General features: G+C 43.2%; 5 protein-coding genes and 4 pseudogenes across 5 annotated transcripts; 7 read left to right on the plus strand and 2 right to left on the minus strand.

Moving 5' to 3' along the window:
- Positions 1 to 2,265: 2,265 nt before the first annotated feature.
- LOC129043221 (ubiquitin carboxyl-terminal hydrolase 17-like protein 18) lies at positions 2,266 to 3,905 on the plus strand. The gene has a single exon (XM_054499953.2). The coding sequence runs from the start codon at positions 2,266 to 2,268 to the stop codon at positions 3,853 to 3,855; it is 1,590 nt and encodes a 529-aa protein (XP_054355928.2). The 3' UTR covers positions 3,856 to 3,905.
- A 3,026-nt stretch (positions 3,906 to 6,931) lies between these two features.
- On the plus strand, positions 6,932 to 8,614 carry LOC129043222 (ubiquitin carboxyl-terminal hydrolase 17-like protein 22). Its single transcript, XM_054499954.2, has one exon. It carries the CDS (start codon positions 6,932 to 6,934, stop codon positions 8,519 to 8,521), a length of 1,590 nt encoding a protein of 529 aa, XP_054355929.1. The 3' UTR covers positions 8,522 to 8,614.
- A 2,985-nt stretch (positions 8,615 to 11,599) lies between these two features.
- On the plus strand, positions 11,600 to 13,239 carry LOC134740086 (ubiquitin carboxyl-terminal hydrolase 17-like protein 22). Its single transcript, XM_063669445.1, has one exon. The coding sequence runs from the start codon at positions 11,600 to 11,602 to the stop codon at positions 13,187 to 13,189; it is 1,590 nt and encodes a 529-aa protein (XP_063525515.1). The 3' UTR covers positions 13,190 to 13,239.
- A 3,020-nt stretch (positions 13,240 to 16,259) lies between these two features.
- LOC134740087 (ubiquitin carboxyl-terminal hydrolase 17-like protein 22) lies at positions 16,260 to 17,942 on the plus strand. Its single transcript, XM_063669446.1, has one exon. It carries the CDS (start codon positions 16,260 to 16,262, stop codon positions 17,847 to 17,849), a length of 1,590 nt encoding a protein of 529 aa, XP_063525516.1. The 3' UTR covers positions 17,850 to 17,942.
- A 2,985-nt stretch (positions 17,943 to 20,927) lies between these two features.
- LOC129043224 (ubiquitin carboxyl-terminal hydrolase 17-like protein 22) lies at positions 20,928 to 22,569 on the plus strand. Its single transcript, XM_054499955.2, has one exon. It carries the CDS (start codon positions 20,928 to 20,930, stop codon positions 22,515 to 22,517), a length of 1,590 nt encoding a protein of 529 aa, XP_054355930.2. The 3' UTR covers positions 22,518 to 22,569.
- Positions 22,570 to 37,212: 14,643 nt separating this feature from the next.
- On the minus strand, positions 37,213 to 43,661 carry LOC129043228 (zygote arrest protein 1-like; annotated as a pseudogene).
- Positions 43,662 to 46,286: 2,625 nt separating this feature from the next.
- Positions 46,287 to 51,233, minus strand: LOC129043226 (zinc finger protein 705A-like; annotated as a pseudogene).
- A 10,351-nt stretch (positions 51,234 to 61,584) lies between these two features.
- Positions 61,585 to 65,984, plus strand: LOC129042844 (putative beta-defensin 108A; annotated as a pseudogene).
- A 17,774-nt stretch (positions 65,985 to 83,758) lies between these two features.
- Positions 83,759 to 91,105, plus strand: LOC129043230 (beta-defensin 130B-like; annotated as a pseudogene).
- The last annotated feature ends 53,074 nt before the right edge of the window (positions 91,106 to 144,179 follow it).

Raw genomic sequence — 144,179 nt, forward strand, 5'->3', positions numbered from 1 at the left:
AGACTTATTTATCCGACGTGGTGTTTCAGTGGAAATGATTGTGGGAAATGACCACTTCCTTTTCTGTATTTGCTGATTAGGTTTCATGGTCCCTGTCTCGTTAGGTGCAGTGATCAGAATTGACCAACCCCTGAGGAAGGTTGTCCAGTGCACAACCCAGGGCTCGGTAGAACCGCAGAATCTTGGGTGCAACCCTGCTCAAGCACCCAAATGTGCACACGAACAGGGTTTCTGTGTGACGTGTGTGAAAACTACAGTGTGATGCGAATGACTCGCAGACAGTTTATCCATTGGGCTCCCCTCAAAATCAGTTATGAGCATGAAAGGACACCGATGCCCAGGTCCCGGCTCCAGGAATAAGACCCTCCAGGGTCTAGTGTGAAGCCACGGCATCTGGATTGCTCAGGCTTCTGGGGATCATTCTCCTGAGAAGGGTGGCTCCTTTCTCCCTGTGGAGCATCTTTCAAAACAGTGCTCCTTTCTTCCCCCAGGACACTCGACATCACGCGCAGGAAGCCTTCTGATTGAGCACACCTGGCCCATGAAAAGACAAGGGAAAGAAACGGGGCCGAAGGTCACAGTCCTCTCATTCCACCATCCTTCTTTAAATCATCCTAATTTCATGGGCCCTGAGGCCAGGGCTGTTTCTTTACACCTCGAGGCCTTGGCGCCGGGACTCAATTCTGCCCTGTTGCTTACTGTCTGAGACATTTTGGGAAAATCCCTAGAGCCAGGATCTCCATTCCTGGTAAGCCAGAGAGCCTGAAGACACACCCAAATTCTGACCCTCTTAGCTCAGGGAACATGTCCACCTTCGTCAGCATTAAAATTTTTGCACCAGATGTGCTAACTGCAATTCCACCATACAATGCCTAACTGGAAATGGAGGCAACATCTCAGATCCTGAACAATTGATGCGAGAATCCGTGAGACACACGGCTTATTTGGGCCTTTTGCCACTGAAACAAGGGCCAGTATTAACAACGTTATACAATCCTCTGATTCACTCCCTGCTTTTCAATCTCTGCGATGCTTTCTTCTTGAGACAGGGCCTCACTCCCGTCACCCGGGCTTTTCTACGGTATAATTTTCCTTGTTTGCTTTTGTCAAATTGAGAACTTTTTATTTCATCTCTATCAAATGTTGATCCATTATCACATACGTATGAAAATATTACCACCCATACTGTGAGATATGTTGCTTTTATTTTCATCATTTCTTTCATAAACCAAAGGTTTTAGTTGGGATACCTTCTGATATCTCAAGACTTTTGTTTCATGTTTTCTTAAACTGCCGTCGGACGTCTGAAACCGCTGACTGTAGCATGTCATGACTATTTCTCTTTTCTGGTAAACCTCAATTTGGGGAATGTCATCAATTAGTCTCTCGGTGATTGCGTGATTTCACGAAAGTCTTTCACATTCTGCTTTGTGCACTGAGTATCTCTTCAAACTTCAGTGCATGTTTCTACCACTTGATGCTTTATTATATGGGAATCTAACTTTCACAAGAGCATTTCAGGCAAAGACTTGTCTTGTTCCCCACTGGCAGGCAATTTCACTCGGATACACAATCAATAGGCTGAGCATGGAACGGTTATCGCTGGAAGGTCTGTTTGATTCCACGGATCTCTCCTTTCTTATTGAGGAAAAAAAAATACGCTGTGCTAATTACTGTACTTCATTGACTATTCTCCAGTCAGAAAGCGCACTTCCGACTTCTTGTCCTTCAATCGCTGAAGGGATGATGGTATCTGCCAAAAGCACACACTTGAAAGTACATTCCAGCACAAACACACACACACACACACACACACACACACAAACACGGACACACACACACAAGCGCGCACACACACACGGCTTCATAGGTAAAGATTTCTTCCCTGACATTGTTTTACCTAAAATAAGGCAAGTGTGTGGCCACTGTCCCAACCCGGTTACACTCGTATTCTACGTGCCTATCAGCCTGAGGAGTAATTGGATTCAGGTGTTCTGGAAAGCATGATGTGGGCTGTGTCTGTTGAATTCCCAGCAACGCAAGGGGACACACCCTGTGACTCCTTCCTTAATTGAGTGCTGATATTTGATTGGTTTATCGCGCACCTGATGGGTGGGTGGGGTGTTCGCGGTTGGTGGGGGTGAGGTATATAAGGGCTGATGCGGCCAGACAGCTCCTCATTTGAACACCCTCTCGGAAGAGATAGCGTCTTTCTGCAACCCGCGGTCCCAGCAGAAAAACCTTGTGATCCTTGTTCCAGGCGACATGGAGGACGACTCACTCTGCTTGGGAGGGGAGTGGCAGTTGAACCGCTTTTCAAAACTCACATGTTCTGGGCCAGGTGCAGCTTTTGCTGAAATCCAGCGGACTTCTCTCCCTGAGAAGTCACCACTCTCATCTGAGACCCGTGTCGACCTCTGTGATGATTTGGCTCCTGTGGCAAGACAGCTTGCTCCCAGGGAGCAGCTTCCTCTGAGTAGCAGGAGACCTGCTGCGGTGGGGGCTGGGCTCCAGAATATGGGAAATACCTGCTACGTGAATGCTTCCCTGCAGTGCCTGACATACACACCGCCCCTTGCCAACTACATGCTGTCCCGGGAGCACTCTCAAACTTGTCATGGTCACAAGGGCTGCATGCTCTGTACTATGCAAGCTCACATCACACGGGCCCTCCACCGTCCTGGCCATGTCATCCAGCCCTCACGGGCATTGGCTGCTGGCTTCCATAGAGGCAAGCAGGAAGACGCCCATGAATTTCTGATGTTCACTGTGGATGCCATGAAAAAGGCATGCCTTCCCGGGCACAAGCTGGTAGATCATCACTCTAAGGACACCACCCTCATGCACCAAATATTTGGAGGGTACTGGAGATCTCAAATCAAGTGTCTCCACTGCCAGGGCATTTCAGACACCTTTGACCCTTACCTGGACATCGCCCTGGATATCCAGGCAGCTCAGAGTGTGAAGCAAGCTTTGGAACAGTTGGTGAAGCCCGAAGAACTCAATGGAGAGAATGCCTATCATTGTGGTCTTTGTCTCCAGAAGGCGCCGGCCTCCAAGACGTTAACTTTGCACACTTCTGCCAAGGTCCTCATCCTTGTATTGAAGAGATTCTCCCATGTCACAGGCAACAAACTTGCCAAGAGTGTGCAATATCCTGAGTGCCTTGACATGCAGCCATACGTGTCTCAGCAGAACGCAGGACCTCTTGTCTATGTCCTCTATGCTGTGCTGGTCCACGCCGGGTGGAGCTGTCACAACGGACATTACTTCTCTTATGTCAAAGCTCAAGAAGGCCAGTGGTATAAAATGGATGATGCCGAGGTCACTGCCTCTGGCATCACTTCTGTCCTGAGTCAACAGGCCTATGTCCTCTTTTACATCCAGAAGAGTGAATGGGAAAGACACAGTGAGAGTGTGTCAAGAGGCAGGGAAGCAAGAGCCCTTGGCGCTGAAGACACAGACAGGCGAGCAAGGCAAGGAGAGCTCAAGAGAGACCCCTGCCTCCAGGTACCCGAGTTGGACGAGCACTTGGTGGAAACGGCCACTCAGGAAAGCACCTTAGACCACTGGAAATTCCTCCAAGAGCAAAACAAAACCAAGCCTGACTTCAACGTCAGAAAAGTCGAAGGTACCCTGCCTCCCAACGTACTTGTGATTCATCAATCGAAATACAAGTGTGGGATGAAAAACCACCATCCTGAACAGCAAAGCTCCCTGCTAAACCTCTCCTCAACGAACCCGACAGATCACGAGTCCATGAACACTGGCACACTCGCTTCTCTGCAAGGGAGGACCAGGAGATCCAAAGGGAAGAACAAACACAGCAAGAGGGCTCTGCTTCTGTGCCAGTGAGCTCAGTGGATGTGCCGACCCACACATAGGGGTGCGCAAACACACACACACACACACCCCCACAAGCACGCACGCAAACACACACACACCCACACAAACACGAACACTGCCAATCCTAAGTAAAGTAATGAGGAGCCCAAGTTTCTGTCTGTACAACACGGACAACGCAGACAACCTCTGGAGGGACTGTCTGTGTGTTTGTGTTCACGGTAGATGACATTCAGTGTGTATTTCTGAATATGACCTGTTGACGTGTAGGTTTGCGTGTGAGGTTATTGCAGGGGACTGGGTTGACTATTTTCTCCCGGGGTGTGTTTCACTCGTCAGTTGTTGGTCGGCATGAGAAGGTGAAATTTTGTTAATGTGGGACATCCGTGGATCCTTCTCGCCACCTTGAGTCGTGGAAACTGGAATGCATTTGGAAGATAGGAACGGTGCTCTTCTTTCTTACCCTGACTCGCCGTTTTTACACTGGTTTTTGAATGGACCTCAGGCGCCCTAGGACTTGTGCACTTGGTGGAACCCACAGAACGCCGGAAACAGACAGACCGACTTGCCTGTTTCACGGTGTCCAATTCCAATGAGTTGAAACGGAAAATTTTCCCACTGGCATGTAAGTCATTTGGAAGTAAGTCGTATTGGTAGTCAAGGAAATCACACACAGGAGTGTGTGTCTTCAACGAAACTAAATTCAGAAAGCCCTGAAATCAATCTCATTTGGTGTGTTTACAGACGGCATCTGGGGAGATTCCGGGTCATTCGTCCAGCTGCGAAAGGTGCATCTCTGAAGCCCAGTCCCTGTCCTGCAATCAGACTTATTTATCCGACGTGGTGTTTCAGTGGAAATGATTGTGGGAAATGACCACTTCCTTTTCTGTATTTGCTGATTAGGTTTCATGGTCCCTGTCTCGTTAGGTGCAGTGATCAGAATTGACCAACCCCTGAGGAAGGTTGTCCAGTGCACAACCCAGGGCTCGGTAGAACCGCAGAATCTTGGGTGCAACCCTGCTCAAGCACCCAAATGTGCACACGAACAGGGTTTCTGTGTGACGTGTGTGAAAACTACAGTGTGATGCGAATGACTCGCAGACAGTTTATCCATTGGGCTCCCCTCAAAATCAGTTATGAGCATGAAAGGACACCGATGCCCAGGTCCCGGCTCCAGGAATAAGACCCTCCAGGGTCTAGTGTGAAGCCACGGCATCAGGATTGCTCAGGCTTCTGGGGATCATTCTCCTGAGAATGGTGGCTCCTTTCTCCCTGTGGAGCATCTTTCAAAACAGTGCTCCTTTCTTCCCCCAGGACACTCGACATCACGCGCAGGAAGCCTTCTGATTGAGCACACCTGGCCCATGAAAAGACAAGGGAAAGAAACGGGGCCGAAGGTCACAGTCCTCTCATTCCACCATCCTTCTTTAAATCATCCTAATTTCATGGGCCCTGAGGCCAGGGCTGTTTCTTTACACCTCGAGGCCTTGGCGCCGGGACTCAATTCTGCCCTGTTGCTTACTGTCTGAGACATTTTGGGAAAATCCCTAGAGCCAGGATCTCCATTCCTGGTAAGCCAGAGAGCCTGAAGACACACCCAAATTCTGACCCTCTTAGCTCAGGGAACATGTCCACCTTCGTCAGCATTAAAATTTTTGCACCAGATGTGCTAACTGCAATTCCACCATACAATGCCTAACTGGAAATGGAGGCAACATCTCAGATCCTGAACAATTGATGCGAGAATCCGTGAGACACACGGCTTATTTGGGCCTTTTGCCACTGAAACAAGGGCCAGTATTAACAACGTTATACAATCCTCTGATTCACTCCCTGCTTTTCAATCTCTGCGATGCTTTCTTCTTGAGACAGGGCCTCACTCCCGTCACCCGGGCTTTTCTACGGTGTAATTTTCCTTGTTTGCTTTTGTCAAATTGGGAACATTTTATTTCATCTCTATCAAATGTTGATCCATTATCACATACGTATGAAAATATTACCACCCATACTGTGAGATATGTTGCTTTTATTTTCATCATTTCTTTCATAAACCAAAGGTTTTAGTTGGGATACCTTCTGATATCTCAAGACTTTTGTTTCATGTTTTCTTAAACTGCCGTCGGACGTCTGAAACCGCTGACTGTAGCATGTCATGACTATTTCTCTTTTCTGGTAAACCTCAATTTGGGGAATGTCATCAATTAGTCTCTCGGTGATTGCGTGATTTCACGAAAGTCTTTCACATTCTGCTTTGTGCACTGAGTATCTCTTCAAACTTCAGTGCATGTTTCTACCACTTGATGCTTTATTATATGGGAATCTAACTTTCACAAGAGCATTTCAGGCAAAGACTTGTCTTGTTCCCCACTGGCAGGCAATTTCACTCGGATACACAATCAATAGGCTGAGCATGGAAAGGTTACCGCTGGAAGGTCTGTTTGATTCCACGGATCTCTCCTTTCTTATTGAGGAAAAAAAAATACGCTGTGCTAATTACTGTACTTCATTGACTATTCTCCAGTCAGAAAGCGCACTTCCGACTTCTTGTCCTTCAATCGCTGAAGGGATGATGGTATCTGCCAAAAGCACACACTTGAAAGTACATTCCAGCACAAACACACACACACACACACACACACACACACAAACACGGACACACACACACAAGCGCGCACACACACACGGCTTCATAGGTAAAGATTTCTTCCCTGACATTGTTTTACCTAAAATAAGGCAAGTGTGTGGCCACTGTCCCAACCCGGTTACACTCGTATTCTACGTGCCTATCAGCCTGAGGAGTAATTGGATTCAGGTGTTCTGGAAAGCATGATGTGGGCTGTGTCTGTTGAATTCCCAGCAACGCAAGGGGACACACCCTGTGACTCCTTCCTTAATTGAGTGCTGATATTTGATTGGTTTATCGCGCACCTGATGGGTGGGTGGGGTGTTCGCGGTTGGTGGGGGTGAGGTATATAAGGGCTGATGCGGCCAGACAGCTCCTCATTTGAACACCCTCTCGGAAGAGATAGCGTCTTTCTGCAACCCGCGGTCCCAGCAGAAAAACCTTGTGATCCTTGTTCCAGGCGACATGGAGGACGACTCACTCTGCTTGGGAGGGGAGTGGCAGTTGAACCGCTTTTCAAAACTCACATGTTCTGGGCCAGGTGCAGCTTTTGCTGAAATCCAGCGGACTTCTCTCCCTGAGAAGTCACCACTCTCATCTGAGACCCGTGTCGACCTCTGTGATGATTTGGCTCCTGTGGCAAGACAGCTTGCTCCCAGGGAGCAGCTTCCTCTGAGTAGCAGGAGACCCGCTGCGGTGGGGGCTGGGCTCCAGAATATGGGAAATACCTGCTACGTGAATGCTTCCCTGCAGTGCCTGACATACACACCGCCCCTTGCCAACTACATGCTGTCCCGGGAGCACTCTCAAACTTGTCATGGTCACAAGGGCTGCATGCTCTGTACTATGCAAGCTCACATCACACGGGCCCTCCACCGTCCTGGCCATGTCATCCAGCCCTCACGGGCATTGGCTGCTGGCTTCCATAGAGGCAAGCAGGAAGACGCCCATGAATTTCTGATGTTCACTGTGGATGCCATGAAAAAGGCATGCCTTCCCGGGCACAAGCTGGTGGATCATCACTCTAAGGACACCACCCTCATGCACCAAATATTTGGAGGGTACTGGAGATCTCAAATCAAGTGTCTCCACTGCCAGGGCATTTCAGACACCTTTGACCCTTACCTGGACATCGCCCTGGATATCCAGGCAGCTCAGAGTGTGAAGCAAGCTTTGGAACAGTTGGTGAAGCCCGAAGAACTCAATGGAGAGAATGCCTATCATTGTGGTCTTTGTCTCCAGAAGGCGCCGGCCTCCAAGACGTTAACTTTGCACACTTCTGCCAAGGTCCTCATCCTTGTATTGAAGAGATTCTCCCATGTCACAGGCAACAAACTTGCCAAGAGTGTGCAATATCCTGAGTGCCTTGACATGCAGCCATACGTGTCTCAGCAGAATGCAGGACCTCTTGTCTATGTCCTCTATGCTGTGCTGGTCCACGCCGGGTGGAGCTGTCACAACGGACATTACTTCTCTTATGTCAAAGCTCAAGAAGGCCAGTGGTATAAAATGGATGATGCCGAGGTCACTGCCTCTGGCATCACTTCTGTCCTGAGTCAACAGGCCTATGTCCTCTTTTACATCCAGAAGAGTGAATGGGAAAGACACAGTGAGAGTGTGTCAAGAGGCAGGGAAGCAAGAGCCCTTGGCGCTGAAGACACAGACAGGCGAGCAACGCAAGGAGAGCTCAAGAGAGACCCCTGCCTCCAGGTACCCGAGTTGGACGAGCACTTGGTGGAAACGGCCACTCAGGAAAGCACCTTAGACCACTGGAAATTCCTCCAAGAGCAAAACAAAACCAAGCCTGACTTCAACGTCAGAAAAGTCGAAGGTACCCTGCCTCCCAACGTACTTGTGATTCATCAATCGAAATACAAGTGTGGGATGAAAAACCACCATCCTGAACAGCAAAGCTCCCTGCTAAACCTCTCCTCAACGAACCCGACAGATCACGAGTCCATGAACACTGGCACACTCGCTTCTCTGCAAGGGAGGACCAGGAGATCCAAAGGGAAGAACAAACACAGCAAGAGGGCTCTGCTTCTGTGCCAGTGAGCTCAGTGGATGTGCCGACCCACACATAGGGGTGCGCAAACACACACACACACACACACACCCACAAGCACGCACGCAAACACACACACACCCACACAAACACGAACACTGCCAATCCTAAGTAAAGTAATGAGGAGCCCAAGTTTCTGTCTGTACAACACGGACAACGCAGACAACCTCTGGAGGGACTGTCTGTGTGTTTGTGTTCACGGTAGATGACATTCAGTGTGTATTTCTGAATATGACCTGTTGACGTGTAGGTTTGCGTGTGAGGTTATTGCAGGGGACTGGGTTGACTATTTTCTCCCGGGGTGTGTTTCACTCGTCAGTTGTTGGTCGGCATGAGAAGGTGAAATTTTGTTAATGTGGGACATCCGTGGATCCTTCTCGCCACCTTGAGTCGTGGAAACTGGAATGCGTTTGGAAGATAGGAACGGTGCTCTTCTTTCTTACCCTGACTCGCCGTTTTTACACTGGTTTTTGAATGGACCTCAGGCGCCCTAGGACTTGTGCACTTGGTGGAACCCACAGAACGCCGGAAACAGACAGACCGACTTGCCTGTTTCACGGTGTCCAATTCCAATGAGTTGAAACGGAAAATTTTCCCACTGGCATGTAAGTCATTTGGAAGTAAGTCGTATTGGTAGTCAAGGAAATCACACACAGGAGTGTGTGTCTTCAACGAAACTAAATTCAGAAAGCCCTGAAATCAATCTCATTTGGTGTGTTTACAGACGGCATCTGGGGAGATTCCGGGTCATTCGTCCAGCTGCGAAAGGTGCATCTCTGAAGCCCAGTCCCTGTCCTGCAATCAGACTTATTTATCCGACGTGGTGTTTCAGTGGAAATGATTGTGGGAAATGACCACTTCCTTTTCTGTATTTGCTGATTAGGTTTCATGGTCCCTGTCTCGTTAGGTGCAGTGATCAGAATTGACCAACCCCTGAGGAAGGTTGTCCAGTGCACAACCCAGGGCTCGGTAGAACCGCAGAATCTTGGGTGCAACCCTGCTCAAGCACCCAAATGTGCACACGAACAGGGTTTCTGTGTGACGTGTGTGAAAACTACAGTGTGATGCGAATGACTCGCAGACAGTTTATCCATTGGGCTCCCCTCAAAATCAGTTATGAGCATGAAAGGACACCGATGCCCAGGTCCCGGCTCCAGGAATAAGACCCTCCAGGGTCTAGTGTGAAGCCACGGCATCAGGATTGCTCAGGCTTCTGGGGATCATTCTCCTGAGAATGGTGGCTCCTTTCTCCCTGTGGAGCATCTTTCAAAACAGTGCTCCTTTCTTCCCCCAGGACACTCGACATCACGCGCAGGAAGCCTTCTGATTGAGCACACCTGGCCCATGAAAAGACAAGGGAAAGAAACGGGGCCGAAGGTCACAGTCCTCTCATTCCACCATCCTTCTTTAAATCATCCTAATTTCATGGGCCCTGAGGCCAGGGCTGTTTCTTTACACCTCGAGGCCTTGGCGCCGGGACTCAATTCTGCCCTGTTGCTTACTGTCTGAGACATTTTGGGAAAATCCCTAGAGCCAGGATCTCCATTCCTGGTAAGCCAGAGAGCCTGAAGACACACCCAAATTCTGACCCTCTTAGCTCAGGGAACATGTCCACCTTCGTCAGCATTAAAATTTTTGCACCAGATGTGCTAACTGCAATTCCACCATACAATGCCTAACTGGGAATGGAGGCAATATCTCAGATCCTGAACAATTGATGCGAGAATCCGTGAGACACACGGCTTATTTGGGCCTTTTGCCACTGAAACAAGGGCCAGTATTAACAACGTTATACAATCCTCTGATTCACTCCCTGCTTTTCAATCTCTGCGATGCTTTCTTCTTGAGACAGGGCCTCACTCCCGTCACCCGGGCTTTTCTACGGTGTAATTTTCCTTGTTTGCTTTTGTCAAATTGGGAACTTTTTATTTCATCTCTATCAAATGTTGATCCATTATCACATACGTATGAAAATATTACCACCCATACTGTGAGATATGTTGCTTTTATTTTCATCATTTCTTTCATAAACCAAAGGTTTTAGTTGGGATACCTTCTGATATCTCAAGACTTTTGTTTCATGTTTTCTTAAACTGCCGTCGGACGTCTGAAACCGCTGACTGTAGCATGTCATGACTATTTCTCTTTTCTGGTAAACCTCAATTTGGAGAATGTCATCAATTAGTCTCTCGGTGATTGCGTGATTTCACGAAAGTCTTTCACATTCTGCTTTGTGCACTGAGTATCTCTTCAAACTTCAGTGCATGTTTCTACCACTTGATGCTTTATTATATGGGAATCTAACTTTCACAAGAGCATTTCAGGCAAAGACTTGTCTTGTTCCCCACTGGCAGGCAATTTCACTCGGATACACAATCAATAGGCTGAGCATGGAAAGGTTATCGCTGGAAGGTCTGTTTGATTCCACGGATCTCTCCTTTCTTATTGAGGAAAAAAAAATACGCTGTGCTAATTACTGTACTTCATTGACTATTCTCCAGTCAGAAAGCGCACTTCCGACTTCTTGTCCTTCAATCGCTGAAGGGATGATGGTATCTGCCAAAAGCACACACTTGAAAGTACATTCCAGCACAAACACACACACACACACACACACACACACACAAACACGGACACACACACACAAGCGCGCACACACACACGGCTTCATAGGTAAAGATTTCTTCCCTGACATTGTTTTACCTAAAATAAGGCAAGTGTGTGGCCACTGTCCCAACCCGGTTACACTCGTATTCTACGTGCCTATCAGCCTGAGGAGTAATTGGATTCAGGTGTTCTGGAAAGCATGATGTGGGCTGTGTCTGTTGAATTCCCAGCAACGCAAGGGGACACACCCTGTGACTCCTTCCTTAATTGAGTGCTGATATTTGATTGGTTTATCGCGCACCTGATGGGTGGGTGGGGTGTTCGCGGTTGGTGGGGGTGAGGTATATAAGGGCTGATGCGGCCAGACAGCTCCTCATTTGAACACCCTCTCGGAAGAGATAGCGTCTTTCTGCAACCCGCGGTCCCAGCAGAAAAACCTTGTGATCCTTGTTCCAGGCGACATGGAGGACGACTCACTCTGCTTGGGAGGGGAGTGGCAGTTGAACCGCTTTTCAAAACTCACATGTTCTGGGCCAGGTGCAGCTTTTGCTGAAATCCAGCGGACTTCTCTCCCTGAGAAGTCACCACTCTCATCTGAGACCCGTGTCGACCTCTGTGATGATTTGGCTCCTGTGGCAAGACAGCTTGCTCCCAGGGAGCAGCTTCCTCTGAGTAGCAGGAGACCCGCTGCGGTGGGGGCTGGGCTCCAGAATATGGGAAATACCTGCTACGTGAATGCTTCCCTGCAGTGCCTGACATACACACCGCCCCTTGCCAACTACATGCTGTCCCGGGAGCACTCTCAAACTTGTCATGGTCACAAGGGCTGCATGCTCTGTACTATGCAAGCTCACATCACACGGGCCCTCCACCGTCCTGGCCATGTCATCCAGCCCTCACGGGCATTGGCTGCTGGCTTCCATAGAGGCAAGCAGGAAGACGCCCATGAATTTCTGATGTTCACTGTGGATGCCATGAAAAAGGCATGCCTTCCCGGGCACAAGCTGGTGGATCATCACTCTAAGGACACCACCCTCATGCACCAAATATTTGGAGGGTACTGGAGATCTCAAATCAAGTGTCTCCACTGCCAGGGCATTTCAGACACCTTTGACCCTTACCTGGACATCGCCCTGGATATCCAGGCAGCTCAGAGTGTGAAGCAAGCTTTGGAACAGTTGGTGAAGCCCGAAGAACTCAATGGAGAGAATGCCTATCATTGTGGTCTTTGTCTCCAGAAGGCGCCGGCCTCCAAGACGTTAACTTTGCACACTTCTGCCAAGGTCCTCATCCTTGTATTGAAGAGATTCTCCCATGTCACAGGCAACAAACTTGCCAAGAGTGTGCAATATCCTGAGTGCCTTGACATGCAGCCATACGTGTCTCAGCAGAATGCAGGACCTCTTGTCTATGTCCTCTATGCTGTGCTGGTCCACGCCGGGTGGAGCTGTCACAACGGACATTACTTCTCTTATGTCAAAGCTCAAGAAGGCCAGTGGTATAAAATGGATGATGCCGAGGTCACTGCCTCTGGCATCACTTCTGTCCTGAGTCAACAGGCCTATGTCCTCTTTTACATCCAGAAGAGTGAATGGGAAAGACACAGTGAGAGTGTGTCAAGAGGCAGGGAAGCAAGAGCCCTTGGCGCTGAAGACACAGACAGGCGAGCAACGCAAGGAGAGCTCAAGAGAGACCCCTGCCTCCAGGTACCCGAGTTGGACGAGCACTTGGTGGAAACGGCCACTCAGGAAAGCACCTTAGACCACTGGAAATTCCTCCAAGAGCAAAACAAAACCAAGCCTGACTTCAACGTCAGAAAAGTCGAAGGTACCCTGCCTCCCAACGTACTTGTGATTCATCAATCGAAATACAAGTGTGGGATGAAAAACCACCATCCTGAACAGCAAAGCTCCCTGCTAAACCTCTCCTCAACGAACCCGACAGATCACGAGTCCATGAACACTGGCACACTCGCTTCTCTGCAAGGGAGGACCAGGAGATCCAAAGGGAAGAACAAACACAGCAAGAGGGCTCTGCTTCTGTGCCAGTGAGCTCAGTGGATGTGCCGACCCACACATAGGGGTGCGCAAACACACACACACACACCCCCACAAGCACGCACGCAAACACACACACACCCACACAAACACGAACACTGCCAATCCTAAGTAAAGTAATGAGGAGCCCAAGTTTCTGTCTGTACAACACGGACAACGCAGACAACCTCTGGAGGGACTGTCTGTGTGTTTGTGTTCACGGTAGATGACATTCAGTGTGTATTTCTGAATATGACCTGTTGACGTGTAGGTTTGCGTGTGAGGTTATTGCAGGGGACTGGGTTGACTATTTTCTCCCGGGGTGTGTTTCACTCGTCAGTTGTTGGTCGGCATGAGAAGGTGAAATTTTGTTAATGTGGGACATCCGTGGATCCTTCTCGCCACCTTGAGTCGTGGAAACTGGAATGCATTTGGAAGATAGGAACGGTGCTCTTCTTTCTTACCCTGACTCGCCGTTTTTACACTGGTTTTTGAATGGACCTCAGGCGCCCTAGGACTTGTGCACTTGGTGGAACCCACAGAACGCCGGAAACAGACAGACCGACTTGCCTGTTTCACGGTGTCCAATTCCAATGAGTTGAAACGGAAAATTTTCCCACTGGCATGTAAGTCATTTGGAAGTAAGTCGTATTGGTAGTCAAGGAAATCACACACAGGAGTGTGTGTCTTCAACGAAAATAAATTCAGAAAGCCCTGAAATCAATCTCATTTGGTGTGTTTACAGACGGCATCTGGGGAGATTCCGGGTCATTCGTCCAGCTGCGAAAGGTGCATCTCTGAAGCCCAGTCCCTGTCCTGCAATCAGACTTATTTATCCGACGTGGTGTTTCAGTGGAAATGATTGTGGGAAATGACCACTTCCTTTTCTGTATTTGCTGATTAGGTTTCATGGTCCCTGTCTCGTTAGGTGCAGTGATCAGAATTGACCAACCCCTGAGGAAGGTTGTCCAGTGCACAACCCAGGGCTCGGTAGAACCGCAGAATCTTGGGTGCAACCCTGCTCAAGCACCCAAATGTGCACACGAACAGGGTTTCTGTGTGACGTGTGTGAAAACTACAGTGTGATGCGAATGACTCGCAGACAGTTTATCCATTGGGCTCCCCTCAAAATCAGTTATGAGCATGAAAGGACACCGATGCCCAGGTCCCGGCTCCAGGAATAAGACCCTCCAGGGTCTAGTGTGAAGCCACGGCATCAGGATTGCTCAGGCTTCTGGGGATCATTCTCCTGAGAATGGTGGCTCCTTTCTCCCTGTGGAGCATCTTTCAAAACAGTGCTCCTTTCTTCCCCCAGGACACTCGACATCACGCGCAGGAAGCCTTCTGATTGAGCACACCTGGCCCATGAAAAGACAAGGGAAAGAAACGGGGCCGAAGGTCACAGTCCTCTCATTCCACCATCCTTCTTTAAATCATCCTAATTTCATGGGCCCTGAGGCCAGGGCTGTTTCTTTACACCTCGAGGCCTTGGCGCCGGGACTCAATTCTGCCCTGTTGCTTACTGTCTGAGACATTTTGGGAAAATCCCTAGAGCCAGGATCTCCATTCCTGGTAAGCCAGAGAGCCTGAAGACACACCCAAATTCTGACCCTCTTAGCTCAGGGAACATGTCCACCTTCGTCAGCATTAAAATTTTTGCACCAGATGTGCTAACTGCAATTCCACCATACAATGCCTAACTGGAAATGGAGGCAACATCTCAGATCCTGAACAATTGATGCGAGAATCCGTGAGACACACGGCTTATTTGGGCCTTTTGCCACTGAAACAAGGGCCAGTATTAACAACGTTATACAATCCTCTGATTCACTCCCTGCTTTTCAATCTCTGCGATGCTTTCTTCTTGAGACAGGGCCTCACTCCCGTCACCCGGGCTTTTCTACGGTGTAATTTTCCTTGTTTGCTTTTGTCAAATTGGGAACATTTTATTTCATCTCTATCAAATGTTGATCCATTATCACATACGTATGAAAATATTACCACCCATACTGTGAGATATGTTGCTTTTATTTTCATCATTTCTTTCATAAACCAAAGGTTTTAGTTGGGATACCTTCTGATATCTCAAGACTTTTGTTTCATGTTTTCTTAAACTGCCGTCGGACGTCTGAAACCGCTGACTGTAGCATGTCATGACTATTTCTCTTTTCTGGTAAACCTCAATTTGGGGAATGTCATCAATTAGTCTCTCGGTGATTGCGTGATTTCACGAAAGTCTTTCACATTCTGCTTTGTGCACTGAGTATCTCTTCAAACTTCAGTGCATGTTTCTACCACTTGATGCTTTATTATATGGGAATCTAACTTTCACAAGAGCATTTCAGGCAAAGACTTGTCTTGTTCCCCACTGGCAGGCAATTTCACTCGGATACACAATCAATAGGCTGAGCATGGAAAGGTTATCGCTGGAAGGTCTGTTTGATTCCACGGATCTCTCCTTTCTTATTGAGGAAAAAAAAATACGCTGTGCTAATTACTGTACTTCATTGACTATTCTCCAGTCAGAAAGCGCACTTCCGACTTCTTGTCCTTCAATCGCTGAAGGGATGATGGTATCTGCCAAAAGCACACACTTGAAAGTACATTCCAGCACAAACACACACACACACACACACACACACAAACACGGACACACACACACAAGCGCGCACACACACACGGCTTCATAGGTAAAGATTTCTTCCCTGACATTGTTTTACCTAAAATAAGGCAAGTGTGTGGCCACTGTCCCAACCCGGTTACACTCGTATTCTACGTGCCTATCAGCCTGAGGAGTAATTGGATTCAGGTGTTCTGGAAAGCATGATGTGGGCTGTGTCTGTTGAATTCCCAGCAACGCAAGGGGACACACCCTGTGACTCCTTCCTTAATTGAGTGCTGATATTTGATTGGTTTATCGCGCACCTGATGGGTGGGTGGGGTGTTCGCGGTTGGTGGGGGTGAGGTATATAAGGGCTGATGCGGCCAGACAGCTCCTCATTTGAACACCCTCTCGGAAGAGATAGCGTCTTTCTGCAACCCGCGGTCCCAGCAGAAAAACCTTGTGATCCTTGTTCCAGGCGACATGGAGGACGACTCACTCTGCTTGGGAGGGGAGTGGCAGTTGAACCGCTTTTCAAAACTCACATGTTCTGGGCCAGGTGCAGCTTTTGCTGAAATCCAGCGGACTTCTCTCCCTGAGAAGTCACCACTCTCATCTGAGACCCGTGTCGACCTCTGTGATGATTTGGCTCCTGTGGCAAGACAGCTTGCTCCCAGGGAGCAGCTTCCTCTGAGTAGCAGGAGACCCGCTGCGGTGGGGGCTGGGCTCCAGAATATGGGAAATACCTGCTACGTGAATGCTTCCCTGCAGTGCCTGACATACACACCGCCCCTTGCCAACTACATGCTGTCCCGGGAGCACTCTCAAACTTGTCATGGTCACAAGGGCTGCATGCTCTGTACTATGCAAGCTCACATCACACGGGCCCTCCACCGTCCTGGCCATGTCATCCAGCCCTCACGGGCATTGGCTGCTGGCTTCCATAGAGGCAAGCAGGAAGACGCCCATGAATTTCTGATGTTCACTGTGGATGCCATGAAAAAGGCATGCCTTCCCGGGCACAAGCTGGTGGATCATCACTCTAAGGACACCACCCTCATGCACCAAATATTTGGAGGGTACTGGAGATCTCAAATCAAGTGTCTCCACTGCCAGGGCATTTCAGACACCTTTGACCCTTACCTGGACATCGCCCTGGATATCCAGGCAGCTCAGAGTGTGAAGCAAGCTTTGGAACAGTTGGTGAAGCCCGAAGAACTCAATGGAGAGAATGCCTATCATTGTGGTCTTTGTCTCCAGAAGGCGCCGGCCTCCAAGACGTTAACTTTGCACACTTCTGCCAAGGTCCTCATCCTTGTATTGAAGAGATTCTCCCATGTCACAGGCAACAAACTTGCCAAGAGTGTGCAATATCCTGAGTGCCTTGACATGCAGCCATACGTGTCTCAGCAGAACGCAGGACCTCTTGTCTATGTCCTCTATGCTGTGCTGGTCCACGCCGGGTGGAGCTGTCACAACGGACATTACTTCTCTTATGTCAAAGCTCAAGAAGGCCAGTGGTATAAAATGGATGATGCCGAGGTCACTGCCTCTGGCATCACTTCTGTCCTGAGTCAACAGGCCTATGTCCTCTTTTACATCCAGAAGAGTGAATGGGAAAGACACAGTGAGAGTGTGTCAAGAGGCAGGGAAGCAAGAGCCCTTGGCGCTGAAGACACAGACAGGCGAGCAACGCAAGGAGAGCTCAAGAGAGACCCCTGCCTCCAGGTACCCGAGTTGGACGAGCACTTGGTGGAAACGGCCACTCAGGAAAGCACCTTAGACCACTGGAAATTCCTCCAAGAGCAAAACAAAACCAAGCCTGACTTCAACGTCAGAAAAGTCGAAGGTACCCTGCCTCCCAACGTACTTGTGATTCATCAATCGAAATACAAGTGTGGGATGAAAAACCACCATCCTGAACAGCAAAGCTCCCTGCTAAACCTCTCCTCAACGAACCCGACAGATCACGAGTCCATGAACACTGGCACACTCGCTTCTCTGCAAGGGAGGACCAGGAGATCCAAAGGGAAGAACAAACACAGCAAGAGGGCTCTGCTTCTGTGCCAGTGAGCTCAGTGGATGTGCCGACCCACACATAGGGGTGCGCAAACACACACACACACACACACACCCACAAGCACGCACGCAAACACACACACACCCACACAAACACGAACACTGCCAATCCTAAGTAAAGTAATGAGGAGCCCAAGTTTCTGTCTGTACAACACGGACAACGCAGACAACCTCTGGAGGGACTGTCTGTGTGTTTGTGTTCACGGTAGATGACATTCAGTGTGTATTTCTGAATATGACCTGTTGACGTGTAGGTTTGCGTGTGAGGTTATTGCAGGGGACTGGGTTGACTATTTTCTCCCGGGGTGTGTTTCACTCGTCAGTTGTTGGTCGGCATGAGAAGGTGAAATTTTGTTAATGTGGGACATCCGTGGATCCTTCTCGCCACCTTGAGTCGTGGAAACTGGAATGCATTTGGAAGATAGGAACGGTGCTCTTCTTTCTTACCCTGACTCGCCGTTTTTACACTGGTTTTTGAATGGACCTCAGGCGCCCTAGGACTTGTGCACTTGGTGGAACCCACAGAACGCCGGAAACAGACAGACCGACTTGCCTGTTTCACGGTGTCCAATTCCAATGAGTTGAAACGGAAAATTTTCCCACTGGCATGTAAGTCATTTGGAAGTAAGTCGTATTGGTAGTCAAGGAAATCACACACAGGAGTGTGTGTCTTCAACGAAACTAAATTCAGAAAGCCCTGAAATCAATCTCATTTGGTGTGTTTACAGACGGCATCTGGGGAGATTCCGGGTCATTCGTCCAGCTGCGAAAGGTGCATCTCTGAAGCCCAGTCCCTGTCCTGCAATCAGACTTATTTATCCGACGTGGTGTTTCAGTGGAAATGATTGTGGGAAATGACCACTTCCTTTTCTGTATTTGCTGATTAGGTTTCATGGTCCCTGTCTCGTTAGGTGCAGTGATCAGAATTGACCAACCCCTGAGGAAGGTTGTCCAGTGCACAACCCAGGGCTCGGTAGAACCGCAGAATCTTGGGTGCAACCCTGCTCAAGCACCCAAATGTGCACACGAACAGGGTTTCTGTGTGACGTGTGTGAAAACTACAGTGTGATGCGAATGACTCGCAGACAGTTTATCCATTGGGCTCCCCTCAAAATCAGTTATGAGCATGAAAGGACACCGATGCCCAGGTCCCGGCTCCAGGAATAAGACCCTCCAGGGTCTAGTGTGAAGCCACGGCATCTGGATTGCTCAGGCTTCTGGGGATCATTCTCCTGAGAATGGTGGCTCCTTTCTCCCTGTGGAGCATCTTTCAAAACAGTGCTCCTTTCTTCCCCCAGGACACTCGACATCAGGCGCAGGAAGCCTTCTGATTGAGCACACCTGGCCCATGAAAAGACAAGGGAAAGAAACGGGGCCGAAGGTCACAGTCCTCTCATTCCACCATCCTTCTTTAAATCATCCTAATTTCATGGGCCCTGAGGCCAGGGCTGTTTCTTTACACCTCGAGGCCTTGGCGCCGGGACTCAATTCTGCCCTGTTGCTTACTGTCTGAGACATTTTGGGAAAATCCCTAGAGCCAGGATCTCCATTCCTGGTAAGCCAGAGAGCCTGAAGACACACCCAAATTCTGACCCTCTTAGCTCAGGGAACATGTCCACCTTCGTCAGCATTAAAATTTTTGCACCAGATGTGCTAACTGCAATTCCACCATACAATGCCTAACTGGGAATGGAGGCAATATCTCAGATCCTGAACAATTGATGCGAGAATCCGTGAGACACACGGCTTATTTGGGCCTTTTGCCACTGAAACAAGGGCCAGTATTAACAACGTTATACAATCCTCTGATTCACTCCCTGCTTTTCAATCTCTGCGATGCTTTCTTCTTGAGACAGGGCCTCACTCCCGTCACCCGGGCTTTTCTACGGTGTAATTTTCCTTGTTTGCTTTTGTCAAATTGGGAACTTTTTATTTCATCTCTATCAAATGTTGATCCATTATCACATACGTATGAAAATATTACCACCCATACTGTGAGATATGTTGCTTTTATTTTCATCATTTCTTTCATAAACCAAAGGTTTTAGTTGGGATACCTTCTGATATCTCAAGACTTTTGTTTCATGTTTTCTTAAACTGCCGTCGGACGTCTGAAACCGCTGACTGTAGCATGTCATGACTATTTCTCTTTTCTGGTAAACCTCAATTTGGAGAATGTCATCAATTAGTCTCTCGGTGATTGCGTGATTTCACGAAAGTCTTTCACATTCTGCTTTGTGCACTGAGTATCTCTTCAAACTTCAGTGCATGTTTCTACCACTTGATGCTTTATTATATGGGAATCTAACTTTCACAAGAGCATTTCAGGCAAAGACTTGTCTTGTTCCCCACTGGCAGGCAATTTCACTCGGATACACAATCAATAGGCTGAGCATGGAAAGGTTATCGCTGGAAGGTCTGTTTGATTCCACGGATCTCTCCTTTCTTATTGAGGAAAAAAAAATACGCTGTGCTAATTACTGTACTTCATTGACTATTCTCCAGTCAGAAAGCGCACTTCCGACTTCTTGTCCTTCAATCGCTGAAGGGATGATGGTATCTGCCAAAAGCACACACTTGAAAGTACATTCCAGCACAAACACACACACACACACACACACACACACACAAACACGGACACACACACACAAGCGCGCACACACACACGGCTTCATAGGTAAAGATTTCTTCCCTGACATTGTTTTACCTAAAATAAGGCAAGTGTGTGGCCACTGTCCCAACCCGCTTACACTCGTATTCTACGTGCCTATCAGCCTGAGGAGTAATTGGATTCAGGTGTTCTGGAAAGCATGATGTGGGCTGTGTCTGTTGAATTCCCAGCAACGCAAGGGGACACACCCTGTGACTCCTTCCTTAATTGAGTGCTGATATTTGATTGGTTTATCGCGCACCTGATGGGTGGGTGGGGTGTTCGCGGTTGGTGGGGGTGAGGTATATAAGGGCTGATGCGGCCAGACAGCTCCTCATTTGAACACCCTCTCGGAAGAGATAGCGTCTTTCTGCAACCCGCGGTCCCAGCAGAAAAACCTTGTGATCCTTGTTCCAGGCGACATGGAGGACGACTCACTCTGCTTGGGAGGGGAGTGGCAGTTGAACCGCTTTTCAAAACTCACATGTTCTGGGCCAGGTGCAGCTTTTGCTGAAATCCAGCGGACTTCTCTCCCTGAGAAGTCACCACTCTCATCTGAGACCCGTGTCGACCTCTGTGATGATTTGGCTCCTGTGGCAAGACAGCTTGCTCCCAGGGAGCAGCTTCCTCTGAGTAGCAGGAGACCCGCTGCGGTGGGGGCTGGGCTCCAGAATATGGGAAATACCTGCTACGTGAATGCTTCCCTGCAGTGCCTGACATACACACCGCCCCTTGCCAACTACATGCTGTCCCGGGAGCACTCTCAAACTTGTCATGGTCACAAGGGCTGCATGCTCTGTACTATGCAAGCTCACATCACACGGGCCCTCCACCGTCCTGGCCATGTCATCCAGCCCTCACGGGCATTGGCTGCTGGCTTCCATAGAGGCAAGCAGGAAGACGCCCATGAATTTCTGATGTTCACTGTGGATGCCATGAAAAAGGCATGCCTTCCCGGGCACAAGCTGGTGGATCATCACTCTAAGGACACCACCCTCATGCACCAAATATTTGGAGGGTACTGGAGATCTCAAATCAAGTGTCTCCACTGCCAGGGCATTTCAGACACCTTTGACCCTTACCTGGACATCGCCCTGGATATCCAGGCAGCTCAGAGTGTGAAGCAAGCTTTGGAACAGTTGGTGAAGCCCGAAGAACTCAATGGAGAGAATGCCTATCATTGTGGTCTTTGTCTCCAGAAGGCGCCGGCCTCCAAGACGTTAACTTTGCACACTTCTGCCAAGGTCCTCATCCTTGTATTGAAGAGATTCTCCCATGTCACAGGCAACAAACTTGCCAAGAGTGTGCAATATCCTGAGTGCCTTGACATGCAGCCATACGTGTCTCAGCAGAACGCAGGACCTCTTGTCTATGTCCTCTATGCTGTGCTGGTCCACGCCGGGTGGAGCTGTCACAACGGACATTACTTCTCTTATGTCAAAGCTCAAGAAGGCCAGTGGTATAAAATGGATGATGCCGAGGTCACTGCCTCTGGCATCACTTCTGTCCTGAGTCAACAGGCCTATGTCCTCTTTTACATCCAGAAGAGTGAATGGGAAAGACACAGTGAGAGTGTGTCAAGAGGCAGGGAAGCAAGAGCCCTTGGCGCTGAAGACACAGACAGGCGAGCAACGCAAGGAGAGCTCAAGAGAGACCCCTGCCTCCAGGTACCCGAGTTGGACGAGCACTTGGTGGAAACGGCCACTCAGGAAAGCACCTTAGACCACTGGAAATTCCTCCAAGAGCAAAACAAAACCAAGCCTGACTTCAACGTCAGAAAAGTCGAAGGTACCCTGCCTCCCAACGTACTTGTGATTCATCAATCGAAATACAAGTGTGGGATGAAAAACCACCATCCTGAACAGCAAAGCTCCCTGCTAAACCTCTCCTCAACGAACCCGACAGATCACGAGTCCATGAACACTGGCACACTCGCTTCTCTGCAAGGGAGGACCAGGAGATCCAAAGGGAAGAACAAACACAGCAAGAGGGCTCTGCTTCTGTGCCAGTGAGCTCAGTGGATGTGCCGACCCACACATAGGGGTGCGCAAACACACACACACACACACACCCCCACAAGCACGCACGCAAACACACACACACCCACACAAACACGAACACTGCCAATCCTAAGTAAAGTAATGAGGAGCCCAAGTTTCTGTCTGTACAACACGGACAACGCAGACAACCTCTGGAGGGACTGTCTGTGTGTTTGTGTTCACGGTAGATGACATTCAGTGTGTATTTCTGAATATGACCTGTTGACGTGTAGGTTTGCGTGTGAGGTTATTGCAGGGGACTGGGTTGACTATTTTCTCCCGGGGTGTGTTTCACTCGTCAGTTGTTGGTCGGCATGAGAAGGTGAAATTTTGTTAATGTGGGACATCCGTGGATCCTTCTCGCCACCTTGAGTCGTGGAAACTGGAATGCATTTGGAAGATAGGAACGGTGCTCTTCTTTCTTACCCTGACTCGCCGTTTTTACACTGGTTTTTGAATGGACCTCAGGCGCCCTAGGACTTCTGCACTTGGTGGAACCCACAGAACGCCGGAAACAGACAGACCGACTTGCCTGTTTCACGGTGTCCAATTCCAATGAGTTGAAACGGAAAATTTTCCCACTGGCATGTAAGTCATTTGGAAGTAAGTCGTATTGGTAGTCAAGGAAATCACACACAGGAGTGTGTGTCTTCAACGAAAATAAATTCAGAAAGCCCTGAAATCAATCTCATTTGGTGTGTTTACAGACGGCATCTGGGGAGATTCCGGGTCATTCGTCCAGCTGCGAAAGGTGCATCTCTGAAGCCCAGTCCCTGTCCTGCAATCAGACTTATTTATCCGACGTGGTGTTTCAGTGGAAATGATTGTGGGAAATGACCACTTCCTTTTCTGTATTTGCTGATTAGGTTTCATGGTCCCTGTCTCGTTAGGTGCAGTGATCAGAATTGACCAACCCCTGAGGAAGGTTGTCCAGTGCACAACCCAGGGCTCGGTAGAACCGCAGAATCTTGGGTGCAACCCTGCTCAAGCACCCAAATGTGCACACGAACAGGGTTTCTGTGTGACGTGTGTGAAAACTACAGTGTGATGCGAATGACTCGCAGACAGTTTATCCATTGGGCTCCCCTCAAAATCAGTTATGAGCATGAAAGGACACCGATGCCCAGGTCCCGGCTCCAGGAATAAGACCCTCCAGGGTCTAGTGTGAAGCCACGGCATCTGGATTGCTCAGGCTTCTGGGGATCATTCTCCTGAGAATGGTGGCTCCTTTCTCCCTGTGGAGCATCTTTCAAAACAGTGCTCCTTTCTTCCCCCAGGACACTCGACATCAGGCGCAGGAAGCCTTCTGATTGAGCACACCTGGCCCATGAAAAGACAAGGGAAAGAAACGGGGCCGAAGGTCACAGTCCTCTCATTCCACCATCCTTCTTTAAATCATCCTAATTTCATGGGCCCTGAGGCCAGGGCTGTTTCTTTACACCTCGAGGCCTTGGCGCCGGGACTCAATTCTGCCCTGTTGCTTACTGTCTGAGACATTTTGGGAAAATCCCTAGAGCCAGGATCTCCATTCCTGGTAAGCCAGAGAGCCTGAAGACACACCCAAATTCTGACCCTCTTAGCTCAGGGAACATGTCCACCTTCGTCAGCATTAAAATTTTTGCACCAGATGTGCTAACTGCAATTCCACCATACAATGCCTAACTGGGAATGGAGGCAATATCTCAGATCCTGAACAATTGATGCGAGAATCCGTGAGACACACGGCTTATTTGGGCCTTTTGCCACTGAAACAAGGGCCAGTATTAACAACGTTATACAATCCTCTGATTCACTCCCTGCTTTTCAATCTCTGCGATGCTTTCTTCTTGAGACAGGGCCTCACTCCCGTCACCCGGGCTTTTCTACGGTGTAATTTTCCTTGTTTGCTTTTGTCAAATTGGGAACTTTTTATTTCATCTCTATCAAATGTTGATCCATTATCACATACGTATGAAAATATTACCACCCATACTGTGAGATATGTTGCTTTTATTTTCATCATTTCTTTCATAAACCAAAGGTTTTAGTTGGGATACCTTCTGATATCTCAAGACTTTTGTTTCATGTTTTCTTAAACTGCCGTCGGACGTCTGAAACCGCTGACTGTAGCATGTCATGACTATTTCTCTTTTCTGGTAAACCTCAATTTGGAGAATGTCATCAATTAGTCTCTCGGTGATTGCGTGATTTCACGAAAGTCTTTCACATTCTGCTTTGTGCACTGAGTATCTCTTCAAACTTCAGTGCATGTTTCTACCACTTGATGCTTTATTATATGGGAATCTAACTTTCACAAGAGCATTTCAGGCAAAGACTTGTCTTGTTCCCCACTGGCAGGCAATTTCACTCGGATACACAATCAATAGGCTGAGCATGGAAAGGTTATCGCTGGAAGGTCTGTTTGATTCCACGGATCTCTCCTTTCTTATTGAGGAAAAAAAAATACGCTGTGCTAATTACTGTACTTCATTGACTATTCTCCAGTCAGAAAGCGCACTTCCGACTTCTTGTCCTTCAATCGCTGAAGGGATGATGGTATCTGCCAAAAGCACACACTTGAAAGTACATCCCAGCACAAACACACACACACACACACACACACACAAACACGGACACACACACACAAGCGCGCACACACACACGGCTTCATAGGTAAAGATTTCTTCCCTGACATTGTTTTACCTAAAATAAGGCAAGTGTGTGGCCACTGTCCCAACCCGGTTACACTCGTATTCTACGTGCCTATCAGCCTGAGGAGTAATTGGATTCAGGTGTTCTGGAAAGCATGATGTGGGCTGTGTCTGTTGAATTCCCAGCAACGCAAGGGGACACACCCTGTGACTCCTTCCTTAATTGAGTGCTGATATTTGATTGGTTTATCGCGCACCTGATGGGTGGGTGGGGTGTTCGCGGTTGGTGGGGGTGAGGTATATAAGGGCTGATGCGGCCAGACAGCTCCTCATTTGAACACCCTCTCGGAAGAGATAGCGTCTTTCTGCAACCCGCGGTCCCAGCAGAAAAACCTTGTGATCCTTGTTCCAGGCGACATGGAGGACGACTCACTCTGCTTGGGAGGGGAGTGGCAGTTGAACCGCTTTTCAAAACTCACATGTTCTGGGCCAGGTGCAGCTTTTGCTGAAATCCAGCGGACTTCTCTCCCTGAGAAGTCACCACTCTCATCTGAGACCCGTGTCGACCTCTGTGATGATTTGGCTCCTGTGGCAAGACAGCTTGCTCCCAGGGAGCAGCTTCCTCTGAGTAGCAGGAGACCCGCTGCGGTGGGGGCTGGGCTCCAGAATATGGGAAATACCTGCTACGTGAATGCTTCCCTGCAGTGCCTGACATACACACCGCCCCTTGCCAACTACATGCTGTCCCGGGAGCACTCTCAAACTTGTCATGGTCACAAGGGCTGCATGCTCTGTACTATGCAAGCTCACATCACACGGGCCCTCCACCGTCCTGGCCATGTCATCCAGCCCTCACGGGCATTGGCTGCTGGCTTCCATAGAGGCAAGCCGGAAGACGCCCATGAATTTCTGATGTTCACTGTGGATGCCATGAAAAAGGCATGCCTTCCCGGGCACAAGCTGATAGATCATCACTCTAAGGACACCAACCTCATGCACCAAATATTTGGAGGGTACTGGAGATCTCAAATCAAGTGTCTCCACTGCCAGGGCATTTCAGACACCTTTGACCCTTACCTGGACATCGCCCTGGATATCCAGGCAGCTCAGAGTGTGAAGCAAGCTTTGGAACAGTTGGTGAAGCCCGAAGAACTCAATGGAGAGAATGCCTATCATTGTGGCCTTTGTCTCCAGAAGGCGCCGGCCTCCAAGACGTTAACTTTGCACACTTCTGCCAAGGTCCTCATCCTTGTATTGAAGAGATTCTCCCATGTCACAGGCAACAAACTGGCCAAGAGTGTGCAATATCCTGAGTGCCTTGACATGCAGCCATACGTGTCTCAGCAGAACGCAGGACCTCTTGTCTATGTCCTCTATGCTGTGCTGGTCCACGCCGGGTGGAGCTGTCACAACGGACATTACTTCTCTTATGTCAAAGCTCAAGAAGGCCAGTGGTATAAAATGGATGATGCCGAGGTCACTGCCTCTGGCATCACTTCTGTCCTGAGTCAACAGGCCTATGTCCTCTTTTACATCCAGGAGAGTGAATGGGAAAGACACAGTGAGAGTGTGTCAAGAGGCAGGGAAGCAAGAGCCCTTGGCGCTGAAGACACAGACAGGCGAGCAACGCAAGGAGAGCTCAAGAGAGACCCCTGCCTCCAGGTACCCGAGTTGGACGAGCACTTGGTGGAAACGGCCACTCAGGAAAGCACCTTAGACCACTGGAAATTCCTCCAAGAGCAAAACAAAACCAAGCCTGACTTCAACGTCAGAAAAGTCGAAGGTACCCTGCCTCCCAACGTACTTGAGATTCATCAATCGAAATACAAGTGTGGGATGAAAAACCACCATCCTGAACAGCAAAGCTCCCTGCTGAACCTCTCCTCAACGAACCCGACAGATCACGAGTCCATGAACACTGGCACACTCGCTTCTCTGCAAGGGAGGACCAGGAGATCCAAAGGGAAGAACAAGCACAGAAAGAGGGCTCTGCTTCTGTGCCAGTGAGCTCAGTGGATGTGCCGACCCACACATAGGGGTGCGCAAACTCACACACACACACACCCACAAGCACGCACGCAAACACACACACACCCACACAAACACGAACACGGCCAATCCTTAGTAAAGTAATGAGGAGCCCAAGTTTCTGTCTGTACAACACGGACAACGCAGACAACCTCTGGAGGGACTGTCTGTGTGTTTGTGTTCACGGTAGATGACATTCAGTGTGTATTTCTGAATATGACCTGTTGACGTGTAGGTTTGCGTGTGAGGTTATTGCAGGGGACTGGGTTGACTATTTTCTCCCGGGGTGTGTTTCACTCGTCAGTTGTTGGTCGGCATGAGAAGGTGAAATTTTGTTAATGTGGGACATCCGTGGATCCTTCTCGCCACCTTGAGTCGTGGAAACTGGAATGCATTTGGAAGATAGGAACGGTGCTCTTCTTTCTTACCCTGACTCGCCGTTTTTACACTGGTTTTTGAATGGACCTCAGGCGCCCTAGGACTTGTGCACTTGGTGGAACCCACAGAACGCCGGAAACAGACAGACCGACTTGCCTGTTTCACGGTGTCCAATTCCAATGAGTTGAAACGGAAAATTTTCCCACTGGCATGTAAGTCATTTGGAAGTAAGTCGTATTGGTAGTCAAGGAAATCACACACAGGAGTGTGTGTCTTCAACGAAACTAAATTCCGAAAGCCCTGAAATCAATCTCATTTGGTGTGTTTACAGACGGCATCTGGGGAGATTCCGGGTCATTCGTCCAGCTGCGAAAGGTGCATCTCTGAAGCCCAGTCCCTGTCCTGCAATCAGACTTATTTATCCGACGTGGTGTTTCAGTGGAAATGATTGTGGGAAATGACCACTTCCTTTTCTGTATTTGCTGATTAGGTTTCATGGTCCCTGTCTCGTTAGGTGCAGTGATCAGAATTGACCAACCCCTGAGGAAGGTTGTCCAGTGCACAACCCAGGGCTCGGTAGAACCGCAGAATCTTGGGTGCAACCCTGCTCAAGCACCCAAATGTGCACACGAACAGGGTTTCTGTGTGACGTGTGTGAAAACTACAGTGTGATGCGAATGACTCGCAGACAGTTTATCCATTGGGCTCCCCTCAAAATCAGTTATGAGCATGAAAGGACACCGATGCCCAGGTCCCGGCTCCAGGAATAAGACCCTCCAGGGTCTAGTGTGAAGCCACGGCATCTGGATTGCTCAGGCTTCTGGGGATCATTCTCCTGAGAAGGGTGGCTCCTTTCTCCCTGTGGAGCATCTTTCAAAACAGTGCTCCTTTCTTCCCCCAGGACACTCGACATCAGGCGCAGGAAGCCTTCTGATTGAGCACACCTGGCCCATGAAAAGACAAGGGAAAGAAACGGGGCCGAAGGTCACAGTCCTCTCATTCCACCATCCTTCTTTAAATCATCCTAATTTCATGGGCCCTGAGGCCAGGGCTGTTTCTTTACACCTCGAGGCCTTGGCGCCGGGACTCAATTCTGCCCTGTTGCTTACTGTCTGAGACATTTTGGGAAAATCCCTAGAGCCAGGATCTCCATTCCTGGTAAGCCAGAGAGCCTGAAGACACACCCAAATTCTGACCCTCTTAGCTCAGGGAACATGTCCACCTTCGTCAGCATTAAAATTTTTGCACCAGATGTGCTAACTGCAATTCCACCATACAATGCCTAACTGGAAATGGAGGCAACATCTCAGATCCTGAACAATTGATGCGAGAATCCGTGAGACACACGGCTTATTTGGGCCTTTTGCCACTGAAACAAGGGCCAGTATTAACAACGTTATACAATCCTCTGATTCACTCCCTGCTTTTCAATCTCTGCGATGCTTTCTTCTTGAAACAGGGCCTCACTCCCGTCACCCGGGCTTTTCTACGGTGTAATTTTCCTTGTTTGCTTTTGTCAAATTGGGAAATTTTTATTTCATCTCTATCAAATGTTGATCCATTATCACATACGTATGAAAATATTACCACCCATACTGTGAGATATGTTGCTTTTATTTTCATCATTTCTTTCATAAACCAAAGGTTTTAGTTGGGATACCTTCTGATATCTCAAGACTTTTGTTTCATGTTTTCTTAAACTGCCGTCGGACGTCTGAAACCGCTGACTGTAGCATGTCATGACTATTTCTCTTTTCTGGTAAACCTCAATTTGGGGAATGTCATCAATTAGTCTCTCGGTGATTGCGTGATTTCACGAAAGTCTTTCATATTCTGCTTTGTGCACTGAGTATCTCTTCAAACTTCAGTGCATGTTTCTACCACTTGATGCTTTATTATATGGGAATCTAACTTTCACAAGAGCATTTCAGGCAAAGACTTGTCTTGTTCCCCACTGGCAGGCAATTTCACTCGGATACACAATCAATAGGCTGAGCATGGAAAGGTTATCGCTGGAAGGTCTGTTTGATTCCACGGATCTCTCCTTTCTTATTGAGGAAAAAAAAATACGCTGTGCTAATTACTGTACTTCATTGACTATTCTCCAGTCAGAAAGCGCACTTCCGACTTCTTGTCCTTCAATCGCTGAAGGGATGATGGTATCTGCCAAAAGCACACACTTGAAAGTACATCCCAGCACAAACACACACACACACACACACACACACAAACACGGACACACACACACAAGCGCGCACACACACACGGCTTCATAGGTAAAGATTTCTTCCCTGACATTGTTTTACCTAAAATAAGGCAAGTGTGTGGCCACTGTCCCAACCCGGTTACACTCGTATTCTACGTGCCTATCAGCCTGAGGAGTAATTGGATTCAGGTGTTCTGGAAAGCATGATGTGGGCTGTGTCTGTTGAATTCCCAGCAATGCAAGGGGACACACCCTGTGACTCCTTCCTTAATTGAGTGCTGATATTTGATTGGTTTATCGCGCACCTGATGGGTGGGTGGGGTGTTCGCGGTTGGTGGGGGTGAGGTATATAAGGGCTGATGCGGCCAGACAGCTCCTCATTTGAACACCCTCTCGGAAGAGATAGCGTCTTTCTGCAACCCGCGGTCCCAGCAGAAAAACCTTGTGATCCTTGTTCCAGGCGACATGGAGGACGACTCACTCTGCTTGGGAGGGGAGTGGCAGTTGAACCGCTTTTCAAAACTCACATGTTCTGGGCCAGGTGCAGCTTTTGCTGAAATCCAGCGGACTTCTCTCCCTGAGAAGTCACCACTCTCATCTGAGACCCGTGTCGACCTCTGTGATGATTTGGCTCCTGTGGCAAGACAGCTTGCTCCCAGGGAGCAGCTTCCTCTGAGTAGCAGGAGACCTGCTGCGGTGGGGGCTGGGCTCCAGAATATGGGAAATACCTGCTACGTGAATGCTTCCCTGCAGTGCCTGACATACACACCGCCCCTTGCCAACTACATGCTGTCCCGGGAGCACTCTCAAACTTGTCATGGTCACAAGGGCTGCATGCTCTGTACTATGCAAGCTCACATCACACGGGCCCTCCACCGTCCTGGCCATGTCATCCAGCCCTCACGGGCATTGGCTGCTGGCTTCCATAGAGTCAAGCAGGAAGACGCCCATGAATTTCTGATGTTCACTGTGGATGCCATGAAAAAGGCATGCCTTCCCGGGCACAAGCTGGTAGATCATCACTCTAAGGACACCACCCTCATGCACCAAATATTTGGAGGGTACTGGAGATCTCAAATCAAGTGTCTCCACTGCCAGGGCATTTCAGACACCTTTGACCCTTACCTGGACATCGCCCTGGATATCCAGGCAGCTCAGAGTGTGAAGCAAGCTTTGGAACAGTTGGTGAAGCCCGAAGAACTCAATGGAGAGAATGCCTATCATTGTGGTCTTTGTCTTCAGAAGGCGCCGGCCTCCAAGACGTTAACTTTGCACACTTCTGCCAAGGTCCTCATCCTTGTATTGAAGAGATTCTCCCATGTCACAGGCAACAAACTTGCCAAGAGTGTGCAATATCCTGAGTGCCTTGACATGCAGCCATACATGTCTCAGCAGAACGCAGGACCTCTTGTCTATGTCCTCTATGCTGTGCTGGTCCACGCCGGGTGGAGCTGTCACAACGGACATTACTTCTCTTATGTCAAAGCTCAAGAAGGCCAGTGGTATAAAATGGATGATGCCGAGGTCACTGCCTCTGGCATCACTTCTGTCCTGAGTCAACAGGCCTATGTCCTCTTTTACATCCAGAAGAGTGAATGGGAAAGACACAGTGAGAGTGTGTCAAGAGGCTGGGAACCAAGAGCCCTTGGCACTGCAGAGAATTGAATTGTGTGTAGTAAAATGTGATGAGTAAATCTTGCAGTAGATTATTTATTTTTCTCTCTTTGTAATCAGTGAATGAGCTTTAATAAATATCAGTGCCTTGTGCCTACCCCCCTGAAGTAAGAATTTCCAGTGTCTTGTGTGTAACCATGGCATCTGGATTGCTCATTATTCTGAAGATAATTCTCCTTTCCCTCAATGTTTCGGACATACTGCAGGTGGTGGAATCTGATAACAGATTAGTCCCTTGCTCTCTCTTTTCTCTTCAGTCAGGAAAACTGAGTATGTTGCACATACCTGGCCTATGAAAAAATAAGGGGAAGGAATAGTTCCAAAGATCATACTATGCTCACTCCTCCATCGCCTCTGACACTATCCTGATTTCATGAGCCCTGTGTTAGACGTTACACCTCTAGGCCTTGCCTTATGGCCTAAATATATCCCCATTTCTTACATCTTATAAATTTTGACCAAACCCTCAGAGCCTAAATCTTCATTCCTCATAGGCCAAAGGTAGTTACTCCAGAATTCTGTCCCTCTGAGACTGCGGTACATCTCAGCTTCCATTAACATGAAATTTTGCACCAAATATTGATACTGCATTTCCACCTCACTATGAGTATCTGGAAGTTCCGAGATTTCAGACACTATACAGTTTCTGACCAGGCTCATTTGGTTTGACAATTCTTTTACTCTATAAATCAGTTGTCAGAGCACTTAGGATTCATATTATTTAGTCTTTTAATCTGTCTGTTTTTATTTTCAATGTATTTACTAGACTTTAATATTTCTGATAAACTTTGATGCAAAAATTCTCAATATAATAGTGGCAAACCAAATCCAGCAACATATCAAAAAGCTTATCCACCAAGTTCAAGTCAGCTTCATCCCTTTGGTGGAAGGCTGGTTCAACATATGCAAATCAATAAATGTAATTTACCACTAAGAAGAACTAAAGACAAAAACCCCATGATTATTTCAGTAGACTCAGAAAAGGTGTTTGATAGAATTCAACATTCCTTTATGTTAAAAACCTCATGAAACTAGGTATTGAGGGAACATACCTCAAAATAATAAGAGTCATTTATGACAAACCCACAGCCAATACCATATTGAATAGGCAAAAGCTGGAAGCATTCGTTTTGAAATTCAGCTCAAGGCAAGTATGCCCTCTCTCACCACTCCTACTCAATATAGTACTGGAAGTTCTGGCCAAGGCAATCAGGCAAGAGAAAGAAATAAAGCATATTCGAATAGTAAAAGAAGTTGAACTGTCTTTGTTTGCCGATGACATGATCCTATATCCAGAAAATCCCATCATCTCAGCCCAAAAGATTCTTAAGCTTATATGCAACTTCAGTAAAGTCTCAAGATACAAAACCAGTGTGCGAAAATCACAAGCATCCTTATACACCAACAATAGACAAGAAGAGAGCCAAATCACAAATGAATTCCCATTTACAATTGCTACAAAGAGTATAAAATACATAGGAATATAGCTAACAAGGCAAGTGAAGGACCTCATTAAGGAGAGCTACAAACCACTACTCAAGGAAATAAGAGAGGACACAAACAAATGGAAACACATTCCATGCTCATGGGTAAGAAGAATCAATATCATGAAAATGCCATACTTCCTAAAGTAATTCATACATTCAATGCTATTCCCATAAACTACCATGGACATTCTTTAAAAAATTAGAAAAAACTACTTCAAAATTCATATGGAATGTAAAAACAGCCCATATACCCAGGACAATCCTAAGCAAAAATAACAAAGTTAGAGGCATCATGCTACCTGACTTCAAACTATATTACAAAGTTACAGTAACCCAACAGCATGGCAGTGGTACAAAACAGACATATAGATCAATGGAATGGAATGGAGATATCAGAAATAAGATTGCACATCTACAACCATTTTATTTTTAATGAAAACAAGCAATGCGGAAAGGATTCTCTATTTAATAATAAATGGTGCTTGAAAAACTGGCTAGACATATGCAGAAAACTGAAACTGTACTCCTTCCTTATACCTTATACAAAAATGAACTGAAAATGGATTAAAGACTTAAATGTAAAACCCAAAACTATAAAAAATCCAACCCCATATAAAAGTGGGCAATAGCTGGGTGCAGTGGCTCATGCCTGTAATCCCAGCAGTTTGGGAGGGTGAAGTGGGCAGATAACTTGAGGCCAGGAGTTCAAGATCAGCCTGGCCAAGCTGGTGAAACCACGTCTCTACTGAAAATACAATAAATTAGCCAGATGTAGTGGTGTGCACCTGTAATACCAACTACTCAGGAGCCTGAGAGAGAAGAATAGCCTGAATCTGGGAGGCAGAGGTTGCAGTGACCCAAGATTGTGCCACTGAACTCCATCCTGAGTGACAGAGCAAGACTCAGTCTTAAAAAATAAAAATTTAAAAATTTAAAAAGTGAGCAAAAGACATGAATGGACACTTCTCAAAAGAAGACATTTATGCAGCCAACAAACATGAAAAAAAAACCCAACACTACAGATCATTAGAGAAATACAAATCAAAACCACAGTGAGATACCATCTCATGCCAGTCAGAATGATGATTATTAAAAAGCCAAAAACAACAGATGCTGGTGAGACTGTGGGGAAATAGGAACACTTTTACACTGTTGGTGTAAATGTAAGTTAGTTCAACCACGGTGGAAGACTGTGGTAATTTTTCAAAGACCTAGAATCAGAAATACCATTTGACCCAGCAATCCCATTACTGGGTATATACCCAAAGGAATATAAATTCTTGTATTATAAAGATACATGCATGCATATGCTCATTGTAGCCCTATTCACAATAGCAAAGACATGGAATCAACCCAAATGCCCATCAATGATAGACTGGATTCAGAAACTGTGATACATATACACCATGGAATACTACACAGCCATAAAAAGGAATGAGATCATGTATTTTGCAGGGACATGGATGAAGCTGGAAGCCATTATTCTCAGCAAACTAATGCAGGAACAGAAAACCAAATACACGTGTTCTCACTTATAAGTGGGAGATGAACAATGAGAGAACATAGACACAGAGAGGGGAACAACACACACTGGAGCCTGTCTGGGGGTGAGTAGGGAGGGAGTGCATCAGGATAAATAGCTAATGCATGTGGGCTGAATACCTAGGTGATGGGTTGATAGGTACAGCATACCACCATGGCACACATTTACCTATGTAACAAACCTGCATATCTTGCACATATATCCCAGAACTTAAAATGAAATAAAATAAAATTTTAAAAAACTTTATTTTGTCTAACCTTCCAAAATGCAGGGATTACAGGCATGAGCCACTGTGCCTGGCCCTGTTTTATCATATCTGAACAAGATTTAAGACATCAGTTTGAAAAGAACCCCTCTATGACAGCAACGTGATTTCTGCCAAACCTGAAGCAAGAACAAACATCAAATTCATGGTGAAGCTGGAGTACAGAACATGGTGAAATAAATTATTCTTTATGAAGGGTCTATGGGAAAAATGATCTGAAGAATCAGTCATTTACAAATGGATACCTTATTCTAAGAAGAGATAATACAATGTTGAAGATGAAGTCAACAGAGGAGGGACATCCATGACAATTTTTGAGAAAAAAAATATTTCTATGCCCTGATTGAGTAGGATTGACAATTCACAAGAGATATTATAGCCAACACCACAGACATCTCAATTGGTTCAGCTTACACAATACTGACTATAACGTGAAAGTTGAGAAACTTTACATTTGATGAGTCCCAAATACCCTTGTGCCTAGATCAGCAGTGGACAAAAGCAGAGCTATTAGTGATTATTTTGAGCAAGTGGAATCAAGATCCTGAAGCATTACTTTGAAGAATTATAACAGGGAGTGAAACTGGCTTTATCAATAAGATCCTGAAGACAAGGCACAATTCAAGCAATGGCTACCAAGTGGTAGAAGTGGTCCAGTCAGAGCAAAAGCAAACTTCTCAAAAGCAAAAGCCATGGAGGTTTTTTGGATGCTCAAGGCATTTTTCTTGTTGACTTTCTGTAGGATCAAAGCACCATAACATCTGCTTACTAGGAGAGTTCTTAGAGAAAATTAGCAAATACTTTTGCAGAAAAGCGCCCTGTAAAGCTTCACTAGAGAGTCCCTCTGCACCACAACAACACTTCTCTTCCTTCCTCTCATCAAACATGGGTAATTTTGCAAGAGTTTTCATGGGAAATTATTAGGCATCAACATTACAGTCCTGATTTGGTTTCTTCTGACCTTTTTTTCCCTAGTCTTAAAATAACTGTAAAGGGCACCCATTTTTCTTTAGTTAATAATAGAAGACTTCATTGACAGGGTTAAATTCCCATTACCCTCAGTTCTTTAGCAATGGACTGAATGGCTGGGATCATCCCTTAATTGAGTGTCTTGACCTCAGTAGAGCTTATATTGAGAAATAAAGTTTATATTTATATTTTTATTTTTAATTCCATTTTTCACTGACATTTTTAAATCCCTTCACAATTCACATTTGTCTCAAAGGTATTTAAATTTAGAAATCATAACAAGTGTGAAATAAAGAAAATTATATAGAGAGAGGGAGAACAGAATCTATAAATATGCATGTTTGTGTACATACATCCATATACATACATATGTGTGTGCATGCAGTAATTTTATTCTCCTAAAGCAATGCCTCTGCCTTCCACCCTCACTGCACATGTCCTAGTCCTGTGACGTCCCTGGAACTGAGCACCTGATTTCCTTCTCTGCTTCCCACATGAACAGGGAATAGAAATGGAAACCACGCTCTGTGGTTGCTGTTTTGAAAATCCATGTTCCCCACAGGCTGAGTTTGGCATCTTACATTCCAGTTCCCATTGTAAAAAAGCAAGCAACAAACAAAAACTACAAAAGAAAAAATGAAATATTTGAAAGTCTAGAGCCACAGAGGTTCCGGATCCACCCACCACCCACGGTGACCTCCACAGCCCTCCAGGCCTGAGGGCAGTCATGCCTGAACAGCCTGCCTCCTCACCATCCACGCAGGAAAGTGACCTTAAACTTCAATAGCTATTACTCTGTTCCACAAGGAACCAGGTCAACATTCAAATTCAGTGGCCTGACAACTCTAAGCTTTGGCCAGAAAGTATTGGAAACATTTAACGTGCAGTGGATGAAGCAGCCCGTCTCCACTGCACACAACACACTCGCAGGGAATCAAAGGAGGAGACTCAGGATCCGCTGGGTGGAAGTGAGGACAGACCCAGAAACACAGGAGGTGGGGGGGGAGGGGTCAAACCAGGAAGGCTCAGTCCCTGACCTCCTCCTAGGCCCTGCCTCTCTAGAATTCAGTTTTTTCTTAACCGGAAGCGGATTTCATTGATGGAAAAGAAGTTCAGTATTTCTGGTCCAGCCCAGTAAGCTGCTCCCATTGCCCAGCCTTCCATATCCCTGCAGACGTCACAATCCCTGCACCCACTAACCTGACAAGGGAGCTATGCATCACCTGGAGACGGTCCTAGGCCTGAACCCCTATGATGGGGTCCAGGGTCTGTGTCCACTTCTGGTTAAAATTGCTGTAAGGCTGGTCTCTGTCTTGGCCTTCCCTGTTTCCTCTCTGTTCACTTCTCCCCTCCTCACCCCATGTGAAGCTTTTACTCAGGAAATGGATTCTCTCCCCTCTTGGAACATCAAGGACAGCACCACGACACCGCACCATCCCCTTGACCCTGGAATTCTGTAGACCTCAGTCTTATCCTGAGGACCCCTCCCTCCCTACCTCATTTTTTCCATACTTCTGGGGCCTGAGCCTGCTAAACCTCAGGCTTCCTCTTCACAGTCACAGACTGAGGGAGCCCCCTTCATTCTTGGGCTCTGGCCACAGCTCACCTGCTGCAGGACACTCAGCAGCTTTCAGTAGTTCATCCAGACATCCAGTTGGAAGTGGGTTTTCCTGGAAGGAAAGCAGGAACCCAGAATTACACTGAATTCTAACACCAGGGCCCAGATTCCGCTTCTGCATGGAACACTAAGCTGCAAACACTACATAGGCACTTAATGCTCAGCTGTCCTTCTAACATCGGTTCCAGTTGTGTCCTTCCTCCTTGGAATATCTCAGAAAATGTATCTCCAACTAGAGTTGTTTGAAAGCATCATCCTATGTGATTCCAGACCATCAGGGGGTGCAATGGGTCCTTACCCGTATTTACACTCCGCTTGGAAGACTTAGAAAATCCTGAGGCTGTTCAGAGGGTTAGATTCCCATCTCTGTGTTTCAGTAAAACTTCAGTCTTCCCCGGACAAGTAAGGAGACAGAAAATGTCTAGTCTGTGGCACATCTTTTGCAAGCAATGGCGGCTCCCAGGAATCAAAACTATCAACGAATATATTTGTGAGACTCTAGTCAAAAGAAGAGTCATCCTGCAACTTCAGGTAGGATGGAGTGGTTCTGTGTCTCCTGAGGTGATTTTGAAAAGATCTTGACTCTCAGAAGGATCAAGGAGGACATTTCTGGCATTTCAAGACCAGGAAGAGTGACTGATGGACCTCCAGTGTTACTTGGAAAACTTTTTGTTGGACAGCTTTGTAATAAGAGGATCTTGCTTTGGCTTTCAGGCTTTCACATAGGTTGTTTAGATCATGGAAGTGCTTCTGCATTTCTGCATAGGCTCAGGATGCCTTCTCAAGTCGTCCCTGCAATTATGAGACAGTTGCTGTCTCCAGAGGTCACTTAGAATAATATAAGAGGCTTCACCCTCAAAGGGACACCAGACAATATGGCCACAATTCAGCCAAGGTTATCTGTATTTACATACCTGTAAAGTAACACTCCTAGTTATCTCCATTAACTTGGACATCTTTCATGAATAGGGAAACTCTAGTGATTGTTATATAACAGCTGCCACAAAAATTAACCAATAAAAAGAAATGACAAATGAAAAATAATTAATAATCATGATAATGAACACAATGACCTAAATAGTGCGAATTTTAATACTAGTGACAATATGAACATAAGGACACAAAAATTAATGTGGAGATTCTCCTAAATATATGAAAACTTCACAAATTGGGTCCTCTTTGTGTAATTTGGAGTCGGAGTCAAAGAATTTCTCTATGAAATGTGTTCCATGATGGCAAACATCAAAAACAGCAGGTGAAAGAAAAGCAAGCCACAGGAGACCATGGGCTAATATGAACACTTGTGTGCAAACCTCTCTCATCAAGAACTACCAGCCAGAGGTGAAGGGACTCTGGTTTGTGTCCTGCCTACCACTGGGCACACAAAAGCTTTCAGTAGTGCAACCAGATGGCTGGTTTGCCCTGGCTCCCTGCAAAGCAGACACGTCTCTGATCCCCACCAGTCCATCAGTCCTGGAACTCAGAATCCTACATGCAGTAAACATGAAACTCCAACTCCATAGCTGACTTTACCTCCTTACTGTCCTTCTGCCATCTGGTGTTTCAGGTGCTCTCCAGATCTGGACTTCTTGGCTCCCCTACCTTTACCAAGTGAACTCTGCATGTATCATTCTCAGTCTTCTCCTGCCAGTCCAAGGTGAAACTCACCAATACAGGCATACCCTGGATGGGCTTCCTTGGAATATTTAGAAAACAGTGAGCTTGCTCAGGGGTGGCATGTGCTCTAGGAGTAGAGTTACAGTCTTCCATGGAAACCTGAGAGGACTTAGAATATTCCCAAAGGCCTAAGAAGTCCAATCTGTCCTGGAAACATCAGGAATGATATACTCGGTCTTCCTGAGGCTCCAAAATTTTTCTAAATAAACTCAGAGGTTACAGAACCATTTTTCTCTTGGGAACTGAAGTGGAGTTATTCGCCTTCTGCCAGCATCTCACTTTTTTTTCTCTAAGTTAGCTTTTGAGCCCAGAAGTAGATATTCCTTGTATTTGATTTACACAGGGAGCTTCCTAGAAAGCCCTTGCCTCTGGATATTTTCTGCATTCACTCAGGTATTCACAAAATGCTGCAGTTCTACTGAAAATCCCTGAGATGACCATTTGATCACCTGAGGAACTTTAGACTGTGTCTTCTATGGAAGCCCTGGAGCCTCCCTTCTGGTATTTCATCCATTGCTGGCACCAAGTACCCAGGGTGAAACCCTCCATCAGATATTGTTGGCAATTCCAGTATGGAGATGACACTAACGTGATGGGGCTCAAGAATCAGATGGTAGAAGACCAGCTGGGAGGTGAAGTCTCAGTAGGCTAGGGGCTTAATGTTCAATGCACACCAGACTTCTGAGACTCAGGAGGCAGGTGTGGATCTGTCTGCCCAGTGCCTCTCATCTACAGCCTGGACCAGCTATTTCTTGGGGTGAACTACTGAAGGCTTTTGTATGACCTGGGTCAGGCAAGACTCTGGCCAGACCCTTTGCCATAGTCCATTTGTAATGTATTTCCACGTGGCACAGGTATCTCCACTTTTGCCCATGCTCTCATGTGGCTCAGAATTATTCTCCCTACTGCCACTCTTCTTTGCCATCACAGAAGATATTTCAAGATGTAGCCCTAAGCTTCTCCTTCTAATCAATAACATGAGGGCTCATATGGGAACATTGTCACAGGCTTACAGGAATATGTTCTTAAATATCTGCTTTTTTATTACTCTCTTCATTAAATTGACATTTAAATCATCACCATTATGATTGTTATTACTGTTATTATTATACTGGTACAGTTCTTTATCATGGATATATTTGTGTTAGCTTTTATGCAATGTTGAATAATTTTTTTATGTTCCTGAAGACTGTTGAATTTGCTGAAGATGATTAAAAGACAACCTTAAAACATAAATACCACAGTAACCCCAGGACTCCTACTGTACTGCCTGGTGTCCTGTAGAAGAATGGGCTTCCTGAATTATTCTTTTATTTTTCAGGCAAGTACCTATTCATACCAGCATAGGAGACTGATGAAGTGCACCCTCATCTTGCCATGGGCTCAGAAAGAATTCATACATATGCTTTATGTGATAGCAACTCTATGTGTAGGCCTGTGAGCCCTAGAATGCACTTTCTTTCACCAAGTAGTCCACCTATAAGTTTTCTAAGTCAAATCCCTCCTCCATGCTTAGATAGGTCATGAATGGCTTTCTGTTACCCACCTAAGATGAAGGGATATTGCTAAATCAGGTTTGTGGCCAAGAAACTTTTGCCTGGAGTGGCAGGAGAGGGCCTACCTCTTCACCAGAGTGTCTGCAACATTTTCTTTTTTCTTCCTTTTTATTTATTTATTTATTTATTTATTTATTTATTTATTTTGAGACAGAATCTTGCTCTGTCTCTCAGGCTGGAGTCCAGAGTTGCAATCTTGGCTCTCTGCAACCTCCGACTCCCAGGTTCAAGGGATTCTTCTGCCTCAGCCGCCTGAGTAGCTGGGATTACAGGTGTGTGTCACCACGCCCAGCTAATTTTTGTATTTTTAGTAGAGGGAGCTTCACCATGTTAGTCAGACTGGTCTCAAACTCCTGACCTCATGATCTGCCTTCCCTGGCCTCCCAAAGTGCTGGGATTACAGGCGTAAGCCACCGCATCTGGCCTCGGCAACATTTTCTAAGTCAGTATAGAAGCTCTTTGAACCGCCTTTTCAGTCAAAGAACTCATGAAAAAAGTCCTCCAAGAACTTGTGATCTTCTGGAAATTGTCAAAATCTCTACAGGTGTCCAGAGTCATCTAGATCTGTATTGCAAGCCACTGACTGGGTTCCATCATTATTAAAGCAAATGCAAAATATGCCATGCCCAACAAAAAAAATCCAGGAGCCATGGTATTTAGCTGTTTCCATCTTTCTTGCCTCCTGCAGGTGGGAGAGTACTGAGTATCATGCCCTCCTATAGCCTCTGGAGGACATGCAAGTGCCTAGAGGTACCAGTAGAGAGAGGCCATGAAAAAGCAGATGACAGCCAGGTGTCTGGGAATGACATTGTCCTGGGGCTTATTGCTTGTCATGAACTCTGCCACTGGGCAACATGTGCGGGTCTGGACCCGTGCCTTCTCTGGATCCCTGCCCCATCAGCCAGCTGTCTTATCTCCTGAAACCTGGTAGGTGTTGGTCAGCATGGTGTTCCAGGACTAGGGTTATATTAACATTCCCTTTTAGGCTGAAACCCCAGAAGTTAACACAGGAGTCCCCAGGTGTGCACATACCAACCTCCAGATTGTTTTTCTTCTCGTTCTAGATGTTCATCCTTGCTTTTTGGGACTTGAAATAACCCTAGACAGCCAAATATTTATGCCTATTATCCATTTATGGAAAACTTATATGTCCCAAGTCCATAGGGTTAGTATTATTATCAGTATTAAAACCATTAGTACTAGTATCATGATGATCGTCATTACTGTTAATATCTATCAATATTTTTATTACTGCCATTGTTAATATGGATTTTTCATTATTGTACAGCAATGAATATGGTTTATCCATTCACAAATTGTGTTCAGTTACCAAAGATGACTACAAGGCATGTTCTACAGACATATACACACACAGCTGTCCTGGAGACCCAGCTTTGCCACCAATTGCTCTTTCATAAGATGAGATCCCCCAATACCCACCAGTTTTTCGGGACTCGACCTGAGCTGGCTCAGCTAGACCTGGAAAAGTTTCCTATGCCCAAATGTACTTGGAAAAATTTAAAAGTCTCTTCAGAGGCCCAGTGATAGCTTTTGGCAGCTTCTAAGACCAGGGAGAGTTTCTTGGCCATTCAGCGCCATTCAAATATTCTAAGTAAACTCAAGGATCCAGAAACCCCACTTGCAGTCATGAAATACCAGTGAACAGCCTCTGTGAGTCTCTTCAAGTTTTTCAAAGATGACTGCCTGGGAAGGCTGGCCAGGAAGTCACCCAAGCCCAACCTTCTGCAGGATGTTCTACATCAGCCAGGGACCCAGTTAATTGCCATTGAACAGAAGGGAGGAACAGAGACAGCATGCCTGAGCTTCTGGAAACATTCTAAGTGCCCTCGTTGGCCCAGAAAAGACTGGTGCTACCATATGAGGCACAGACTTGGCAACCTACCTACTCCAGGAACCACAGAAGGTTTAAATGTTCCCAGGAAATCCCAGGAAGGGCAGCCATGGCCCTTTAGAGCCATCAGATTTTATTCTAAGTCTACATGGGAGACAGTGCGCTTAGCTTCATAAAAACACCAGTGGAGGTGCTATCACTTGCCCCAGTATCCAGTCTTTTCTACCTCATCTCAGAACCAGGCAGCCACTATTTCCCAAAGCTGCTGTGCAATGAATGGGGAATATTCTAGGTGTTCTCCTGTGCCCACAAAATTCTGTGGTTGCGCTGAAAGGCAGGAGTCATCCTCCGGAATGCTCTTCAGAAATCTGACAACACTGGTCAAGATTAAAGAAGCTCAATTCAACGTCATACAAAACCAATCACAAAAAAAAAAAAAAAAGAAAAAAAAGAAAAAAGCATAGTGAGACAAAATGATGAACACACCTGCTAATAATCATGAATGACAATAATAACAACAATGATGATCTTAGTGATAATGCCACCAACACTGTTAATGGCAATAACAATAAACCTGAGGTAATGAGTGTTAGGGTCCCGATTCACCAATGTGAAGGATGGCGCCAATTTCTGGCCTCACAGAAATAAAAGAAAAGTAAACACCTGGAGGAGGAGGAGGTGAACCTGGAGCTCCCGCCGGCCTCTGGGCGCTTCTTGGTGGAAGGAGAGGGACTTGGTCCTGAGCCTGCCCCGGATCCACCCACACCAGAACCCCGGAGTCCCAGTTCCTGGATGGGCTCTGTCTCACCCAGGCCAGACCCCCCCGGAGGCCAGGAGGCCCGGAGCCCCGGAGCCCCGGAGCCCGGGTCCTCCAGCCCTCGCTGCCGCCGCTTCTCGCGGAGCCAGGCCCCCCTACCCCGCGCCACTTCAGCCTCTGCGGGGCTCTGGGAGGGCAGCGCCGGGGATGCTCCGGGCCCAGAGGGAGCATCTGGGCCCAGCGGGGGTATCCGGCCTCAGGCGGATACTGACGCCCTGAGGGCGGGGAATAGGGTGGCCTGCGCAGGGCCCGCCGTGTCGGGCCTTGCAAAAAGAGCGGCCTCTCCAAGGCCCCTACCGGAACCTCCCCTGAGGCCCCAGCCCCAAAGCCAGGGCGATGGCGCCTCCCTGACCATGGGTAAAGAAAACTCAGGTCCTTCCTGGAGACTGGGCCCGCCGCGGGAGGCAGATCGCGCATGCGCCCTGCATGGCCGGAAAGATGGGTTTCATTGCCCTCTGCCGGCCATGAGGTGACAGCACAGGACGTTTGGCCTTAGTGGTGGACCTGAGTCTGAATCACTGAAATTCAGGTGTAGATTATTCAGTACCTTTCTTTTGGAAGATCAAATGGAAATTGAGTACGATATCTTGTGCTTTAATTAAAGAAGATGGAAATAAAAAAGCAAATTCAAAAATCAGTATACAAAAGTCGATTGATTCCCTCTATGTGGAGGGAAGACGAGCTTGAATAAGAGAAGCATTCTGTGTTATGCTTTAATAATGGCTGGAGATCTGCCACCATGCATTTGTCAAATCCCGTAGAATTTCACAGCACAAATAGTACATCTTAATGTGGTTCAGGAGTACATGTAATGTCAGCCACAGTTTGTGGGTAAATTACACATTTAATTAAATAGATTAAACAATAAATAATGATATGAGCTCTGCCTGGACATATTCCTTGCGTCTCCAACCAGTTTGCCAAGGGCTTGAATTTCTTGCTCATTATCCTCACACTTGGCATAAACCCTGGCTGCAGAGTAAAATCAATCACTTGTGGAGATTTTTTAATATAATAATGTGTCAATTTCAACCATGGATAAGGCCATTTAGCCTTAGTAAGTCCTATCGTATTAAAATTGTGCCAGTTTGGCAAAATTTCAAGTCATCCCACTTGATATTCAGGAAACATTTTCTCATGAGTTTTAGGTTCGGTACTGAGGCTCCTTGATGGACAATACATTTTCCAATTCTGAGGACAAGGCAGAGGAGGCCCCCTCTGTGAGAACTTTCATTTTGCTTCGGGAAAAGTACATTGAATCAAATATAGGAAAGGCTTGCAAGGTGGCTGACTGGTTTGGCTGTTTTATCATGTTGGTATTTTATCTTCTGGACTGCAGTAAAAGGAGCACAGCTGTGTCAGTCTCTGTGTAATAACTCAGGACTTACCTGAATAAAATGTGGGGTGTCATGAGATGAACTGCTACCTCCAGTTAGAGAGGCTCCAGGGACAAAATTTCAAGAGCCTTCTGAGGGATAGAAGAGAAGAGCTGCCTTATTCTCTGATCCCAGGTAACTGCTCAGAGACAGAGGCAAGGGCTGGGGACACCCAAATGTATATACTAGGTGTCTTTGATACAGCCTCCATTTCCCTGCTAAATCTATGCAATGACCCACTGAGAAATCTGGCAAGTGGGGCTGAAGATCGCTGGTGTGTCAACTCGAGGGTTGGATGGAAAGAAGTGGTTTTAGTGGACGTTGAAATAAAGGGAGGTGAGCTGTGAGGAAAGAGCTGTTGAAGACTGGGGAGACTCAGAAGTTGGGGTAGAATCTCAAACAATAATCTCAGCCAAGGAGTGCAGATGCAAATCGATTTGTTAGGGCTCCATAAATGAAACAAGGACTTCTCCAACATACTAAGTTTTTTCAACAACCGATTGTATTCTTTCAATATTTGTAAGTATTGATCTTTTGGAAAAGTTTAATGAAATTTCTTATATAATTCTGCATTCAATTTATTCCCTGATCACTTTGCTATTATACATTTACATGCCACATTTTTATGAATAGACATTTTCTCAAATTTCTGAAGTATTTTGCTAAAGTATGTGTTAAGAGTTTTTTCTAGAGGTCCACCTTCTTGACTCACTTTTCTGATGAGAAATCTATCAGGTTTCTCCACAGTGATTTTCAAGTTTGATAGCTCCTCAATGTGAGAAACTTAATGTCAACTAAGAAATGAATTACCACTAAAGAATTTTCTCCTTTCAAGATGCTAACCGTGTTTTGTCCAGTGTGAAATCTCCCATGTGCCACAAGTGTTGCTCTATGAAGAAAGGATTTCTCATGATTTTTCATTGCATAACTTCTCCAGTAAGATGTATTTGGTATTCCAGGAGAATTCTTTGCCCTTGGAAAGACTTTCCCTTGTTATTTAGCTTATAAAGGCTTTCCTCTCTTGTTTTCCATTTTAGCAGCATTTTATCACTGTGTTTTCTTGTGAACCTCAAGCCTGGTTCTTGGCTGAATGTTTATTCACAGAAAATACAAACAAAGTGTTCATCCAAGTAAAGTTTTCTTATGTTATTTGACAATAAATTGCAAATAAAAACATTTTCACACTGAATGCAGAGTTAGAGATTCTCTACCTGAAAGTCTCACTTGTTTTAAGTTAAAGCTGTTGCTGAAGACTTTTAGTTTATTCTGTTGACAGTTTCAGCTCTCTCATGTCATTTATGATTAGATCATTAACAAGTCTTTGGTACATACATGTCATACAATTTCTCTTCCATATGAATTTATTGATGTGGACTGAAGAATAAAGGTAACCGAAGTATCTTCTATGTTGATTACAGTATTTCTTCAAAATGTGAGTCCTTTGGTATGTTTAGATGCTACAACTACAGCTGAAGTCTCTTCCACATTCCTTACCTTCGTCATTCCTAACACCATGTCATCTAAAGTCAGAATATGTTCTGAAGAAGTTTATAACTTTCTCTCCAGGGTGAATTTTCTGATGCTATTTAAGATTAAGACATTGACTGTAGGCTTTCCCACATAAATGGCATTCATATGGCTTTTCTCCAGTGCATGTTTTCTCATGTCATCTAAGGTTGGAAGACAGACTGAAGGCCTTCCCGCATAGAAGACAAGCATGTGGTTTCTCTCCAGTGTGAATTATTTTGTTTCCTCTAAAGCCAGAGCTTTGACTAAAGGCTTTCCCACTTTTATCACATTCATAACACTTTTTTCCAAGGTGAGTTCTCTCATGTCTTCGAAGGTTAAAAGGGTTGAATAAAGGCTTTCTGACATTGATGACACTTTACAGTCTCTCTCCCGTGTGAGTTTTCTCATGTCTTCTAAGGTGAGAACACTGAGTGAAGGCTTTTCCACATAGATCACATGCATATGGCCTCTCTCCAGTGTGAGTCATCTTGTGCCGTCTAAGGTGAAAGCAATTAGTATAGGCCTTTTCACATAGATTGCATTGATATGATTTACCTTTAGTATGAATTTGTTTATGTGGTTTAGGGGACAACTGATTACTAAGGAATTTTCCAGACTGTTTGCTGACATAGGGTTTCTTTCCACTATGAGTTAACAAACACTGAGTTATTGTGGAACTGTGAGTGCAATCTTCTCCCGAATCATTACATTCAAAAGGATCCTCCAGAATGAGAGAGTTCTCCTTTGGGGGCAAAGATTAAAAGCTCTTAATGGTTTACCCACAGATATCTATATATTCATTTCACTACCTTTGAATCCTAGACCAACCATTCAGTGGTAGACTCCAGTTGAAATCTTTCCAATGTTACTTGTGTGAAAGGAAATGAAATTTGGGACCCCAAACTCATTTAACCAAAGGGAAAAATCAAGCTGGGAACTGGGTCACACAAACCTGCCTCCCTCTTCCGGTTCCTAAATAATATGGCTACAAGATTAAAAGCTACACACCTCCCCCATATTTTGCCCACAAGGAAATTCCTCATGAGCTGTTGAAATTAAACCATGGCAATGCAGACTGATAGCTTGTCTTTACAGGTGCAGTCATCCCCAATTCACCAGACACAAATACATATCTGATTGTTTCCCTGCCCAATTTTGCCTATGTTGTCTTATGTAAAATGCAGCTTTTCTGCATTATTAATCTGCTTCATTTGTTTATGTCATCTTATGTTCAAAAATCCAGATTCACTGAGCCAGAAAAATGCATGAATGACTATTTTTTCTACCCACCTTTTACATGAAAATTGTGTACTTCTCAATATCCTACCCTTTCCCCTTTAAATTTGGAGCCTTCAAAATCATCTTTGGAGAAAGGCATACACCTGTTTCCTGGGTGCATGTCCTTAACTTTGGCAAATAAATCTCCTAAAATGATTGAGACTTGTCTTGTCATTTTTCTCGATTGACATTTGCATACACATTATCTCCTGCAGATACAGATATGTTCTGTAAGATCCCAACTGCAGACTTATTGCATTAATTGTGATGATATCAATATCTTTCAATGTCTGGGTATGAGAAATGTATATGCACTTGTTCTGTTTTAGAGATCTCATGTTATGGTTTAGAACACAGGTCAATTTATTCACTTAATTCAAAGTATCCAATTTTTTTTGCTTAGAAAGCATTTAATGCCAGCCTAATTACACTCAGGTGATTGTGCTTCATTACTAATTTTACCCATTACCATGTCTTTAACTTAGATGACTGGTGTACACAGCTATAAAACTTACCATTGTCATACTGGTGGATGCGTCTTTTCTGATGATAGGATGCATGGATGTCACGTGTCTTTTCTTAAGGGCACTTTCCCTGTCTGAAATAATTGAAAAATAAATTGTTACATTTGTATTATGGTGATAAAATTGTTTGAAAAGCCCCAAGGCCCATTTACTTTTTTAAAAAAATTGACACTTAGATGTGGCAAGAGTGTCAAATGAAGAAACTGCTTGAATAGAAGAAATAGATTGTACAGTGTCAGCAATTAGAAAAGATTTTTAAAATTAAAATGTGGAAAGAGTTAAAATGGAGATGAGATATGAGACAGGTAAATAGAGGGATAGTCTTCACAGGGGTATCAGGAAAAGAGTCAGCATGTGAAAGTTTAACCCCAACAAGTACATGAATTATCCTTTTCCCAAAAGTAAAAGAAAAGGCAAGAGGACACAAGAGTAGCATCTGACACAGGAACAAAATGATAATAACATCTAAGGAATTCTGCTCCAGTAGCCTAACCTACATTTTAGAAATTATCATTCATTTAATAAAACCACTCATTAATATTCAACTGATATTATTCATTGAAAACACCTCCTCCTATTAGAGCACAGGACCCTGTTGCTTACCTGGATTCTGGTCTGGAAGAAATTCTCTTCCTTCCTGCCACAGCTCTTTTCCTTGTTCCAGCCGTAAAGTTATACAGGATTTGCTTACCTGGTACCCTGTTAGTGGAAAGAATACATGTGTTTTGAGTTCACTGTCAATAAATGTGCATTATCACCAAGTGCAAGGCAGGTTATCAAGGAAGAATAAAAACAGTGAAGGTCAGCTCAGGCCACAGGACCTAGAACACAGAAAACTCCCCAGGAGTTTTCTGACCCAACGTGAGACTAGAAAACACATCCAAACCAAAGGTCCATCAGGAAAAGAAAATTCAAAACAGTCAGGACCTACGAATGCTGAGTCCATGCCTGAGTTCCAAGACACAATGCATAATACACTATCTTCTCAGAAAGAGAGTAATTAAATCTCTGCACAGTGTGTTTATTATTATTCTCATGCTGAACAAAAAAACATTCGATTTACAAAAATAATTGGTGCTCCGTATGGAATATTGCTATTATTTTCACTAATTGGTCTCAGCCTAAGCATACACTAAAGCAGAAGAGTTATTTAGAAAATATGTAATTTAATACATTGAAACTATTCATTAAGTTCCCAGGTCTGTTATGAGTATTAGAGACTGAGTACCAAAGAAACCATGAAATCCTTGTCAAGATTGCATTCTAATTGAGTGACAAACTAAATAAAATAAAATAAAAAGAAAGATATTTATTTCAGATAGATTTAGAGAGTTCAAATTTTTTCAGATGAGATCTGTGAGAGAATCAGAGAAGAGATTAGAGTGAGATATGGGGAAGCTGTTCTAACACTTATTGAATGAATGAGCGAATGTGTGTCTACATATGTACGTGAATGTTGAGGGAATCACCGAGGGACACCAGGTGACTGATATTTTCCAGCATCACATCTCTGTACAGCTTTCTCTTGGATGTGTCCTTCATGGCCCACTCTTCCTGGGTGAAGTCAATAGCTACATCTTCAAAAGTCACTTTCTTCTAAAACATCACAGACATTTTAGTTTAGACAGAGAAATCCCTTTCAATGTCCGGAAGAGGAAGGCTGTGATGACATAGCTAGGAGCTGGGTATGCAGAATACTCAGTGTTTTGGGTTCCAGCCAGTTCATTCTCAGTACTAAGCTGGTATCTGCCTTTCATATTCACTCACAGAGATATACCCACTCTGAATCCATTAAACTTTACTATAAAGAAATATCGCATGAGGTGTGGCATAATATAACCCAGATATTTCTCAGTAATGTGTTAATCACCTCTACATAACTGATTATAAAATTTTCACTTGAACATTCATAAATAAAATGAAATGTACCATGAATTACAAGTAAATTACAGATTTGTCACAAGGCAAATAACCATGATTTACTACTTTTTAAACATGACTGTGATGAAATAAATTATTTCTCTAGATGAACCACAGGTTTCTCACCAATCAAATGGTTAAAAGACATATTATGTGTTTTGAATAATCTAACGAACTAATAGAAAACGTATTTCCTATCTAGCAAATATTTATTAAATATAAGTCATTGGTCCCTTATTCATTAAAAAGTTAGAAAGTAATGAGCCAGACTCCAGCATTCCTCAGAACTGAACAAGCTTTATGCAGAATATAGGATTCAATTCATACATATAGTCTCTCTAATGTTATATAATTCAGGTGTTCATGACAAGGCTTAAAGACAGCCCAGCAGCACAAGACAAGACCGCTGAGGTTGCTATACTGAGGAAATCTTACTCTGATGATTCCTGTGATATGAAGCCTCCTGTTCTCAACTTTCTCTCGGCAATCCAAACATCAGTTATCATTGTTTCTCTTTTAAATTTACCTTGTCACTTCACTTGTTCAAGGATTAAAAAAGCCTCTTTATTGATTTTTTTCTAACCAGCCCTTATAAAGCATTTCCACAGAACCCTAAATTGTACTCTATCTCCTATGTTCCTTCTTCTGAGTGTGCAACCATAATTAAATAATTATATTTCTTATACATTACTTTCAGTTACCAGAAGGCAAAAAGTTTAATTACCAAAAGGTAAAATGAATGGGGATAAGAATAATAATGACTTCTTTAGTTATCCTTTCGCAAAGTTTTTAAAAGCACAATTATATTTTATCAAACTTTTCTTTTCCCTCAACACTGCATAGCTCTTTCGCAAGTCCTATCACACTGGATTTATTGAACTCAGCTGCTAGAACATCAGACTCATTGTTGGGCTGTGATGTTCTGCTCTTCACTCATCTCTATTGCCTGCATTCATCACAATCCTAAGTCTATTTCAGCCAACAGTACAGTTAATGGGTTAATTATTTCCCATGAGATTATAGGATAGATGAAAGAAAAAGAAATATATAAATGAAACCTCTCATATCTTTTTTGTAAATAGCCTTAATAGGGGCTGGAATAAAGTAGTGTAATACTAGAAATTATATTGATAATTTAGGAGTCTTTGACACATGATACCCAACATAGAGTCCCGAGAAAACTTAACTGGAGGCCAGATACCTGAAAGCCTCCTGATTGCATTTGGAACACCCAGGCTGGGTGGATTTTACATAGTGAAAACAAACAAACAAAAAGAATAAAAATGAAACACCTATGCAAATTGGAGAAAACTGCCCATTTGCCAGCAATATGGGTATAATTTCAGTAGAAAGAGGCATCCCCTACTCACTAGTGAATGCATTGTCAGGAACTCAGTTTCTCTCTGTCTTCTTCTGGATTTCCACTTGCAGACACTTTAGGCACTAAGAAAAGGGGTGGTTGGAGAAAGAACATGTGAGAAACCACTCTTGTGCACCATTTTCAGATCAACCTGTGATGAAAAGCCAGACTTTCACTGAAGTGTGACATCACTTGCACCACAGCCTAACCAACAGACACAAACACGCAGAGGCCTCTCCTCTTTTCCCGTGGTCAAAATTAGGAAGCCTATGACTATGGTTCCTAATAAAGGAGGATCACAGAAATCTTGTGAATGAGAACGTCAAAAGCACTGGGTTTTGTATGTTAATTGGCACAACTCCAGATATTCAATTCCCTCACTGATTTTAAAACACAGGGATCCCTGACTCCATCCAAATGTGGAATATGATTTCCACCTATAGATAAACACTGGGATTTCTCAGATTTTATTATCCTAAGTTTATGCCCTAGCAATGTTTCTCCAACACCCACCACAGCCTTCTGAAGCCTTACTCCACTTTCACTTTCACTCAACTCTGACTTTTGTATTTCTCCTTGGAACTTGGAAATAATCAAGTAAGAATCTGTTTTAGGGTCGAGTGCGGTGGCTCACGCCTGTAATCCCAGCAATTTCGGAGGCCAAGGCAGGAGGATCACCTGAGGTCAAGGGTTTGAGACTAGCCTGGCCAACATGGTGAAACCCCGTCTCTACTAAAAATACAAAAATTAGCTGGGTATGGTGGTGCTTGCCTGTAATCCCAGCTACTCAGGAGGCTGAAGCAGGAGAATCGCTTGAACCCGGGAGGCAGAGATTACAGTGAGCCGAGATCCCACCACTGCACTCCAGCGAGGGTGACAGAGCAAGACTCTGTCTCAAAAACAATAATCTGTTTTAGGATGGGGATAATCAATTCAGGGATTTATTTCACTTAGAGGGTCAACACTCCCATCCTGCTAATCTAGCCCTTAAAATCTCCTGCATGAGAAATTAGCAGGAGTACCTTGAGTCATGGTGTTTCTGTCCTGTGTACACAGTCACAATCCTCTAGGATACTCAGAAAATACAAAATGACTTAGGGGTGGGAGAAATTTAGCAGCTCAGTCTGATATTTTACTAATGTGGTATCTAAAATTCTTGCAATCATGGTTTATATTAGTCTTTGTTAGTTGCAATATCTTTGATTATCATGATACATATTTGCTGAGAAATACCGATGTCCATGTATATATTCATACATAGATATGTAGGTATATAGGTGCATATGTTTATATGAACGTATGTGTTTGAGACGGGGGAAACATGCATGTATTACTTCCCTGCTAAAAATATAAAAATAATTAAATATATTTTATGTACAAATGATAATTATGTGTCATAAACAAAAAATTTACTGACCCATTTCTACATGAAGTCCAGGAAAAATAAAAAGGGTAACTTTGTATTAATTGTGACATTGTGCTTACAGATGTACATATATTTCCTTATTTAACCCTCATCATAACCCTGCTGATTATAGTTTATTTACCAGTTTAATAAATGATCAACAGAGTTTGAAAAATATGACAAAATTAAAAAATTAGAAAATGACCCAGCAATACTTTTAATGATATTCTGCCTGTCGCTGCCTCTTCTTGCTTTTTGACAAAATTACTCACCTAACCAAGGTTTTCTATGATTCTGGGGACTCCAGCATTTAGACCCCAGTTCCCAAACATCATTGTGTCTGTTTTTACGGCCACATTTAATGCACATTTACAGACTTCAACAAGCACTTTTCAATATCAACTTTTTTCTTATTCCTTGGACTATTTTCTACATCTGTTCATCAAGACTCCAGTAACATATGACTCCATCTGCCTGTCGCTTCCATGAATGTACCTGACAGCACATGTATTATGTAGTCTAAAATTCAAGCAGAACTATAATTCAAGCAGAATTTTGAAGTCTGTAATTCCTTCAAAAAAATAAGATATTAGAGAATGCCTACAAAGCTTCAGTGAAACCAGCTGTGACCCTTAATATTATTACCATGTAAACTCTTCCTCGAATATCAAAATAAGATTTGGGCTTTAGAGAATATTCGTGTGTAATTATAACCCAAACGTGAACTAAAAGTAATTTAACTGGTCATATACAGACTGTGCCAGGGACAAAAAAGGACAAATATTATAAGAAAGTTAAAGCATACTTATTTCATAAAGGACTCTTGTGTGGAATCTATAAAAACTATTTCAAGATGGAGAGATTAAATATATTTTTAAACACATATATCCACAAGCAATCTTTAGGAGAAACTTTTAAAAACTTATGTTATGGGTCTAAAATTTTCATTAATTCGTGGAAAAAAATTTATTGACAAACTTTTCACCAGAGCAGGAATAACAACTTATGTATTTGGTGACTTCAAGATGAGAGCCTGCACAGCTTAGTATCTCCCTCCAGATGTCTCTCTCTCTTTTTTTTTATTTTTTTTGGCGGAGTTTCACTCTTGTTGCCCAGGCTGGAGTGCGGTGGCGTGATCTCGGCTCACCGCAACCTCCACCTCCCGGGTTCAAGCAATTCTCTAGCCTCAGCCTCCTGAGTAGCTTGGATGACAGGCATGCGCCATCGTGCTCGGCTAATTTTGTATTTTTAGTCGAGACAGGGTTTCTCCATTTTGGTCGGGCTGGTCTGGAACTCCTGACCTCAGGTGATCCGCCAGCCTCCGCCTCTCAAAGTGTTGGGATTACAGGCGTGAGCCACCGTGCCCGGCCCATATCTCTTTAAAAGTCATGAGGAAGGAGCCATTCTGCATCGTCTATATTACCTTAATATTTTAAGGGCACCCGTAACAATTAAGAGGCTGACTTTTGACTTCCTAGCCCTTTCATGGCTATTTAGACACACCTTAGTGAAGTATGAGGAATGTAGTATTAGGTATCAAGTTCCTAGACAACAAAACCATGTTCTCCAACAGATCTTCCGTAAAAATAGCTGATGTCTATATTCTTTTGCCTGTCCTTTCCCTTCCTTTTAATTCAGAACTGCAGTCTCTAAAAGTGCTATTATTTAGTAGATTCTCTCAATTCTCAACACCAGTGCTATACAATGTTGAGTGACATCTCAGGTGCTAGGGAAACAGCAGCTGATATTCTCGCAATGCACAAATAGAAAAGCAAAGATCAGCACAGAGTAAAAGAGAATAGGTTTTTTTTAAAGTATGAAACCAAAACGAATCTATATCAGATTACACTATAAATGGAAAATCCTATTATCTTGATGGGATTGCAAGCCTCTCATGGCTTCCAACATCCAATCTATTCAAAGCAGTTCAGGAATGATGAAAGTGGAATGGAATTTAACTTACCTGCACATTGGGCACATGTACCATAAAACCTAAAGTATAATAATAGTAATAATAATAATAATAATAAAAGAAAAATAAAATACAAAAAATAAATAAATAAAAATTCCAAATAATTTTAAAATAAATAAAAACCTCATTTTAAAAAAGAAAAAAAATAAAAAATAAAAAAAATAAAATTATTCTAAGGTTTTATGTGTGAAAGCACCATGCCCTGAAACAAAATATTTATTTTTAAAGTGCATAATGAACACTGCATATGAAGTTTGTGTAAAAGGAGAGAGGAAAAATCACACATTTTAAAAAAAGGAATATGCAACATATTTACATAAAATAAAATAAAAATTAAATTAAAATACACCAATGGAAGACAGAATCTCCATCTGAAAATCAAGGGAGAAATCTATTTTAAATAAACTTGGCACAATTTTTAAAGTAAGTTATGAAAAATAATAATACCTGAATATAGTACGTAAAAGTACCAATACAATAAAGCTAAAATAATACCCATGGAAAAAATTATTTTCTGTACATTATTTAAAAAAAAAATCTAAGTACTTACCTCAAGAAAGTAAATGAATGAAATTTAAAAATTGCCTGAGAAAATCTATGAAAGGAAATGAATATACAGAAGCAGAATATAATTTAACTATAAACCACACAAATAGAGTTTAGAAATAAGTGGTAGCCAACATGCCCAACAGGATTTTCTGTGATGAAAGAAATTCTCTATATCTGCATTGTCCAATGCAGTAACTACCACACATATGTAGTTACAGAATTTCTAGTTTGGCCATGAATTTGGCTATTACTACTAAGGATATGCCATTTAGTTATTTAATTATAATTAATTTAAACTTTATAGTCACATGTGACTAGTAGTTACAATATTGGCCAATGCAGATCTAGAATCTTGGAGGAGGCAGTTAAAATAATGATATATGGTCAAAACAAAAATGGAAAAGGCACACAAATAGTGAACACACAATATGAGAATGTGAGGTAACAATTTGCACAATAAAATTTAATGAGATGCTGCCTTAATGGGACTAACGTCTAATGATATACAAGGCTTCTCTTGTTACAGGTAGAAGAGCATGAGCAGGGCAGGAGAGAGCTCTTCCCCTACCCACTAGAAATGTCAAGTGATGGCCTGTCAATTGTCACATTGCCTCTCTAAAAATGATAATTAGGCAGCACCAGAGAGAGGCCATTTCCTGATGGTCTACACCTGTTAACATCAAAAATGTTAATTAAATGCAGACCCCAGGAAGAAGCAACTTCTTGGGCATGCATGTTAAGAGACAAAAATGGCAAAGTATAATCTTCCGGGGGCACACTCCACCGGAAAAGGAAAGAAAGCTTCAGATGGACATGCATATAACTCCCTAAGCACACCGTGCATGCTCAATTTCAAAGGGTAAGGAAAGCACTGTGCATGCTGGAAACTCCCTAAAGGAAGAATCATGGGAAAGAGGCAAACCCATCACAGGATCAAGGTTAAATGCTCTTTTCTTTCTTGGACCTTCAGGCATCTGCTTGGGTCTCTTCCAAGAGAATTTTCCTTTCCTTCCTGTTCTAAAGCCTTTTTAAATAAACTTCCACTCCTGCTCTGAAACTTACCTCAGTCTCTTTTTCCGCTGTATGCCCCTCAGTCAAATTCTTTCTTCTGAGGAGGCAAGGACTGAAGTTGCTTATGGACACATGCAGATATGCTACCAGTAACTGGAATCTCTTCTACTGGTAACAGTATCATTGTAAGGGAATGAGGCCAGATCACATCTCAGTGCTTGGAGAACTCACCAGAAATAAAAAGTTGGAGGATGCAGTGAACTTATCTACCTTCCAAGGCAAGTCCCACAAGCAAGAAGCAAGACTTTCTTTCCCCAAGGTCTTAAACTCTTCAGATGCTCCTTCTCTGGGAAAATGCATCCTCTGATTGGCTTCCCCTTATATATGAAAAAAATAATTAATAAACCTAATAACCACTACATTCCAAGAGACATGCCCTGATTGCACAGACACTGAACCTAATCAAAAACTTCATTCTGGAGACACACCTTGTTCAATTTGATTGGATTTTTGAGACAACTACTAAAAACCCTCACATAAAGTTGGAAACCAAAGAGTTAAGGCTATTTTGAAGAAAAATATGAAGATTTATTCATTTTTTTATTCATAAGTGCTTTTGAGTGTATTATATGTACTAGAAAGCATTCGCAGTCAAGGGATACAGCAAGAAACCAGACAAACTAGAGTCTTATGGAGACTTTATATTCTAAAATTCTTTGGCGGTAAACTGGACTTGAAAACAAACTGAAGATGAATGGATATAAAAATTTCAATGTTCATAATGATGTAAAAAAATAAAATATATTGCAGAAATGAAATCAGGAAGTGATAGGGGTCATGTAGTATTTGTAAGACCACTGGTATTGTCTGAAATTCAAGCAGCCTGCAGAAATTTGGGTAACTAAAAGGAAAGCAGATGCTAATAGAAGACAATTAAGAAAGGGCCTCAAAGACATTTCAGAGACCTTGGCTGGTGGCAGCCCCTCCCCTCAAAGGCCTGGAGGGCTAGAAGGGAAGAATGGTATGGTGGGCTGGGCCTAGGGCTACACCACCCAGAGCAAGTGCAGGACAGTGCTCACAGCATTCTAGGTCTCAGACACTCCAGGTCCAGCCATGGCTTAAAGGGCCCCAGACACAGTTTGGGACACTTCTTTAGAGGGTGCAAGCCATAAGCCTTGGCAATTTCCAAGGGGTATGCAACCTGCAGGTGCACAAAGTACAGGAATACACTGCTGATAAAGATATACCTGAGACTGGACAATTTACAAAAGAAAGAGGTTTAATTGGACTTACAGTTCCACATGGCTGGGGGGAGGCAGAAGGCAAAAGGCATGTCTTACATCACAGCAGGCAAATGAGAGAATGACAGCCAAGCAAATCTGGTTTCCCCTTATCAAATCATCAGAACTCGTGAGACTTATTCACTACCATGAGAACAGTATGGGAGAAACTGGCCCCATGATTCAGTTATCGCCACTGGGTCCCCCCACAACATGTGGGAATTATGGGAGTACAATTTGAGCTGAGATTTGGGTGGGGACACAGAGCCAAACCATATCAGAAGCCTTCACCTGGATTTCTAAAGATGTATGAAAAAGCCTGTATGTCCAGTGGAAGTCTGCTGGGGTGAAGACTTCATTGCGAATGTCTACTACAGCAGTGCAGAGGGAAAATGTGGGGTCAGAGCCCCCACAGAGTCCACACTGGGGCACTGCCTAGTGGAGCTCTGAGAAGACAGCCACCATCCTCCAGACCCTAGAATGGTAGATCCACTGACAGCTTGCAACCTGAGCCTGGAAAAGCTGCAGGCACTCAACACTGGCCCTTGACAGCAGCCATAGGGACTGACCCTTGTATCCAAAAGAAAATAAATTGTTCTACCATAAAGACATGTGCACTCCTATATTTATTATAGTATTATTTGCATTAGCAAAGACATGGAATCAACCTAGATGCCGAACAATATTAGACTGGATAGAGAAAATACAGTATATGTACACCATGGAATACTACGCAACCATAAAAAAATTATGTCTTTTACACCAACATGGATGCAGCTGGAGGCCATTATTCTAAAATAATTCAGGAAGAGAAAACCAAATACCATATGTTCTTAGTTATAAGTGAGAACAAAGCATTGGTTGCACATGGACGTAAAGATCAGAACAACAGATACTGGGGACTACTAGAGGGGTAAGGGAAGGTGGGGACAAAGGCCTGAAAAACTATCTATTGGGTATTATGTTTTCTATCTGGGTTACAAGATCATTCATACTCCAAGCCTCAGCATCACACAATGTGTCAATGTAAAAACCTACACATGCATCCCCTGAACCTAAAATAAAAGTTGAATTTTTTTTTAATGGGCAAAATCTGGCTAACACGGTGAAACCTTGTCTCCATTAAAAAAAAAAAATTACAAGAAATTAGCTGGGCGTGGGGGCAGATGCCTGTAGTCCCAGCTACTCGGGAGGCTGAGGCAGGAGAATGGTGTGAACCTGGGAAGCAGAGCTTGCAGTGAGCCGAGATCACACCACTGCACTCCAGCCTGGGTGACAGAGCAAGACTCCATCTCAAAAAAAAAAAGAAAAAAAAAAGGGGCAAAGATCTGAATAGACATTTTTCAGAAGAACAGATACAAATGGGCAACAAATATGTGAAAAAATTCTTACCATCTCTGATCGTCAGGGGCATGCAAATAAAAACCACCGTGAAATATCACCAGATACCTCTTAGAATAGCTATTATCAAAAAGATGTATAACAAGTATTAGCGAGGATGTGGAGAAAAGATAACCCTTGTATACTTGTGGTGGAAATACAAATTACTATGTCCATTTCAGATAATAGTATGAAGGTTTCTCAAAAATTTTTAAAATAAAACTACCTGCTGATGAGGCTGTTGAGATATAGGAACACTTTTACACTGTTGGTGGGAATGTAAATTAGTTCAACCATTGTGGAAGACAGTATGGTGATTCCTCAAAGACCTATAATGAGAAATACCACTTGACCCAGCAATCCCATTACTGGGTATATATCCAAAGGAATATAAATCATTCTATTATAAAGATACATGCACACATATGTTCATTGCAGCACTATTCACAATAGCAGAGACATGGAATCAACCCAAATGTACATCAGTGACAGACTGGATAAAGAAAATGTGATACATATACACCATGGAATACAATGCAGCCATAAAAAGGAATGAGATCATGTTCTTTGCAGGAACATGGATGGAGCTGGAAGCCATTATCCTCAGCAAACTAACCCAGGAACAGAAAACCAAACACTGCATGTTCTCACTTACAAGTGGGAGCAGAACAGTGAGAACACATGGATACTAGGAGGGGAACAACACACACTGGGGCCTGTTGGGAGGCAGGTGGAGGGAGAGTATCAGGATAAGTGGCTAATACATATATGCAATGGAATATTATTCAGTGTTACATAATAATGAAATCCTGTCATTTGTGACAACATGGATGGACTTGGAAGGCATTACGTTATATGAAATAGGCCAACCACAGAATGACAATTACTATATGATTTCACTTGTATTTGAAATCTAAAATAGACAAGTTCACAAAAGCAGAGAGTAGAATGGTGGTTGCCAGGGACCGTGGTGCTGGGGAAATGGGTAGATGTGGTTAGAGCACAAAGTTTCACATATACCACAGGAGTAAGTTCTGGAGGTCTTGTTTACAGCATAGTGCTTCTAGCTAAGAATGCTGTATTGCATACTTACAATTTGCTAAAAGGGTAGATTTTGTATTCTTACCAAAAATTCTTACCAAAAAAAAATAATAATAATAAAGGGCGGGGGACTTTGGGAGTTGAGGGATATGTTTATAATCTTGATGGCAGTGATGTGTTCATGGTGTATACTTATCCCCAAACTCACTGAGATGTACACCTTAAACATGTACAGCTTTTTAAATGTAATCATAGCTCAACAAAGTCGGTTAAAAAAAAACAAGAGGGGGTTGGTTAAAAAATTTAAAAGGAGGGGTAGATGTTCCCTTGTTTTTCTCTCTTGGCTTTTTTCTTTCCTGCTGCCTGGAATTCAAAAATGATAGGTGGGGATTTAGCAGCCACACTAGAGCCTCTTCTAAAGTATTGCAGAACAGAGAGCTGGAAGGGGCCTGCGTCCCGAATGAATTTGGCAAGTATCTGTACTAGCCATGGTAGGTATAACTATAGATTTAAGTGAGGGAGAAATAAACTTCTGTCTTGTTTAAGCCATTTTGTTCAGACGTTAATTTTATATACATATAGAGAACATATGCTCCTTTATGAGTAGGAAAAATGTTTATGCCATAGGGTCCATGATGGGTGTTCAACAATGTAGGATGAGGCTGATTATGACGACAATGGTGAAAAACAGCAAGAAATAATAAGCAATGAAAAAAGTGGCCTCATAGTTGTGTATGGTTACTTTATTTAAAGATTCTGCTGCTAATATCATTCAATGTATTTGTATGCCGGTGGGAGTTTTATTAGGTGTAGACTAAGAAAGTTTACATTATTTAATGAAAAATACTTGACCAATTTTTTAAAAAAATAAAAATATCAGGAGATGGAACTAAGCATCTGTATTTCAAAGTAACTCTCCCAGTTGATTTTCTGCATAGCAGTGATTGAGAATCCCCTGATCTAGATCCAACAGATCTCGACCTTTATAGGTGCTATCAAGGAAGCACCTAAGGAAGACAATTTTCCTGACTACATCCATATCTCCAGTTAGTAATAGATCTAGGGATCTAGAACCCAAATCCAGACCTCCTGCTTCCATGTGCGGTGGTCTTTTGCTGTTGTTTTGTTCCACTTGGTGAAGAGGATTTGAGAATAAATAGCCACATGATTCAACTCCCTCCTCAGCTCTGAGGAATATAGCCTTGTCCTAGCAAGCAAGAAGCTCATACAGTAGTGGATGAGGCAAATATACATTCACTAATCTAACATACAAGGCAGTAAGCACTGTAACATAAACAAAGCACTTTGGAGTTTCAAACCAGGAGCAAGTGGGGTGATTAATTCTTAGCAGGGCTAGTAAAGTCTGGGAAGTGTTCACTAACAAAATGTGTGGTCATTAACGAAACCTACTGGTTTCTCAACACAGTCTAATTTATTGTAACAATATAAATGGTTGCTTGTTCATAAACTTTCATCTTTTGCCAAAATGTTTGTAGCTTATGTTCCCATTTAACAAGGTTTTCTGGCCAAAACTGTGCACCCACATCATCCTAATGAACTGGCTGTCCAATAAAAAAAGGACTCTCAGTCTTCCCATAAAAGCAATTTTGCATGCATAGAACACTTCTATCTAGGAATATCCCTAATGAGGTACAGAAAGGCTCTTATTATCCAAACAGAGACATTCCACTGGTGCTAGAGAGCCACAGACAGAAGTTTTCTCTGCCTCCTTGAAATGAAGCCAAACTTTCTTCTTTCTTCAACCGTGAGGATTGCTGTCTTCCTCTTCACCATTTTCTTCTTTATGAGCCAAGTTCTACCAGGTAACAAAATAAACTTGGTAAGAGTAGAGTGCCTAACACCTTACAGGGATTCAATACTCAGAGAGAAATCACCATCACCTATGACCAGAAAAGGGGGTCTCATAGGAAATCTGGAAGACATATTGGCTGAGAGACCTGCAGCCATCTAATTCGTTAATTCTCCATAGCAACTCGGTTAAATGAAGTCAGTGGTGTTTCAAGTCTTTGAAACCCTCTTATTCCATCTCTAAATTAGGCAAGTTTACTAGCAGTTACTAGACCTCAAAAATTAAAAATCAGGCATTATTCTACTAAATCTTGGTCTCTAAAACTCCTCTAGTTTCTTTCAGCAAAAGTTAGTTATCCTAAGACCCTGGCATAAGAGCTATGCCAAAGCTGTGGTAGGCTCAGACAGAAGGGATTGGTGGAAGAAGTCTCTTTGAAAATATTACTATAATCTAAGAAATCGTTAACCTATTGCTTCCCAGTACTGTTGGTCCCTGGGGCTTGACTTTTCCCCTTAAGGCTCCATCTCCATCCCTGGCTTTCCCTCTTCCTTCTCAGCATCTAGTCTTGTAATGTAGAATTTAAACACAGGGACCAGGGATGACCCCACACCAGAGCATAGCCTACTGCATTCAGCTTGCGAACATTAATCACAGGTAGAAGGCCCTTTGCACAGACATGCTTTCGAGAAGTGTGTATAGGACTTCTTGGATTTGCCCAAGGTGGTTACCAGACACCCAAAGTAGATCCAAAAATTTTCTGGAACTCCTGAACATGTGCATTCAAGGATGAATAAGCAACTTATTCCCTCTATTTCTGCTGTTTTATAGAGGAAAAAATTAAGGCCCTGGAAACTGAAGTGCTTTTCCCAACAGTGGGGTAAATGTCAGAGTCAATGCTTTGTTTTAATATCCTGGCTTTCCCTATACATCCCACCCTAGAGTTCTGTTGTGCTGTTCCTTTGTGTGACTTTCTAAAGCCTGAAAAAAGGTGATACCATATCCAATTATATTAACTCAGTAGCACACAACATTGGGGACTGACTTATAAGATTATTATCCTTGTGGCATTACTGAAGTCCTGTCTCACTAGTACTTGTTAAATAGTCACCCTGTCTAAATACATGGGTTTCATTTGTTTTAATCAGTTAAAAATATTTTAAAATATGTATCTTACATCTATAACCCCCATAAAATCAATGCTTTTAATCAAGGTTTAAAAATTACAAATTTGGATAAATAAATTTTTTTGTTTGTTTTCACTGTCACTCAATCAAAATAGAAGAAACTAATTGGATAGAACAGCACAGGCAGAAGCATTACTGACAGTCAAAAATGGGACGCAACAAGACTGGAGAAGAAAACACAGGATGGTGCTAAAGAATGCAGCCTAATGAAAGGTGGCATCTCCTCTGGATGTCCTTAGGTAGACATTGAAGCAGAACTGAAAACTTTTTGTAGAAGGCTAGAGAGGAGAGGAGGACACAGAGAGAGGGCGAGAGTGGAAAATAGAATGAGGCTCAGAGTATCAAGCCTTAGTGCTGTCCCTATCATCTGCCTCACTCGATCTCTGGGTAACCTTGGGCAAGTTTCTTCCATTCCGTCAGCTTATTTCCTCATCTTTAAGGTAAGTGACTAGACAAGACAGCCTATGATGTTCATTGTAACTCTAGCTTTTGTTCCTAAAGCAAATGGCTGGAAAAGACATAGTGTCCACAATATGCAATACACAAGGTTTACAAGCAAAGAACAAATGAAAACAAAAGATTTTTAAAATCCCTAATGTTACTTGAATTCCTGCAAATGAAGAACGGTACATCATAATTTTAAAAAGCCCTTTGTAATTTCAATTTTTTAAAATAATTTCAACCTTTATTTTAGATTCAGGGAGTGCACGTGCAGATTTGTTACATGGGTGTATTGTGTGATATTGAGGTTTGGGGTATGAATAACTCTGTCACGCAGGTAGGGTGTACCCAAAGGGTAGCTTTTCAGACTTTACTCCCTCTCCCTCCCCTCCTGGTAAGAATCAATCTCTCTTGTTCCCATTTTTATGTCCATGTGCACTCATTGCTCGGCTCCCACTTATAACGGAGAATATGTGGTATTTGGCTTCCTGTTCCTGAGCTAATTTGCTTAGAATAAAGTCCTCCAGCTGCATCCATGTTGCTGAAAAGGACACAATTTTGTTCTTTTTATGGCTGCATAGTATTCCATGACATATATGTACTACATTTTCTTTATTCAATCCACTGTTGGTGAACACCTAATTTGATGCCATAACTTTGCTACTGTGAACACCACTGTGATGAATATACAAATTTAGGTCTTTTTACAAGACTGATTTATTTTCCTATGGATATACACCCAGTAATGAGATTACTGGGTTAGATGGTAGTTCTGTATTAAATTTCTTGAAAAGTGGTTTGAAAATAAAATGCTCAATAGAATCAGGTATAGTAAAATAGTACAAGTGATTCAAAGACCTGTGAACCGAGAGTAACAACAAATTTCCACACAAATATATTGCAAGTTAGAAAATAGCTATATTTTAATCAATTATTCCACAATCATTTACTGAACAGCTATTGTAAGCCAAGACTTTAATCAGATTCTGGAATATACATACAGAGGAGAATAAGATACAATTCCTGCCCTCAAGAAATTCATTATCAAGAATTGAGGTCAGATGGGAAAACACCACCCGTAGTAGAATGCAAGAAATACTACCACAGAGGGATGTTCAAGAGTGATTTATGACATATCACAAGACAGGTCAGTGGTTCATCCTCTACACTATACTAATCCCTTATGACTCTTCCAGCTGCAAATGGCCAATTTTAGCCCAAGGACAGTGGGCTTGGGTACCACTATACATAGTAGCTGACTACTTGCAGATAAAAGGAAGAGATGGAAAGCTTAGGGATCAAAAAACTCAGATTTCAGCTTGTTTCTACCAAGTGGTCAACATTTAGAATTATCATTGTCTTCAAAAAAGCATGACCTTTATTTCCCAATTTGCATTATAGATATAAATATGATGTTGCATATATTTGGTCTTCACATCAATCCACTAATTACTTTGTGACCATTGAAAAGTTAAATTGAATTTAATGCATTTGGATTTCAGTTAAATTAAATAGGCATTTATTGAATGTTTATTAAATTTGCTGTACTGATTGAAAGCTATTCTAGAATTGGCTTTTGTGTTCCAGAATAGAAAAAAAAGTGCTGGTTTTTATACCTCTCTTATTGCCAAGAAGTTGTCATGGAAAAGGTGCTCTGTGTTACATACAAAGACTGCTCAGAATTAAAACACTTCTCAAACTAAACACCTCAATGTGTGTGGCCTATCCCCAGAGCAGTGATATCTTAGGACATAAATGAAATACTATTCAATGTTTCAACAAGTATAGTTTTTGAGCCTTTAAGAAGACCATGAATGTTTCACTCTTAAAATATGCAAAGGTTTCTAGGGAAAAATTGCAACCTCAAAGACCAGTGTCAGAGATATAAGTAGTGAGTGAAGTCTCGGGGTGTAACAAGTACTGGCACAGATATATTTGTGTATTAAACACATAGGAATATTGTTCCCTTCCATAGGAAAAATATCCTAACAATTAAAGTATATTATCTTTTAGGTCTATATTTCAGTTCTACTTTTGAAAAATACATCTATTATAACCTATCATATAGAGTGTGTGTGTGTGTTTGTGTGTGTAGAAATAAAAAGAGATGAGCCAAAAGAGATTTTCTTCTCTTTCACTCCAGGAAAATCCATAGTACAAGACGTTATATTTTTTTAAAAGGCTGAAATCTCCCATCAGTGTTAGAAGATAATAAGGAAGAAATAAACTGAAACGTGCAGGCTCTAGAACTTGTAAAGGGGAATGGGCTACTCACCTCCAGCCTTTTGTCATGTAGGTGCACCCAATATTCTCAGATTTTTCAAGAACACCAAAAAATCCAAATTTTTGTGTGACAGCAGATTTTTAAGTGTTGAAGAAATCAAATAACACACACAGACACACACACACACACACAAACACACACACACAAATCCACACAAAATTATTTTCAGGCACTGCCCCCTATGTCCATGTAATTCAATACAAAGTAAAGAAAGACTGATGAATGGTTACAGTAACCCTCTTCTGCATGTAGCCGGGGGCAAATTCAAGGAGATCTGTGAACGTCCAAATGGCTCCTGTCGGGACTTTTGCCTCGAAACAGAAATCCATGTTGGGAGATGTTTAAGTAGCCGACCCTGCTGAATGCCTCTGGGGCATCAACCAAGAATTGAGAGCACTACACTCAAAAAGGACTGAAGCTTGTTGTTTTCTGGAGGTTTTATGTTCTCTTTTTCTTTCTCCCTCTCCCTGTCTCCCTGTCTCCCTTTCCCTCTCTCCATTTTTCTCACAGGGATTTTTATTGAATCCTCAAAAAACAATAAAGCAAAACCAACCAACACAAAACCTCTTTTAAAAGTTTATATTACTGGCTGGGTGCGGTGACTCATGCCTGTAATCCCAGCACTTTGGGAGGCCAAGGTGGGTGGATCATGAGGTCAGGAGATCAAGACCATTCTGGCCAACATGGTGAAACCCTGTGTCTTTTAAAAATACAAAAATTTAGCCAGGCATGGTGGTGGGCACCTGTAATCCCAGCTGCTCAGGAGGCTGAAGCAGGAGAATTGCTTGAACCCATGAGGTGGAGGCTGCAGTGAGCCGAGATCCCAACACTGCACTCCAGCCTGGGTGACAGAGTGAGACTGTGTCTCAAAAAAGAGAAAAGAAAGAAAGAAAGAAAGAAAGGAAAGAAAGAAAGAAAGAAAGAAAGAAAGAAAGAAAGAAAGAAAGAAAAAAAGGAAGAAGTTTATATTACATGTTATGATTTGATTACTGTTTGGTTTCCAGTATCCTTCTATCCCATCTAGATGAGCTCTTAGTTGAAAATGACCTACAGCAGGGTGGGGGAATTTTCACCATACCTATTGCTTTTGTCTAGCACTGTAACCCTTCACCCTGAATATGGGAAGACTACTCCCCTTTTTTACTGGGAAAATGCAACATCCTATTCCATGCAGCCTTGCAGGGGTCTGTCTCTCCCTGATAAAGGTGCAGCATATGGGAAAATTGCACAATCACATCAACCAGACTTCACCAGAAATCTAAATTATAAAAAGAGGTGCACTCAGATTAAAACAATTTCTTCAGAACCCTTTTCAAAGGCAATTCCCTGGGTCTGTACATGTATGCCTGGCCAAGATCCAGGGAATTCCTTTAGTTCCCAACTTTCACTGAGCATAACCATTCAGCATTTTCTGCCATCTTTTAAAACCCTGCATCGGCTTCCTATGGCTGCTATCACAAATTACAACAAACTTGTGGCTTAAAGCAACACAAATGCATTTTCTGACAGTTCTATAGGCTGCAGGTTTCAGTTGGATCTCAGTGGGCCAACATCAAGGTGTCAGCAGGACTGAGCTTTCTTCTGGAAGCTCTGCAGTTTTCTTCCTGCACCTTTATCCTAGCAATGGCAGGTTACTCCTGTGCACCATATTTTCCTTCATCCATTTTCAAAGCCAGCAACGGAGCAATGAGTCCTCACATACCATCATTCTGAATACATCTTCTCCCCACTCTTCCACTTTTTAGGACTCATGATTACATTGGGCCCACCTGGATAATCTAAGATAATCTCCCTATTTTAAGGTCAGCTGATTAACAGCCTTAATTTCACATGAAACCTCAATTCCCCTTTGCCTTAAAGGTGGCACATTCACAGGACTCAGGAGTTAGAATGTGGAAATGTGGATAGTTTTGGCGGGAGACAGAGGGGACATTATTCTGCCTACCACAACCACTGAGTGCTTTTACCACCTGTCACCATTTTGCTCCATTTAGACACAACTTTAGTTGCTTTGTGTGAAGAGATTCTCATTCATAGTGTTTTCTTTTTTGTGTAAAGTAGTGGGGGGCATCCCCATGGACATTTAAAGAGTATAGAATCAAGATATTTAAAAGTATATCAGCTGGATTTTATTTTTCACCATGCCTGATTTGGCCAAGAAAGAATGTTAAGTTATGTCACATGGGCTACTTGAAATCTCAAAAAGTTCAAAACATTGGGTTCAAAATCTCAGAGACTGAGATATATTCCAACCAACTCAACCCTATAGAAGTGCCAAGTTTTCCTCAGTGCCACTCTTGAAATTACATCACCAACTGACTCTTTAATATATTTTTGCACTATAAAACATTTATTTCTTGGAGTAAGTGCTTCCCTAGAAAAGAAGCAGTTTGGACACGTATATTAAAGCCGTCACATAGAATATTGTCCTCTCATTGCTAGGAGGTGGCCTTCAAGATGGTTGACTAGAGGCACCAGGCACTGTGTCCTCCTAAAGAAAGACCAAAACAGCAAGTAGATAATCATACCTTGAAGAGGGCATGAAAGAGGGCACTAGAATTCAGCAGCAAAGTGACAAGGAATCTCTGAGGTATGGAAGGAAAGGATAATGAAGCAGCAGCCCAGCCAGAGTCAGCTTAAACCCAGGACAGGCTCTCCAGTGTGGTGAAAAGGTAAAAAAGAGAGCCCCAGTGGTCCATATTCCCACCATGGACACTGCAATCCTAGCCAAGGGACAGTCTCTCGGCCCTCACAGGCCCTGAGACTACTATAAGGAGCTGCCTGGAGTCTATGGGATGGTCATTGTCCCAGAGAAGGAATTGGCACTGGATCGTTTGCACCCATCCCCAGATACAGGCAGCAGTGGCACAGTGCCATTTTGAGAGCCCAGCCCCCAACAGACTACATCCTGCCCTAGGGCCAAACAGCCCCTGCATCTCCACATCTCTGGACCCCCAGTGACATTCCCTCATGTACATCCAGAGTGCTGCAGAGTCACAATACCAGCTGAACTCACCTGTGTAGCCTGGTCCCCATCACTCTAGCCTACACAGTGTCCTACACTTCAGGGAACTGGCAGTGCCATTCACTAGGGAGGCTGCCCCCAGAACAAAGGGAGCTGAAGCAGGCACTCTTCACAAGTGAAGAGTCACCTTCCCAGGGCCACTGACACTGACAGCAATCCTGACCCCCAGGAGCAGGGTCACTGCACACCTGTAGGCATCCTCAGGGGACCTAGGGACTTGCCTGCCTGGGAACTATTCCAGGGCCAGAGCACCGGCCCATCCCACCCATTGCTGTCACTACCACTACCCAAGCTCGTTGTCCAGGAGGCTGGGGATCAACCCACACTGTTCTCTGTCATTGGCACCTGTGCATGCCTTCTTGTGACCTGAGTATGAGCTCAGCCAGCCTGGCGGTGCCTGTGCACATTGGCTAGGAGCCTGGGGATTAATCCACTATGCCTATCACCATCAAATACCTGTGTGTCTCCTGAGAGCCTAAGGATAGGACTTCCCACCTGGCCATCACCGCTGCCACCAGTGCCCACATATTTGCACCAGGTGAAAGCCTGAGGACTACTCTGTCCATCATGTTGCCAAGACTGTTGGAGTCTGCACATGCCACCTGGGGTCACAAGAGTTGACCTGCTATGACTACTGCAATTGCTGATGCTACACATGCCTCTCAGGGTCTTGAGGGCATACCTATCTACCTAGCTCACCACTGTCACTACTGGCACTTGAGAAAGCCACCAGACTGACACCTGTAATCCCAGCAGTTTGGAAAGCTGAGGGGGGCAAATCACCCGAGGTCAGGAGTTCGAGACCAGCCTGACCAACATGGAGAAACTCCATCTGTACTAAAAAAAAAAAAAATATATATATATATATATATATATATATATATATATATACGAAATTAGCCAGGCATGGAGGTGCATGCCTGTAATCCCAGCTACTCGGGAGGCTGAGGCAGGAGAATTGCTGGAACCCGGGAGGCAGAGGTTGCAGTGAGGTGAGATCACTCCATTGCACTCCAGCCTGGGCAACAAGAGCAAAACTACGTCTCAAAAAAAAAAAAAAAAAAAGGCCACCTGAAAGCCCAAGTATGGCCTGCCTGAAACTTCAACCACTAGTGCCCACGTAAATCACCCAGAAGTTCAAATACCAACGCAACTGGTGACCAAGGACCAAACTGCCTGGACTGTTTTTCTCCAGCAAAATCTCATCACAGCCTCCATTAACAATGAAGGCTAAGACACTGAGGAGCTCACAGACATCAGTGATGCTGACTATAGCTGAAGAAATCATAGACGTCTAAACTACTGAACCAACCCAGAACTAAAGGCAAAGTGTGTTACTGATTTAACAGTATAGATACAGCTACAGAAGTAAGTCTTTTACTACCAAAGCCAATCTATAAAATTAGAAGAAGTAACTGTTTTACCAGATATTCAAATATCAATGTAAGGACATAAGAAACATTAAAGAGCAAGGAAACATAGCATCTCTGAAAGAAAAACAATAATTCTCCAGCAACAGATTTCAATCAAACAAATCCATAAAATGAGTGAAAAGGAATTTAACAGCAGAAATTGAATAATTCAATAAATAAAATAAATAATACAACTTGAGAATCTCAACAATAGACTAGATTAAGAAGATGAAAGACTTTCTAAACATAAAGATCGGTCTTCATATACAGGATTAAATGGCTTAAAGACTTAAATGTGAAACACAAAACTATAAAAACCCTGCAAGACAACCTAGGCAATACCATTCAGGACATAGGCACGGGCGAAGATTTTATAACAATGACACCAAAAGCAATTGTGACAAAAGCAAAAATTGACGAATGGGGTGTAATTAAACTAAAGAGCTTCTGGGTAGCAAAAGAAACTATTAATAGAGTAAAAAGACAACCTGCAGAAAGGGAGAAAATTTTTGCAAGCTATGCAATTGACAAAGATCCAATATACAGCATCTACAAGGAACTTAAACAAATTTACAAAAAAATGAAACCTTTAAAAAGTAGGCAAAGGCATGAACAGACACTTCTCAAAAGAAGACATACATGCTGCCAACAATCATATGAAAAAAAAAAGCTCAAGGGTCATGAGGGATTCTGACAGAGAGGAGGCAGAACTAGATTGCAGCTCTGGTCAGAGCAGCATGCTGAGGCTTGCATTGTGAATTTTTGCTGCAGATGGACTGCAAGAACAGACCAGCAATGCTGACAGGACCCGCAGACCCTCTGAAGGAAGCAGACTGCTCTTGCAGGACCTGGGAGACACCTCAAATACTTTAAGTCCCCTAACGATGGAAATGGGAAAGGGAGACCCTCATCTCCAGAACACACACTCCCACTGGAGAAGCTGAAAGTCTGTTTGTGGGAGAAGTTCCTGACTTTACCTGGAGCTGAGTCAAGTTAGAGAGCCGAGCTGAGCAACATACAGGAGTAGAGGAAGTAGCAGAAAGGCACTGGAAGGCCGCTGGATCCCCAAGTAGCCCATTCCTGCCTGGCACCACAGGCATCCATCAGGAGGGTGGCCAGAGGAGCAGGGGGTAAAACTTCACAGGGAGAAGGACTTCTCTACCTGAACTTTGTAAAAAATTGAATGGGGTGAGAAGCCTCCTGGCCAGAACTCAGGGGAGGGCGTGAATCCGGCTTGCAGACTTCCCAGGCGGGGTAAGAACTGAAGCCCATTTCTTTGTCAGTCGGGAGGCAGAAAGCCTCAGGTAAGTTTTCAGGCCCGATTCGCCTTTGGCCTGGAAACTATTCCCAGAGGCATTGTGGGAGTGAGACCAGCCTTTCAGTGTGCGTGGAAGCTAGCTTTCCCCCACTTCCCTGACAACTTGCATGACTCAGCAGAGGCAGCCATAATCCTTCTAGGTACACAACTCCAGTGACCTGGGAATCTCACCTCCAACCCCCACAGCAGCAAAATGAAGACCCACCAAACGAGAGTCTGAGCTCAGGCACGCCTAGCTCTGCCGCCACCTGATGGTCCTTCCATATCCACCCTGGTAGCAGAAGACAAAGAACATATGATCTTTGGAGTTCTGGAACCCTGCCCACCACTGGTCCCTCTCCACAGTGTCCGGAATTGGTGGGTTTTTTGTCTTGCTGAGTTTAAGAATGAAGCCGCAGACTCTCCTGGGTGAGTGTTAACAGTTTTTAAAGATGGTGTGTCCATAGTTGCTCATTCCTCCCAGTGGGTTCATGGTCTCTCTGGCCTCAGAAGTGAAGTTGCAGATCTTCACAGTGAGTGTTACAGCTCTTTTTTTTTTTGAGACGGAGTCTCGCTGTCGTCCAGGTTGGATGCAGTGGCGCGATCTTGGCTCAATGCAGGCCCCGCCCCCCCGGGTTCACGCCATTCTCCCACCTCAGCCTCCCGAGTAGCTGGGACTACAGGCTTCCGCCACCTCGCCCTTGCTAATTTTTTGTATTTTCAGTAGAGACGGGGTTTCACCGTGTTAACCAGGATGGTCTCGATCTCCTGATCTCGTGATCTGCCTGCCTCAGCCTCCCAAAGTGCTGGGATTACAGGCGTGATCCACGGCGCCTGGCCTTTATTTTTAATTTTAGTAATTTAAGTATTCTTCCTTTTTTCCTTGGTCAGTATAGCAAAAGGCTAGTCTAGTTTCTTGATCTTTTCAAATAATCAACTTTTGGTTTTGTTGATTTCTCTACTGTTCTGTTATTCTCTATTGCACTTTGCTCTAATATTTATTATTTTATTTTTCCTGCTTGCTATGAATTTAATTAATTCTTCTTTTCCTGGGTTCTGAATTTACAGTGTCAGCTATCTATATTATTCATTCTCTTTTAAGGTAAGAGTACTTCTATAAATTTTTATCTAAGCTTAGCTTTTGCTGCATCCCTGATAGTATTTTCATTTTGGTTCTTCTCCAAGTATTTTTCAATTCCCTTTGTGATTCTTCTTGGACACATGGGTTATGTAGGGGTATGGTATTTAATTCTCACATATTTGTGAACTTTTCTGTTTTTTTTTTTCTGTTATTGATTTTTAGTTTCATCCCACAGTGATTGGAGAAAGTATTTTGTATGATTTTAATATAGTAAAATTTTCTGAGATTTATTTTATGGCCTAATGTGGACTATTCTGGAGACTCTTTTGTGGTTACTTAAGAAAAAATATGTATTCCCCTGTTGTTAATTGGAGTGTTGTATAGATGTCTGTTAGTCTCCTGGTTTATAGTGTTGTTCAAGTTTTCCATTTTCTTACCAGTCTTCTATCTAGTTATTTTGTATTATTAAATTTCGAGTATCAGAATATCCATACTTTTTAGCTATTCTCTCTTCAGTTATATTAGCATATATGTATTTGAGGGTTCTCTTCTTAGGTGCATACATATTTATAATTATTATATCTTATTAATGGATTGATCCTTTTAACATTATATAATATCCTTTTGGTTATAAAAAATTGTCTCAAAGTCTATTTTGTCTGACATCAATATAGCTATTTCTGCTCTTTTTTGGTCACAATTTGCATGAAATATTATTTTCCATTCTTTTATTTTCAAACTACTTGTGTATTTTAATCTAAAATGAGCCTCATAGATAACATATAATTGGATCATGTTTTTAAATATATTCTCTCAATCTCTGCCTTTAATTGTCGAACTTAATTCATTTACATGGAATATAATTACTAATAAGGAAGGATTTCTGCCATTTTTCTATTTGTTGTCTATATATCTTATATCTTTTTTGTTCTTCAATTCTTTCATTCTCCATTATTGCCTTCCTTTGTATTAAATATTTCTAGTGTATCATTTTAATTATCTTGTTCTTATGCTACTTTTTTTTATTTTTTCATTTTACTTTAAGTTCTGGGATACAAGTGCAAAACGTGCAGGTTTTTTGCAGGGTTTACCTGTGCCTGGTGGTTTGCTGCTCCTACCAACCCCTCATTTAGGTTTTAAGCTCCACATGCATGAGCTTTTTATCCTAATGCTCTCCCTCCCCTAGCGCCCCCATCCCCTGACTGGCCCTGGTGTGTGTTGTTCCCCTTCCTGTGTCCATGTGTTCTCATTGTTCAACTCCCACTTATGAGTGAGAACATGTGGTGTTAGTTTTTCTGTTCCTGTGTTAGTTTGCTGAGGATGATGGCTTCCAGCTTCATCCATGTATCTGCAAAGGGCATGATCTCTTTCCTTTTTATGGCTGCATAGTATTCCATGGTGTATTTTTACCACATTTTCTTTACCAGTCTATCACTGATAGGCATTTGGGTTGGTTACATGTCTTTGCTATTGTAAATAGTGCTGTAATAAGCATACATGTGCCTGTGTCTTTACAGTAGAATGATTTATGATTCCTTTGGGTATATTCCCAGTAATGGGATTGCTGTGACAAATGGTATTTCTGGTTCTAGATCCTTGAAGAATCGCCACACTGTCTTCTACAATAGTTGATCTGATTTACAATCCCACCAATGGTGTAAGAGCATTCCTATTTCTCCAGAGCATCACCAGCATCTATTGCTTCTTGACTTTTTAATAATAACCATTCTGACTGGCATGAGATAGTATCTCATTGTGGTTTTGAGTTGCATTTCTTTAATAATCAGTGAGGTTGAGCTTTTTTTTTATATGTTTGTTAGCCACATAAATATCTTCTTTTGAGAAGTGTCTGTTCATATTCTTTGCCCACTTTTTAATGGGGTTGTTTCTTCTTGTAAATTTGTTTAAGCTCCTTGTAGATTCTGGATATTAGGCCTTTGTCAGATGGGTAGATTGCAAAAATTTTCTCCCATTCTGTAGGTTTCCTGTTCACTCTGATGATAGTTTCTTTTGCTGTGCAGAAGCTCTTTAGCTTAATTAGATCCCATTTGTCAATTTTTACTTTTGTTGCAAATGCTTTTGGCATTTTCATCATGAAGTGTTAGCCCATGCCTATGTCCTGAATGGTATTGCCTAGGTTTTCTCCTAGAATTTTTATGGTTTTGGGTTTTACATTTAAGTCTTTAATCCATCATCAGTTAAATTTTGTTTAAGGTGTAAGGAAGGGGTCCAGTTTTAATTTTCTGAATATGGCTAGCCAGTTTTCCCATCACCATTTATTATATAGGGAATCACATCATCTGCAAACAGAGACAATTTGACTTCCTCTCTTCCTATTTGAATACTTTTTATTTCTTTCTCTTGCCTGACTGCCCTGGCCAGAAATTCCAATACTATGTTGAATAGGAGCGGTGAGAGAGGGCATCCTTGTCTTGTGCTGGTTTTCTATCTCTGGTAGAATTCAGCTCTGAATCAGTCTGGTGCTGGACTTTTTTTGGGTGGTAGACTATTAATTACTGTCTCAATTTCACAGCTTCTTATCGGTCTATTCAGGGATTCACCTTCTTCCTGGTTTAGTCTTGAGAGGGTGTATATGTCCAGGAATTTATCCATTTCTTCTAGGTTTTCTAGTTTATTTGCATAGAGGTATTTATAGTATTCTCTAGTGACAGTTTGTATTTCTATTGGGTCAGTGGTGATATCCCCTTTATCATTTTTATTGTGTCTATTTGATTCTCCTCTCTTTTCTTCTTTATTAGTCTAGCTAGTGGTCTATTTTGTTAATTTCTTCAAGAAATCATCTTGTAGATTAATTGATTTCTTGAAAGGTTTTTTTGTATCTCTATCTCCTTCAGTTCTGCTCTGATCTTAGTTATTTCTTGCCTTCTGCTAGCTTTTGGATTTGTTTGCTGTTGCTTCTCTAGCTCTTCTAATTGTGATGTTAGGGTGTCATTTTTGAGATCTTTCCAGCTTTCTGACGTGGGCATTTAGTGCTATAAATTTCCCTCAACACTGCTTTACCTGTGTCCCAGAGGTTCTGGTACGTTGTCTTTGTTCTCATTGGTTTCAAATAACTTCTTGACTTCTGCCTTAACTTCATTATTTACCCAGGAGTCATTCAGGAGCAGGTTGTTCAATTTCCATGTAGTTGTGTGGTTTTGAGTGAGTTTCTTCATCCTGAGTTCTAATTTGAATGCACTGTGGTCTGAGAGACCGTTTGTTATATTTTCAGTTCTTTTGCATTTTCTGACTAGTGTTTTACTTCCAACTATGCAGTCGATTTTAGAATATGTGTCATGTAGCACTGATTAGAATATATATTCTGTTGATTTGGGGTGGAGAGTTCTGTAGATGTCTATTAAGTCCACTTGATCCAGAGCTGAGTTCAAGTCCTGCATATATTTGTTAATTTTCTGTCTTGTTGATCTAATATTGACAGTGGGGTGTTAAAGTCTTCCATTATTTTGCAGGAGTCTGAGTCTCTTTGTAGGTGTCTAAGAATTTGTTTTATGAATCTAGGTGCTCCTGTATTGGGTGCATATATATTTAGGATAGTTAGCTCTTCTTGTTGAATTGATCCCTTTATTATTATGTAATACTCTTGTTTGTCTTTTTTTTATCTTTGTTGGTTTAAACTCTGTTTTGTCAGGGACTAGGATTGCAACCCCTGCTTTTTTTTGCTGGGATTACAGGCATGGGCCACCATGCCCAGCTAATTTTGTATTTTTGGTAGACGTGGGATTTCTCCACGTTGGTCAGGCTGCTCTCGAACTCCTGACCTCAGGTGATCCGCCCGCCTCGGCCTCCCAAAGTGCTGGGATTACAGGTGTGAGCAACCGGGCCCAACTTAAATCACATCTTTATACATTATATGATGGTCAACATAGGTTTATATTTATTGCCTTATGCATTGACTTTCTTTTTATTGTATTTAAGACATACAATATTATGTGTGTATATATATACATATACATATATATGTAGTGCAATGATTGCATAATCAAGCAAATTAACATATCCATCATTTCACATAGTTACTTTTTTTGTGGTAAAAGTATCTAAAATCTATTCTGGGCAAATTTCTGGAGTATGATACATTATTAACTACAGCTCTTGTGTTGTACATGAGATCTCTAAGCTTATTTATTTTATATAGCTGAAACTTGTACACTTTGGCTTTCATCTTCCATCTTCCACACACCTCCCACCTCTTTCTAACCTTTCTATTTCTTAGGGCTTTTGTGGGGCTTTTTTGTTTAGGGTCTACCTATAAATGAGATAATGCAGTATTTTTCTTTCTGTGCCTGATTTATTATTAGCATAATGTCTTCTAGGTTCATCCGTGTTGATGCAAATGAAAGAAACTTCTTTATAAAACTAAGTGATATTTTATTATGTATGTAATTCCTTTATCCATCTGTTCATAACCACTTAGGTCAATATCTTGGGTACTGTGAGTAATGCTGCCATGTGATGTGCAGTTGTTTTTAAATCAGAAGAAAAGAGGATATTGCTTATATATACTAAAGTTACCTTTATTAAAGATACACACACACACACACCAGCATTTTTACTCCTTTATGTGTTTGAAATTACTATATAATGTTCCTTCATTTCAGCCCAAATAACTCCTTGTAGAATTTTTTATCATCCCACTGCATTCTTAAAAGAGGTCAGCTGTAAATTTACTGTGAATCACTAATAACTAATCTCCCCTTATCTGCAATTTTCCTTTCCATGGCTTCAGTTACCTATAGTCAACTTTTGCCTGAAAATATGAAATGGAAAATTTCAGAAATAAACAATTTTCAGTTGCATGCCATTCGAGTAGCATGATGAAATCTCATGCTTTCTGGCTTCATCCCACTTGGGATGTGAACCATTCCTTTGTCCAGAATATTCATCCTGTATATGCTACTGACCCATTAGTCAATTAGCACCTGTCCTGGTTATCAGGTTGACTGTCACACTGTCACAGTCCTGTATTCAAGTAACCCTAATTTTACTTAATAATGGCCCCAAAAGGCAAGAGTACTCCCCCTAATTTATATATTAAAATTATCAAATTTTAAACTTTGATTAAATGTTATTATAAGTATGTATTTAAAAACATAATATGTGTATGATTCAATACTATCCATGGTTTCAGGCATTCACTAGGAGTTTTGAAATGTATCCCTCATGGATAAGAAGGAACTACTATAAATGATAAGTCTCTTCTCTCCTACTGTTTTCAAGATTTACTCTTTGGCTTTGGATTTGAGCCATTTGTTACGATATGTCTTCAGGTGGTCTCTTTGAGTTTATCCATCTAGAGTACATTCAGCTTATTGTATATGTAGATTACATTTTTCATAAAATTTGGTAATTATTAGACAATTACATCTTCAAATATATTTTCTGTACCTTTCTCTCTCTCTTTTCTTTTTGGAACTTCCATTATGCATATGTTGATATCTTGATGGTGTTCCACAGGTCTATTAGGCTCCATTTATTATTCTTCATTCTTTTCTCTAACTGAGATTTTCTCTAACTGGATAATCTCGATTGACCTATTTTCATGTTCACTGTTTTTTTGTACCTCCTCAAATCTGCTGTTTAGCCCTCTAGAGAATTTTTCATTTCCATTATTTTATCTTTCTACTCCAGAATTTCTATTTGGTTTCTTTTTAAAAGAACATTATAAAATAAATAATGTTTTTTTTAAAAAAATTATTGATAGTCTCTATTTTGTGAGATATCATACTCATGTTTTTTTAAAAAAATTGTCTCTTATTGATATCCTCTATTTATGTGAGATATCTTTCTCATGTTTCTCTTTAGTTCCTTAGATGTCGTTTCCTTTAGCTCTTTAAACATATCTAAAATAGTTGATTTAAAGTCTGTTTCTATTAAGGCCAGTGTCTGGATCTCTTCAGGGGTAGTTTTTATTAACTGCATTTTTTCTTTTCCATGTGCCATAATTTCTTGGGTTTTTTATTTTGCATGTCCCATACTTTTTTTTAATACCAGACATTTTAAACATGATAATGTGGCCACTCTAGAAATAAGATTCTCCCTCCTCCCGACGTTGTACTCCTCATTGTAGTTATTTGTTTGTTTGGTATCTTTTCTGAATAAACTTTGTGGTCTCTATTTTTTGTCACCTATGTCGATTAAAATATTTTTTCCATTAGCTTAGAGGTCAGCTAATAATTTGACAAAGATTTCTGTATGTGTTTGGAACTTGCAGAGGGGCTTTGTGTATGTGTTGGGCCCTGCTTTCAACACTCAGCCAGACACTTTACAACTCTGCCTTGGCCTACACTTTCTGCTTGTACAGAGAAGGTAGAAATTTCCCAGGTTTTTACTGAACATGCATACAGCCTTGACATACACAGTTTTGCAAATTCTCAGAAATATGTTGAAGCTTTTCAAAGCCCATATTCCCTAAAGCATCTCATTTTCAGTACTTTCTCTCAAGATTTTTGTTTAGTCTATTGTTTTCCCCAGTGTTCAGGCAGCAGTATTTATAATGTTTTTCTGTAAATGTTTTCTAACACCCCCCCACACCAAGTAGCAGCTTTACCACTGCATGAGGTCCAGATTAGGTGAAAAAACAAGGCTTTTGAGAATGTATTCCAGGAGTCAACAGGCAGATCAATTTCTCATGAATGAGGTCCATTCTGTTTCTTCTGGCATTGGTATTAAGAGTCTGGGCATTATTTTCAAGCCTGCTGCTTCTCTGTGAATAATGGAAACAGGGTAACTTAAAAACCACAAGTCGATGTTCTTACTGAGACCAGATATTTTGATAGAATTAGCACTCCCTAGATTGCTGAAAACCTTAGGTAAGTTTTCAGAGTTCTAAAAAGCTTTATTTTGACAGTTGTTGCCAGTTTTTTAGTATATTTTATAAAGAGATAAAATTTTGAACATTTTTATTCCATTTTTGCTGATGTCACTACAACACAACCTTTTTATTATACCAATTCTATCATATAATTTATTCATTATATGGTACAAATTTATTTGTATAGTATAATTTATTCATTATACTATTATTATTAGTCACAACAATTCCCAATATTAAAAATGAAGGACAATAAAACTCTGGCAATTTTAGTCAAGAGCATAATGGATTGAACCACATAAAATTGACATTTTTGAAACTGAAAAAAATATATAGGTACAGTGGCACACTGTGTTTTTCAAAAATGCGTTTCCAAAAATTGTAGTTTTCTAAAAATAAATATTCCATCCCACAAGATCTTTTTATAATGTAACATAGATACTCCTCCACTGAGAGGTGAAGTCTATGTTCCCTCTGCTTGATCTGAGGCAAACCTTTGTAACTGCCTTAACTAATAAATACAGTGCAGATGATGCTTTCTGACTTCTCAGGCTACATAATAAAAGGTTATATGACTTCTGTTTGTATCTCCCTCCCCAGAACCACTAGTTGAAAGACTGGAAATCTTAGCCAGAGCAATCAGGTAAGAGAAAGAAATAAAAGGCATCCAACTGGAAAGAGAGGAAGTCAAACTGTATCTCTTCACAGATGATATGACTCTATAATGAGAAAATTCCACAGTCTCTGCCCAAAGGCCATAGACCTGATAATCAGTAAAGTTTCAGGATGCAAAATCAATGTATAAAAAATCAATATCATTTCTATACACCAAGCTGTGGGCCACACCAAGAACAAAATCCCATTCCTAATAGCTGGAAGAAAAAATAAAAATACCTAGGAATACAGATAACCAGGAGGATGAAAGATCTAAAAATGAGAATTATAAAACAATGCTGAAAGAAATCAGGGATGACACAAACAAATGAAAAAACGTTCTATGCTCATGGATAGGAAGAATCAATATTCTTAAAATGGCCATACTGCTCAAAGCAATTTACAGATTCAGTGCTATTCCTATCAAACTATCAATGACATGTTTACAGGGTTAGAAAATCTATTTTAAAATTCATATGAGACCAAAAAAAAAAAGAGTCTGATGAGTGAAAGTAATCCTAAGCAAAAGAGAACAACACTGGAGGCATCACACTACCTGACTTCAAACTATATGACAAAGCTGCAGAACCAAAACAACGTGGGACTGGTACAAAAGCAGACACATGGACCAGCAGAACAGAATCTGTATTCCAGAGATAAAGATTGCTGTAACACAGAAATAAAGCTGCACACCTATAACCATCTGCTCTTTGACAAAGTTGACAAAAATAAAAAATGGGGAAAAGACTCCCTGTTCAATAAATGGTGCTGAGATAGCTGGCTAGCCATATGTAGAAGGATGAAACTGAATGCCTACCTTTCACCATATACAAAAAACTAACTCAAGATGGATTAAAGATTTCAATGTTAGACCTCAAACTATAAGAATTCTAGAAGAAAATCTAGGAAACATCATGTTAGACATTGGCCTTGGGAAATAATGCATGACTAGGTCCTCAAAAGCACTGTAACAAAAACAAAAATTGACAAGTGGAGCTGAATTAAACTAAAGAGCTTCTGCAGAGAAAAAAAAAAACTATTAACAGAGTAAACAGCAAACTACAGAATGGGAGAAAATATTTGCAAACCATGCATCTGACAAAAGTCTGATATCCAGAATCTATAAGGAATTTAAATCAACAAGCAAAAACTAAAACCTTTATTTAAAAATTTGGAAAACATGGACAGTTCTCAAAAGCAGACATCCAAAGAGACACCCAACATATTTTTTAAAATGCCCAGTATCACTAATAACTAGAGAAATGTAAATCAAAACCACAATAAGATCCCCTCTCACACCAGTCAGAATAGATATTACTAAAAGTCAAAAAATAACAGACCCTGGTGAGGCTTTGGAGAAAAGGGAATGCTTATACACTGCTAGTGGAAATATAAATTAGTTCAACTATAGTGGAAAGTAGTCTGAAGATTTCTGAAAACACTTAAAATAGAAGCACTATTTGACACAGCAATCCCATTATTTAGTATATATCTAAAGGAATATCAATTATTCCACCATAAAGATACATGCATGTGTATGTTCATTGCAGCATTATTCACAATAGTAAAGACATGGAATCAACCTAGATGCCCATCAACAGTGGACTAGATAAAGAAAATGTGGCATATATGTGCCATGGAATACTATGCAGCCATGAAAAAGAAAAAATCATGTCCTTTGCAGCAGCATGGATGCAGCTGGACGCCATTATTCTAACCAAATTAACACAGAAACAGAAAGACAAATACCATATATTCTTACTTAAAAGGGGAATCTATTGAGAGGCTGAGGCAGGCAGATCACAAGGTCAGCAGATTGAGACCATCCTGGCTAACATGGTGAAACCTTGTCTCTACTAAAAATACAAAACCTTAGCTGTGCATGGTGGCACACACCTGTAGTCCCAGCTACTCAGGAGGCTGAGGCAGGAGAATCACTTGGACCTGGGAGGTGGAGGTTGCAGTGAGCCGAGATCATGCCACTGGCCTCCAGCCTGGGCAACAGAGCAAGACTCTGTCTGAAAAAAAAAAAAAAAGAAAAAAAAAGTGGAAGCTAAACACTGAATACACATGGACGCAAAGAAGGGAACAACAGACACTAAGGCCTACCTGGGTGTGGAGGGTTGGAGGAGGGTGAGGATAGAAAAACTACCTATTGTGTAACATGCTGAATACTTGGGAAAATTATCTGTATACTAAACCCCCAGGACACACAATTTATCTGTGTAACAAACCTGCACAAGAACCACTTGAATGAGTTACATAAACAAGACTGAGGGCAGTAAAAAAAAAAAAAAAAAAGACTTAGCACCTTTGTCAAAATCATTGAGCATGGATAAATGTGTATGGTCTTACCCATATACAGACCATTCATATGATGGTCTTATCCTTGACTCTCTATTATGTTCTGTTGAACTATATGTCTGTCCTTATTCCAGTATCACAGTGTCTTCATTATTGTAGCTTTGTCTTGAAACAAGGTAGTCTAAATTCTCTGGCTTTGTTCTACTTTTCAAAAAATATTTTAAATATTAGCCTTTTGGAACATTTATGCAAACCTGAAATTATTAAGGCATAAATTATTAATGAAGAAATAAATTAGCAAATGCTCATAAATACATCAGCTAACATGAAAATGATCAAAAGTAGTCAAATAAAAGCTATATAAAAGTTATACATAATATGTATCTAGAATTTTTCAAAAAAGACTGATACCATATATGAAAGTTTACAAATTAAAAAAAATATCAATTCAGGGAAATATGCCAATAAGGAATTGAACAGAAGGTAAATTTGTTTTGGGTAAGTCGGATTTTCATCCATTGATTCTTGATTAAAGGCATGCTCTTAAGCTTTCGATATTTTGTAGCTATGTGGTGGGTTAGGGTGAAAGGTTAGGGGAATCTCTTTAAGCTATAGGCTCACAGTCTTTTGACAGGAGATGCGCACTTTACTCTTTTATCTTTCAACTCTCCTGATCTTACTTGTCTTTTTGTATAAGATAATTATACGAAGGATCAATAACGATGAAAAATATTTGCTTTCAATATGAATTAAATGTATCCACCTTTCAGATGTGATTAAGAACACCTCAGGGCCGGGCGCAGTGGCTCACGCCTGTAATCCCAGCACTTTGGGAGTCCGAGGCGGGCGGATCACGAGGTCAGGAGATCGGGACCATCCTGGCTAACACGGTGAAACCCTGTCTCTACTAAAAATACAAAAAATTAGCCAGCTGTGGTGGCGGGCGCCTGTAGTCCCAGCTACTGGGGAGGCTGAGGTAGGAGAATGGCGTCAACCTGGGAAGCGGAGCTTGCAGTGAGCCGAGATCGCGCCACCGCACTCCAGCCTGCAGCCTGGGCGACAGAGCGAGACTCCGTCTCAAAAAAAAAAAAAAAAAAGAACACCTCACACAAGTGACAGCCTCTCTTTTAAGGACTAACTTAGTAAAAAAAAAAAAAAAAAACATAGCTTTTCATAAATGGATCTTAGACAATACTCTTGCCCCTCTTGTAAAAAAAAAACAGTGTATTATGGAAATACTCCCTTACAAGCCCTAGGACTTTTGCAATAAGGATGTTCTGTACTCACATGGCCTTACTTCTTGGCCCCATTCAAGGAAGAATATTAACTAAAGGTATGAATTAACCTCTGGTGAAATTGAGAGCCATAGAAAAAGGAAAGGGTTAGCCATCTGGTTTCCTACAATTAGGTTAATTTGTCACCAAATTTAGAGACTCTAGAGTTTGGAAATATTCCAACGGAAGCTGTTTTGTTTCCTTTCTGTTAAGCTTCACTGACCAAGAGGAACCTCAGGCCCCCAGAATTAAATAAAAGCCCCTGTGTTCCACCAGCCCTGATCACTCACCTCTCTATTGGGCACTCAACCATGAAACTCCATTCCCTTATTTCTGTTCTCCTCCTCTTTGTGACTTTAATACCAAAAGGTAAGATGATGAATGATTGTAGAAGTCTATTGGGACACCTAGACCAGAGGAGGTCTACTGAGATAATTACACTGTGGCCATCCTAACTCAGACCCCAATTCACAGCCTTAGGAATTCAGAAATCCAACATGTTTATCTTCTTTGGTACTAATGAGGCCACAATTGAGAAGCAGGACAAGGAGTTCTTTCAACAGAAAATGGGGGTTCAAGGGCTCGATAATTAGAAAATGGGGCTGAAATAGAGTTAGGGGTATAGAAGCTCTGATATGTGATTTAAAGGTTAGTAAATAAAGCAAACAGCTGTCATCAAGGCTTCACTCTCCAAAAAGGAGAGTGAAGATGACAGTTCTTGGTTCAGACTCGGCAGTGAATGGAAGTGATGTAGAGTCTGTTGGTGAGGAATATTTGTGAAGGGTAGCAGTTAGGCAAATAAGACAGAGTTCAACAAGAAAATTTTGCATCAAATTATAAAAGACCAATAGAAATTTGGGAGAAAGGGAATTTGGAAAAGAATAAACAGTGGTATGAAGCTTTAATGGTAAAATTTTAAGCATAAGACAAGACTCTTAGTTGCATCCTTAGGGTCCATGATTCAGAAGTTTAAATATTGAAATGTAGAATCAAACTGAAAAGGGAATGTAGAATCAAACATCTTCAGGGTGTTTCATCCAGATCCTGGTAAGATATGATAAAATTATTATCTCCACTGTTAATAGTGGGATGTTCATATCCCCCAAAATAAAGTGTGTGGTCAATGAACAAAGATCTATTCCTCCCTTTATCTCTGAGATTATTTTTTAAATAATTTCAACTTATATTGTAGATTCAGGGGGTGCACGTGCAGGTTTGTTATGTTGGTATATTTTGTGATGTGAGGTTTGGGGCATGATGGTAATCCCATCACTCAAGTAGTGAGCATAGTACCAAATAGGTTTTCAATCCTTGTTTTCCTCCCTCCCCACTCTAGTGGTCTCCAATGTCCCATCTTTATGTCCATGAGTATCCAATGTTAACTCCCACTTATAAGTGAGAACATGCAGTATTTGGTTTTATATTTCTGCATTAATTTGCAGTCCTCCAGCTGCATCCATGTTGCTACAAAGGACATGATTTTGTTCTTTTTTATGGCTTCATAGTATTCCATGGTCTATATGTACCACATTTTCTTTATCAAGTCCACCATTGATGAGCACCTGGGTTGATTCTTTGTCTTTACTATTGTGAGTAGTTCTGTGATGAACATAGGAGTGCAGGTATGTTTTGGGTAGAATTGTTTGTTTTCTTTTGGATGATATACCCAGTAATGGAATTGCTGGGTGGAATGGTAGCTCTGTTTTAAGTTCTTTGAGAAATCTTCAGACTGCTTTCCACAGTGGCTGAACTAATTTACATTTCCACCAACAGTGTATAAGCACTCCTTTTCTCCACAGCCTCATCTGCATTTCTGTTATTTTTTGACTTTTTAAAAATAGCCATTCTCATTGGTGTAAGATAGTTCTCATTGTGGTTTTGATTTGCATTTCTCTAGTGATTAGTGATGTTGAGCTATTTTTCATGTTTGCTGGCTGATTCTGTCTTCTTTTGAGAAGAATCTGTTCATGTTTTTCATGTCTTTTCCCCACTTTATTTGTTTTTTGCTTGTTGATTTAAATTCCCTGTAGATTCCAGATATTAAATTTGTGTCAGATGCATAGTTAGCAAATATTTTTTCCCATTCTGTTGTTTTCTGTTTACCCTGTTAATAGTTTCTTTTTCTCTGCAGAAGTTCTTTAGTTTAATTCAGCTCTACTTGTCAACTTTTGTTTTTGTTGCAATTGCTTTTGAGTACTTAGTCATAAATTATTCCCCAAGGCCAATATCTAGAATGGTGTTTCTTAGGTTTTCTTCTAGGATTCTTATAGTTTGAGGTCTTACATTTAAATACTTAATCCATCATGAGTTAATTTTTTGTATATGGTGAAAGATAGGCATCCAGTTTTATTCTTCTGCTTATGGCTGGCTAGCTATCCCAGCACCATTTATTGAACAGGGAGTCCTTTTCCCGTTGTTATTTTTGTCAACTGTGTCAAAGAGAAGATAGTTATAAATGTGCAGCTTTATTTCTGGGTTCTCCATTCTGTTCCAGTGGTTCATGTGTCTGCTTTTGTACCAGTCCCATGCCGTTTTAGTTACTGTAGCCTTATAGTATAATTTGAAGTCAAGTAGGATGATGCATCCAGTGTTGTTCTTTTTCCTCAGGATTATTTTGGTTGTCTGAGTTGTTTTATGATTTCATATGAATTTTAGAATAGTTTTTTCTATTCTGTGAAAAATGTCATTGGTAGTTTGATAGGAATAGCACTGAATCTATAAATTGCTTTGGGCAATATGGCCATTTTCACAATATTGATTCTTCCGATCCACAGCAGGGAATATTTTTCTATTAGTGTCATCTGTGATTTCTTTCAGTAGTGATTTGTAGTGTCACTTGTAGAGATCTTTCACCTCCTTGGTTAAATGTATTCATGGATATTTAATTTTTTGTGTGGCTATTGTAAATGGGATTGCATTCTTGACTTGGCTCTCGGGTTGAACATTATTGGTGTATAGAAAGGCTACTGATCTTGTGCATTGATTTTGCATCCTGAAATTTTACTAAAGTTGTCTATCAGGTCCAGGAGGCTTTGAAAGAATCTTTAGGGTTTCTTAAGTGCAGAATAATATCATCAATAAAAAGAGGTAATTTGATTTCTTCTTTTCCTATTTGGATACCTTTTATTTCAAAAAGCTGATTGGTCTGGCTCATATTTCCAGTACTATGTTGATTAGGATGGTGAGAGAGATCACTCTTGTTTTGTTCCAGTTCTGAGATTCTTTTAAGTGCAATCAAAGCTACTCAATTGTTTGATCTTTACCTAATCTGTGGACATGTTGAGATCCACCTCACATATGATTGCCTCCTTCTGAAGGAGCTTATGCAATTCTATTTGGTTCTCAGCTTTGGTCAGAAGATACAATTGAGGTCAGATACACTTGTAGTGACATCTGATATGAAATTATATGATGGTAATAATTTGAAATTAAAATAAAATTTAGTGGCAATTGTTTTTATTTTAGAAAACAAAACCCATGTACAGATAAAGAATGTGATTTTACTCTGATCACATAGGTAGTAGCAATATTGCAGCTAAAAGCCAATCTCTTTAATCTGGGTCAATGTGGTTTTTAATCAATCCATAGGTGTAGATATGCATACAAAAATGATAACTCTGATTTCTGCCAGACTTTTTCCTCAAAATCTTCTAATTATAGATTGAGGAAACTAAGGAGGTTTTCTGCTATATGTGACAACATGGATGAACCTGGAGGACATTATGCTAAATGAGATAAGCCAGTCACAGAAGACAAATACTGCATGATTCCACTTATATGAAGTGCCTAAAATAGTCAAACTCATGGAAAGAGGTAGCAGAATGGTGGTTTCCAGGGACTGGGGAGGGAGGAGGAAATAGGAAGTTGCTATTTAATGAGTAAAAGTTTTCAGTTTTATTAGATGAATAAGCTCTAAATATCAACTATACAGTATTATACCTATAGCACTTAAAAATTTCTTAAGAAGGTAGATCTCACTTTAAGTGTTATTACCACAATAAAATAAAAGATGAACAAGAGGTTATTAGAGGTTGAAAGCTGAGTTAATCTCCCCAAAAATATGACAAGAATCCTTCAGAGGCCTGTCTTTCAAGCCATGACATCTTCCTGCAGGAATGCATATATCAGCCCTTCTTTGTTCCTTCCAAATCAGTTATACCACGAAGAAGGACTAAATGAAGGTAATATAATTCTGCACAGGAGGGAATCACTTTTGAATAGCCAAATTTCTTGTGATCAGAGGATATTAAAACCATATATAAAGGTCAAAATACCTTACTTGTGCATATTGAGATGTTCTTGGACACATTATGAAGTGGGACCCAGAACACTCAGGTCAAAAAATAGGAATTTCATTATCAGTTTTGTGTGGTCTCTTAGTACTGAATAGTTAATTGCTGAGCTGTCTATACAATTTAATAATACCGCACTCCAAAAATTCTGATCTTAATCTCTGCTGTGACTGTTGGGTATGTAGAATGTATCAGGTGTCTAGAAGCATTCTGATAATCTTAGAAATTTTATAACTCCTATATAACTTTTATCTCATAAAATTCTTTTAAGAAAAATTGAGTGGCTAGATCATGAAGAGTTTTGTTAAAGACATTTTTACACCAAAAATATCCAATTAAGTAAAAAAGTTATTGTTTTCATGAAAAAATTTCTCCAAAGAAACTACATAATCTGAAATATTAGTTTATCAGCTAAATGTCTGATGAATATTAAGTTATAGCTACTTGAATATATGTTTTTATATATCCTTATATTTATTCCAAAAAGAATCCATGGTATCCTACAAAAAATTGGAATAGCTCATATAGATTTATATATACACACAAACACACATATATATGCTGGGAATATGAGTCTAAGGAGGTTAGAATGTCATAAATCTTGGATTGTTGCATTAGCTCTCTGAGAATTAAGAAAATTATAGCATTCTTCTTACACTGACTGTGGAGAATAACATAATATCTAAATACACGACATTGGACAGGAGCAGAAGGCAGCTTGAACTCACATTATGTAGAGAAAAGGAAACTTCACTTCCATTTTTTGATTGATAAAGTTCCAGGAAGAGCCTGTTCCATTTAAATCCTCTACATCACCCAAAAAAAAAATTAAAAGTTACTGACTCAATGAGTTCTAATGCTAAGAATGTTATATCCTTTTAGAAAGTAGATGAATGCGCTATTAAGGGTCTTTTCCAGTGTGATTCTAAGTCCTTCTCACTGCATCCACAGAAATTAATGTTGTGATATAATATGAAGTGAACATCTAAATTGTTTCCAAAGGCACTTATTAAATATGCATCCTTTCCTCAACTGCCATGTGATATAACCATTATAACATATTCATGTCAAATAAATTCTGAAGCGTATTAGAGAGTGCCTCTCTTCTTTTGCTCTATATGTATATACTTCTGTCAATAAGTCTGAAAATAAATATGAATATCTGGGAAGAAATTTCCTTCCTCATGAATGAGGATTATGAGTCTGAATATGAATTAAGTAATTTAATCTTATCTTTTTGACTTATACTAGTGCCCTTGGCATGATGACATGTCACTGTCATCGGTAAAAAGGGAGATTATAACTCTTTGGCTTCATGCTCAAAGCATATCTCCTTAAATTAAGCTTCCCATGTAGCAAGAAGCGCATCACTGGCCTACCAGTGACGAACTGTTCCACTCCTTTTGAGTGAAGCAAGGGACATCTCCCAAATAGAGGAATTGGCACTGTCTTAGGCTACATGCTGTGTCATTAGGATGAACTTTACAGTATCGTGGGTTATGCGTCCTACTGAGAGGAAGTTCACTCTTTTGGCTTCAGCTGAAGATTCACATTCCACCTCATTTTGCATGGATGCCTCTAAGTTCACATGCATAGGCCTCCTTGATACCATACTCTGCCTCTTACTATATCTTTCCCAGTACTAATAACCCCTGATTTTAGCTTCATTTAAAAAATCTGACAATGTTGCCAGACATTAAATGTATGGATGAAGTTATCGGCGAAAAGACCAATGGCTAGCAACAGGTCTGCTATGCTTCTGAGCGTGAACCCTGTGTTCTGTGTAGACAATGCAGTTGAACCAGCACCTTCTACAACTGGCTGGGGAGACTTCAGGTCTCTCTCTGAAAGGCAGCCACTTTCTCTTCCACAATAGTTTTGGAAAAAAGAGAGAATATTACAAGATATTACCCAACTCCCGCATCAAGATATTCTCTTGCTGCACTGAAACCCTGAGTTTAGGAACTGTTAGTCTGATAGTAGAGTATAATACCAGATTGCACTAGGTTGAAGCTTCTAACAAGAGTAGAAGACAAACTTGCATAGATTGTGAGCACTCAGTTCCAAAAGGCTGCATTGGTTTTTCTGGCTATGGATCTATTTCTACAGAGTAGAGAAACAATAATGATAGCCTAGTTTAAATACAAAACAATAACAAACAGCAACAAAAAGATTGAGAGCTGAAAAGGCCACCAAACTGTTACTCATCTACAGAAGCAAAGAAGCCAGAGGTAGTATATTAGAGGACAGTAAAAACAAAATAAGATCCAAGTGTGTTAACAGGATGGTTAAGGAACTAATGTCTGTTAATGAACATCAGCAAAAGTGTCTTTCTTATATAACATCTGCAGTGATATACAGTATGAAAAATAAACTATGGTTGTGCTGAGAAGGCAACAGAAAGGATAGTAAGCATAGAGAGAACTACTGAATTAGAGCACACACTTAGCAATATGTTTCTCAACAACCAGATGAATTAAGGGAACACTTGGATACACTTAAGGGAAAATACATTTTAGCTCTGTGAGTAATTCTCTCCAGGTGTCTATCTGTCTGTCTATCTATCTATCTATCTATCTATCCATCCATCCCTCCATCTATCTATGAGGTATTGAGCAAAATAGGAAAGGTATTTCTTACATAGTCCTGAAATGAGGAAATTACTTTAGATAAAATCTAAAGGATTGATAGGCTTTCTATTAAAGGAGATAAAGATATGAACCTGAACCATTTGATAGGGATGATGTATGCAGAGATGGGAATTTAGAGGGACACATACTTCCTTTGAAACTGTTTCTTATTGGTGGCATTGTTGGTGTTTGGTGCAAGACAATTCCTTAGGTGAAAAATTTAGCAATGCTGTGCTATCTGCTAAATACCAAAGACACCTTCCCTAGGCATGGTGGCAAGAACAAATGGTCCCACACATTTCAAAATGTACTGTGCTGGGGGAGGACAATCCCTTTAAAGGATTTTAGAAATTGGCCTATTTCCTCCAAGGTGTATATAATCTAAAATCTTAGCTCCCTTCCCATAAAAAGGCACAATTTCTGTCTACGGGTCTGATCCTTTCATACAGACAATATTTTCTTTCCTATCCCAAAGCCATTCTTCTGGGGGTTTATTGTTTTATGTATATTTTCAATAGTGAATTAATGATGTTCTTAAATCTCTTCCTGTGTAGGAAAGACTGGCGTTATTCCAGGACAAAAACAGTGTATTGTTTTGAAAGGGGTGTGAAGAGACAAACTATGCAGCACACTAGATGATACCATTGGTATATGTAATGAAGAAAAAAAATGTTGTAGAAGGTGGTGGATATTTGAGCCGTATCCAACTCCGGTTCCCAAAGGAAAATCTCCTTAGGTGGGAGCAAACGTTAAGCTCTTTGAACTCCAGAATGGATGGATAAATTTTGCAGACTCCTGTTTAACCCAATTTCTTATTCTTCCTTGACTGGAAATAAATGTTGTCCTAATCCCACATGCACTGACTGCCTCCTGGAGCATTTCTTCTTGATGCACATGCAAGCCTCTTAAGAACTATAAGAATAAAGTAAATAACAGAAGAATCTCATACCCTACAGGTACTTATAAAAATAAGTTTCTAAGAAAAAATATAAAAATGTTAAATATGTAAAACAATAAGAATATGAAGTATCAGTAGGCAGTCTTTGATTATTTGAACTGCAATGTCAGTCTTCTTCCTCATCCAGTTCTGAAGAAATATCATTTTCATTACTAATAGAGACCTACTTAGATAATAAGGGTTAAAGCCTGCTAGTCATGTGACCTTGCTAACATTGCACCTGAGAATTAGGCGCATGATCATTCCAGTCATTCCAGCACTTGAAGTGGGTCTCCCATCTACTGCCCCCTGCCCCTAGAGAAGTAGAAAAGAAGACCTTCTTTCTACAAGTAGGCTCACTAGGAGGAGCTGTAGAGCTGAAGAGTTGCTAACTCAGCAGCATGCCTGGTTAGTTCTTTCCAAACCCTCCATTAGATAACTCCATTTCCTGGGGCCAAGAAAATTAAAGGGCAGGGAGGATACCAGGAGTATGACATGCCATGAGTGTCACAAAGATGGAAAACATCTAGAATGAGGCCAAATTACCCCACAAACAAAATTCAAGATTTTGTATTTTTTTAACCACAAAGCTTATGGTCAATCAATCAGGGGAGGATGGGTTATCTCCCTATGCAGATGAGATGTCAGGAGTCTATTAAAATAACTCTAATCTCATCTTCATGGATCTGTTTCTTCAATACTAGTCATTACTTTTTCTATATCTTCTCAGAAGCACTCATGAACAGCATATTACTCTGAGATCAGATTCTAAGCTAATCTCAGAATAATACACTAATACAATTTTTACCATATACATTTTACACATAGCTGAAAATTTACATCTCCTCTTCTTTGTCATCTTAAGTTATGTGCCACTACATTCTCCAGTGTAGCACATTAGAGATTCTTTGATAATTAAATGACATTAAGAGACTTCAAAAATCATAAATACCCTCCTATATTAAAATGCTAAAAAAGAAAAATTTCCCACCTTTGAATATAAACAAGTTTTCTTATAAAATTTTTAGGCATAAATTGAAGGTCAAAGATTGAATCTCTTCAATCTCTATGTTAAAGCCCAACGACATTAGAATCCAAATGAATTACTGCCTGAAATGAAATTATCTTCCCCTTGTTAAGTCCAAATTTTTCTATTAAATGTAAGCAAAAAAAAAATAAAATCACTCATTTCTTATTCTCCGTCTTAGTGAATTAGTGGAAGTTTCTTCAGAGACTTGACATTGAATGAATATAACATCTCAACTCACTGAAGCAAAAAGAACATTTTTTTTTTTTTTTTTTTGAGACGGAGTCTCGCTCTGTCACCCAGGCTGGAGTGCAGTGGCGCCATCTCTGCTCACTGCAAGCTCCGCCTTCCGGGTTCTCGCTATTCTCCTGCCTCAGCCTCCCAAGTAGCTGGGACTACAGGTGCCTGCCACCACGCCTGCCTAATTTTTTGTATTTTTAGTAGAGACGGGGTTTCACCCTGTTAGCCAGGATTGTCTCGATCTCCTGACCTCGTGATCCGCCCGCCTCGCCCTCCCAAAGTGCTGGGATTACAGGTGTGAGCCACCGCGCCTGGACAGAACGTTTTTTATCTCTGAGCAAGAAGAAAAAACAGGTAAGGGAAATGAAAAAGATAAGGAACAAAAAGAATCAGTCCAGAAAATCTAATTTCTTTTTATTTTTAAGTGAGACAAAGTTTATTAAGAAAGTAAAGGAATAAAAGAATGGCTATTCCATAGGCAGGGGAGCCTCTAATTTCTAATTCTGATTGTTTTTCTTAATTTTTTTTCTAATGATACTCTCGATTTTACCATAAAATATTGGCCATTTAATAAAGAAGTTCAGGGACAGACAATAAAATATAAAGTAAAGCAATGTCTCTCATCTCCAGCACTGTCAACATTTTGAGAACAATTTTTTTTTTTTTTTTTTGGTGTGGGGAGCTTTCCTGTATATTGTAGAATGTTTAGCAGCCTCTCTTGCATCTAAATCATTTCTCCCACCTGTGACCAAAAAATAAATAAACAAAGAAACAAAGAAAAATCTCTACACATTACTAAAAGTCCTCTGAGGGCAACATTGTCCCTAGTTGCAAACCGCTATAGTAAAGAAATCATCAGTTAAAGTTGAAAGTAAATAGGAGTTTGAAAATTCACTCAAATAGGGACCTTTGCCTGTAAACTTTCAAAAAGTAAGACAGCTTCACCTATAAATAATAGATCAGAAAAGTCTTCTGACAATCCAAAGATGAATTATGTCTCTTTATCTGAAAGAGATAGATCTAGAGATAACCCCTTTGGTTTTTTTTACTTCTGTGCTAGTTGTTATAAATACCTGACCATATCTTAACCATTCAGATTTTAGGGCAATATTGCTCTGATATCTCATCCAGAGGTGGAGAAATCCATGTTTTAGGGACATTTAAAAGATTTCTGGGAAAAGGCTGTCTGTGCCTTTTGATAATAAGACTGGGTGAATTACATGCAATCTCTTGGAGTACTTGACTATATCTTCTGGAGAAGGCCATGTTTACTGTATACAATGATATGATTCTGTGCATGGAACATATTATATTGATACTAATTTATGAGGGCATAGTTGATAAACCCCAAAGAAGTTAATTTTATTGTTATATAAAGGCAAAGGCTGGCTGGATGCAGTGGCTCACACCTGTAATCCCAACAATTTTGGAGGTAAAAGTCAGGAGTTCAAGACCAGCCTGGCCAACATGTCAAAACCCCATCTCTAGTAAAAATACAAAAATTAGCCAGGCATGATGGTGGGTGCCTGTAATCCCAGCTACTCGGGAAGCTGAGGCAGGAGAATTGCTTGAACCCAGGAGGCAGAGGTTGCAGTGAGCCGAGATTGCAGAACTGCACTCGAGCCTGGGCAACAGAGCGAGTCTCCATCTCAAAAAAAAAAAAAAAAAAGGCAAGGGCAATACTATATATCATGAAAGCCTGAGATACTCTCAGACCTTTGCCAGTTGTACATTTAGAAGTTTGTTTTGTTCTTTCTATCTTTCTGGAAAATTTGATATGATCGAGACAATAGAGTTTCTGAATAAATGGCAAGTCACAAAAATACTTGAAAATAGTCCAAGTAAAATGGATTTTACTATCACTAGAAAAAGATTGCAATTTCCATATTCAAAATACAAAATAAAATATTTCTGCTGCTGTAAGAACCATAGCTCATATAACCTTGAAAGGTTTTTATATTATATGTAAAGTTGTATGACACCCAATGATAGACTGTGATGGGTTAAAGAGCAATACTATGAACACCAAAGCAACTCTTAAATAACACAACAGTTTAATTACAAAAAAAAATTGAATAATCACAATGACTCAACTACTTGAAAAAAAGAAGAAAAAGAAATCAAAGAACAAATGAAACAGGACATCTGTAAGATGGCTAAGTAGAAGGTCTCCAGCCTTCATCCACCCACGGAACACTGATTTGGCAACCATCCATGGATAAAATGTCTTTGTGGGAACGTCAGGACCCAGTCAGGAGGTCATGACAACCCACTGGAGCCCAAGACCAAGGAAAACTGCTTTGAGAAGGCAGGCCCATGCCCCGGGAGTAGGCTCACCAATCATAGACCTGGCCATGAACACAGAAACACCGCCATCTGCCTGTGGACCCTGCTGCAGCCCTGCTTACATGTGGTTCCAGATGCAGCCTCAAAAGTCATTCCCAAAAGTCATTCAGGAGCAGGTTGTTTAATTTCCATGTAATTGTATGCTTTTTAGTGATTTTCCTAATATTTATTTCTATTTTTATTGGGTTGTGATCAGAGAGGGTGGTTGGTATAATTTCGAGTTTTTTGAATTTGCTGAATATTGTTTTACGGCCAATCACATGGTTGATTTTAGAGTGTGTACCATGTGCAGATGAGAAGAATGTATATTCTGTTGTTGGGTGGACTGTTCTGTAGATGTCTTTTAGGTCCATTTGGTCAAATGTCGAGTTAAGGCCTAAATATCTTTGTTAGTTCTCGCTCTCAATGATCTGTTGAATGCTGTCAGTGAGGTGTTGAAGTCTCCCACTACTACTGTGTGGTTATCTAAGTCTTTTTGTAGGTCCCTAATAACTTGTTTTATGAATTTGCACACACTTGTCTTGGGTGCATATACATTTAAGATAGCTAAGTCTTCTTGTTGAATTGAACCGTTTACCATTATGTAATGCCCTTCTTTGTCTATTTCTATCTTTGTTGGCTTAAAGTCTCTTTTGTCTGAAATTAGAATGGCAACCCCTGCTTTTTAGTTTCCCATTTGCTTGGGTGATCTTTCTTTGAGCCTTTACTTTGAGCCTATGTGTGACGAGTCTTACATGCAATGACACCAAAGACAGCATACAGTTGGGGCTTGCTTCTTTATCCAACGTGTCACTTTATGCCTTTTAAGTACGGCATTTAGTCCATTTATGTTCAAGGTTAATATTGCTATGTGTGGAGTTGATCCTGTTATTGTGTTGTTAGCTGGTTATTATGCAGACTTCATTGTGTGTTGCTCTGTGGTGTCAATATCTATGTAATTAATTGTGTTTTTTGTGGCTGGTACTCTTTCATTTCCATATTTAGCACTCCCTTAAGGACCTCTGGTAAGGCATGTCTGATGGTAACAAATTTCCTTAGCATTTACTTGTCTGAAAAGGATTTTATTTCTCCTTTGTTTATAAAGTTTAGTTTAGATGGATATAAAATTCTTGGTTGGGATTTCTTGTCTTTAAGAATGCTGAATGTAGGCCCACAATCTCTTCTGTCTTATAGAGTTTCAACTTAACAGTCGACTATTAGCCTAATGGGGTTCCCTTTTTGGATTACCTGCTCCTTTTCTCTAGCTCCCTTTAATACTTTTTCTTTCATGTCGACCTTGGAGAATCTGATGACATATGTCTAGGGGATGGTTGTTTTGTGTAGTATCTTGCAGGTGAGCCTTTTAAAGGTGAAGTTTCAGAGAGTCAAACCTTAGCCTCCAAGGAGACACAAATGGCCATTCTGTGAGCTGTCTTTGGAGGTGGCAGCTCTAGGAGTTGAGGGACTTCGTTCAACAATTGCAAGAAATTGAATTCAGTCCACAAACTGAATAAGCTTGGAAGAGGACACTGAGCATCTGATGAGACCACAGCTCCAACTGACAGTCTGATTGCAGTATTGTCACCCTGAATAGAAGACCCAGTTAAACCCTGCCCAGACCCTTGGCTCATGAAAACAGATAATAACTGCGTGGTGTTTTAAGCTGCTCAGTTTGCACAGGTAAATCCACCAATAGGAAAGTAATATAGAAGTTAAATGGGCCAGGCGTGGTGGCTCATGCCTGCAATCCCAACACTTTGGGAGGCTAAGGTGGGTGGATCAAAAGGTCAAGAGATCGAGACCATCCTGGCCAACATATTGAAACCACGTCTCTACTAAAAATACAAAAATTAGCCAGGCGTGGTGGCACGCACCTGTAGTCCCAGCTACTCAGGAGGCTGAGGCAGCAGAATCACTTCAGCCCAGGAGGTGGAGTTTGCAGTGACCTGGGACCATAACACTGAACTCCAACCTGGGCAACAGAGAGAGACTCCATCTCAAAAAAAAAAAAAAAAAAAAATTTAAACGAATACCTTTGACCATTGATGGAAGTTACTTTCATTCCCTCTTACTTAATCATCTTTATCTTTGCCCTGAAAGAGGGATGCTTTAACCCCATTTGTAACAAGTGAGTCTGAGGCCCAGGAAAGTGATAGAATTTAGCAAAGTCCACCTTGCTACCTGGTGGCCCCAGCTAGAACTCAGCCCCAGGTCCATATACAAAAAGTCATTACAACATCCACTAAAATTTTGCCCCTCTCTCCATGCCTTCCTGTTTAGAAACCTGTTCCTTCAGGGATAGATCGCAACCCACTGTTAAAAGGTACTGAACTCTGATTTTCACAAAATATAGTAACTACCACCCAAAGTTAATAATAGTATTTTAGAGCCGGGCACGGTGGTTCATGCCTGTAATCCCAACACTTTGGGAGGCTGAGGTGGGCGGATCATTAGGTCAAGAGATCGAGAGCATCCTGGACAACATGGTGAAACCCCGTCTCTACTAAAAATACAAAAATTAGCTGGGAGTGGTGGCAGATGTCTGTAATCCCAGCTACTCGGGAGGCTGAGGCAGGAGAATTGCTTGAGCCCAGGAGGCAGAGTTTGCAGTGAGCTGAGACGGCATCACTGCACTCCAGCCTGGCAACAGAGCAAGACTCTGTCTCAAAAAAAAAAAAAACAAAAAACTATTTTTGAGTCCTTTTGTGTCAACCACCGGGCTATCCCAACACCAATAGATATTATGATTATGATTAGTTTTTCCATTTTATTGATGAGGAAACCGACACATAGAAAGGTAAAGGAACTTGCCAAAGGTGACGGTCACACAGCCAAAGAGCTGTAGAAGCAGCACAGGAATCCCAGCAAACTCACAGCCAAGCTCTGCTTTTCACCTTCACATCATATTGTCCTCAGACTAAAACCCTAACTCTGACCTTCCGAATCAAAAATCATACTCAAGGCCAGGCGCAGTGGCTCACGCCTGTCATCTCAGCACTTAGGGAGGCCGAGGCAGGTGGATCACCTGAGCTCAGGAGTTCCAGACCAGCCAGGCCAACATGGTGAAACCCTGTCTCTCCTAAAAATACAAAACTTAGCCAGGCACAGTCGTGGCTGTCTGTAATCCCAGCACTTTGGGCGGCTGAGGCATGAAAATCACTTGAACCCAGGGGGCAGATGTTGCAGTGATCCATGATCATGCCACTGCACTCCAGCCTGGGCAAGACAGTGAGACTCTGTCTCCAAAAAAAAAACAACATTTTGCTTAATAATATCTTGGAAGTGCACATATATTCTGTGAAGGTTGATGGACTACAATTAGCTTCAAAACACAAATAAGTATCTGTGTTTAAATGAGGCCTTCTGCATAATAGCTAGTGAAAATCAATGTAGCTATTCATATTTTGGTTCCCCTTCCAGGGACAGAGAAGTTGCCCATGACTCTGTGATCCATTTTGTCCAATGAACCATGAGCAGGAGCAACTTGAGTCACCTCCAGGTGGAAGTGTTAAGAGACTCTGTGATCCACCACATTCCCTTTCCCCTGAAGTGGTGATCAAGGACACATGGAGAGATGGGGCTTTTGTCAGCCTGGGTCCCTGAGTGAACACAATGAACAGACCACCCCACAATGCCCTAATACAGCCCAGACATGCAACGTGACCAAGAATAAGCCTCACTTTGGCCAGGCACGGTGGCTCATGCCTTTCATCCCAGCACTTTGGGAGGCCAAGGCGGGTGGATCATTTGAGGTCAGGAGTTCAAGACCAGCCTGGCTAACATGGTGATCTCCTGTCTCTACTAAGTACAAAAATTAGCCAGACAGTAGTGGCACAGGCTTGTAATCCCAGCTACTGAGAAAGCAGGAGAATCACTTCAGTCTGGGAGGCAGAGGTTGCAGTGAGCTGAGATTGCACCACTGCACTCTAGTCTGGGTGACAGAGTGAGACCCTGTCTCAAAAACAAACAAACAAATAAATACCTCACTGCATGGAGCCACTGAGATTTGGATATTGTTGTTACTGCACCAGAACCCAAATCATCCTGACCACTAGACTGTCCTAACTAGGGTTTCTTACCAAAAGCAAAGGCATTTTGAAAGTTCGTGACATTTAAACAAAAGAGTAAATACCAATATCTGCCATTTTGTCAGGCTAACAAACCCAAACAAAGCCAACAGCCAGAAGTTAAAAGAAACATATCATTAGGTTGAAAACAGAACTGTCAAAACAGGGACAATTGACTTCATTTAGTGATTGCAAAGAACATCAGGAAAGACACAGGTGAGGTCATATCATTTATCACATGCTTAATTGCACATGTTTGACTAAGAGAAACACAAAGTATTTAAGCTCATCTGTAGTTCAAAGTGCCTATCCATGTATTTATCCATTCATCCTGATTTATGTATTGAGCAACTCTTTTGTGCCAGGCACTGTGCTGGGTGGTGGTAATGCAGTGATGAAGATGGCAGGCATGGCTCTGCCCTCCAGGAGTTTCTAGGATATGGACAGAGGCAAAAAATAAGTAAATCCATGAAAGAATTATTGGTGGAACCTGTCCCCAATATTTCAACATAGGTTCTTTCCATTTTCCATAAGGGTCAGCCAGCTGAGAAATAAAGAGACACTACAAAGAGAGGAATTTTACAGCTGGGCCACTGGGGGTGACATTACATATCAGTAGGACCGTGATGCCCCCTGAGTCTCAGACCAGCAAGTTTTATTAAGGGTTTCAAAAGGGGAGGGGGTGTAAGAACAGGGAGTAGGTACAAAGATCACATGCTTCAAAGGGCAAAAAGCAGAACTACTACTAAGGGTCTAACAAAGATCACATGCTTCTGAGGGAACAGGACAAAGGGCAAAAGCAGAACTACTGGTAAGGGTCCAGCAAAGATCACAAAGCAAAGGTCAAAAGCAGAACCACTGATAAGGGTCTATGTTCATCGGCACACGTATTGTCTTGATAAACATCTTAAACAACAGAAAACGGGGTTTGAGAGCAGAGAACCAGTCTCACAACAAATTTACCAGGGCAGAATTTTTCTCCAGCCTAGTAAGCCTTTGGGTACTGCAGGAGACCAGGACGTATCTCAGTCCTTATCTCAACTGCATAAGACAGACATTCCCAGAGCGGCCACTTATAGACCTCCCCCGAGGAATGCATTCCTTTCCCAGGGTATTAATATTAACATTCCTTGCTAGGAAAAGAATTTAGTGGTATCTCTCCTACTTGCACGTCCATTTATAGGCTCTCTGCAAGAAGAAACATATGGCTCTGTTTGCCCGACCCTGCAGGCAGTCAGACCTTATGGTTTTCTTCCCTTGTTCCCTAAAAATCACTTTTATTCTCTTCTTTTTCAAGGTGCACTGATTTCATATTGTTGAAACACACATGTTTTACAATCAATTTGTACAGTGAACACAATTATCACAGTGGTCCTGAGGTGATGTACATCCTCAGCTTATGAATATAACAGGATTAAGAGATTAAAGAAACACATAAGAAATTATAAAAGTATTATTTGGGAACTGATAAATTTCCATGAAATCTTCACAATTTATGTTCCTCTGCTGTGGCTCCAGCCAGTCCCTCCATTTGAGGTCCCTGATTTCCTGCAACAAGAAGTAATAAGAGGTTAAAGTGGAGAAGAGCAGGGAAGTCCACTTTATAAAGGGGTCAGGAAAGAGCTCTCTGTGGAAGCACCATTTTAGCTGAGGCCTAAAGGATTGTCTAATTTGGGGAGGTGCAGAGGAAAATCATTCCAGGCTGAAGCAGCAAGTGAAAATGCCCTGTTGTGGAAAAACGTTTGAAAGTCCAAGAAAACAAAAGGAGGCCAGAGTGGCTGAATAGAGTAGGCCAAAGAGAGGAGATAGGAGAGGGCTGGAGACGTGTCAGGAACAGGCAGAAGACTCGGGGTCTCGATTTTATTCTATGTGCCATGGGCAGGAAAGGCAGGGATGAAACTCAATGGACACCTTAAGATCACTGAAGCTGCCAGATGGGAAATGGATTGCTGAGCATGGAGAGCAAGTGCAGAGGAACAGTTAAGACCAGTTTGGAGGCTGCTGCTGTAGCCCAGCTGGGATAGCACTGTCCTAGGCAAAGATAATGACAGTGAAGATAGAGAGAGTGGACAAGTTGGATAAAGTTTAGAATCACAGGACTTGCTGACTGGAGAAGAGGGCAAAAGCAGAGTTAGCACAACACATGAGTTATGACCACCTTGAGCAGCTCAGCAGGGTGTGGTGCCATTTACAGAACAGAGATGGCATGGACAGATCCCATGGAGAAGGAGGAGGAAAAAGAGAGTTTGGCTTTGGGTTTAAGACAGGGTCTCTGGCTCTGTCACCCAGGCTGGGGTGCACTGGTGCAATCATAGCCCTTTACAGCCTCAAACTCCTGGGCTCAAGTGATCCTCCCCCCTCAGCCTCCCAAGTAGCAAGATTACAGATCCTACAGATGAACATCACCATGCCTAGCTAATTTTTTTTTTTTTTTTTTTTTTTTTTTTTTTTTTTTTTTGTAGATAGGGAGTCTCACTGTGTTTTCCAGGCTGGCTTCAAACTCCTGGCCTCAAGTAATCCTCCCACCTCGGCCTCCCATAGCACTGGGATTACAGCCATCACCTACCACTCCAAGCCATGAGTTTGGCTTTGGATGTAACAAGGCTGAGGTGTTCATAATCTGACAAATGGAAAAAAGAAGAAAGAAGTTGAGTGTTTAAGACTGCTGTTTGAAGGAGAAGTCTAGCCTCCAGACAAAAGTTCAGAACTCATCAGCTGAGAAATGGCACTGAAAATTATGCAAATGGATGAGCTCAGCTAGCAAACAAGTCCAGAGGGAGCAGCACTGGGCCATCCACCTGGCCTAAGGCCACCCCACTCTTCCCAATCCCTGTGTTATGCTGGAGAGGGTTCAGCCTCTGGTGAGTTTCACCAAACCCCCACATCTCTTTCTTCTGAGATCTTCTCTAAAATCCCCTCTTTTATACTTAGTGAAATGGGATTCTCTTTTTCCCATCCAGCTTAAGCAAAAACTTTTGACTATGAGAAGAATGAGGATGCATTTAGTATCTGATCTGCATGGCTAATTCCATCAAAGATTTCCCATTATTCATGCCTGGCAGTCTCATTTTCTTCTTTTACCTCTCAGAGTATAGTCGTAGCCTTAATTAGTGACCCTTTCACCCTTCTAATACCAGCGATTTCCCCTATCTCAGTTCTCAGGATGTTCTGTTCGCAGAATTATCTCTTGAATCCTCACCTGGGGATAGAAATTGTTCTCTGTGGCTGTGTCTTCCCCGCTAATTCTTATCAAAAAACTCAGTGATCTCTGTGCATCAAATATTAAACGCAAGCTTAACAGATCATGCTTCTGGCTTCTCTCTCTCTCTGGCCTGTGGGTTAACAGGTTTGCAGCCTTTGCAGAGAAGACACCAAATTGTAAGAAGGCCAGAGTTTCCAAGAGTGCTGGTCACTCTTGCTCTCTTTCTCCTGCTCAAAATTCAGCACTAGAGAGTGTTACACGATTTCACCTGCAGAGGAGTTCATCTGACTCTAGGGACTGCAGAGGAGGGAGATGGGCAAACTAACAGGCATTCAGAAAATGGCTACCACAATGGGAGAGATAATGAAACTCAAACCAAATGAGCAATGGTCAAAAAAAAAAATATCTAGGGGGCAGCTGCAGTGGCTCACACCTGTAATCCCAGCACTTTGGGAGGCAGGTGGATCACTTGAGATCAGGAGTTCGAGACCAACCTGGGCAACACAGTGAAATCACATCTCTACTAAAAATACAAAAATTAGCTAGGTGTGGTGGTGGACACCTGTAATCTCGGTGTTTTGTGAGGCTGAGGTGGGTGGATCACCTGATGTCAGGAATTTGAGACCAGCCTGGCCAACATGGTAAAACCCTATTTCTATTAAAAAATACAAAAATTAGCCAGCTGTGGTGGCAGGTGCCTGCAATCCCAGCTACTTGGGAGGCTGAGGCAGGAGAATTGCTTGAAACCAGGAGGCGGAGGTTGCAGCATGCAAAGATTGCACCACTGCACTCCAGCCTGGGAGACAGTGAGACTTTGTCTCAAAAAAAAAAAAAAAAAAAAAAACAAATGTAGAGACATCCATCCAGGCTGAAGAGAATATTCCAGAGCAGGTGTTGGAACACTAAAGCCCATGGGCCAAATCTGACCTGCCTGCACATGTTTTTGTCAATAAAGTTTTATTGAAACACAGCCATGCCCATTTGCTACATACTCTCTCTGGCTGCTGGATTAGGCTGTTCTCTGATGCTGTAAAGAAATACCTGAGGCTGGGTAATGTATAAAGAAAAGAGGTTTAATTGGCTCACAGTTTTGTAGGCTGTACAGGGAGCATGATGCTGACATCTGGTGAGCTTCTGTGGAGGCCTCAGGAAACTTACAATCATGGCAGAAGGGGAAGCGGGGGCAAGAGAGTGAGGAGGGAGGTCCTACACACTCGTAAACAACCAGATCTTGCAAGAGCTCACTCACTATTGCAAGGTTAGGACCAAAGGGATGATGCTAAATCATTCATGAGAAATCCACCCCCATGATCCAATCTCTTGCCACCAGCCTCACCTCTAACACTGGGGATTACATTGCAACATGAGATTTGGGCGGGGACACATATTCAACCTATATCAGCTGCTTTCATGCTATGGGTGGCAGAGTTGAGTAACTACTACAAAAGACTGTATGGCCCACGAATTCTAAAATATTTACTATCTGATGCCTTCAAGAAAATGTTTGCAAACCGTGCTCTTTAAAATGAAGGGAAGGAAGAAGGCAGGAAGGGGCAGAGAGGGACACGGGGCTGTATTCAAACATCTGTTGTTAAGAAAGAGAAATTCAATTTATTTGGCATGGCCCAAGTTATCAAAGTAGGAGCACTCCATTGAAGTTTCAGGAGAAACACTGTGCTGAATATAAAGATGACACCATCTGTAATGCCTAACCTTGTTTTTATTAACTTTGTTCTTAGACTTTCCTTTTCTTTTAATCACTTAGCCTTGTTTCTTCCTGAATTGTCTTTCTTTTAGCTAAGAGAGCTAGACAGACTTTATCTTGGCTTTTTCACTGGCAGCCCCTTCCTCAAGGACTTAATTCGTGCAAGCTGACTCTTAGCACATCTAAGAATGCAATTATCTGATAAGATACTGTGGCGAGCAATATTCGCAGTTCCTAGGAATTCGTCAGATTGATAATGTCTAAAGCCCCGCATCTATCACTTTGTAATAGTCTTAAAGCCCTTAGACCTAGAACTGTTTACTTTCCTGTAACAATTTATCCTTTTAACTTTTTGCCTACTTTAGTTCTGTAAAATTGTTTTAACTAGACCCCTTTCCCCTTTCTAAACTAAAGTATAAAAGAAAATCTAGCCCCTTCTTCGGGGCCAAGAGAACTTTAAGCCTTAGCCGTATCTTGGCTGCTGGCTAAATAAACAGACTCTTAATTTGTCTCAAAGTGAGGCATTTTCTCTAACTCGCTCAAGTATGACATTTGGAGGCCCGAGCGAGAAACGCTACCAGGTGAGAGCCAGGCTCACTCCGGGCTCCCCCAGAAGGATGGCCAGCTTCTGGGGGGGTGCCACCTGAAAAAAAATTTCAGGTCCCCGAAAGTTGACCATCTTCCAGAGGAGAGCGGATCGACTACCATGTGGGAGCCCACAACAATTCCATCTCTGAGTCCTCAGCTTCTGACCCCGAGGTCAGGCAGGTCAGATTTGACTTCAGTTCTAGTAAGAGGGAAGCGGCCCTGATGAGGGCATCCCTCTTTTGACTCTGTCCGTTTCTCTAGGATGCTAGAAGGTAGAGCCCTGGTTTTCTGTTAGGCACCTCTGTGTCTCTGTCTAGGAGGGAAGTGGCCCTGACAGGGACCCTCCCTTGACTCAGTCCACATCCCAGGATGCTGGAGGACTGAGTCCTGGTTTCTGGCAGAACGGTCTCTCTTCTCTCTCTTTTTCTGTCTCTCATCTCTCATCTTTCTCTTGTTCAAGTTTCTTGAAGAATATCGAAGAAAGAAAAAAAAAAACTGTTATAAACTCTGTGTGAATAATGAATGAATGAAGCGCAAGCCCTTGTCCTCCAGTTTGTAGCTCCACGGCGAAAGCTACAGAGTTCAAGTGGGCCCTCACCTGCGGTTCCGTGGTGACTTCATAATGCTTACGGCCCCATCAGGCATAGCTCGATCTGAGCCGGAAGTTTATACCGGCCTGCCAATGCTAAGATGAACCCAAGTCCCCTGAGGACGAGCGGCCAGGCAGGCCTCTGACTGATCCCATCACAGGACCCCCTCTCCCCTTGTCTGTCTTAAAAAAAAAAAAAAAGGAAGAAACTGTCATAACTGTTTACATGCCCTAAAATCAATTGTTTTTGTTTATTGTTCTGTTCAGTGTCTATTGTTCCTATTAGTTGTTGTCAAAGTTTTGCATGTCAAGATGCTGATATTGCCCAAGACGTCTAAGCAAAAACTTCTTCAAAGTCCTTAGTGCTGATTTTTTCTCACAGGAAGCTAAATTTCTCATCAGTCATTTGGGCTGGCCACCACAGTCCTGTCTTTTCTGCCAGAAGCAAGTCAAGTGTTGTTACAAGAGCAAGGGAGAAAAACATTTGCCTCATTAAGATTTCTAGCACCATGAAAGTTGTAAGTATTTATATTGTCATACCCCACGTCCAAGTGATTAGACTTCCTCTAAACTAAACCAGTAGTAAGTTCAAAACAGCCACCCTGCAGATTTCCTTGCTCACCTCTTTTGTCATTCTGTAACTTTTCCTGTGCCCTTAAGTAGAACACCGAGTAAAGAAACGTATGCCCCTACTGCTTTACTTCGTTTAGATTCTTACTCTGTTCCTCTTTGGCTACTCTCCCATCTGAAAAATGATCCGAGTAGTCCTTTTCTGCCTTATCCCTGCCCCCTACCCCACCCATCTCATTTTCTGGTGCGACCGCAAGTTCAGTGTCTCCAGGACTTGGCTCTGCTCACACTCCTTAAACCCTTAAAAGAAAAAGCTAAATTTAAGCTATTTGCCTTTAAGTCATAAAGACACCAAAAGTATTTAGAGTACAGATCTAGAAGAAGAAGAATGCCTAGATCAAACTGATGCAGAAGATCTCAGGCTGGCTCTAATCCTCCTCCCTCAATCTTAAAGCTATAGTAATGTAGCAAGTAGTAGTAGCTGTTGTAGTTTTTCTGCCCTTTCTAGTCATGTTGATTCTGTTCTTTCAATACTCCAGTCCCCCAAGAAATCAGTTTCTCTGTCCATGCTAAGTTTAATATCGATGCTCAAATTTTACTAAATTGCCATCAAAAAAAATAAAAAAAGAAACACTTCCTCCCAGCCTTGTAAAAGTTAAAGCCCTCTCCAATGTATGCTGCAGAATTTTTCTCTCAGTTTCTGAGAGGATTATAAAGTCTGCCTTAAAAAAGGCAAGCTCCAGACACTCTGCAAAATAAAATGTCCAAAGTTTAAAGTCAAGTGGCACCCTGAAGAGTCATTGAACCTCACAGTTGTTCAAGCTGTGTGGCAGGTTGTTACTAAAACTCCTCGCCACCCTGATCAGTTTCCCTACATTGATCAATAGCTAAGTTTAGTCAGGAGCCCCCTCCATGGCTCCACTCATGCGCCATTCATAATTCTACCTCCAAGGCCCTCCTAAGCCAGACCGCGTTTCCGCCTCGACCCTCAGTCCGTTCGGCTCCCCCTGTACTGCCTCCCTCTGAAGAAGAGGAGAGTCTCCCTCACCCAGTCCCACCGCCTTACAACCACCCTGCTCCCTTAAAGTTATCCCATTTCTCCTCGACGACGTCCCCTGTAGGCTCGCCACCCATTGCCTCTCAGTCGCGACCGTTGCAGGAAGAAGTAGCCTCTCTATTACCACTGAGAGAGGCACAAGTCCCTCCAGGTGACGAGCGCTCAGCACCCTTCTTAGTTTGTGTCCCTTTTTCTACTTCTGACTTATATAATTTGAAAATCCATAATCCTCCCTTCTCTGGAAAGCCCTAGGCTTTGACCTCTCTGAGAGAGTCTGTACTCAGGACTCACCCGCCCACTTAAGATGATTGCCAACAGCTCCTTTTAACCCTTTTCACCTCTGAAAAGAAAGAACGTATCCGAAAAGAAGCCAAAAAGTACTTCCTCACATCAGCCAATTGACCGGAAGAAGAAGCTAGAGACCTCCTTGAGAAGGACTTTCCCTCTACCCGGCCTAACTGGGACCCAAATTCCTCAAGTAGAAAGGGAGCTTTAGGCGATTTTCACCGGTATCTCCTCACAAGTATTAAAAGAGCGGCTCAGAAACCCATAAACTTGTGTAAGACGACCGAAGTTGTCCAAAGTCCCGATAAGTCACCAAGAACGTTTTTAGAGCTCCTCCGGGAGGCTTATCGGATTTACACCCCTTTTGACCCGGCAGCTCCTGAAAATAGCCGTGCTCTTAATTTAGCATTTGTGGCTCAGGCAGCCCCGGATATTAAAAAGAAACTCCAAAAACTAGAAAGACTTGCTAGAATAAATATCAGTCAGCTTTTAGAAATAGCCCAAAAAGTTTTTGACAATCAAAAGTTTAAAAAGCAAAAACAAGCAACACAGGCAGCTGAAAAGGCCGCTGATAAAGCATTCAAAAGACAAACAAAAATCTTGGTGGCAGCTATCCAAGAAGTACAGAATGAAATAGCCCGTTAATTTAGCATTAAATGAAGCCCCTGCTTTAGCCCTCCCTAATATCTCCATAAAAGCCAAGGAGTTGCTAAAGACTTGCTTACTCAGACTCTAAGACCCTAAAGATGCCCAGTGACCTATTTATCTAAGAGGCTAGATCCTGTGGCCTCTGGATGGCCAAGTTGTCTGTGAGCCGCAGCGGCTACAGCAAGCGTGGCCCAAGAAGATGATAAGTTAACTCTAGGCCAAAATTTAACCCTTACAGCTCCTCATGCCATAAAGACCTTACTACAAAATGCTTCTGGCAAATAGATGTCAAATGCTCGCATCTTGCAGTATCAAAGTTTACTGTTAGATCAGCCTCGTTTGGCTTTCTCTCCCACAAAGTGTTTAAATCCAGCTACACTACTTCCCGGCTCAGACTCCACTATTCCTGTTCATGACTGTCAAGAACTGTTAGAAACTATCGAAACTGGCCGAACTGATCTTCAAGATGTGCCCCAAGAAAAGGCAGATGCCACCGTGTTCACAGACTGTAGCAGCTTCCTCAAGCAGGAAGTATGAAAAGACAGTGCAGCTGTTCCCACGGAGACAGATGTGTTGTAAGCTCAAGCTTTACCAGCGAACACCTCAGCACAAAAGGCTGAATTGATCGCCCTCACTCAGGCTCTCCCATAATGTAAGAATAAACGTATTAACATTTACACTGACAGCAAGTACACCTTTGCTACTGTGCATGTACATAAAGCCATCTACCAGGAAAGCAGGCTACTCACCTCAGCGGGTAGCAGTGATCCACTGCAAAGGACATCAAAAGGAAAACACGGCCGTTGCCCATAATAACCATAAAGCTGATTCAGCAGCTCAGGTCGAAGCGAGACTTTCAGTCACGCCTCTAAACTTGCTGCCCACAGTCTCCTTTCCACAGCCAAATCTGCCTGACAATCGCGTATACTCAACAACAACAACAACAAAAAGCTGGCTTCAGATCTCAGAGCCAATAAAAATCAGGAAAGTTAGTAGATTCTTCCTGACTCTAGAATCTTCACACCCTGAACTCTTAAAGAAACTTTAGTCAGTTACCTACAGTCTACCACCCATTTAAGAGCAAAGCTACCTCAGCTCCTCCGGAGCCATTTTTAGATCCCGCGTCTTCAAAGCCTAACAGATTAAGCAGCTCTCAAGTGCACAGCCTGCGCCCAGGTAAATGCCAAACAAAGTCCTAAGCCCAGCCCAGGCCACTGTCTCTGAAAAAAGTCACCAAGAAAAAAGTAAGAAATTGACTTTACAGAAGTAAAACCACACCAGCCTAAGTACAAATACCTTCTAGTACTAGTAGACACCTTCTCCAAATAGACTAGGGTATTTGCTACCAAAAACGAAACCACCAACACAGTAGTTAAGATTTTACTCAATGAAATCATCCCTCAATATAGGCTGCCTGCTGCCATAAAGTCTGATAATAGATCAGCCTTCACCTCACCTATAGCTCAGTCAGTCAGTAAGGCATTAAACATTCAATAGAAGCTCCATTGTGCCTATCAACCCCAGAGCTCTAGGCAAGTAGAACGCATGAACCACACCCTAAAAACACTCTTACAAAAGTAATCTTTAAAAAGCAGTTTAAATTAAGTAAGTCTCCTTCCTTTAGCCCTACTTAAAGGAAGGTGTACCCCTTACCAGGCTAATTTCTCACCTTTGGAAATCATGTATAAGAAGGCGCCGCCTATCTTTCCTAACCTAAGAGATGCCAAATTAGCAGAAATATCACAAACTAATTTATTACCGTACCTATAATCTCTCCAACAGGTACAAGATATCATCCTGCCACGTGTTCGAGGAGCCCATCCCAATCCAATTCCTGACCAAAGTCCTGCCATTCGTTCCAGCCAGGAGACCTAGAGACCTAGTGTTTGTTAAAAAGTTCCAAAAAGACTGACTCACTCCTGCTTAGAAAAGACCTCACACTGTCATCCTCACGACGCCAATGGCTCTGAAAGCAAATGGCATTCCTGCTTAGATTCATCACTCCCGCATCAAAAAGGCCAACAGAGCCCAACTAAAAACATAAGTCCCCAGGCCTTAGTCAGTCCCCTTAAAACTGCATCTAAGTCAGGTGAAGCCATTAGATTCATTCTTTTTATCTACCTCACTTATTTGTTTTTGCCCGTTACATCCTCTCTGCCTTCCTACTCCTTTCTCTTCACCTCTTTGACAACAGGACGTGTATTTGCAAATACCACTTAGAAGGCCAGTACCTCCAAGGAAGTCTCCTTTGCAGTTGATTTATTTATACTGTTCCCGAAAGCCAGCCCATACCCACAAAAAGCGACACAATCTGCCAGTCCCAGGAGCAGGAAGTGTCGACCTTGCAGCAAGATTCAGACACTCCAGGAGCCAAACTAATTGTAGAAGCTCAAAAAGTGCAGAAAAAAGACTCCAAAATATTGACTTTTACCTCTCTCCTAGAAATCACCCTGATGCTAGCTGTCAAGAATTAGACATGTGTAACTTTCGCCACCTACTCTAAAAGATCAACTAGATCTTCAACTCTTTCCATAAGTCGTGCTTCTCATCCTAAATTATGTACTAGAAAAAAATGTAATCCTCTTACTATAACTGTCCATGACCTTAATTCAACTCAATAGTATCATGGCATGTCATGAAGATTAAGATTTTATATCCCAGGATTTAATGTTAAGACTATGTTCACCATCCAAAAAAACCCTAGTCTCATAAATCCCATCCAAGTCAATCAGGCCTTTAACTGATCTAAGCAACCCTGTGTTCCAGAAACCCCCTGAAAAAGTTGATTTAACTGTTCCTCCACCATTCTTAGTAATAAAAGATTCACTCCAGAAAGCGCAAGAAAATCTAGATAAGCGCCAACAAGAACAAGAAAATAACATCCCTTAGTATCAAAGCATGTTCAACTAGAACCCAGAGCTAACTATTCTAATTACGAAGGTAGCCAGACCCCCTCCCCATCCTACTATTAAGTCTAATTTTTGGACCTTGTATATTAGTTTCTTAATTTTGTAAAACAACACATAGCTTCTGTCAAACTTATGTATCTTAAGACTCAATATAACCCCCTTTTAATAACTGAAGAATCAACGATTTGATTCCCCAAAAACACAAGTGAGGAATGTAATGCCCAACATTGTTTTTAGTAACGCTGTTCTTAGACTCTCCCTTTCTTTTAATCACCTAGCCTTGTTTCCACCTGAATTTACTCTCCCTTAGCTAAGGGAGCCAGACAGACTCCATCTTGGCTCTTTCACTGGCAGCCCGTTCCTCAAGGACTTAACTTGTGCAAGCTGACTCCCAGCACATCGAAGAATGCAATTAACTGATAAGATACTGTGGCGAGCAATATCCGCAGTTCCCAGGAATTCGTCCAATTGATAACGCTCAAAGCCCTGCGTCTATCAGCTTGTAATAGCCTTAAAGCCCCTAGACCTAGAACTGTTTACTTTCCTGTAACAATTTACCCTTTTAACTTTTTTGCCTACTTCTGTGAAATTGTTTTAACTAGACACCCCTCCCCTTTCTAAACCAAAGTATAAAAGAAAATGTAGCCCCTTCTTCGAGGCCGAGAGAACTTTAAGCGTTAGCCATTTCTTAGCCGCTGGCTAAATAAACAGACTCTTAATTCGTCTCAAAGTGTGGCATTTTCTCTAACTCAGTCAAGTACAACACATCCAGCAGGCACATAATCCACTCTAAAATGCCGTCCTGGGTTGGTGAAGATGATGTTGCTGGAAATATCCTTAAATTGCATGTGGATGAGTTCCCCCAGAGGCATACATGTTGAGCTACTTTGCTGATGAAGGGTGCAAGTTAAAGGGGTTTTGAAAGGCAGAGTGAGGTTCCTCAGAAGGCTGTTGCTACAGAAAACCAGGAGGAGAAATTACATGGCCAGATAGAGTGGCATGACCATTGGATAAGGGCTTTTTGTTTGTTTGTTTTTGAGATGAAGTTTTACTCTTGTTGCCCAGGCTGGAGTGCAATGGCACATCTCAGCTCACTGCAACCTACGCCTCCCAGGTTCAAGCGATTCTCCTGCCTCAGCCTCCCTAGCAGCTGGGATTACAGGCATGTGCCACCACGCCCAGCTAATTGTGTATTTTTTGTAGAGATGGGGTTTCTCCATGTTTGTCAGGCTGGTCTTGAACTCCCGACCTCAGGCGATCCAACTCCCTTGGCCTCCCAAAGTGCTGGGATTATAGGCGTGAGTGCCCAGCCTGGATGAGGGTCATTATCAAAGATGGAAGTTTTCGTAGCCTGCAGTTTAATCTCTTCATTTATGTCCTCCTGAAATCTTCAGGAATAGCACTATTTTGTCAATACTTCTGGGGTCGTACTTAGGGGGACTTAAAGGATATGTGATGTGGCAGCCTTTGACTCAAGGGAGTATCATACTAGCTCAAAGAGATCTGGGTACATGCCAGTTGAACCAACTCTTTTGAGGATGTGATAGATCCTGGGAGGCCACTCTGATCCTGCCAACCTTGAGGCCAGATGAGTCTTTGAGAAACATGGTTTGGCTTAACACCAGCACTTAGTCTAATACCCACCATGAATCTTGCTGAAATGAAGCTATACAAATACCTTTTCAGAAGATTTTTTTTCATTCCAGATCCTTCTTAGAAATTCCTAAGGCTTAATGCTGTGTGGAAGATTCTGAGAAAGAAAATCGTTTCTGATCTTTGGGATTCCCCTGAGATGGTCCAATCTGCAAAAAGTTCATTACCATTTCCATCAAGGACACTGAAAACAAGAGTCTTATCCGGATTGGATCCTGGGAATTGAGAAGCTTCAGCAGGTGGGAAGTGCACCCTCCACAGGCTCACACCCTTGTGGGCTGTTTCAGTTACCTATTGCACCTAAAATTAGAAACTTTAAGCCACCACAAGTCATTATTGCTCATGACCCTGTGAGTTGCATGGGGACTTCCTGGCTGGTTTAACCTGGGCTCATTTGTGTGGCAACCTGCAGCTGGAGGGCCAGCTGGGCGGAACATCCAGGATGGCCTCATGCATGTGCCTGGCAGTTGGTGCCGGTTGTTAGCCGGGGAACCTTGTTTTCCTCCATGTGGCCCCTCGCCCTCCAGAGCCCCTCTCCAAATGGCCCTTTAAGCAGGATAGCCAAGGTTTGCTTGGTGCCAGCATCCAAGAGGGCAAAAATATGGAAACTACGAGAGGGCTCTCAAGGCCTAAGACTATCTGCATCCCAAAAATCTGAGGTCTCAGTTAATTCAGAAAGTTTATTTTGCCAAGGTTGAGGACGCACGCCTGTGACACAGCCTCAGGAGGTCCTGACAGCATGTGCCTAAGGTGGTAGGGACACAGCTTGGTTTGATACATTTTAGGGAGACATGAGACATCAATCAATATGTGTAAGATGTACATTGGTCCAGTCTGGAAAGGCGGGACAACTCCAGGTGAAGGTGAAGTTGAGACAACTCGAAGCGGGGAAGGGGCTTCCAGGTCATAGGTAGTTAAGAGACAAATGGTTGCATTCTTTTGAGTTCCTGATTAGCCTCTCCAAATGAGGCAATTAGATACACATTTATCTCAGTGAGCAAAGGGGTGACTTTGAATAGAATGGGAGGCACGTTTGCCCTAAGTGGTTCCCAGCTTGACTTTTCTCTTTAGCTTAGTAACTTTTTTTTTGGTGGGGGGACAGAGTCTGGTTCTGTTGTCCAGGCTGGAGTGCAGTGGTGTGATCTCGGCTCACTGCAACCTCCAACTCCAGGATTCAAGCAATTTTCCCTGCCTCAGCCTCCCGCGTAGCTGGGATTACAGGCTCCTGCCGCCACAGCTGGCTAATTTTCATATTTTTTAGTAGAGACGGGGATTCGTCATGTTGGCCAGGCTGGTCTTGAACTCTTGACCTCAGGTGATCTGCCCGCCTCAGCTTCCCAAATTGCTGGGATTACAGGCGTGAGCCGCCGAGCCTGGCCTAGCTTAGTGATCTTGGGGCCCCAAGGTTTATTTTCCTTTCACAGCTAGAAGTTGGTACCATCACTTTGGCAGCATTCCACTGGCCAAAGCAAGTCATAAGCAGCCCAGATTCATGTAGAGGAATATAAACTCTACCTCTTAAAGGAAAGATTGGCTCAATTACACTGCATGAGCGTTTGCAGAAAGTTGTACCCATCTTTGGAAAGTACCACACACACACACACACACACACACACACACACACACAGACCCCTTTACATGCAACCCTCCCTTGAGCTGCATCCACTTCCAGGCAGAATCAAAACTTGACAGTACTCGACAGAAGGAATGTAGTGTCCTAAATGCCAGTTCTCTTCTTACTCAACTTCAGCCTCATTATAAGCAGATTCTAACACAGTTTATGTGTCTTGAGAAACATTGTAATTAATTTTTGGAATTTAAGCATTTGAATTTATAGCAGTAGCCTGTGCATAGGAAATATGCATATGGTAAGTTTTTCCTTTCTGATAAATCATGCTGAGGGAACCACAATGTAAATTTTTTTTTTTTTTTTTTTTTGAGACGGAGTCTCACTCTGTTGCCCAGGCTGGAGGGCAGCGGCGTGATCTCAGCTCACCGCAACCTCCGCCTCCCGGCTTCCAGCGATTCTACTGCCTCAGACTCCTGAGTAGCTGGGATTACAGGTAGGCAAGACGGGGTTTCACCACGTTGGTCAGGTTGGTCTAGAACTCCTGACCTCTGATCTGCCCACCTCGGCCTCCCAAACTGCTGGGATTAAAGGCGTGAGCCACCGGCTCACGTATACTGTAACTGTATATTGAAAGTTTCTTTTTTTTTCTGGTAAATAATTGACAGGTTTAACAGAATGTATCTCCTATTCCCTTCACTGCAGACATCTCTTGCCTTTTCAGCCTAGCAGCCCTCCCTTCTATACTCACAGGTCCTACTCCAGTCATGTGGCTCTCATGGGAGCTGCCATGTTCTCAAATGACTCCACCTCTCTGGCCTCAGTTGATTGGTCCAGAGATGAGCATCTGGCCTAAGTTGGCCAATCAGAATTCTTCCCTTCAATATTTTTCCAAACTGGAACTAGACCAAGTTAATCATTCTCTGTGATGACAGGAACTGTGTGTAGTGAGAAATACACTACACATAGTAGTATTTTGTGGCCACGTTTCTCGCCTTATGGAGAAAAGGCTTGAGTGAGAAGAAATTAAGCCATTATGCAGACAAAGCTAGAGACAGAGATGGAGAGAGAGATCTGATGGTGTCTACATCCAGAGATGGAGAGAGAGATCTTGTGGTAAGCCCCTTGGTTTTTATCATTCTAGTACATGCTTGCAACTGCATACAACCAAGACTTTCACCTGAGGGCTTTCTCAGTCAGGCATGGATTATGTCAGAAAAGCCACAGAAGCCCGGCACAGTGGCTCACGCCTGTAATCCCAACACTGGGAGGCCGAGGCAAGTGGATCACGAAGTCAGGAGTTCGAGACCAGCCTGACCAACATGGCAAAACCCCGTCTCAACAAAAAATTAAAAAAATTAGCAGGGCATGGTGTCAGGCACCTGTAATCCCAGCTACTCAGGAAGCTGAGGCAAGAGAATCGTTTGAACCTTGGAGGCAGATGTTGCAGTGAGCCGAGATCACACCATTGCAGTCCAGCCTGGGTGACAGAGCAAAACTGTGTCTCAAAAAAAAAAAAGAAAAAAGAAAAGCCAGAAGGCTGATGCCCTGGGACCAGTCCTCAGCCAGTGACGGATGGGAGCCAGGCTATAAATTCTTCAATATCTTTGCCCCCTGGATGGAACAACTTTGAAATGTATTCCACATCACCTCCTAGAGGTCCCCAGTGGGGTCAAATCCTAGTTGTCTGGAGTGGTAAGCTGCTCACTGAAGCCCCCTGTGTGGCCTCCTGCCTTTTCATGAATGAGTTCCTCACTCCCCTATTGGTGTTCCCTGGAATCATCTCCTAAATAATCCACTTGCAATCCTGTCCCTCTTTCAGGATCTGCTTGGGGTTGGGGTTGGGGAGTGCAGACCAAAACATGATCCCTTTTCCACTCCACACTAATAAGATGAGTTTCTGTCACTGGCAACCAAGAGTTCTGACTATTACCTCCTTCTGAGCTAATTCCTAAAATGTATTCGAGAATTTCCCCACCTCCACCCCACTGCCTATGTCATCAATATGTAGATTTCTTAACAAAGTTTAATGGTATTCTTTGATCAACCTCAAATTTCACAAAGCACACTGCACTTTCATAAGGGCTCGCCATGACTGACAGATCAGTCTTTCAAAAGAAGGGAAGTGTCAGAAATGGCTCTGCTAGACTCACGTACTCTTTGGTAGAATCTGGGTCAGGATGGTGTGGTCGGGAGATGCTTCTGGAGCTCTGGGACCCACAAGCCTGCGTGTCCCATGGTGGAGTATTAGGACAACTTGAAAACATAGTGGCAGGAGGAGGCTTCCTTCCTCCCCTGCAGTCCATCGTCCACCACACCCAACGTGCTCAATAGATATTGGTTAAATAAGTAATGGGGCCAGGCGTGGTGGCTCACGCCTGTAATCCCAGCACTTTGGGAGGCTGAGGCGGGTGGATCACCCGAGGTCAGGAGTTCAAGACCAGCCTGGCCATAGAGGCAGGAGAAGCACTTGAACCTGGGAGACAGAGTTTACAGCACGGTGAGATGGCACCACTGTGCTCCAGCCTGGGCGACAGAGCGAGACTAAAAAAAATAATAATAATGAATTTATTCCTTCCAAACTGCAACTCACCAAAAGAAGACCAACAGGTATCACAATGTTGTGGCCATAATCACCACAGTGACCATAATGAATATAATCAACTCTCGAGCCAGCCTCCTCCACTAAACCTGGTGGATCGCATCTGGTGTTTCACTTTGGGGATGTTTTACTGGTCATGGTAGATAGTTGCCTGACTGCTGTCTGTTTCTACTGTGTTTCAGGAATATAGAGATGTGTATGGATGACGTCTAGAATTAATTAGTGTGCAATCCTCAAAGAGCCAAACTCTACCCCAGAAGATACTGGAATGAAAAAAAAAGAGTGTTAACTCTCAAACAGACAAACTAGATAGTAAAAGCATTTATGTTCCCTTGGAGAATCTTCCCACCAAGGACCCAAAGTTGCCTCCAGACCAGGGAATGCCTGGGGCCTTGGACATTCCCAATTCTGGTATCACCTCCCATTCTCCTTTAGGTCCAGTTTTCTCAGAGGAGCATACATTGTTCAATGCCACCAAGGGTATCCAAGGACACAAACTGAAGATAATAGTGCTTTATTGTCTCTCAGTCATCTGTCTCTCCCACATGCTGGAAGGAGAGCCAAGCCCAATTTATCCAGTTACAAAATAGCAACATTGGCATCATGAGATCAGCTAACAAAACTTTCAGAGGCAATCTATCTTCCTACCAAAAGTAACCAACATCTGTTGAGCACTTACCATGACTGAGGGTCAACGTAAGTGGTTTGCATGCTGCATGTTTCAGGGTGGACTAGGTTATGCTGCAGTAACAAATTAATCCCAGAGTCTCAGCAGCTTAGCAACCAAGGTTGGTTTCTTACATCCCATGTCCACAATGGGTTGGCTGGGTATGGTGTGCTCCATATGGCCACTCAAAGACCTAGAATGATGGAAATTCTACCATCTTAATGCAAGGATTCTCCCACAGTTACTGCACCAGGAGATGAGACAATGAGACAGTTATTCCCAAGCCCTCAAAAGCTGTAGACTAGAGGTGATGTCAGTGACTTCCACTTATAGAGCATTGGACGCTGGCATGGATCCATCTAACTACTGGGGGTCTGGGGAATACGGGGAGCACATGGAAATCCCATGAGCAGTAACCATTCCTGCCAGCATGCCTTATTTCGTCTGAACCTCACAACCCCATGGAATATATAACAGAGGCTTGGAGAGTTATGGGACCTGCCCCAAGGCGCCATAGATAATGAGTTGCAGAAGTGAGATATGACCCTCGGCCTGGCAGGATTCAAACCACTATGCTGCATACTCATTACAAAATTCTATGAAATTCCTTCATACAGGAAAACACCACACAAAGTAAAAAGAAAGCCAAGTTGTGCAAATACAAAATAGAACTCCCCTGACACTTCACCTCCTCACCCACACCACCCCCCACCGAAAGAATCAACCCACGCAAATAACTGGAACAAAATTCTTAGGCAATTTCGCAGGGGAAATGGGGTTATCTCATCCAGGTCTCACATCTGACCTCGTCAAGACAAGACCTTCCCTAAACTTTACCTGAACACCTGAACACACCGTCATGTCTTGCCGCTTCTTGCTACTGGAAATCCAATGATGATGTCTTTATACAATTTATAGGTCTTTCTATAAGTGCCAAGATAAATGTCATCCCTGTACCTGCATATCATTCAGAGGTAGGCAAGCTTCTATGTAAAGTGCTAGATAGTAAATATTATAAGCTTTGCAGGACACATCTGATCTCCATCCTATATTCTTTTTTTTTACAATTTTTTTTTTCTTTTTAGATAGTGTCTAAAAAGAAAATAAAACATTTCCATGCTTTGATATGCATGAACGTTAAAAACATGCTCAGTGAAAGAAGCAGACAGGAAAGGTCATATATTGTACAATTCCATTAATATGCTATGTTCAGACTAAGCCAATCGACAGAGATAGAAAGTAGACGAGAAGTTTCCAGGGGCTGCAGGAGGGGTATGCAGAGTGACTGCTGAATGGATATGAGGCTTCCAATTGAGGTGTTGAAAAAGCTCTGAAACTAGGTAGTGCTGATAATTGCACAACATGATAAATGTGCAAAATGTCACTGAATTGTACACTTTCAGATGCACAAAATGGTAAATGTTACATACATTATACCATAATATTATTCATTTATTTTAGAAATAGAGTCTCACTCCATCACCCAGGCTGCAGTGCAATGGCACAAACATAGCTCACTGCTGCCTTTACCGCCTGGGCTCAAGAAATCCTCCCACCTAGTCTTCCAAGTAGCTGGGACTACAGGTGAACGCTACCACACCCAGCTTTTTAAATTTTTTTATAGAGTTGCATTCTCACTATATTGCCCAGACTGGCCCAAACTCCTGGCTTCAAGTGAATCTCTCATCTCAGCCACCAAAAGTGCTTGGATAACAGGTGTAAGCCATTGCACCAGGCAATTTTTAATTCTTATGCAAAATTTTCAACTAATAAATTCCTAGGATTAAAAAAATGTTGATCAACATGGGGATTGGAGGAAAAAATAATATTAAACAAGAGAAAAAATTAAATGAGATGATGTATATGAATACCGTGCCTGGCCTCATGGTCACTGAGTCCACTGCAGCTTTTTTTTTTTTTTTCCCAGACAGGGTCTCCCTCTGTCACCCAGGCTGAGTACAGTGACATAATCATGGCTTGCTGCAACCTCAACCTCCTGGGCACAAGTGATCCTCCCACCTCAGCCTCTCAAGTATCTGGGACTACAGGTGCACACAACCACACCTAGCTATTTTTGTTGTTGTTGTATTTTTTGATAGTGACAGGGTCTCACCATGTTGCCCAGACTGGTCTTGAACTTCTTGACTCAAGCTATCCTCCCACCTCAGCGTCCCAAAGTGCTGGGATTACAGGTGTAAGCCGCCATGCTCATCCTGTTGTAGCTATTTTAATAGTGCTGGTGAACAATAATTTGCTCTTCTTATACAAGCAGGATATATTAAGCCAAGGAAAGCGCCAATCTAGTTTATTCTCCCCAGATCTTCAAACTGTTGGAATTAGTATAAGAGTCCAAAATATTTCACATGGTTTTTGTTTGTTTGTTTGTTTGTTTGTTTGTTTTTTTGGAGATGGAGTCTCTTTCCATCGTCCAGGTTGGAATGCAGTGGCGCGATCCCGGCTCACTACAACCTCCGCCTCCCGGGTTCAAGCAATTCTCCTGCCTCAGCCTCCCGAGTAGCTGGATTACAGACATGTACCACCACGCCAGGCTAATTTTTGCATTTTTAGTAGAGATGGGGTTTCTCCATGTTGGCCAGGCTGGTCTTGAGCTCCTGACCTCAAATGATCTACCCGCCTTGGCCTTCCAAGGTGCTGGGATTACAGGTGTAAGCCACCACGCCCGGCCAGTTTGATTTTTTTATTGTGGTAAAATACATACAAAATCTATTATTTTAGCCATTTTTAAAGGAAAACTTCAGTGGTGTTAAGTGCATCCACCACGTTGTACAGCCATGTCCCACATCCATCTCCAGAACGCTTTCATCCTGTCCTGCAAATATGCAGCACCTTGCTACACTCCGGGTTGTTTGTCCCACAACAGAGCTGGGCTGAATTATTAATGTGAACTTTGTTCAACAATCGACTAAAGAGGGAGAAGCCCAGGAACTCTGTGAGGAGTGCATGACAGGTGCTGGTGGGATGACAGGGCTCGGGGCCCTCCAGCTGCTGCTGCTGCTGCCGCCTGTCCTGCTGGGCGGCCACCCCCTCCCAGGGAGGAAGAGCACTCACAGCTGCTGCTGATCTCCTTCCGGGGCTTCCTCTGGGATTAGGATCAGGATGTGCACATCCCTAACCTGGACCGTCTGGCCGGGGAGGGCGTCAAGGCCAAGAACCTCATGCCGCCCTTTCTCACGATGACCTCCCCGTTCCACTTCACCGCCATCCCGGGTAAGCGCCACTCTGCCCATTTCACCCGATGCCCATCAAAGACCCAGCACCCGTCATTCCCCAGAATAAGAAGCAAAAGTTCGGTCAGCTCTATGGAGGCTGAGGCGGCTCTGTGGTCTCACTCTGTTGCCCAGGCTGTAGCTCAATGACATAGTCACAGCTCAGTGGAGCCTCAAATTCCTGGTCTCAAGCAGTCCTGCCTACCTCAGCCTCCCCAGTAGCTGGGGATAAAGACAAGACACCGTGCCTAATTTTCTCATTTTTGTTAGAGATTGGGGCAGGGGGTGTCTCACTATGTTGCCTAGGCTGGTTTTGAACTCCTGGCCTCAAGTGATCAACCCGCCCCAGCCTCCCAAAGTGCTGAGATTAGAGACATGAGCTACCAAGCCTGGTCTGATCTTTTTTAAAAAAGTAAATAAGGCCGGGCATGGTGGCTCACCCCTGCAATCCCAGCACTTTGGAAGGCTGAGATGGGTGGATCACCTGAGGTCAGGAGTTCAAGACCAGCATCGCCAACATGGTGAAACGCCGTCTCTCCTAGAAATACAAAAATAAGCCGGGCGTGGTGGCAGACGCCTATAACTCCAGCTACTCGGGAGTCTGATACAGGAGAATCACTTGAACCCAGGAGGTGGAAGTTGAAGTGAGCCAAGATCAAGTGCCATTGCACTCCCATTTGGGCAACAGAGCAAGATTTTGTCTCAAAAATAAATAAATAAATAAAAGTAATAAAAATAAAAAGGTAAATAATTAAAATCACTTTTAAAGAATTGTATAAAAATAATAAAACATTAACATTTACAGAACTCAGTTAGATGAGGTGACTCATACCCTCCAGTGTTGTCCTGGTTCTCTTACATGAGAATTCAAATGTCTTTCTGTGGCCCAGAAGATCCCACGCAGCCTGGTCCCTGGCCCATCTTCTGCCAGCCTCTCTCATCTCTCTCCTTCTCCTTCACTTCCCTCTAGATCACAAAGGTCTTTTGTCTTTGCCTTCTGTCCTGCTCTCTCCAGCCCCAGGGCCTTGGCCTGTGCTAGTCCAGTCCCTCCAGCTCACCAGGAGCATTCAGTCCAGTCAGGGAGACAAACACCAGACACCCTAACAGGCACATACATCCCATGGCAAGTCGGGAGTCACCAAGGAGGACAATGAGTTTTCCAGGCGCAGACTACAGGGGTAAACTGGCTTCAAACTAGGGAAGGAGAAAGGGGCTCTCTCAGCATGGGGCAGCTGAGCTGAAAGAGATCTCAGGGGACCAGAGCAAGGAAAAGTGTTCCAGGCAGAGGGAACAGCATGTGTGAGGACTCTGAGACAAAGACCTGGTCATTTCAGAAGCCCAGTGGCCACTAAAATAGAGGGTTATGACCTAAAAAGGAGGGAGAGAAGGCTGCTGGAAAGCAAAGGACTCTGTAAGAATCATAATGGGGGGGTGGAGCCAAGATGGCCAAATAGGAACAGCTCCAGTCTACAGCTCCCAGCATGAGCGACGCAGAAGACGGGTGATTTCTGCATTTCCAACTGAAGTACTGGGTTCATCTCACTGGGGAGTGTCAGAAAGTGGGTGCAGGACAGTGGGTGCAGTGCACCAAGCATGAGCCCAAGCAGGGCAAGGCAAAGCCTCACCTGGGAAGTGCAAGGGGTCAGAGAATTCCCTTTCCTAGTCAAAGAAAGGTGTGGCAGACGGCACCTGGAAAATCGAGTCACACCGACCCTAATACTGCACTTTTCCAATGGTCTTAGCAAACGGCACACCAGGAGATCATATCCTGTGCCTTGCTCAGAGGGTCCTACGCCCACAGAGCCTTGCTCATTGCTAGCACAGCAGTCTGAGGTCAAACTGCAAGGTGGCAGCAAGGCTGCGGGAGGGGCGCCCGCCATTGCCTAGTCTTCAGTAGGTAAACATAGCAGCTGGGAAGCTCGAACTGGGTGGAGCCCACTGCAGCTCAAGGAGGCCTGCCTGCCTCTGTAGACTCCACCTCTGGTGGCAGGGCATTGCCAAACAAAAGGCAGCAGAATCCTCTGCAGACTTAAATGTCCCTATCTCACAGCTTTGAAGAGTAGTGGTTCTCCCAGCACGCAGCTGGAGATCTGAGAACGGACAGACTGCCTCCTCAAATGGGTCCCTGACCCCCAAGTAGCCTAACTGGGAGGCACCCCCCAGTAGGGGCAGACTGACACCTCACATGGCCAGGTACTCCTCTGAGACCAAACTTCCAGAGGAAAGATCAGGCAGCAACATTTGTTGCTCACCAATATCGTCTGTTCTGCAGACTCTGCTGCTGATACCCAGGAAAACAGGGTCTGGATTGGACCTCCAGCAAACTCCAACAGACCTGCAGCTGAGGGTCCTGACTGTTAGAAGGAAAACTAACAAACAGAAAGGACTTCCACACCAAAACCCCATCTGTACATCACCATCATCAAAGACCAAAGGTAGATAAAACCACAAAAATGGGGAAAAAACGGAGCAGAAAAACTGGAAACTCTAAAATTCAGAGTGCCTCTCCTCCTCCAAAGGAATGCAGCTCCTCACCAGCAATGGAACAAAGCTGGACAGAGAAAGACTTTGACGAGTTAAGAGAAGAAGGCTTCAGACGATCAAATTACTCCGAGCTAAAGGAGGAAGTTCGAACCCATGGCAAAGAAGTTAAAAGCCTTGAAAAAAAATTCGACGAATGTCTTACTAGAATAACCAATGCAGAGAAGTCCTTAAAGGACCTGATGGAGCTGAAAACCAAGACACAAGAACTACGTGACGAATGCACAAGCCTCAGTAGCCGATTCGATCAATGGGAAGAAAGGGTATCAGTGATGGAAGATGAAATGAATGAAATGAAGGAAGAAGAGAAGTTTACAGAAAAAAGAATAAAAAGAACAAAGCCTCCAAGAAATATGGGACTATGTGAAAAGACCAAATCTACATCTGATTGGTGTACCTGAAAGTGACGGGGAGAATGGAACCAAGTTGGAAAACACTCTGCAGGATATTATGCAGGAGAACTTCCCCAATCAAGCAAGGCAGGCCAACATTCAGATTCAGGAAATACAGAGAACGCCACAAAGATACTCCTCGAGAAGAGTAATGCCAAGAAACATAATTGTCAGTTAAAATGAAGGAAAAAAATGTTTAGGGCAGCCAGAGAGAAAGGTTGGGTTACCCACAAAGGGAAGCCCATCAGACTAACAGCTGATCTCTCAGCAGAAACGTTGCAAGCCAGAAGAGAGTGGGGGCCAATATTCAACATTCTTAAAGAAAAGAATTTTCAACCCAGAATCTCATATCCAGCCAAACTAAGCTTCATAAGTGAAGGAGAAATAAAATACTTTACAGACAAGCAAATGCTGAGAGATTTTGTCACCACCAGGCCTGCCCTACAAGAGCTCCTAAAGGAAGCACTAAACATGGAAAGGAACAACTGGTACCAGCCAATGCAAAAACATGCCAAATTCTGAAGACCATCAAGGCTAGGAAGAAACTGCATCAACTAACGAGTGAAATAACCAGCTAATATCATAAGGATAGGATCAAATTCACACATAACAATATTAACCTTAAATGTAAATGGGCTAAATTCTCTGATTAAAAGACACAGACTGGCAAATTGGATAATGAGTCAAGACCCATCAGTGTCCTGTATTCAGGAAACCCATCTCATATTCAGAGACACACATAGGCTCAAAATAAAGGGATGGAGGAAGATCTACCAAGCAAATGGAAAACAAAAAAAAAGGCAGGTGTTGAAATCCTAGTCTCTGATAAAACAGACTTTAAACCAACAAAGATCAAAAGAGACAAAGAAGGCCATTATATAATGGTAAAGGGATCAATTCAACAAGAAGAGCCAAATATCCTAAGTATATACGCATCCAATACAGGGGCACCCAGATTTATAAAGCAAGTCCTTAGAGACCTACAAAGAGACTGAGACTCCCACACAATAATAATGGGAGATTTTAACACCCCACTGTCAACATTAGACAGATCAACGAGACAGCAAGTTAACAAGGATATCCAGGGATTGAACTCAGCTCTTCATCAAGCAGACCTAATAAACATCTACAGAACTCTCCAACCCAAATCAACAGAATATACATTCTCAGCACCACACCGCACTTATTCCAAAATTGACCACATATTTGGAAGTGAAGCACTCCTTAGCAAATGTAAAACAACAGAAATTATAACAAACTGTTTCTCAGACCACAGTGCAATATAACTAGACCTCACGATTCATCAACTCACTCAAAACCACACAACTACATGGAAACTGAACAACCTGCTCCTGAATGACTACTGGGTACATAACGAAATGGAGGCAGAAATAAAGATGTTCTTTGAAACCAATGAGAACAAAGACACAACATATCAGAATCTCTGGGACACATTCAAAGCAGTGTGTAGAGGGAAATCTATAGCACTAAACGCCCACAAGAAAAAACAGGAAAGATCTAAATTGACACCCTAACATCACAATTAAAAGAATTAGAGAAGAAAAGAGTAAACACACTCAACAGCTAGCAGAAGGCAAGAAATAACTACGATCAGAGCAGAACTGAAGGAAATAGAGACACTAAAAACCCTTCAAAACATCAATGAATCCAGGAACTGGTTTTTGGAAAAGATCAACAAAATTGATAGACCACTAGCAAGACTAATAAAGAAGAAAAGAGAGAAGAATCCAAAAGACACAATAAAAAATGATAAAGGGGATATCACCACCAATCCCACAGAAATGCAAACTACCATCAGTGAATGCTACAAACACCTCTATGCAAATGAACTAGAAAATCTAGAAGAAATGGATAAATTCCTCGACACATACACCCTCCCAAGACTAAACCAGGAAGAAGTTGAATCTCTGAATAGACCAATAACAGGATCTGAAATTAAGGCAATAATTAATAGCTTACCAACCAAAAAAAGTCCAGGACCAGATGGATTCACAGCCGAGTTCTACCAGAGGTACAAGGAGGAGCTGGTACCATTCCTTCTGAAACTGATTTCCAAACAATAGAAAAAGAGGGAATCCTCCCTAACTCATTTCATGAGGTCAGCATCATCCTGATACCAAAGCCTGGCAGAAACAAAACAAAAAAGGAGAATTTTAGACCAATATCCCTGATGAACATTGATGCAAAAATCCTCAATAGAAAACTGGCAAACCGAATCCAGCAGCACATCAAAAAGCTTATCCACCATGATCAAGTGGGCTTCATCCCTGGGATGCAAGGCTGGTTCAACATACACAAATAAATACACATAATCCCACATATAAACGAACCAATGGCAAAAACCATATGATTATCTCATTAGATGCAGAAAAGGCCTTTGACAAAATTCAACAACGCTTCATGCGAAAAACTCTCCATAAATTAGGTATTGATGGGATGTATCTCAAAATAATAAGAGCTATCTATGACAAACCCACAGCCAATATCATACTGAATGGGCAAAAACTGGAAGCATTCCCTTTGAAAACTGGCACGAGACATGGATGCCCTCTCTTACCACTCCTATTCAACAAAGTGTTGGAAGTTCTGGCCAGGGAAATCAGGCAGAAGGAAATAAAGGGCATCCAATTAGGAAAAGATTAAGTCAAATTGTCCCTGTTTCAAAGATGACACGATTGTATATCTAGAAAACCCCATCATCTCAACCCAAAATCTCCTTAAGCTGATAAGCAACTTCAGCAAAGTCTCAGGATACAAAATCAATGTGCAAAAATCACAAGCATTCTAATACACCAATAACAGACAAACAGAGAGTCAAATCATGAGTGAACTCCCATTCACAATTGCTTCAAAGAGAATAAAATGCCTAGGAATCCACCTTAGAAGGGACGTGGAGGACCTCTTCGAGGAGAACTACAAACCACTGCTCAATGAAATAAAAGAGGATAAAAACAAATGGAAGAAAATTCCATGCTCATGGGTAGGAAGAATCAATATTATGAAGATGGCCACACTGCCCAAGGTAATTTATGGATTCAATGCCATCCCCATCAAGCTAGCAATGACTTTCTTCACAGAATTGGAAAAAATTACTTTAAAGTTCATATGGAACGAAAAAAGAGCCTGCATTGCCAAGTCAATCCTAAGCCAAAAGAACAAAGCTGGAGGCTTCATGCTACCTGACTTCAAATTATACTACAAGGCTAGAGTAACCAAAACAGCATGGTACTGGTACAAAAACAGAGATATAGACCAACGGAACAGAATAGAGCCCTCAGAAACAATGCCACATATCTACAACTATCTGATCTTTGACAAACCTGACAAAAACAAGAAATGGGGAAAGGATTCCCTATTTAATAAATTGTGCTGGGAAAACTGGCTAGCCATATGGAGAAAGCTGAAACTGGATCCCTTCCTTACACCTTATACAAAAATTAATTCAAGATGGATTGAAGACTTAAATATTAGAACTAAAACCTTAAAAACCCTTGAAGAAAACCTAGGCAATACCATTCAGGACATAGGCATGGGCAAGGACTTCATGTCTAAAACACCAAAAGCAATGGCAACAAAAGCCAAAATTGACAAATGGGATCGAATTAAACTCAAGAGCTTCTGCACAGCAAAAGAAACTACCATCAGAATGAACAGGAAACCTACAAAATGGAGAAAATTTTTGCAATCTACTCATCTGACAAAGGGCTAATATCCAGAATCTACAATGAACTCAAACAAATTTACAAGAAAAAAAACCACCCCATCAACAAGTGGGTGAAGGATATGATCAAACAACTCTCAAAAGAAGACATTTATGCAACCAAAAGACACATGAAAAAATGCTCATCATCACTGTCCAGAGAAATGCAAATCAAAACCACAATGAGATACCATCTCACACCAGTTAGAATGGCAATCATTAACAAGTCAGGAAACAACAGGTGCTGGAGAGGATGTGGAGAAACAGGAACACTTTTACACTGTTGATGGGACTGTGAACTAGTTCAACCATTGTGGAAGTCAGTGTGGCAATTCCTCAGGGATCTAGAACTAGAAATACCATTTGACCCAGCCATCCCATTACTGGGTATATACCCAAAGGATTATAAATCATGCTGCTATAAAGACACATGCACACGTATGTTTATTCTGGCACTATTCACAACAGCAAAGACTTGGAACCAACCCAAATGTCCAACAACAATAGAATGGATGAAGAAAATGCGGCACATACACACCATGGAATACTATGCAGCCATAAAAAAGGATGAGTTCATGTCCTTTGTAGGGACATGGATGAAGCTGAAAACTATCATTCTCAGCAAACTATCACAAGGACAAAAAACCAAACACTGCATGTTCTCACTCATAGGTAGGGATTAAACAATGAGAACACATGGACACAGGAAGGGGAACATCACACACGGGGGCCTGTTGTGGGGTTGGGGGTGGGGGGGAGGGATAGCATTAGGAGATATACCTAATGTTAAATGACGAGTTACTGGGTGCAGCACACCAACATGGCACATGTATACATATGTAACTAACGTGCACGTTGTACACATGTACCCTAAAACTTAAAGTATAATGGAAAAAAAAAAAAAAGAGAATCACAGTAGCTTCCGTTCCTCATACACAGGCTTGTTGCTGGCACTGTGTGAAGTCCTTCACTTTCGTGATCTCTGATACACGGAGATAGCAGAGTCAGTGTCCCATTCTACAGATCGGAAAACTAAGGTTCAGAGATGCTGAACAGGCTGGGTGCAGTGGCTCATGCCTGTAATCCCAGAGCTTTCGGAGGCCATGGTGGTCGGATCACCTGAAGTCAGGAGCTCGAGACCCTCCTGGCCAACATGGAAAAACCCTGTCTGTAATAAATATACAAAAAGTATCCTGTTGTGGTAGTGCATGCCTGTAATCCCAGTTACTTGGGAGGCTGAGACAGGAGAATCGCTTGAACAAGGGAGGTGGAGGTTGCAGTGAGCCGAGATCATGCCACTGCACTCCAGCCTGGGTGACAGAGTGAGACTGTCTCAAAAACAACAACAACAACAAAAAACAGATGCTGAATAACTGACCAGATGCTCTGCTAGAAAGTAGGGAAGACAGACTTGGAATTGGGGCGTACCTGGCCACATGGAACTGGTTCTACCTGGTTTTCTGAGCCTGGAAGTTCCCCTCATGCAGTGCACCTCAAACCGAGAAAGGCAAGGCAAGGCAGAGTGCCTGGCGGCATGAGCCTCACTCCTATCCAAACAGCCACTTATTCAGGGATCCAGGAAAGCTTCTGGAACCTTGGAGATTCCAGGAAAATTGCGCGTACGTTCTTCTGGGGAGAGGGTTTATCACTTTCATCAGACTCTCAAAGGGGTCCTCGAATCAGAAACTTAAAAAATAGGCTGGGTGCAGTGGCTCACACATGTAATCTCAGCACTATGGGAGGCCAAGGCGGGCCAATCACCTGAGGTCAGGAGTTCGAGACCAGCCTGGCCAACATGGTGAAACTCCATCTCCACTAAAAGAAATACAAAAATTAGCCGAGTATCGTGGCACATGCCTGTAGTCCCAGCTTCTCAGGAGGCTGAGGCATGAGAATCGCTTGAACCTGGGAGGCAAAGGCTGCAGTCAGCCGAGACTGTGCCACTGCACTGCAGCCTGGGAGACAGAGTGAGACTCTATCTTAAAAAAAATTTTTTTTAAAAAAGAATAGAAATTGAAAAAACAAAGCTGAACAACCACTGAAAGGAAGATTTGCTGAGGTAGATTTTTCTACATGCAAACTCTGAGAGTCAAGTCATTCGGGGGTTCTTAGTGTCAGGAAGAAGGAGTCAAATATCCCTTTTCTTGAGAAAGGGGAAGCCACTTCGCAGTGGCATTAACATTATTACACTTAAAAGATTTCCTGTGGGCAGATCCTGGATCCATCCCTGAGTGCTGAGAATACGATGGGCACCAACTGTCATAAAGCGTGCCCACATTTTTTTATTCCCAGATTTTGATGAGAAGATATAAACAGTGAGAGCACATTTTTAAAATTTCAGAACCACCGCCACTGCTCTTCTACATTCAGGCCGGGCGCGGTTGCTTATGCCCATAATCCCAGCATTTTGGGAGTCCGAGGAGGGCAGATCACCTAAGGGTCAAAAGTACATGACAAGCCAGGCCAAGATGGCGAAACCCCATCTCTACTAAAAATAGAAAATTAGCTGGGAGTGATGGCATGCACCTGTAATCCCAGCTACTTGGGAGGCTGAGGCAGGAGATTTGCTTGAACCCAGGAGGCGGAGGTTGCAGTGAGCCAAGATTGAACCATCAGAATCCAGCCTGGGTGACAAGAGCAAAACTCTGACTCAGAAAAAAAAAAAAAAAAAGGAAAAGAAAGAAAAGAAATGTGTACGGCTTCAGTGAAGGGTAATTTGGCAAAATCAGATAGTGCACTGGACACAGGGCTCACACCTATAATCCCAGCGTTTTGGGAGGCCAAGGGGAGAGGATCACTTCAGCCCAGGAGTTTGAGACCAGCCTGGGCAATATGATGAGACCCCATCTCTACAAAAAATACACAAATTAGCCAGGCATAGTGGTGCACATCTGTAGTCCCAGCTACTCTGGAGGCTGAGGTGGGAGAACGGTTTGAGCCTAGAAAGTTGAGGCTGCAGTGAGCTGTGATCACACCACTGCACTCCAGCCTGGGTGACAGTGCAAGATCCTGTTTCAAAAAAAAATTTTTTTAATGCATGAACTTTCTTATTTGGCAATTCCACTTGTAGGAGTTTGTCCTGCTGACATATTTGCTCAGCGGTAAGGGATGTACATACAAAGCCATTCACTGCTTACAAATAACAAACCGTTGTAACATAAAATCTTTTTCTTTCACTCGTTGTGGAAACAACATATTCCTGTGTGCCTCTTATTTATAACCAGATATACCATTTATTGAGCTGGGGAACATTTACTCTGTTTCAACATGAAAACCGCTTTTTGGCCACACGTGGTGGCTCATGCCTATAATCCCAGCACTTTGAGAGACCAAGGCAGGAGGACTACTTGAGCCTAGGAGTTCAAGACCAGCCTGGGCAACATAGCAAGATCCCGTCTCTACAAGAAATTAAAATAAAAAGTTAGCCAGATGTGGTGGTGCACACCTATGGTTCCAGCTACTCAGGAGGCTGAGGTGGGAGAATCACTTAAGCCCAGGAGGTCAAGGCTGCAATGGGTTATGACTGCCACTGCATTCCAACCTGAGCAATGCAGTGAGACCCTGCCCCCACCTCCAAACCAAGAAATAGGTTTCTTAACCTCAGCACTATTGGCATTTGGGGCAGGATCCTTCTCTGCTGCATGGGGCTGTTCTGGGCACTGGGGGATGTTACTAGCTTTCCTGCCCTCTACTGACTAGATGGATACCATTGGCACCCCTGCTCCCATTGTGACAACCAAAAATATCTCCAGACACTGCCAAGTGCCTGATGGGGGGCAAATTCACCCTCAGCTGAGAACCAGTGCCCTGATATAACTCTACACCCTGTTGAACCCAGTACCTGGCTTCAGAAAATGCCCAGCAGATTTCACAATCATCAGCTCCCCTTCAATTCTCTAAACACTGAAAGCAAGTCAGGCAGGTTCCTTCCTTGCAGGTGAGAAATCAGAGGCTGAGGTCACACAGGTAGGGAGAGGCAGGGCAGGATTCCAACTCAGCCCTGGATGGTTCCAGCAACTGGGTGGCCCATCCCTGCCCCGGCCACCCCCCACCACCCTCCTCCAGCCTCAGCCCTCATGTGTCTTTGGTTCTAATTAAGTCATCATTACAAACCCCTATGAGTTTCACCCAGCTCCAAGCTTCCAGGCAGCAGATATATATCCCGAATATGTTGCCTTAATGAAACAGAGGGCACCCAGGACCTGGCAAAACCACTGGCATTTGTCTTCATGTGGCTGGGCTCAAGCCGACCTCTGGGTGACTCCAATGTGGAAAGGAATTATCCGTAATAGAAAAAATAATGGATAGAAATTGGTACTGCCAGCACCCAAAGACCTCATCAGATTCCAGGGGGTAGGCTGCACATAAACTATGATAAAGGGGGCTCCCTCAGCCTAGCCAGTTATTAACTGCAGTTTAAAATAAGGGGGACTGCTGGTGAGGCGGTGTGATTCCTGTTTCACATCCGGGCTGCAAGGCCATGCACATGTCCAATGAGGGTTCAGGTCCAAGAAGCCACGTAGACAGCCCTCCAAGCTGCCTAGACAGAGTCCTGGGGGTACCAGGAGCTTGGTGGGACCAAGCAGGAAGCAAAGCCGGCAGAGTCCAATCCCCCGGGCACAAGAGCCCTTCTGGGAGAGACTCCCTAAGACAGAGAGCTGACTTCACTGCCCAGATTCTCCCTGGGGCTCTTGGTATCTCTGCGAAGCCGAGCCAGTGGTACCCGCCACGTGCCTGTGGAGGTGCACGGTGCAGACATCTCAGACCTCACCTGGGAGACAGGATCACATGACCCTCATTAGCTTTCCCTGCTGCTGATGAAGAAAAGTCTTCCTGGAGAGTTCTTTGAGAGGGCTGATGCTGTATTCCTTCTTTCACTCGGGGAATACCCTTTGAGCATCTACTTTGGTCCAGGCAGTAGGAATGGTGGCAAACAATACAACTCATGTGTTTCCTGAATGGTGCCACCTTCCCAGGGCTTGTCCCATGACATGGGGCTCAGGTCCCCTCCACTCTGTGATCCCATAGATCTTTTTTTTTTTTTTTGGTTTTTTTTTTTTTTTTTGAGACAAGAGTCTCGCTCTGTCACCAGGCTGGAGTGCAGTGGCGAGATCTCGGCTCACTGCAACCTCCACCTCCCGGGCTCAAGCGATTCTCCTGCCTCAGGCTCCTGAGTAGCTGGGATTATAGGCATGCACCACCACGCCCGGCTGGTTTTTGTATTTTTAGTAGAGATGGGGTTTCACCATGTTGGCCAGGCTGGTCTTGAACTCCTGACCTCAAATGATCCACCCGCCTCGGCCTCCCAAAGTGCTGAGATTACAGGCGTGAGCCACCGCGCCCGGCCGATCCCATAGATCTTTATGTGAGAATGGCTTCCTTTTCTCTGTAGTTCAGCCCAGGGAGAAGGATTAAAAAGTCCCTTTTGGGAGGATGCTTTCACTGCTTCATTTCCTTTCTCTGACAGCTGAGGAAATCAGAAGACAAGGGAGATGACATATGTTGTTGTTTTTTGTTGTTGTTGTTTTGGAAACAGGGTCTTGCTGTATTGCCCAGGCTGGAGTGCAGTGGTGCGATCATAGCTCACCACAGCCTTAACCTTCTGGGCTCAAGCAATCCTCCTGCCTCAGCCTCCTGAATAGCTGAGACTACAGGTGTGCACCACCACGTGCAAATAGTTTTTATTTTTTTTTAGAAATGGGATCTCATTATGTTGCTCACGCTGGTCTCAAACCCCTGGGCTCAAGTGATCCTTCTGCCTTGGCCTCCCAAAGTGTTAGGATTATAAGCGTGAGCCCCCACACCTAGCCAAGACTGTATTCTTCCTCACCTGGTATCCCCCAAAACTTTCCCAATGTCCCAACTCCTCTGTGGCTCCTGGAAGGGGCTAAGCTTGTGAAGCTCCAGGCCAGGAGGAGTCTGTTTTCCTCCAGCACATTCTTTCCTAGAAGCAAGGAGGCCGAGGGTGCCAGCTGTTTGAGTGAGGGAAAGGCTCAGGGAGAGAGGATTTTTAAAAACATTGGCTGTTGACTCCAAATGTCCTGCCTCATCATCTCCCCACTCCAGAAACTTTTCACATGCTTACAAAAGGTGTTCTTTTCTCCACTAAGTATTTGCCCCCCAGCCCCACCTGCAAGAAGGTGGAAGTAGGGCCTCTGCCTGGGATGCTAACTCTCAAATACAAGGCAAGACCCGTCTCTCCTCCAATATCCCCAGGACAGAAGGACTGTGCAAGTCTGCATATTGATCAAGCTTCTCCCTCCCTTATCTGAAGGGACTTACTTTCTTCAAGACACTTTTCCTCTTTCCACCTAGCTCCATGCCCCCATCCAGTCATCTTCCAACCCATCTCTCCCCACCTCCATACCACACAAGAGGGGCTTGACCACAGTACCTGGAAGTTCCTTAAAATTGAATGGTGTGTCAGGCTGGGCACGCTGACTCATGCCAGTAACCCCAGCACTTTGGGAGGCTGAGGCAGGCAGATCACTTGAGGTCAGGAGTTCAAGACCAGCCTGGCCAACATGGTGAAACTCCATCTGTACTAAAAATACAAAAATTAGCTGGGTGTGGTGGCGCATGCCTGTAGTCCCAGCTACTTGGGGGGCTGAGGCAAGGGAATTACTTGAACCCGGGAGGCAAAGTTTACAGTCAGCCGAGATTGTGCCATTGCACTCCAGCTTTGGCAATAGAGTTAGACCGTCTCAAAAAACAAACAAACAAACAAACAAAAAATTGAATGGTGTGATTAGCTTATGATTTTCAAAAAATGGAATGATGTATTCATTTTCTAAGCTGCATAACAAATCAACACAAATTTAGCAGTTTAAAATACCCATCTATTAACTCTCCTTTCCTGTGGGTCAGGAGACTGGGGGTGCAGCTTTAGCTGGGTCCTCTGCTCAGGTTCTTACAAGGTTGTGATCAAGGTGTCGGCTGGAATTAGTGTCTCATATGAGGCTTGGGGTCTTCTCCCAACCTCACATGGTTGTTGGCAGAATTTATTTCCATGCAACTGTGGAACTCATGTGGCTGGCTTCTTCAAAGTGAGTCGGGCATGGTGGCTCATGTCTATAATCCCAGCACTTTTCGAAGGCCGAGGCAGGTGGATCACCTGAGGTCAGGAGTTCAAGACCAGCCTGGCCAATATGGTGAAACCCCATCTCTACTAAAAATACAAAATTTAGCCAGGCATGATGGCGCATGCCTGTAATCCCAGCTACTTGGGAGGCCAAGGCCGGAAAATCACTTGAACTCCGGAAGCAGAGGTTGCAGTAAGTTGAGATCGTGCCACTGCACTCCAGCCTGGGCAACAGAGTGAGACTCCATCTCAAAAACAACCAAACAAAAACCAAAAACCAGGAGGAAGGAGTCTGTCTCCTCCAGACCCTCATTGAAGATCTCACCTGAAGATGTCAGGCCCACCCTGAATAATCTCCCTTTTGATTAAGTCAAAGCGAACGGATTAGGGGCTTAGTTACATCCGAAAAATCCCTTCAACTTTTCCATAGGTATAGATTAGAAGCAAGACACGGGTCCTGCCTACACTCCAGAGGAGAGAAGATTACACCTGGCATTTATCCAGGACAAGAATCTAAGGGGTCATCTCAGAATTCTGCCTTCCAAATAGATCCTCGGTGGAGCTCACATGCCTGGGCGAGCACCAGCCTTTGTTTAAAGGCAACAGAGAATGGTGCCCTGGCTCAGATCTTCAGCAAGCTCCCAGAATGATGGTCCAGTCTCTGAGCCCAGGGCCAAGGCAGCAGGAGCTTTGGGCGCACATCGGGGCTGGCTTCCCCCACTGTGAAGTGAGTCATCACGTCCGTATTAGACCCTAGCTGTTGCTTAGGCAAAAATGATGATTTAGAAGAAGATGGAGAGAAGAGGAGAGTTAATTTAAAAGTATTTATATTCGGCCAGGCGCAGTGGCTCAAGCCTGTAATCCCAGCACTTTGGGAGGCTGAGGCAGGTGGATCACGAGGTCAGGAGATGGAGACAATCCTGGCTAACACAGTGAAACCCCATCTCTATTAAAAATACAAAAAATTAGCTTGGCATGGTGGCAGGCGTCTGTAGTCCCAGCTACTCTGGAGGCTGAGTCAGGAGAATGGCATGAACCCGGGAGGTGGAGCTTGCAGTGACCCGAGATCACTCCACTGCACTCCAGCCTGGGCAACAGAGCGAGACTCCGTCTCAAAAAAAGAAAGAAAAAAAAAGTACTTATATTCATTCCCTAAGACTACCACAATCAAGTACCACAAGCTGGGTGACTTGAAACAGGAGAAATTGATTGTCCTGTGGTTCTGGTGACCAGCAGTCTGAAATGGTGGTGCCAGCAGGGTCACACTTCCTCCTGCACTTGTTGGGGAGTCCTGCCTTGCCTCGTCCTGGCTTCCTGTGGTCTCCTGGCAGTCTTCAGTGTTCCTTGGTTTGCAGACACATCAGTCCAATCTTCCGTCCGATCCATGGCCTTCTTCCCTGTGTCTCTGTGACTCGGCGTGTCCTCTCCCCATTTATAGGACACCAGTCATTGACTTAGGGCCCTCCCTACTCCAGGATGACTTCATCCTAATCAATAGCATCTGCAATAACCCTATTTCTTTCCTTCTTTCTTACTTTCTTTCATTTTTTGAGACGGAGTTTCACTCTTGTTGCCCAGGCTGGAGTGCAATGGTGCGATCTCGGCTCAACGCAACGTCCACCTCCTGGGTTCAAGGGATTCTCCTGCCTCAGCCTCCCGAGTAGCTGGAATTACAAGTATGCACTACCACACCCAGCAAATTTTGTATTTTTAGTAGAGATGGGGTTTCTCTATGTTGGTCAGGCTGGTCTCAAACTCCTGATCTCAGGTGATCCACCCGCCTTGGCCTCCCAAAGTGCTGGGATTACAGGCAGGAGCCACCACGCCCAGCCTGCAATAACTCTATTTCTAAATAAGGTCACATTCTGAACTACCAGAATTTAGGATTTCAACATCTTTTGAGGCGGACTCAATTTAACCCATAAGAATACTATGTGGGCCACACATTGTACTTCACATCTGTTATCCCAGCACTTTGGGAGGTTGAGGCAGGAGGATCATCGCTCAGGGCCTGGGGGACATCAGGTGCATAAGAACACAGCGTTGACTGGGTGTGGGGACTCACACCTGTAAGTTTGGAAGCTAAGGCAGGGCGATCACTTCAGCCCAGGAGATTGAGGCCAGCCTGGGTGACATAGTGAGATATAATTTCTAAAAAAAAATTTAATTAGCTGGGCATGGTGGTACCTGCCTACAGTTCCAGCCACTCAGGAGGCTGAAGCAGAAGGGTCGCTTGAGTCCAGAAGATCAAGGCTGTGGCGAGCTGTGATTGTACCACTGCACTGCAGCCTGGGCAATAGAGCAAGCCCTGTCTCAAGGAAAAAAAAAAAAGTCCCCTCCCTTGTCTTCTGATTCCCTGAGCTGTCATAGAAAGGATATGAAGCAGTGAAAGCATCCCCCCAAAAGGGACTTTTCAAAATCAGCCTATGCAACATAGCAAGACCTTGCCTCTAGAAAGTATTTAAATTTGAAGGAAAAAAAAAAAAAAGCAGTACTATGGCACAGAGTGGACAGCTACAGGTGTGGCTACATCCAGGTCCTCAAACTATATCATCAGAATGACCCCTCACCCTCCCCCTGCTTTCCATTTTACTTTCTTAAACATGAACATGAAATTCCCAAGATTGTCTCTCCTTTGGCTAATCTGCTTCTCAGACCCAATCACTGTGGCCAGGGTGGTGGAAGGATACTGACATCCAGGCTGGGACCACATGCCCCAGCCCCAGATCAGGGTGGGGAGTGGCCAGTCGCACACATGCCATGGGGGACTAGTGACTCCTCAGTGGAAAGTCGGGGACTGTCATTGGAGAGGAGCGATGGAAGAAAGGCTGACACACTGCAATGTATCTCCTGCACCAGCCTGGGCCTCGACGTCTTGAGAATGGGAGTTTGCAGTCTGATGACCCAGTACTCAGTCCAGGTCAATCTCAATTCCATCTTTGGTGCCACTCACAGTACATGGACCCCCCACTTGATTTGCTGACCACACGTGCAAACAGCCATCTCCCAGCCCCATCCCCGCAGTCCCCCTGAACCCTGTTGAAATTCCCCTCAGTTCTCACCAAGTTTAAAAGCAATTCTGAGGGTGAGCGGCTCATTCTGCTAGTTTAAATCTCTCGGTTCCTTCCCTCTCTAGAACTCTGTACTTACTGCTCCATCACTGGTAATGACAATGAACATTTTCACAATCTCAGTTTTTATTGCAAAGTGATTGAGGACCAGTTAGAATAAGTTATGCTACAGAAACTAAAGAAATCCCATCAAGCAAATGATGTGTAATAGAAAATCTTAGGGCAGCCGTGTATATTTTCTCCCCCAATGAATCAATTGAAAACGAGAAGCCCTTACCGCCATTTTCCGGGCAGAAGCTATCAAAAGTGTAAGCCATGATATAATTTGATGAATTTGCATCCGTCAAGTAGATATGGCCCAGGGGTGAAAAGTGTATGCTTCGTAACTAGACGATGGTCAAGAGTTATAAAAATGAGGTCCTCTCTGTTCAACATTTCTCCTTTCTTGAAAGGATACTCAATGTCATGCTCAGGGCCTCTAATGGCCAGAAATAAAGTTCCTCCCGGTTCCAGCGCACCCCAGGGCAACCCCAAAATCAGAGAAACTGCTTATAACCATGCAGAATATATACTGTGCAATTCCTGGGGTGGCATTTTCATAAATATGTGGGTGGGGCCCCCTGGAGGTGTGCAATGCACAACTTACACAAATGGTAAGTCATAGTATCCCAAAGTCCACCAAGAACAGGTAAACAAAATTCCCATCGATGTTGCCATCAGTCATGAGTCTGCCTTTTCTTCATGGGACAGTAGCAAAAACAATTTGGCCAAGTGTGCTTGGAGGATCTCTAAGATGGAATCAGGGCCTCTCACTTCCAGCACTGTGGACATTTGGGGCTGCATCGTTATTTTGTCTTAGTGGGAGTTGTCCGGGGCATTGTAGGATGTTTAGCAGCATCCCTGGCCTCTACCCACTAGATGCCAGTAGCACCGCCTCCTCCAGCTGCAACATCGAAAATTGTCTCCAGACATGGCCACATTTTCTCTGGGGGGCAAAATCACCCCCTGGTTGAGAAGCCCTAAAGTAAAGACGTAATACTCAGATCAAATGTAAGTGAGAGAGCCTAAGGGCCACACAGGTGATGCTGTACCCATGACAAAGACAGAGTCTTAAAGAGGTTAGAGAGGTGAAGAAAGAGAAAGGAAATGAAGTCCCAGATGCTGAGAGCAACAGACACTGACTAGATGTTGCTGATAGTCATCTTTAAACTGAGTTAAAAGATGCTGAGAAGCCATCAGCTCCCATCCTGCTCTCCAGGGACAACGCTGCTGAAAAAGGCCTGGAGATCAACAAAGCCCCAAACACAGGTGCACTGAGCAAAGAAAGCAGAGTTGAGACAAAAAAGACATTCCCTCGAAGACTACTCATTTCCAAGAAGGGAAAAAAAGTGGAGTCACGAAAAACAGTTGAGGCTGGGTAGAGTGACTCACACCTGTAATCCCAGCACTTTGGGATTACTCCCAGGCTGAGAAGGGAAGATTGCTTGAGCTCAGGAGTTCAAGACCAGCCTGAGAAACATAGCAAGACCTTGCCTCTAGAAAAAGGGAAAAAATTAGCCAGGTGTGGTGATACATGCCTGCGGTCTCAGCTATTCGGGAGTCTGAGGTGGGAGGATCACTTGAACCCAGGAGGTAGAGGCTGCAGTGAGCCGGGATCGCACGACTGCACTCCAGCCTGGGCTACAGATTGAGATCCTGTCTAAAAAAAGAAAAAAATTAAACAAAATTAAGGCTGGGCACGATGGCTCATGCCTGTAATCCCAGCACTTTGGGAGGCCAAGGTGGACAGATCACGAGGTCAGGAGATCGAGACCATCCTGGCTAACACAGTGAAACCCCATCTCTACAAAAAACACAAACAATTAGCCAGACATGGTGGTGGGTGCCTATAGTCCCAGCTACTCTGGAGGCTCAGGCAGAAGAATGGAGTGAACTCGGGAGGTGGAGCTTGCAGTCAGCCAAGATCATACCACTGCACTCCAATCTGGGCAAAAGAGCAAGACTCCATCTCAAAAAAAAAAAAAAAAAAAGAAAATTAAAAATTTTTTTGAGAGCAAGTCTCTCTCTGTCACCCAGGCTGGAGTGTAATGGTGTGATCTTGGCTCACTGCAACCTCTGCCTCCTGGGTTCAAGTGATTCTCATGTCTCAACCTCGTGCCTCAACGTGACTACAGGCATGTTGTCACCATGCCTGGCTAATTTTTGCATTTTTAGTAGAGACGGACTTTTGCCATGTTGTCCAGGATGGACTTGAACTCCTAGGTTCAAGCAATCTACCCACCTCAGCCTCCCAAAATGCTGAGATTACAGGCATGAGCCACCGTGCCCGACCTCTAACTTTTCATTATGGAAATTTCCCATATGCACAAAAAGTAGGGAGAGAATTGCACCATGAACCCCCCATGCACCCATCATCCCACTGCAAGTAATTGTCAACATTTCCCCAATCTCATTCCAGTTCCTGCTTTTCTTTTCCTTCTTGCTATTTTAGAATATTTTAAAGCAAATTCCAGACATTTCATTTCATCCACATCCATAACACACCAGGATGCATTCTTGATGTAAGGATTTTGTTTTGTTTTATAACCCCCATGCCATTGCCACAGTTAATAGATTTAACATGAAGAAACTAAGATTATTGCAGGTGGAGAAAAGATCTAATTACCACTTTAAAGCCTCTCCTACTAGCGCTTCTCAGATCGGGAGGTGTAGGCAAATCACACGGGCATACTGTTAAAATGCAGATTCTGGCCCAGCAGGTCCTCCCTGGTGAGCCCTGAGAGTCTTCAATTACAAAAGCTCCCAGGTGACGCAATGCTGCGCGTCCATGGATCACACAAGAGGAAGGGATGGCCAAACACCCACAACAACTGGGTGCAAAGTCCTGACTGTCCCTGATTTCACGGCTTTCAGTGAATGGGGAAGCTGGGTACCATTTGGGAAAGAAGGGAGGTTTTTCATATCTCCAGGCCCTGTAGAACTGCCAGTAAATAACAGACACAAGGTCAGCAAAGTCCAACCAACAGCACGAGTGTATTCATATTCCACAACCACTGCAGCAAACAACCATGAAATGGGTGGCTTCAAACAATGTCTGGGCCGGGTGCCATGGCTCACACCTAAATAATCTCAACACTTTGGGAGGCTGAGGTGGGTGGATCACTTGAGGCCAGGAATTCGGGAACAGCCTGGCCAATATGGCAAAACCTCGTCTCTACTAAAAATACAAAAATTAGCCGTGCATGGTGGCAGGCACCTGTAGTCCCAGCTACTTGAGAGGCTGAGGCAAGAGAATGGCTTAAGCACAGGAGGTAGAGTTTGCAGTGAACTGAGACCGTGCCACTGCACTCCAGACTGGGCAACAGAGCAAGGCTCTGTCTTAAAAAAAAAAAAAAAAAAGTCTGTAGGCCAGAAGTCCAAAATCAATCAAATGTCAGCACGAGCAGCATACTCCTTCGAGGTTCTAGGGGAGAATCAATTCCTTGCCTCTTCCAAATTGTAGAGGTTACTAGAATTCCTCAACTTGTGGTTGCATGATCCAATCTCTGCCTCTGTGATCACCTTGTCTCCTCCTTTTCTGTCTGGGTCTCCTCCTCTGGAGGAAGAGTGTCAGGCCTCTGAGCCCAAGCTAAGCCATCATATCCCCTGTGACCTGCACGTACACATCCAGCTGGCCAATTCCTGCCTTAACTGATGACATTATCTTGTGAAATTCCTTCTCCTGGCTCATCCTGGCTCAAAATCTCCCCTACTGAGCACCTTGTGAGCCCCACTTCTGCCTGCCAGAGGACAACCCTTCTTTTTCCTTTACCTACCCAAATCCTATAAAATGGCCCCACCCCTATCTCCCTTCACTGACTCTCTTTTCGGACTCAACCCACCTGCACCCAGGTGAAATAAACATCTTTATTGCTCACACAAAGCCTGTTTGGTGGTCTCTTCACAGGGACCCATGTGAAATTTGGTGCTGTGACTCAGATCGGGGGAACTCCCTTGGGAGATCAATCCCCTGTCCTCCTGCTCTTTGCTCTGTGAGAAAGATCCACCTATGACCTCAGGTCCTCAGACTGACCAGCCCAAGAAACATCTCACCAATTTCAAATCCAGTAAGTGGCTTCTTTTTACTCTCTTCTCCAACCTCCCTCACTATCCCTCAACCTCTTTCTCCTTTCAATCTTGGCACCACACTTCAATCTCTCCCTTCTCTTAATTTTTCAATTCCTTTCATTTTCTGGTAGAGACAAAGGAGACACATTTTATCTGTGGACCCAAAACTCCGGCACTGGTCATGGACTAGGGAAGGCAGACTTCCCTTGGTGTTTAATCATTGCAGGGACACCTCTCTGATTATTCACCCAGGTTTCAGAGGCGTCAGATCACGCAGTGACGCCTGCCTTGTTCCTTCACCCTTAGCAGCAAGTCCCGCTTTTCTGGGGGAGGAGTGAGAACGCCTCAAACCATTCTCCTTCACCCTTAGCAGTAAGTCCTGCTTCTGTGGGGGAGGGGCAGGAACCCTGACCTCTTATCTCTGCACCCTAATCCCTTATTTCCACACCCCGACCTCCTATCTCTGTGCCCTGATCCCTTATTTCCATGCTCCGACCTCTTATCTCTGTGCCCCAACCACTTATTTCTGTGCCCTGACCTCTTATCTCTGCACCCCAACCCCTTTCCCACTTTTCTGGAAGGCAAGAACCCCCTACCCCTTCTCTCCATGTCTCTACTCTCTCTTTTCTCTAGGCTTGCTTCCTTCACTATGGGCAAGCTTCAGCCCTCCATTTCCCCTTCTCCTCCCTTACCCTGTGTTCTTAGAAACCTAAAACCTCTTCAACTCACACCTGACCTAAAACCTAAATGCCTTATTTTCTTCTACAATGCCACTTGAACCCAATACAAACTCGAAAGCTGTTCCAACTAGCCAGGAAATGGCACTTTCAATTTTTACATCCTACAAGATCTAGATAATTCTTGTTGTAAAATGGGCAAACGGTCTGAAATGCCTGACGTCCAGGCACTTTTTTACACATCAGTCCTTCCCTAGTCTCTGTTCCCAATGCAACTCATCCCAAATCTTCCTTCTTTCCCTCCCACCTGTTCCCTCAGTCCCAACCCCAAGCGTCGCTGAGTCTTTCTAATCTTCCTTTTCTACAGACCCATCTGACCTCTCCCCTCCTCACCAGGTCAAGCTAGGTCCCAATTCTTCCTCAGCCTCTACTTCTCCATCCTATAATCCTTTTATCTCCTCCCCTCCTCACACCTGGTCCGGCTTACAGTTTCGTTCCGTGACTAGCCCTCCCCCACCTGTCCAGCAATTTACTCTTAAAAAGGTGGCTGGAGCTAAAGGCACAGTCAAGGTTAATGCTCCCTTTTCTTTATCCCAAATCAGATAGCGTTTAGGCTCTTTTTCATCAAATATAAAAATCCAGCCCAGTTCATGACTTCTTTGGCAGCAACACTGAGATGCTTTACAGCCCTAGACCCTAAAATGTCAAAAGGCCGTCTTATTCTCAATATACATTTTATTATCCAATCTGCTCCCGACATTAAATAAAACTCCAAAAATTAAATTTCGGCCCTCAAACCCCACAACAGGACTTATTTAACCTCACCTTCAAGGTGTACAATAATAGAGTACAGGCAGCCAAGTAGCAACATATTTCTCAGTTGCAATTCCTTGCCTCCACTGTGAGACAAACTCCAGCCACATCTCCAGCACACAAGAACTTCCAAACGCCTAAAGGACAGTGGCCAGGTGTTCCTCCAGAACCGCCTCCCCCAGGAGCTTGCTACAAGTGCCAGAAATCTGGCCACCAGGCCAAGGGATGCCCACAGCCTGGGATTCCTCCTAAGCCATATCCCATCTGTGTGGGACCCCACTAGAAATCAGACTGTTCAACTCACCTGGCAGCCACTCCCAGAGGCCCTGGAATTCTGGCCCAAGCCTCTCTGACTGACTCCTTCCCACATCTCGGCTTAGCAGCTGAAGACTGACACTGCCCGATTGATCACCTGGGAAGCCTAAAGGACCATCAGAGATTCTCTAGGTAACTCTCACAGTGCGGGCCAAGTCCGTCCCCTTCTTAATCAATACAGAGGCTACCCACTCCACATTACCTTCTTTTCAAGGGCCTGTTTCCCTTGCCTCCATAACTGTTGTGGGTATTGATGGCCAGGCTTCTAAACCTCTTAAAACTCCCCAACTCTGGTGCCAACTTAGGCGATACACTTTTAAGCACTCCTTTTTAGTTATCCCCACCTGCCCAGTACCCCTATTAGGCCAAGACACTTTAACTAAATTATCTGCTTCCCTGACTATTCCTGGACTACAGCTACATCTCAGTGCCACCCACCTTAACCCACAATTAGAAGATACCTCTACTCCCACCTTGGCGACCTATCACGCACCCATTCCCATCTCATTAAAACCTAATCACACTTACCCTGCTCAATGCCAATATCCCATCCCACAGCATGCTTTGAAAGGATTAAAGCCTGTTATCACTCGCCTGCTACAGCATGGCCTTTTAAAGCCTGTACACTCTCCTTACCATTCCCCTATTTTACCTGTCCTAAAACCAGACAAGCCTTACAAGTTAGTTCAGGATCTGCGCCTTATCAACCAAATTGTTTTGCCTATCCACCCCATGGTGCCAAACACATATACTCTCCTATCCTCAATTCCTCCCTCCACAAACCATTATTCTGCTCTGGATCTCAAACATGCTTTCTTTACTATTCCTTTGCACCCTTCATCCCAGTCTCTCTTTGCTTTCACTTGGACTGACCCTGACACCCATCAGACTCAGCAAATTACCCGGGCTGTACTGCCACAAAGCTTCACAGACAGCCCCCATTACTTCAGTCAAGCCCAAATTTTTTCCTTATCTGTTACCTATCTCAGGATAATTCTCATAAAATCACACGTGCTCTCCCTGCTGATTGTGTCTGACTAATCTCTTAAACCCCAACCCCTTTTACAAAACAGCAACTCCTTTCCTTCCTGGGCATGGTTGGATACTTTCACCTTCAGATACCTGGATTTGCCATCCTAACAAAACCATTATATAATCTCACAAAAGGAAACCTTGCTGACCCCATAGATCCTAAATCCTTTCCCCACTCCTCTTTCTGTTCCTTGA

The sequence above is a fragment of the Pongo pygmaeus genome, chromosome 7 (assembly GCF_028885625.2).
Source record: "Pongo pygmaeus isolate AG05252 chromosome 7, NHGRI_mPonPyg2-v2.0_pri, whole genome shotgun sequence".
Classification (NCBI taxonomy): domain Eukaryota; kingdom Metazoa; phylum Chordata; class Mammalia; order Primates; family Hominidae; genus Pongo; species Pongo pygmaeus.

Coding starts and splice junctions, on each gene's coding strand:
- LOC129043221 (XM_054499953.2), top strand. CDS start 2,266: ATGGAGGACGACTCACTCTGCTTGGGAGGGGAGTGGCAGTTGAACCGC.
- LOC129043222 (XM_054499954.2), top strand. CDS start 6,932: ATGGAGGACGACTCACTCTGCTTGGGAGGGGAGTGGCAGTTGAACCGC.
- LOC134740086 (XM_063669445.1), top strand. CDS start 11,600: ATGGAGGACGACTCACTCTGCTTGGGAGGGGAGTGGCAGTTGAACCGC.
- LOC134740087 (XM_063669446.1), top strand. CDS start 16,260: ATGGAGGACGACTCACTCTGCTTGGGAGGGGAGTGGCAGTTGAACCGC.
- LOC129043224 (XM_054499955.2), top strand. CDS start 20,928: ATGGAGGACGACTCACTCTGCTTGGGAGGGGAGTGGCAGTTGAACCGC.